Source organism: Phodopus roborovskii, unplaced genomic scaffold (assembly GCF_943737965.1).
Source record: "Phodopus roborovskii unplaced genomic scaffold, PHOROB, whole genome shotgun sequence".
Classification (NCBI taxonomy): Eukaryota; Metazoa; Chordata; class Mammalia; order Rodentia; family Cricetidae; genus Phodopus; species Phodopus roborovskii.
In genome coordinates this window covers 1603632-1727797 of record NW_026126547.1, presented here as the reverse complement: position 1 = coordinate 1727797, position 124166 = coordinate 1603632, and the positions used below count along the sequence as shown (strand labels likewise).

Below are 124166 nucleotides of genomic sequence, written 5' to 3'. Positions count from 1 at the left end.
GGGACAGATAATTTCCTCCACATTTATGTTGTGTTCCCTGGATTACTGTGTATTTCCCAGTTAGAGTATTCTTTACTCATAGACACTCAGCTGAAGTGATTACAATGTCATTCTTGGGGCTGGCTCAGTGGGGTAAGGGTGCTTGCTGCCACATCTGACAACCTGAGTTTGACCCCTGGAATCTAAACAGTACAAGGAGAGAACTGACTTCTACACGTTGTCCTCCAACCTAAAACATGTGATCATGCTCTCACATACAAACAAATCAAATGTTTAAAAGTTATTTAAAACATGCCATTTGGGAGGATACTTCACCAATCATGCAGTATAGATAGTTCACACTCTATTTGAAGCAAGATGTTGATGGGCAATCTAGTTAATGCAAGGTCCCCTTTGGGCTGGGTTTGAGAGGAACAGAGACCAAGGGACAGACACACCACTCCCAGGCTGAGCCCTGAGAAGCTGGAGCTGCTATATGAGGCCTTTCAAACAGCAGGGTCCCTAAATTAATAATCCCCTGATAGCTGATGAGGAATAGTCCTTGGTCCTTGGTGATGATGCCAAAAATGGTTGCTTAGAGATAAGCATGGATCATTTGAGTAGGCAAGACTGTGTTTTGCAAAACTGCAGTCCTAAAACCTACAAAAAAAAAAAAAAATAGAATATTATTCTGCTTCCTGGCAGTTCCAACTTGCAATGTTCTCAGTCTCTGAGAGGTTTTCTTCCCCTTATCTAATCTTTTGCAGTCACACTTGTCCCCACACAGTGCCTCAACACTGGTACCCATTTCTCATGAAGTATGGTTAGGGAAATGATTTCTAATCCTGCAACTTGCTGGTCTCGGGTTTGCTCGGACTAGAAATCCTGCTGCATTGTCATTTCCTATGGCTTAATGACATGAGGGATCTTGAGTACAGTGGCTCACAAACACCCCTTTATCATGTCCCTGCTCTGGTAGCTCAACATGGGTTCTCTCTGGGATCCCAGAGAGACTGAGGTGACTTCTTACCAGGAGTTCTGGACAAAAATCTACCTCCAGATTTGTTCATGTTGGCTGATTCTGTTCTTTGGGTTATCAATAACTGGCTGGGAGCTTTCTGTTGTACTCACAATCATGCGCAGACAAGGGGAAGCACAAGCAACCAACCAGCTCCAAGCTCTAGAAGCCAGAGACCATTTCCATGCAGTGGGGTTATTGGCTCATTGCTACGGCTTATGCTCTTTGGGACTGATAATCTGGTTCTCAAGGTAACTGAGACACCAGGGCCAAGTCTAACAACTTAGAATTAGGTTCTCAGAGTCTAACCAAGGAAATACAAACTTTAAAGGATGCGCTATTTTAAAACTGCCTACATGAACATTGAGAGTGACTTGACAGTGTTTAGCAGCACTGAAGCCCAGCTTAGGCCCTGCTCCAGAGCCCCAGGGATAGCAAGTTCTTCTAATCTGTTTACCTGCAGCCATAGGTCCTAGGTTTTGTTCTCTTGCTGGATGTCAGAAGAGAGACACACTGCTTGAAATGCTGCCCCATCCTTCTCCCTAGTCACTAAGTTAGCTAACCCTCTAAGTCAGTGGTTCTCACCCTTCCTAATGCTGTGACCCTTTAATACAGTTCCCGGTATTGTGCTGACTCCCCCAACCATGAAATTATTTTCATTGCTACTTGATAATTGTAATTCGCTACTGTTACAAAACATAACGCAAATATTTTTGGAGATAGGGCTTTGTCAAAGGGGTTGTGGCCCTCAGGTTGAGAACTGCTGTTCTAAGCCATTAATGACTAACCCTAACCCTTCACATTTCCCCAGCTTATCCTTTTACCACCAGCCAGAGGCAGTTTTCTGCTCTCGGGAAACATGGGAGGTCCATGTATCAGATCCTATAGCTCCTGATACAGTTAGGAGTGATACATCATACCATTACAAGTGACAATGATGGAGTCTTTGTGAAGGGGCATCTCAGAATTTTGTCTACCCCATGGCTCACCACTGTCAATGGTGCAGGGAAAGCTGGGAGGGCTGGAGGAACACCTAGGATGGGTAAGATAGCTAGCCACTGCTAAAATCCTGGAGCGATTTTACCATACAAAAGGAATTAATACCCTGTGGCCCCTGTGACATTTTACCAAGTAAAGACTACCTGTGGTCAAGTGTAGAAGTGTGATCTCACTGCAGAGTTACTAAGGGTGCATTGATCATCTTTAAAAGCATCTTTAAAAGGGTGGATATGGCATGACATGGCCTTCAATTTGTGTTCCTTTAATAGTTCTGTTGATGGTATGGGTCTGCTTGGTTGCATTTCTTAATATCAGACTTTCCATAATTCCATATATGCCTTTAAAAATCTATTGAAATATTAATTGCATAACTTTAAAATCACCTTTTACTAGGGTGTGATTTTATATGACATTAAAAGAGGCAGTCTTTAACAGAGAAAAACTGTACATCATATATGTTGATAGTTAATTCTGGGTCGTTTTTATTAGGCCACCTTCCTGTTGTCTGTCTAGACTCCATACAGATGTTGCTATGAAGGTATTTTTTCCTTGGGACTGCTATTGAAAAAAACAGAACAAAACTTAAGAGTAAAGCAGGTGACCTGCCACAGCAAGGTGGGTGGCCTGATGCAGTCAGGTTCCTCCTCAGTCTCCCGGCTGGCTTCAGACAGCCAGCCCAGTCATGTGAGGCAGTTCCTGAAGCGAAGTTTTGTTTCTGCACTCCTCCTTGATACCAGAGTACACACACCCACACACCTCCCTCCTCGATTGCACTAGAGAACTTTAAAACAGCATACAAAGGAAAACAACTTGAAAGAAATGCCTCAGTGACAGTGTGACTGTGGACGTGATCCCTCGCCATTCTGCTGACCCAGGATGGGTTAATTTTTCACTTTTGAAAGAAACCTATCTATGCTCAGGTGATTTTTCTTTTTATCTTTAAGAAGGGGCAATGAGATCAGGGGATATAGCACGGGGAAGAAGGCTTGCCTAGCGCCTACAGAAATGATGGGGACGTCACAGAGAGTAAAATGAAAAAATAAAAAATAAAATTCAGAGTCTTAGCTAGAGGAATTTCTGAAAGACCCAAGAAGTGACAGGCTTCCCCAGACAGCAAGAAACCTGGAGAGTCCATGTTAACATTTAAATGTTAATCTGAGTTGAGAGTCATACAAGTCTATGGCTATAATCTAGTTAAGAAAAGCAAAGGGGTGGTAGAGTAAAAACGGACATGACTTTATGTGACATTTTGAATAATAATGTCCCCACCCCCCCCCCGTGAATGTACATGAAAAGAATCAAGAATGGCTTCAAAACATTTGTCTTTCAATGAGAATGGCCAGCCAGCATTTAGTCAAGCAATTTTTCTCTTTTATTTTTGTTAAATAAGACTCCGGAGAGTATAGTGCAAACACTCAGTAGAAAAGTTGCAGTTAAGAAATGTACATTCACATTAACATTTCAGTCCATTCACTTTTTAAATAAAAATAGGACAAATTATTCAATTACTTGTCTCAATTTAACAATCTTGAAAAAGACTGGAAGGTGCTCTAGAGAGTTGACATAAAAATAGACCCGTATTGATTATACAAATCTATTGTGAGAGGTTACCCAGTGATATTGAGTTATTGTGAATATAATCATTGCGTTCTCACAGCTATGGACGCATCTGGTGAGTTTATTGTGTGGGAGAAAACGCCCCCTTTTGTCCATGCACCCTCCATCCCACTAAGGGACTCAAAGCTTTCTTGATAAACACAGGACACAGGTGCTTACATGCCTTTTTTTTTTTTTTGTTTTTTTTTTTTTTGTTTGTTTGTTTTGTTTTGTTTTGTTTTTTTTAAGTAAGGAAATTCAGAAGTGAGCTTTGGGCTTATACTTTAAATCAAGATGGAATTACTGCTAAGACATGATCATCATGACATTCCCATTTGTGCAAATTGGTGAGCAATCAGTTTAAGTCAGAAGATGGTGGGAAAGGGAGCATGGGCTGATAGGAGACGGTGGACAATGGAGCCACCGGTTCCACAAAACCTGGGACCGGCTGGCAGAGGGGGAACATTGTGCTCCCAACAAGCAGTAGAGGTGACTTGAGGACAAGCCCAAGCCCACCCATTCTTTTGGGCATGCTATATAATGTCAAATTCAAACTAAGGTGCACACAATTAGGAATCTCATGGCATGCAATTCCATAGTGCAAATGGCTTGCATATACTCAATTTGAACAGGGATGAAGGCAACAGAGCCGGCCCCTCCTCCCCAGGCATGTGTGCTCCTGGTGGCCAGTTGTACCCACACTGCCAGTGGTGTATGCAAGAGATGCTGGGGACTTCCCTGGGGTCCCCACAGGGTGGGAATGGTCCCCTGAGACTTGTGCTTCATGTGCCTGGGGCCTGGGGCTAAGTGCAGGCTGCTGGTAAGAGGTGAGAAACAAGTTCTGGCTGCTGTCAGGCCCGCTTCCCATTGCAGTGGCATGGGGGGATGGGGACGCCACCCACAGGCAGATGGAGTAGCCTGCAACTGTTCTTGCAGATAGTCCTACAAGTTTATTAAGCCTAAGAGATTTCTGGCATCAGTCTCCATTGAAATGCTAATTCTCAGTAAGTGGCTGGAAATGCTTGGAAACAATGTATCTGAAGTGGATGTTGCCTGGCATCAGCAGGTCATGCTTAGAAGGCCTGTGGGACTCCTGTACTTGAGAGGTTGACATACTTTCTGCCACCCACTGTAGTCCTTGCTTTCCTTCTATACAAATCCTGGGGAACTTTCCCTAGACTTCCCTTTAATTCCTGGGAAGGCATCCTCACCGCTGTGCTGGCTAGAAGCATATGAGAAATGGCTGTAGAGCGTTGAGGGTAGGCGTGTAGCAAGAGCCAGGCTGGCTGTGTGAAAGAGGAAAACAAGTGTGTGGTTTGGGCTCTACGGAATGCTGCAGCTCTGTCCCTATTTGATATTGGGCTTTTAAGAAAAGAGTGTTTTAAGAAGATCCCACTAAGCACAATGTCAGTTTGCATTTTAGAAAGTTCTAGACTATCAAGGGCACTACAAAACAGGGCTTACTGAAGCTAGGTGTCTAATTTCTGGCTTGGTATATATAACTTCCAAGGAATGTAACTGATCTGAAAGGAATTTAGCAACAAGAAGCCAAGAACCATACAACCAAATAGCATTTGGTCACATACTCCAAATACTGGTGTAAGCAAGCCTTGCCCACAAGAGATTAGCCTCCACAAGGTACCACGGTAAGCATTATTGTGCAGTCAATAGCATCAATAGCAACCCAGTTCTTAGAGATTGCAGTTTGCAATCCTAACTGTAAGAGAAAACACACGGGTTGGCCAGGGCAGAGGAAGAGGTGAGGCGTGCCCCCTCCCTCTCCGGGTTGCAGTCTCAGGACAACAAGAATTGAGTATTATCCTACCACTTCCTCCACAGGCAACTCATGGATGTGGAACCCACAGAAGGGACCCAGGAATTGCAAAGCTACATGGGAATACTAGTAATGAATGATCAATTTACACTCATACCAAAGGCCCCCTGAAAGATGCCAACTAATGGGATGTAATGATGACTGGCCTCCCTGTGGTTGACTGTGGACTTAGCAGCTCTAGTAGCATGCTGAAGAAAACTCAGTGCATTCATTAGATTTTAAACGACTTAACACTTGTCAGGACAGGGGATGTGGCACTATTGGGTCAATTTTCTGAACTTTAAGACTTTTCTTTTCTAGCCATTAATGAACCACAACCCAGGATACCCTCCTGAGTCTTGTTCTTCCCATTGTACAACCCAGGCAGGCAGCAGCTGACACAGCAAGCAAGCAGAAGGCGTGGTCCCCACATCAGCTCCTATAACTTGGAGGGAAGAGCTCATGTACCTGAGGTTGGTGCCACTTTATTCCTCCTTCAGAGTTCTGATGGACACTCATCCCATCATCGCTGCACAGCATTCCACATGTACCCAAACCCTCAAACCAACAAGACAAAAGAAACAGGAACAACAGATTGCCTCAACGTACCTGGGCCTGAATGCTGTCACAGCAGTCCCTTTGTAGAAGAGAGTTTAGCTCAGGGACATGTGGCCATCCTCCATCCCTGAGGAGGGGGCATTGGCAGGTTTGTGGGATGCTAACTGTCCCAAAGGGTGGTCAGCCCACTGTATTCAAATTTTAATGTTATCCTTCTGTCAATCATCTTAACGCTAGGAATAATTTTATATTGTGTAAGACACGTACACTCGTTTACACATGTGCACAGGAGCACAGGTCGAGTGAAACTAAATGTGGCCCCGAGAGTAATACTTTTGTTTTTCAAGCTACTGAATAGATCTGGTATTCGTGGAACAGAATGGATTAAAACAGAAAAAAAAACTTGAAAATCCAAATGTCTTAGTTATTACATAATGACCTGTTGATTAATCTGTTTAGTGACAGAATGTAGCACTTGAAGTTGGATCTGAAGTGTTTATGAAATGGACCAGAATGACAAATCTCATACCTTATTATTGGGCCTGCCTTTACTGGGAGCAAACACGCAGGGCAAGGCTGGAGACCCCAGATATATTCCAAAGTGCCCTCTGAGGGTATGGACGTTTGCCTTGCCTCACTCAGTGTGTCTGTGAGCTTGGGTTCATTGTGTACCTGACCCTGCAAGAGGAAACAGCCGCTAGAGCCTATTGCATCCTCCTTGCCTCCAGTCCATAGAGCATTGCAGATGGGCTCTGGGCAGGAGGAGGAGTGCCCTATGCAGCTGTCACCAGCCAGCAGCAGGACTAGGCCACCCAGGATCATCTAGATGGGGTGACCAAACTCTGCAGAACTCTCCTTTCAGCCCTGTCCCCTCTCTACCTCCAGGTGGAGATCCTCCAACGGGGCCTTACACCTCTGCCTTCCTCTAGGTAGGCTCCTGGATTCTAGGCCTTGTGTCTCTGGATCCACACTGGTTTCATGTGGTACCGGGTGACCACATAGGCATCAGGAGTTGCTTAGGGCCAAAGAGACTCTATTTCTACCAAGTTCATCCTGTCAGCTGTGAAGATTCCAACACATTTCATCTCTGGTACCCAAGAGCTCAGAATGATTAGTGTGCAAGATAGCTGTCTAGGTCAGTTCCTAGATGGAGGCCTCTTTCTGACCAAAACAGAGGCTAGCTTCCTATCCCCAGGCCAGCTGAGGGCAGCTCCGATTTTGCCTGGGTCCCATCACATCAGCAAGTAGATCCCTGATTCTAAATCCACCCCATGCAACTCTTCTAACCCCAGCCTAAGGAGCCAGGAATACAAACCAACTCCAGTATTCCCTGTGAAAACTATGTGCATGTGCATGCACACACATTTTTAACCACCAACCTACCCCCAAGCCTGCAGCTGTAAATGAAAGTGAGGAGCTATTGGTTCAGACCCAAAATGGAAACATTCAAAGCCAATCACAGCTGAAGATACTTCAGGGCCCATATGACTTCCAAGTTGCCAGTCTTGTTCTTTAGTAATTTCCCCAAGCCAGACGCCTTGGAGAAGGGTTTTCTGTTTTGTTTTGTTTGGTTTGGTTTGTATGTGCATGTGCACACATGTGCATGGGAGAACACTCTTTAAAAACTGAAGCCACTGAAACGCATGAGCAAGCCAGTTTCTGGGGTTATGTATAGACAGCCATTTAAGAAAGTAATATATGAGCATGATTTCTGTAGCCTGTCACAGTGCCTATGCATGAGCAACATATGTAGGAATGTTCCTTCCCTACTAGTTATGCTTGGTGTGAAAGGTACACACTTGCTCTGTAAACCCCCCACCCACCCACAGACTGAAGCTCTGTACAGGCTGTGAACAAAACCCTTGGGACTCCAAAAGTCCTAGAACTTACCATGTTGAGAGTGGTGATGGCTGGGAGAATCAAATAAAACCTTCCCTGATTCCATAATCCAAACTGTTCCTCTCCTACCCAGCCCATTAAAGCAAGTCATTTACACAGCTTCTACAGGTTGCTCTTAGGGCAAGTTTATGTCACAGGGTCCTTTGGATTGCACCTAAATAAAATGTGAACTCTCTGAATGCTAGCCACATCTGGCAGCTAAACCCACAGCCTGAATCCACAGTCAGAGCTCTCTTCTTAGCACTTTCCTGTTTCCCTCTCCAACACAGATCTCTTCTCCACCAGGATGACACTGATCAAGGTGAGATGGGCAATCTTGAATATGGCATCGCTTTCTTTGCAACAAGTGCACTGAGATGTTACTTTTGATTCTCACACCACTGAAACAAACCATTACTATCTGATGCTCACATCACTGAAGCAAACCATTACTACCCTTGGTCACATAAAGCATCACGATTCAAGGATAGGCACAGATACAGGATTGGATGGCTGCCCTACACTTTATTCCTCAGTGAGCGATAGTGTGGGGCTCAGGACTAGTGGCTGGCTCAGTCTGCTCAGCTATCTGGGGGTACCAATCCTGGTTCCAGGAACCAAGAAGCTAGTGCTGGATCTTCTGGGAGAGGTGGGGACCTGGAATGTCAGTCATTTGTAGCAAACCCATATGCGTGGGTAGTTTTCGAAGTATCAGCCTGATTGGCCCAGATTGTCTCTACAGTGTAGAGTTATGGTTATTGCTTCTATGACAGAAGGGGTCCGGAAGCCCTGGTGGTGTTGGAGTCTGAGAAACAAGTGGGTTGTGGGTGTGTGGGGACATACGCCTGCAGATATAGACACTTCAGGAGTGGACCATCCCAGGTTGGCACAGCCCATGGAAGTATTTGGAAGCATTCTGGGGCTGTGTTCTATTCTACAACATCAGGCACGGGAGGCATGCTAGGATTGAGAAGGGAACACAAAGGGGTCATTTCCCAAGGGCCACAGCATCACAAGCAGGGGCTGACGTGGGTGCCAGGCTTTGCCTCATTTTTGGTACAAGTGAACAGGAAGCACCTGTAACTGGTGCACTATTTACAGAGCATCTTAAAATAAATAATTTGGAGAGAATCCTACCCAAATGGCTCTAACATTTGTACATGAATATTGTACAAGATTAAAAATAAATAAGGCAATATAATACATTTTATCACAAATAAAAAGAAAGTCGTTTATCACCAAACCCAGTGGAACACTATGGCTGCACGTGTGGTCCCTGACCTCACAAGAAGTAGGCGGGTTTGGAATTGCTGATGATGGAGATGTTGCCCCTGAAGAAGAGACCCAGCCAAGGCTCCTCTGTGGTCTACTTCAGAACAGTTCTGTGCCCAGAGAAGGCAATGCTACTCTATCTGTTGCTTTCTCTTGCCCTGACCACACGGTGGGTCGCTCTGCCTGTGTGCTCTCCATTTTGCACACGCCGGGTGAGTGCAGTGCTACAGGCCTTGGCTGGCTCTGCTCAGAGTCTTATAGGTCAGATCCAGGTGTCACTGGGCTCCTCCCTGATGGTTCTGGTCATCTGCCTGCTGCTTACTCAGGCTAGGTCCAATTTCAGTCCCCTGTGGTTGTGGGAGTGACATTCTGGCTTCTTTGTTGGCTGGAGCTGTTGTCCTCATAGGTCTCTTCGGTGGATGCTTCAGTGGATGCTTCATATGTCTCCAAGCTGGTCCACCCATCTGTTGACTTCTGAGAGTCCATGTGTCTGCATCAACCCCATTGGCACAGTCTAGGATCCCTTCTCATCCTTCACTGGCTACCCTAAGTCCCCATTTGAAGCTCCTTGGCTGACAGAAAAGGACACACACACAGGGCCTGGGGCTATCCTGTGGACATCTTTGAGAGCCACTCCTCTGCCCCTAACCTGGACGGCTCAGGGAGGCAGTAGCTCTGGAGGCCCAGAAGCCACTATGAGGAAACCCAGGCTGTGCTAGAGGTTTTCTGCCATCCTTAATGACCTAGAAGGCCAGGGACAGCGAGCACTACAGAGCCAGGGCCACAAAGTACTCATTTGCTCTGGGTGCTCCTGTCTGAGCTGACTGCTTCAAATCTGGTTCAGACAGACAGACAGACAGACAGACAGACAGGAAGACAGATAGGTGAGGAAGTTCTAGCGAAAAAGGCCCATGAGGAAAAGCTATTTGTCAGAAGGATGGGAAAATGTGGGAGGAGGCAGGAGGCAGGAGCCACAAAGAATGAGTACCTGCATGCCCCAGCCAGGTCCTGGCTCATGATTTTTCCTGTCCTTTGAGGCTCCCCTCCCCCAACAGCCTGAAGCTTTCCCATAAATGCAATCTCTGATGGAATTCTGGACCATGGGAGAAACCCAAAAGCTCTCCCTGCCCTCAGCTCTACTGGAGTCAGCACCCCCCCCCCAGAACTGCTATAGCAGAATACCAAGCCACAGGAAGCAGACATGACCCCCTGAAGAGGGCGAAGCTATCTGCTCTCCACCCCTGAAGGCTGCAGTGGAGTACTGAGGTCAGTCCGGCCCTGGCTCTGGGTTCAAGCAAGAGTAGGGTGTCAGAAAGGCAACAAGGGGGCCATAACACCCTGCCTGATAGCATCAGAAAGGCAACAGAGCAGGGTGGGCATAGGTCAGAGCACCTCCGCAGATAGTGTCAGAGGCTACCTTTATCACCACCAACAAGCTCCAGCCCATTCAGAATATGCGATCTTCACAGCTGCCCCAACGCCACCCTCGGGCACCTGCAGTGCAGTCTAGTCTCAGGTACTTGGAGACTTTGCATGCAGCCTCCAGCTCTCCCTAGCTTGATATTTTCTTGCTACCCACATGTGACCAGATTCTAGCCTTGGCTGAGTCTCCCAGGATAGGTGCTGGCTGACCTGCAAAACTACCCAGGCCCTGGCATGGCCACACACTTGCGCCAGAGCTGAGTTGGGGACTAGGGATCCCACATATGCACCCTGCCAGGGAAGGCTAGGCTTTGCTCTGCTCTAGTCTAAGAAGACAGAACCTCAGGAAGGGGGAAAGCCCTTGGAGGGCACTGAGAAGATGAGCCTCACAGCCATGAGCAGGCAGAGCTTATGCCCACCTGCCCTGTTGCAAGCCGCCTCCCTTCCTGGGAGTGAGGCTGAACATCTCCAGGTTTCGTCCAGCTATTTCCAGCCTGTTGCTTCCTAGCAGCTCTTCCAAGACTCCTGTCCCCACACTGAGGTTCCACCTCAGCTGCAGTCAAGGGGAAGCGCAGATGGGAGACCCCAACATCAATAGGATCACTCTTTCATTTCACTCTGGAGCAGGGACACCGTACCTAAGACTCAGGAGCACACACTGCCAACTCTGAAACTCCCAAGAGGAGGAATGGTTGGTTACTCCAGTGAAACGATGTCTTCCAGCAAGGACAGTGCTTGTTCGTGGGTGTAGTAGGTCAATCACTCTTTGCATAAAGGAAGGCATGATTCTTGTTACAGTGTCCAAGACACCACAGAGAAGGCAAGTCAGCGCACACCCCTCCTCTTCTCTGAATGCCCGGTGACGGCACAGGAAGAGGAGGACCCACTGTCACGGGAATCAGGAACCAACAGGCAGGTGGGGTTGGAAGAGAATGCACAGGCCAAGAGGAAAGAAGTGGGGGCTGTAGGGCCGCCTGAGGGTTCCAGAAGACCTGCCTCTGGCTGTTAGCAAAAGCCTACTCTTGAGGAAAGCTAGCAACGTCACTCTTCATGCAGTAAGAGGTGGCTTTTCAATTCTTCCTGTACTGTCCTGTCCAAGACCTGACCAGCTCTAAGCTGTGCCCATGGTATGAATAGCTCAACTGTCGTGGCCCTGCCCAGCGGGGCCAACTTCCCAGTCTGGCACACGAAGCTGCTACCCAGGGTTGGAGCCACCCATAAGCCAGGCTGACTTGGGGCTCCTCTGCCAACTGAACCTCCGCAGCTTTCACTATGACCATGGAAGATATTCCCAAGGCCCCACCACCAATGGCAACATTAGCCAGGCGTGACCAGGTCACCAGGAAGAGACAGGGCTCTGTATGCCCCAAGTGGGTGGCTCGAGCACATCTCCCATTGGCCTCAGGCCACGCCTAGACGATGCTTCTTCTCCTGCCCAGCCGCTGGGCAACTGCTCCTCTGGCTGGTCTTGGCTGGAGCCATGATGGCCTGTGTCAACCTGGAGCAATCTTCTTTGCATGCATCTCCAGTGGCCATGGGCTCCACTAGGCTTCCTTCCCTGCTGCTGTGGGTGGCAGGTACTGGCTAGTGGGGGCTGGGGGGAGCCCCGGCCTGATCAGGGGTCCAGCTGCAGGACACAGTGGGGGCCGTCTGGCCTGGCCTCCACCTCTCCCATAAGGACACATTCTCCGCTCCAAGCGAAAAGACCTGCCATGGGAACTGTTTCCATCAGTCCTGCCTTCTAGAAAGTATGTTAGCATCTCTCCCTTGCCCTTGACGCTGACTTTGCCTCTGCACACAAACTGGTATGAGCACCTCTTCAGCAACCGGTGGACCTCCTCAGTCACCTGCCAGTGGAAAGAAGCCCACAGTCTTAGTCATGCACAATGAGGGGGTCCCTGCAGGGCAGGAGCCCCCCAGGTACCATCTACCCTGCACCCCATTCCCCATCCCAGCTGCCCAACTCTGGCAGTACTTGGACAAAGCTACTCTGCATCTGAGCAAGTGGGGGCAATGAGGGCTAAGGACCCAGCAGGGCGTGGGTGAGCCATTGTGGCTGCTTTGAGTGCCAGTAAGGGGCTATGTGGGGCTAGCCTCAGTGTTAAGCTCAGAGGGGTAGAGGCAGGCTCTCTGGCTGGGGGCTTCACATAACTCAGCAAAATAGAGTCTGGTACTTTACCCCACCTGGGACTGGCAGCACTGATTGTTGGGGTTGGGGTATAGCTACTAAATGGGGGTACTGGCCATGAGTACACAGAGGGCAAAGAAAGCTGGGAGAAAATGGCCATCTCTTAACTCCTCTTTTCTTGGGCTTCAGACCAGTGTCCAGGCTCCAGGAATCCCTGCCTCCCCAACACAGAGAAAAGATAAAGGAAATCTACGTGATCCCTGGCACTTCCCTAAGCCAGCAGAGGAGGCCTCTCCACTTTCTTGTCTCCTGGCTTCACCTCTCCTCCTATTTTATGTTCAAACAACGAAATTGTCTCCAGCTAACTTTTCACACTCTAGCAGAACCGGGGACGGTGGCCCTCCCCATCAAATTGAGCACTAGTGTAAGAGATCAAATGTGAGCCTTATCTAGCAAATACAAAGAATTCAAAATTTTTTGTCTCCGCCTCCTCAGCTTTATGCAAATGTTTTAAACCTCAAACCCTGAAAACCAGGGATTTGATGGCCTAGAGTAGTGAACCCTTTCTTTCCCTTCCTCCTTTGTGTCCTGTGGACCAATCTTCTTTTCAGACTAATTAATCACGTTGGGTTCCACCCCAGCCAATGGAGAAAAGACACCTTCACTACCTGAGTAGAATAAAATCCAAATGCACTTCCTGTCTCGTGTGTTTGCTCTTCTGAGTGTGTTCTATTGATCAAGAGTAAAACTTGCCCTGCCCAGACACTTCAGCTGGAGTGGTGGTCTCTTTCTTTGCAACCCTGACCTCATCTGACTTAGTCTAGAAAATGGAAGGAAGACAGAGGCATTGGGTGTAGCAGGGAGACCTATGGAGAAGGCCATGTGGGAAGCCATGCTTGGGGCAGAGGAGCTGGGCCACAGTCAAGCTCAGAGCAGATTCTAGTAACAGATAAAATGTTGGCTTCAGGCAATAGCCCAGCTGGATACAGGATGGGCTCTGTGATGGTTGATATTGTTATCAATTGGAATCAACCAAGAGGCAAGCTAGCAGCAACACCTATGCAGGATTTCATTTCCTTGAGCAGTTTATGTGGAGGGGGAAGACCCCTGCTCAATGTGGGTGACACTGTCTCCTGACAGACAGATAGAAGATGGTCTGAGGGGAAGAGCTTTGCTTTTGCTGCTTACTTTTATGTTGCCCATGTCACCAAAAGGATCATCTACCCTGACTGCACCTTGCTGTGAGTCCATCTGCCCTGTTGCTGCTGCTAGTCTTTGCTGACATTAGGATGCAGCTTCTTTGACTTTCCAATGCAGAATGAAGGGTAGCAGCTCCCTAGGAACCTTCCAGGCCATCAGCAGCAGACTGGGACTACTGATATAACCAGCCTTGTGGACTAAGCAGCTACCAGGCTCTCTGCTTCTCCAATGTGAAGGCAGGCATTATCGGACTACCAAGACCTGAGTAATATTTTAAAAATTTAGTATGTATATACATATGAATATATATTCATACTGTTAGTTATGTTCCTCTAGAGAACCCTAACCAATAAGTTGCTTTTATCTGGATATTTTACCACAGCAACAGGAAAAGAAACTAAGACAGAAGTCCACGTTAAAGAGTGGGCTGCTGCTGTGATAAACCTGACCATGTGGTTCTTAAGCTGTTAGGATCTTACAGCTGGAATGTGGGAGAGTTTGAAACTCCGGGCTAGAAAAGTCATTTTCTGTTTTTGCTTCTATTGGAAGCAGAGCTTAATGGGCCATTTCATTGGAAATTGTAAAACATGAATGCTGAGAGAAACGTGGACCATGGAGGCCCAGTTCATGAGGTTCCAGGGGGTATCAAGGACTCCATCAGACATTGGGCTAACAGCCATCTGTGTGGTATTTTGGCCAACAATCTGCTTTCGTTCTGCTGTGTCCTGAGAACTTGATTAAAAAGAATTTAAAGATAATGAACTGATTCCTCAGGCAGGGTCGATTTAAGGAGATGAAGGCAATCAGCCTGGTGTTGAGAAAGCTGTGTGATTATTAAAGAGATCAGCAGGACTGAAGAGAAGCAGTCTACAAGGCACTGGAATGAGATGGAGGGCCTGAGGGCAAAACCCAACCCACTATCTTGTAAAAATTCCAATTTATTTAAAGGGAAAGGAAGCCTAAGCTAATAGCATTCTTTGTTCCTTGAACACAACTGTCTAAAGGAATGCTTCTTTACGGTCAGGCGAAAACAGGTATAGCTATGGTCCAAGCTGTCTGGACTCTATCTTGAGAGAGTGGCAGAGAGAGCTTGGCAGTGTCATCCATGTGGTACTGGTTTTGAAGGCATAAAGGATGTAAGACTGAGGGGGTCTGGAGCCAAAGTCAGTCAGTATGAGGCAGGGTCCCAAGAGGCCACTGTGAACTTCGGGAAGCTGTTAAGGTGACACCTCAATTGCAATGAGGACCCATTTATTAGCTATTAGACATAAGAGGAGCCAGGGTGGGACATCCAGCAAGGAAGGCTATGGGCAAGGAGGGCTATGGGCAAGGAGAACTGAGGACAAGGACAGTTGTGGGCAAGGAGAGCTTTGGCTAACCCCGTGAAGCTAGAGGGGGAGTTCTACCCAAGCATTTAGGGGCCCAGCTGATTACATTATGAGCCCTAAATTCTCGATACAGGGTTTAGCACTTGCCCTGCGGATTTCGGTTTTGCTTTGGTGCAACCGTTTCTTGCTGTGTCTTGGTTCTTCATTTTAGAAAGAGGCATGTTTATTCTGTGTCATGTAAACTCATTTCACTCTGAATGCTGGAAGGATGAAAAAGCTTTTGAAATTTGACATTTGGACTGTACAGTGGTGTTGCTACTAATGACTGGGTAGGATTTTCATTTTGGCTGGAATATATTTTAAGACGGTCTTGAGCCTATGGGACCAAAGAGTGGAAGGTTGTGACTTAAAACGGATTTATGTGTGAGCCTCACGTTGACAAGGGATACAGGTAGTGTGATGTTTAGTTAGTGTTGTCAACTGGACAGAATCCCGAATCCCTTGGGAGGAGGGTCTCCAGGAACTGCCTAGTGAGGGATTGTTTTGATGATGTCAATTGGTATGGGAGGACCATCTTAGTTGTGAGTGTAGCCTGGGTCATGTAGGTGGAGCAAGCGAGCCTAGCACTAATACACACACATCATTGCTCGTTTGACTACAGCACACAATGCCATCCGGTTCCCACTGGCTGGCCGGACTTGTGTCACAATGGACTGGACCTAGAACAACCGCTGAACAAAAATAAACCCTTTCTCCACTGAGTTGCTTTTGCCAGGTCATTTTACTACAGTAACCAAAGGGGGAAATCCTCCCTTGGGAATGACTGGTCCAGGGAGGGCGGTCGGAGAGTGTAAGCCTACTCTCTAGGGTGACAACAGACTGCGTGTCATAAATAGGACAGCAGTGGTAGCTGCCCCACTATGAGGATGCTTGGCACACAAAGTTATCCCTGTCAATGGTGAAGACGGTGCATTTTGTATACATGTAATTTACCACAATAAAATAAATGTCATCAGTGCAAAAACATAGAGTTGCTAAGGGGCAAGCACTACCTCTCAAGTGTCCTGTGTTCACTGCCCTGTTCCTACATGTCCTTAAACCAGGGAAAATGCGGCAGAATAATAAGGATGTTTCTCCAAAACCCTGGAAGGCTGCAGTTCTCTAGTGACTGGCAGGAGGCCAGGGTACCCTTCATAGGCCCCATGCAACCCACAGGACTACATCTAAATGGCAGGTCATGTGTTATTTTAGGGGGAAATACTAAAAGCTGAACAATTCCCCAACACTGATGAAGACCAGAAGCTCACCGTTCAGTGGTTGCTAGAAGATATGCTAGCCACCGAGTCCTATCTGTGAAACTCCTCAGAAGCCGTAGGCACGTCCACCATCCTGCTCTCCAAACACATGAGAAACACCTTTCCCCCATATGCTGCTATGACAGCTGTATGACAACCATGGTTTGGTTTGGTTTTTTGTTTTTCAGAGACAGGGTTTCTCTGTGTAGCTTTGGACTAGTTCCAGGACTAGCTCTGTAGACCAGACTGGCCTCGAACTCACAGAGATGCACCCGTCTCTGCCTCCCAAGTGCTGGGGTTAAAGGTGTGTGCCACCAAGCCCAGCTGTGACCATGGCTTTGAAACAAGGTAGAACACTGAGTAGCCTGGCTGTCAGGCTACTTAGTGATGCCTGGTTCACTGTGATCCTCAAGTTTACATCTGCTCACTAGGGAGTGGCCCCAAGGATGCATGAAAAAACCAAACAGCTAAAGCAATCTGCCAGATTTAACAGTGTTGTCCAGGTCCCCAGCAGACACAGGGCACTCAGCTTAATCTGCCCTGCCACTAATCAGCCACAGACCCAAGGATCCCTGATGATTCGATCTCCCCTCCTTCCCGCAGCTGAATGGAGCCCCTGTCTTTGGGATTCCTGGGTGATTTACCTGGATTCTTCCCTGGACTCCAGTGCTGTCCATTCGACTGGCCACATTGACTGTGTTTCCCCAGATGTCGTATTGGGGCCTGCGAGCGCCAATCACTCCAGCCACCACAGGGCCAACGTTGATGCCTGGAAAACAGCCACAGAATGCCCTGTGGGCAGCTGGAAAAATGTGATTGGGAAGCCTGTGTGCTGATGCTGTTCCTGGTGAAAAGGCATGCCCTTCAGTCTCTCTGAGAGCCACTTGGGTCTAACACAAGTGGCAACAATCCAAACTGGTCCAAGCCTCCCCAGGAGGGCCAGTCAGCAGGCAGCCCACCTGCAGAAGCACTGGCCATCAGAGCAGTTCCTAATCCCAAGAAAAAGCCCCCCCCCCCCGGGGGGAGGGCTGCTGATGCAGGAGAAACCTGAAGAGGTAAAAATCACTCTAAAAAGGCTTTACTAACAAACTTGCTTACAAAGTGAGTAGTGTGCGAACCCAGATCGTTAGAAACTTGAGGAAGGAATATTTGTGTCTCAGTTGCTCATGTTTGTTCACCGAGATTGACCTCTCTAATTAGGCTCCATCCCCATAACAAAAGGAGACAAACCCAATTAGACTCAATCCCATGTCATATAGCAAGCCTGGGGGGGAGGCAACTCAAGGGTGCAGAGCCTGGAGTCACAACCACCATTAAGCCCTGGTCTACCATTAAATCCTCTGGGCTCTTATCAGGAAAAGCCTAATTCCGCCCCAAGTGGACAAGATAAACCAGGGTGACTATCTGAAAGAATAGAACAAAGAAAGAATTCCAGCAGTATCTTTGCGGTGTAAATCTCCCATCTGCCCAAGCGGCCAGACTTGCTATCTCCTGTTTCAATTGCTCAGTGTAACCTGGGGCCAGGATCTGGAAGAGATTGAGGGATAACAGCACATATAGATTGCATAAGCCTAAAAGACTATGTATGTTAGGAAAAAAGCTTCCGTTCATCACTGGCTCCCCTTTGGGCATTAGCCAGAGCTGTGTGGAGTGGATTCTCACTAGAAGGGCATATTTCTGCATCACTGTCACTTTGTCCCTTGCACAGAGTCCTGTTCTGGAGCTACCAGGAAGTCTGCCTCTATAGCATTTATGACCACGGTGTACCTCCAGGTACATCTCCTCGGTCCCCCAACTTAGCAGTAGCTTCCTAGGATATTGCTCAGAGTGAGGGTCTTAGCACCAAGTACAAATTCAGATATCCAGAGAGGAGGGCAAGACCTTCCACAGGGCAGGGACCACTTGGCCTCAAGGGCCTGCACAGCTCCACACCATCACTTCTGGTCCAGGTACACTCAAGTTTGAGTTACCACTTATGAGAGTTTTGACAAACTGCTCACCTTCTCTGGGTAGGTTTCATGCCCTGTAAATGTCCTGTGTCACCCTGTCCTGTCCTGGTGGGACATCTGCTGCATTCTCACGACAGTCTAAGATAGCTATCCCTGCAAATGGGGCTGCCTGGTCTGCATAGATGCCACTTCCTGCCTGTCTATCTGGGCATGGGAAGCAACATTTCTGAACTTCCTCTGAAGTCCCAGGCATTAGAAACAATTCTGGAGGCTCATGGGTGACCTAGGAAGGTCACTTGAGGGCTACTTCTCAAATGGCTGATAGGATTCTAGGAGCTACCTTTGTGAGTCTCTCCACCTATATCCAGGCAGGGAAACCTGGGTAGGAACTGGTCAGCTGGGAAGTAGAGCTGGAAGGGAGTATCATCCAATCTCACTGTGGGGCCAACACAGGGGCCAGATGCTGGGGAAGCGGGACTTCCAACACCCAGTCTGCACCTTGTCACATTAGTACACTTGCATCGATCAGAGCCTGAGGCCCAGGAGGAGACTGACCACCAGGAAAGAGGTCAGGGCTGTTCTGCCCCTGCCCTCAGGGGACACCATGTCCAAACAGCTTGCTTCTAAGGACACTGACACACCACCCGCTGCCCCACCACCCCTGCACTCAAGAATAAACCAGGGCCGTTTTAAGGCCACTGGACCTTTGCATTGTTAGGTGACCATAAATCTCCAGGTGACTGTATTCCAAAGGAGACAAGAAGGAAGAGACAGGGAGGGAAGGGAAATTATCTGACACGAACTCAGCTAGATTCTAGATGAGTAGAATTTTTTGTGACGGTCCTACATCTCAGGCCAAAGTTGAATTTGTTTTCTTTTTTTTTTTTTTCAAAAGATTTATTTATTTTATGTATATGAGTGCTCTGTCTGTATGAATGACTTGATCCAGAAGAGGACATCAGATCTCATTATAGAGTGCTGCTGGGAATTGAACTCAGGACCTCTGGAAAAACAGCCAGTACTCGTAACCATTGAGCCATCTCTCCAGCCCCAGAAGCTTATTTCCTAATAGGGTTTTGTAAACATGAGAAAAGGTCCCCCCTCAAGTCACAGCCAAGGAAGGAGCTGCCTGGGCCCTGCTGCTGGACTCCTTCTAAAACTTCTTTACAAAGGGACCAGCATGGCTCAGCTAGCAATCAGGGTGGTGATGGAGGAGCCTGTTCCCAAGGGACCAAGGATGAAGAGGTGCCTCTGAATGACTGCATTGACCAAGGACACAGAGGTGCCTCTGAATGACAGCAGTGACCAAGGATGCAGAGATGCCTCTGAATGACAACAGCAGTGACTAAGGAGGCTCCTTACGCCTAAGCAGTACACGGCCACAAGCCACCTTCAGAGATGATGCTGTCTCCATGCACTGCTGGCCAGCAAGACCCACCTTTTGTGATACCACAGGCCTGCACTGACTCTGCTCCTAGCATCTTCCATTAGCGGCACGGATGAGGTTCAGAGTCACCTACCGACTCGGAGAACAAAGTCGTTGTAGGACTGGTAGTTGATTTCATCCAGGACTTCAAACATATCGATGGCAAAGTCTGCCAGTGTGCTCAGGTGGGAAGAGATTGACTTCTTAGCCTAGATGTGAAAAGAGAAAAGTAGTGTGTGGAGTGCCAAAACAGAGAGGGTCAGGGACCACGTGGACAGGTCCTGGCCCTGGGATTTAATTTCTAAAAACAGAGCAGCCCTGGAAAGAGCTCTTGGTACCTGGCTGGGAATACATTAATCCTCTTAGTCTACAGTTAGAAAACTTGGGATATTTCCCAAACTATGACTTCTGAGGGACACGGGCAGAAACCACCCAAAGCTTTGCTAGTCCAGACCACACCCCTATGGAGATACAGGGAACCGGGGTGTCAGGCGCCCAGATGCCTACTTGAACAGTGTTGTCAATACATGTTGCAGATAGGCCAGACAATGGCTAGAGACATAAGTCAGGGAGGAGACTGAAGCTGCATCTGTGTGGATGTGACTGCTGAAGTCCTTTCATTTGTAAAACAGTGATGGGCAGAAGGTTTCTAACTCGTATTTACCCAGACTTACTGTCCTCAACATCAGGGAACTAATGTTCTTAAAACAACATTGAAGGGCTTTATTTTTTGAAGAACTTTGATTTGTATGCAACAGAGCTGATGATAGTCTTCATGTAGTGACCTCCTCTGTGTACAACAGGCTACTGCTAAGCTCACATCTGTTACAGTCAGTGAGCCAATACTGGACGGTTATCACCAATCTACAGCTACAGTTAACATTAGAGCTCACGCTTGATACTGGATATTCTGTGGGTTTGATGAAAGTATAATGCCATGTCTCCCCCAGTACACTGTCACACAATGGCTTCCCCGACCTGAGCATCCTTTGTGCTCTGCTGAGTCATTCCTCCTTGCAACACACACCCAGAAGCCACTAATTCTGTCTCCGTAGTTTTGTCTCTTTCAGATAGTACCACAAGTATCTTCAGGTTACACTGTCTTTGTTACCTGCACACTTCTGTTCTATGACAGTGTATTTCATTTTATGGACTTGTCAGAATTCCTTAATGAAGGGAATTTTGTTTGCTTCCAGTTTTTTTTTTTTTTTTTTAGTGATTATAGGTAAAGCTGCCATGAGTAGGTAGGTACTGGTGTCGGTGTGGATATGAGCTTGCATCTTACTTAGTGAGTACCAAGGACTGTAATTGCGTTGGGGGGGAGGGTGTGTGGGCAGTGGTAACAGTCTAATTGGATTTGTTAGAAGCTGCCAAACTGTCTCCACAGTGGCTAGAACATTTTGCATTTCCACCAGTAAGGAACAAGAGTTCTTGTTGTGCCGCATGCTTCCCAGCGGTATCAGTTCTGGTTCGGGATTTTGGCTGTTCTAATAGGTCAGTGTAGTTCTACACCAATGCTTTGACCTCCTCCCTAAGACTTAGGGCATAGCCATCTTTACATGTGCTTCTCTGCCTCTTTGAATCTTCACTGACGAGACACCTCTCCATTTTGCCAACTTTTTAACTAGGTTGGCATTTTTCTTATTTCTTAATCTTAGAGGTATTTTTAAATTTTAAATATAAGTCTTCTGTCAGATAGGTGGCTTGCAAATCTTCTCCCAGCCTGCAAAGTGACTGGTCATTCTCAACAATACTGCTTACAGAGCAGGAGCTTTTTATTTAATGAAGTCCAACTAACTGATCTTCTCTTCCAAATTCAAGACCATCTAGATTTTCTCCAGAAACTTTATAGATTTTTAAAATATTTTGTATTTAGGATGACTCAAATTAATCTTAGGAAAAGTAGAATATCTTTGTCTTAGTTGTATTTTTGCATATGAATATGCAATTATTATATTAAAATAGAGGTAAGTTGACCATAATTATGTCTCTTTCTGGGTACTCTATCCTGTTCCTCTGATCAATTTGAAATATCCCTTAGCACACTACACTGTCATGATTGCTGTAGCCTTCTAGCCAGTTCTAGTCAGCTCTTCTGGGTCCTTTGTTTTTCAATATAAAGTTCAATTTTTCAATGTTATGAGCTATCCTGATACAATTTTGATTGAGACTGGATTACTTTCATTCTTAAATCTTGTAAGCACTGATATCTTGACAGCAGTTGAAGGACCAAAAATTAAAATTAATAAAAGTTTAAAAGCTTGGGCCCTAAATCTATAGAGAAAGGGAACTTCTAATGGTAAAGAAAAATTTAACTCCTTAAATCCGGAGTGCCATGGCTGGCACCTGAGCCCCCTCTCAGAGAAGGGGAGGTGACTGTCCACCACTTATTCAAACATTCCTATGTCTGCTAACTGCTGGTCATAAAGATTCCCTACTGGTTGTAAAGATCCTTCAGCCCAGGGGATAACTGACAGACCCTGTGACCCTGTGACCCTGCAACCCTATGCCCTGTCTTATCTTAATCAAATGTATCTTACTTAAACTCTGAAATTTGTGGCCTTCAGCCTTGTGGTCTGCCCTTTAAAAGCTTCACTTTATGGCTGGTTGGCATCTAATTCCCCTGCCATGGAGTAAGATCCAAGCTGACCAGCTTGAACAATAAAAAGTAACCTTTGTGCTTGCATGGGAATTGTCTGGCTCCTTGGGTTGGTCTGGGACTCTGTGAACCTGGCACAACTCGGTCATCCTTCCCATGCAGGGAACAGAACAGCTTTCCTTATAAAGCTCTTGTATATGGCGTGTTATATTTGTATTCAGTATTATATTTTAGTGCCAATATAAATGGTGTCGTGTTTGTAATTTCAAATACCAAATGTCAATTGCTACTACACAGGACTAACTTTTTCATATGGCCTCTGTATCCTGCAACCTTCCGATGCTCATTTATTAGTTCATTAGTTACAAGAGTTACAAGAGTCACTTATCCATCTTCTACCCCACCCATCATTGGTTCTTTCAGGCTTTCTACATATATAAAATCATGTCATCTGCAAACAAAGATAGTTTTCTTTCTTCCTTCAAAGTCCTAAGTGCTTTATCTCCTTTTCTTGTCTTATAACCTTAGCTAGGACTTTCAGAATGCTGCTAAATATTAGTAGTGAGAGAGTAGAGTATGGTGATGTACACTTCAATCCCAGAATTCAGGAGTTGAAGCAAGGAGGATTGGGATTCTTTGCCAACTTGGGCTACATAGTGGTTCAAGTCATGACTAGACTAGTTAGCAAAATCCCAACTTTAATAATTAATGATAGTACTAATATTAATGCTGGGAGAAGGGACATCTTAGCAATGCTCCTAATCTTGGAATGGAGAGTTTTTGTTTTTGTTTTTTTTTCCTATTCCATATTATGTTAGGCTGTAGGGTTTTATGTATATTCTTTGTCCGGTTAGAAGTTTCCTTTTTTTTTCTGAGTTTAATAATTATTCATAGGTGGTGAAGCAAAAAAAATTTTGCATCAATTTCTAGGATCATATGTTGATAGGGAAACTTTCAAACATTCATTTTGGAATGTTAAACCAATCTTATATACCTGTAATAAATCCATGGCCCTCATGTAGAATTCATTTTACTTACTATTTGATTCAGTCTGTTGTTTGATGAGGAATTTATGCATTTACATTTATGAGGAATAAATACTGATCTGTGTTTTTTTCTTTCTTGTGATGTCTTTATCTAGCTTTGGGATGAGGATATGCCCTGGGATGAGTCTTGGGAAGCCTTCCCTCTGCTTCTGTCTTCTGGAAGAGGCTAGAGGTGACTGGCATCCTTCATTCCGTAGATGTTGGGCCAAATAACCTGCTGACTCCTGATCTGGAGATTGGTTATTACTGGATCAATCTCCTCAGAAGCTGCAGACCCACTTCCTTTTCACAATTCCACTTTGGGGGAAAATTTTCAGTGTTCCAAGGCTGAGAGCAAAAGGAGGTAGCTGGAAAGGAGGGCTAAAGACTGAGGGCTTTCCTAAGGTTGGGTATCTAGAGGGAACCAGCCAATGGCAAGATAGCCTAGGATCTTCTCCCCTGATCCAACACAGAAACCATCTCCAGTATGGGGATTAGCCCAGGGTCCCAGAAACATCTGCAACACAGCCACGGCTCAGGCCTGAGCAAGTGGCCTGGGAGCTACTTACCCTGGCTCCTGCTGTGGGCGCCAGCCCCACGGCGGCCATATACGTACTCCCAATGGTCTTAATCTTCTCCAGGTCCTTGTAAAAGTCCTTGTCCATGAGCTTTGTTTAAAAAACAAAACTGTTACTCAAACACTGGAGAGACGTCATATAGCCATCATCCACTAGGCGGCAACAGAGGAAGTGCCCATTAAATTGTGCACAGCTGCTCCTCTGGTCTGTTTTTTTGTGTCTGACCATAAGTATGAAAGAGACACATCCATGTGTCTCAAGGAGATATGGACACATCCATGTCCCTGAAGCTAAGCTCACAGTCACTGTGGAGAAGAGCATCCACAGTGCCTGGTCAGGGCCCACAGGTTCCTACCTGCACACCTGGAGTGGAAGCTGCCCAGCCCTGGTCCCTATCTTAGAGTCAATAGGCTCTGTCTCAACTGTCACAGCTGCCCTGGACCCTAATGAAGGCACAATGGACACAAGCAGGATTTGGGTCCAGGAAGACTCATCCTTGCTACCCTGCCAGTAGATGCTGTTGCAAGGCCTCACCTCATCAAAGTCAGCAATGATCTCATTGAGGAGCCGTAGACACTCAACCCCCATGTTGTTGCCATCCAGCTCGATGTAGAAGTCATTGAAGTTGGGGATGGAGGCGAACATGACGCCCACCTGGGAGTAGGACTGGTAATACAGGTCCTGCAAAGACAGACGGGGTCAGCTCCCGCCCCCCCCCCATGTCATGCTAGGTATGGCCAAACAACAGGAACAGGGTTTGGAAGGGGGATTAGCCAGACCATAGGAGTCCAGATAGTTCTAGAGAGAAGTGAGAAACACTGGGGGCTCCAGGGTGCGCACTCCACTGCACGGGCAAATCCTGAGTGGTCAGTTTTATCCTGGAGCCTAGAGAGGTGATGGAATCTCAGGGAAGGGGGGTGGTGTCATATGAGAGCCATACATTCCATGGCTCTAAAGCTCAGCTGAGTGCACAGACACATCAGCAGCTGCGTCCAGCCGGGAAGATTAAGGCTGAATGCCCAGGCTGCTCTTGCCCCTAGAACCTTAAAAGCAGCCCAGATTTCTTTACTTTTGAACTTGGCCTTTGTAGGCATCTCCCTTGTGCTATGCCAGTAGCTGCAGTAACTGCAGCAGGCAAGGCTGTAAGGAGCTCTGACCAAACATTCCACGCAGAGGAGGGAAAGAAAATCTCCACGAGCTCCAAGCAGACAGTTACACACGGGCGTGTTCCGCTTTTTCTGTTCACATTGTCCCCAGATGAGGGAAGCTATGGGAAATGATCCAAACTTGAAAAAGAGGGTTTCCTCTCTACATTTGGTTCGTTAAAGCCCACGTCCCTCCGCTTGTGTGTTCTGAATATTATACCCAGGCCACGATCAAAGGGAAAGTAAGTGGAAGAAACGCACACCCGTCAACCCACAGTCCCCAGAGTTTCCTGGCGGCCCAGGATTTATCCACTTCCGGGGGGGGGGGGGACTGGCAGGAAAACCAGGCAGGGAGCTGAGCAACAAAATCGGGGATTTCTGAAGGTCAAAGAGGCCCCTAGTTGCCGATGAAGCAGAGGGACACAGAGCGGGCCATGCTGAGCTGGCAGCCAGCTGCAGACCAGGAAGTCCTGTCACCCAGCAGGCCCCAGGAGGCCTTACACTCACCATGTTCCTCGGATTGGACATGAGGAAGTGCTGTGCGACGTGGGCTGGCAGGAGGTTGAAGAGGATCCTCTTGTTGTCCAGCTTCACTCTCTCCATGTCATCCCTCTCCTCCTCTGCCTGGGGGTCATGGGGCACGAGTCGCAACCATGCATGCTGCCTCACCCTCCCACAATGACACCCTGACATAGGAAAGGCTGAGGGTGGTCAAATGATGTGATGAAGGGCTTACCAGTAGGCTTGCTTAGGGAATATTAAGTTACACAACCTGGACTTTAGCTGAAGGAGCCACCTCCTCTAATGTACCCAGAACATAAGCAGCACACTAAACAGGCTTGTGAGGAACCGTCGGAGAGGTTGTGTACCTCCAACATAACTGAACTTCAGGATCCTGGGGAGTACCTTCCTGCTAAGATCTGTTCACCAGGATCGACACCAATTAGGCCCCATTTCCATATCAATGAACATGCCTATCTTGGTTCTCACCAAGAAGAGCATAATTCAGCCAGGTAGGATGGCCCAGGCCATCTACATTAAAAGTAACTGTGACAATAACATTGAGTAAAAATCTCCAACTTGTCCTAACTGGCCAGACCTGAAGTTTTCTGTCTCTGTGTAGTTGCTCAAAGTGCAACTTGCTATGTGGAATGTTGAAGCCTATGACCTACATAAACTTTATGTTAAGTTTCTGTTCATGGCTGGTTTCTCTTTGAGCGTTAACCAGAACAGGATACATGCTATTAAAGGGTGTTTTCCCCATTCCCCGAGTGTCTAGAGTAAATTCTCTGGGTAGGGGGTAGGCTCCAACCTCACTAATCAGCCATGCAGGGCTCTAGATGCATGGGAGGTCCACTCTTCATCGTTCATACCTGACACAGGGCCAGAGCCTTAACGCGGCGGTGAAGGGTTCTCCACCCCTCATTCTAACTTTCAGGGGCTGACAATGGCTCTCCTATTTTCAGGGTCTACTCCCCAGATCCTGTTCCTGTTCGTTGGACACCTCTTGGGAACCTATGTGCCCACTCTAGCTTGCACCAGCCCAGAAAACTCTGGACCAGGTGGCTGACACCTCCCCAGGACACCGTATCACCCCTAGAACTTCTGTTGCCTCCACAAGAGCCCACACCCTGCTGGCACTATGTCAAGAATGCTATGAGAACCCGGCTGGGGTGGACCCAGCTCATCCGAGTGAGTGCATATTCTTTGAACCAGAAGCAGGGAGCGAAGCCCTAAGGAATGGATAAGGGGCCGGAGGAACCAGTTAGGGTTCCTATTGCTGTGTAGAGACACCATGACCACATTTAATTGGGAGTGGCTCGTTTACAGTTTCAGAGGTCCAGTCCATTATGATCATTAAGAGGAGCATGGCAGCATGTAGGCAGACTTGATATTGGTGCTAAGAATGCTACATTTTGACTCAGAGGCAAGAGGAGGTCGACTGACTGTCACACTGAGTGAAGTTTAGGAAAAAGAGACCTCAAAGCCCACCCCCACATTGACACACTTCCTCTAACACCTCCTAAGGCCATACCTCCTAATAGTGCCTCTCCATTTGGGGGCCATTTGCTTTCGAACTATCACAAGCAACTGGTCATAGTCAACTTACCACAGACTATGGCTCTACAGAGCTAAGAAAAAATGTCAGGGATGGCCCTATGCATGGGCCACCATGAGACTCAAGGGATGCTATCAATGTTGACCAGTGACCTATGGTGCGCCACAGTTCTCAGAGAGAGAGAGAGAGAGAGAGAGAGAGAGAGAGAGAGAGAGAGAGAGAGAAGTTATATACCTCTGCTATAAAACTTGAAAGTCTAAAGGATTTGGCTTGAGAAATAGTCTATGTATGAGTGTTACCATTTTTTAATATCAGACTCCAGGTATAGTAGAAATGCTACCACAGTGCCTTTGATGCTTGGGGCCTGTTATAGCCATCTGTGAGCCAAACCATGTGGTGGTCAGTGATGTACAAGGCAGGACAAGCACATCTCTGTGCTACAGCAACTTTTCATGCACTTTCAGAACCATTGTTCCTAGATCTGCATTTGTCAAAAGCTTTGGGGAGGGCTACACTACTCTTTCTAGAGTTGACTTTACCAGTTACATGCTGCTAGGTTTCCTGACATGATACCGTCTGTCAAACCAAGAAGAATCCATTCCAAGGAGCAATGTGAGGAAGGGTTGAGCCGAAGAGCTGAGGTGAGGACACAATGACCACAGCATGAAAGCTAAGTGATTTGTTTTTCCTTTTTTCCTTTTTGGTTTTGTTTTTTTTGTTTTTAAACAAGATCAATAAATTAGCATAACCCAATAGAGAGGGGGCAGACTGTAGTGCATGGAAACACAAGAAATACATGACTGGGCCCCAGACTGTAGGTCAAACTAGAGCTGACACTGGCCACCACCACCCAGACAGGCTGGAGCCCACTCTGTAAACAGAAGGACTTGACCACTGGCTATCCTGAAGGGGGCTCAGAGTCCATGACCTTTAATGGAAAGAAAAACAACACATGGGAACTGGGCATGCTTTTGCCCCGAGCCACTGTCGGGGTGGCTATCTGGCAGTGAGTGTCCCATGAGTGAGTCTGTGGCTTGCTCTGGGTCTCTCTCAAAGGTCAGTGGCCTCTGACTTCCGGCCTCGGGCTTTTCATCTCCCGTTCCTGTCAACAGAACATTGCAAACACCCTCTACTCCATAGGAAAGGTATCACTAATTATATTTAACATGCTGTATATTAGTGAATCCCAAAGGAAAGCCCTTACAGGGTAGAACTAAGATGGAAAAATAGATTTTGAAAATAATGGCTTTCTTGTATGAATGGCACAACACTATTTATCCTCTCCAAAATAATTATTGCTACTATCAGTAATACTTTAAGTTAAAAAAAAACAATGAAATTGAATATCTTTGCTTAATAATAAAATGCTTGAATAATCTGGAGTGGATGCCTTAAGGGAGAAGGGATGATAAAACAGAAACAGAGGACACTGCTTGTGGAGTCAAGCATGGAGGTAGGTAAGAGATAGAGAAACGAAGCCAAAATAAATGGTGAGTGAATGAGCTACACTGAGACCTACAATCCTGCAAGCCAAGGGAAAAGGTCAATTAGAGGTGACAGTAGAAGGTGAAAGGAGATGGGAAAACACCAAGGATAGGAGATGGGACAGAAGAAAGATACTGTTTGCTGTCTTTGTTTTGTTTCTGAGAGTCTCTCTACATAGTTCTGGCTGGCCTAGAGCTCACGACCTACACCAAGCCGGCCTCGAACTCAGAGAGATCCTCCTGCCACTGCCTCCCAAGTGCTGGGATTAAAGGCCTGCGCCACTACAACCAGCCCCACAGGAAATTGCAATATATGCTCTTAAGAGGAAGTCTACACTTCCTTTTATGGTTATGATTTATACATTTTAGGCACATATATGAAAATTCCAAAGACTAAAAATAGGATAAAAAAATAGCACTAAAATGAAAATTGGCCTTAACCAGCTCACTGTATTGAAAAGTTTTATTCTGGGTTCTGCTTATAGCAGCTTTTGGATTTAGGGACTGCTAGGGTCTTTGTCCTTCCTACATTCATATGTATCTTACTCCACAAACTGATCGAAAGGTTTTTGTTGCTGAGGTTAGACTGACAAACATCCAACCTACCTGAAGCAGTTATTTTTTTTTTTTTATAAAGCAGGCAGAATTGTTATATTTTTAATGAAATGAAACCCCACTGAAAAATCTAAAGATTTTCTAAATAGTCAGAAACCTTAGATTTTTTTTTTTTTAAAAAAATAGCTTACTGGGTGACACGCATTATTCTTGTCAGCAAGGTCACATGAGATACACGCCGAACTGTTCCCAAGTGTGCTCTGGGCATGTCATCAGAAGGTGTCCCCTTTCTCGTGTGTGTTACATTTTAGAGTTTATTGACCAGGCACATCTATCAACGATGATGAAGCATTTCCAAGGAGGTCAGAGCTGTCATGCTAGTAATTTGGATAAAGAACAAAACAAAACATCTGCTATCCTAACTGGCACCTCCCTGGCATGCTGACGTGTATAGGGGTGACACTTACCCATCACTCTGACAAAACATTCTCACTCAGAGAACACCAGCAACCCCCAACACAGTGCCTGAAAGAAACAGCGTGTTCCTTACAACGGACAGACTACACAGTTGCTCCATCCGCTACTGGGATTCCTGCAGGGGTCACAGGGCACCTGCCAGGAGAGTATGGCCACCACTGCACTCTTTAATATCAGGAAAACACATTACTGGATTTTCATATAGTCACTGGAAAGGCATTTTTGGGAGTCCTCTTCTTCTGAATTATCTAGTAAGTTTCTTTGGAGACACCTCTAGCTCTAGGAGCCACCTCTTCTGGAGTCAGCCCAGAGAGGGAAATGAATGATCTTTGTAGAGTGTGAAGGTTAGTTTTCTGTCAATGTGATACAAGTTAGAGTCATCTGAAAGGAGGGGACCTCAATTAGAAAATGTCTCCATAAGATCCAGCTATAGGGCATATTCTTAATTAGTGATCAATGGCGGAGGTACCACCGCTATGGTGGGTGGTACCACCCCTAGGCTGGTGGTCCTGGCTTCTGTAAGAAAGCAGGCTAAGCAAGCCATGGTGAGTAAGCCAGTATGCAGCATTCCTCCACAGCCTCTGCATCAGCTCCTGTGCTGTCTTCAGCTTCCAGCCTTGCTTGAACTCCTGCACTGACTTTCTCCACTGATGGACTACAATGTGGAAATGTAAGCCAAATAAACCCTTTCTTCTCCAAGTTGTTTTTGGTCATGGTGTTTCATCAAAGCAATTGTAAGCCAAAGTAGGATATAAAGGAAGCTAATGTCAAGTATCATCAACTCCCAGAAAAGAGGGCACAAAAAGACATGAGGAGATAAGAGAAGTTAAAAATTAGTGGGGATGGCAGCGTGGATGGGAGAGAAGAGGAAGCAAAGGGTAGGTTAGCAAACTAAAAATACTGAAGCATTATGGAAATTCACTCACTTGTAAGCTAATTAAAAAGCACACACACACACATACCTACACACACACACATACACACACACACACACACACACACACACACACACACACACCACAGCCTGGTTTCTGGTTCACATACGGAATAAGCTCCCATGAACCTGGAGATCTCCCCAAGCAGGCAGAGAATGGTGAGCCCAGGACAGGTTGCATTCACAACAGCTCTCAGGGAACCTACATAATGTCCCCTTCAAGTAAGTCTTCAGTTGAGTCCTGGCCAGTATAGGCCATAGAAGGCCCTGTCTAAAAGATCCTAAGAACAACCCTAACCTTCCTTTGTTTGGTAACTGTCACATAAGCTAGGGCACACTGTAAGACACATACCTTCTCTCCATGTAAAGACCACAGTGTGAGAACAAAGATCAGATAGGGCCTCCAACTCTCCATGGTGTCACTACCTCTTAGATCAGGCTGGCTCAGGCCAAGCAGACTGGGCTGGAATGGCTGACCATATAAATCTCCCTTTTATGTAATACCAGAGGGGCCTGAGAGCAAGGTGAGCCCTCCCGCCCACAACAGACTCCAACATTCCCCATCCTCTCTGAATGTACTCAGATGGATGTTGTTAACATTCTCCACTGACTTCCAGTCACCACTGGAGGGTGGAAGTGCCGCCCTTAAAGACAGGGGTTATGGTGCACTCTTGGATGGTGTGCCCATTGTGTCGTCTGAGGACTATGATGGAGTGGGCCATGGCTGACCCGCACAGACTTGTAGTAGGAAGAACAATGCATCTTGGCTAGTCAACGCTACTGACATGTTGGGCATGTTAGTCACTGCGGTACAATCCAGTCAAGAATTTGACCAGTAGTGGTCATGCCGATTTTCTTTCTAGCCATTCTATAAAACTGGGTTTCTGTTGTTGTTTGGTTGGGGTTTTTGTTTTGTTTTGTTTTGTTTCTTTTTGTTTTTCTTCTGGGGAGTAGGGCTCCAAAATGTAGGATCAGAATCATGTTCTGATGAACTTTCATTTCTGTTCTGGAGCTATTTCCATGAAAAATCTGACTCAATCAAGATTTAATAAACACCATTGAACAGCTATAGGAAACATGCTGTTTGGGGCACACAGGACATGGACAGTGCAGTGAGTCTCAAGAGAACTAACAGCATTCAAGCCACATATATGAAAGTACATATTATCTGGCCACAGTAAAATGAATTTAGAAGTTAATAACTACCAGATCTCTGTAGAATCTTCCAGAGCAAAGAACACACTCCTCTTTGGGTGAAGAAATGAAGAGGAAAATCAGAGAATACTTTGGAGCAAATGAACATGAAGTAACACCACATGCCAGCATTCCCTGAACCACTGTGGCCACTCTTGGGACACATCACTAACACCGAGAAGAACCTCTATTTTAGAAAGGAAAAGTCCCTCTCAGGTCACCTTTAAAAGGAATTAAAGCAACAATAAATTCAGCTTCGACCAATCACAAGAGATTAAATAGTACAATCAGGCCCCATAAATATTAAAGGGACAGCAAGGAACGCTATGGCCAATTTTAAGTCAACAAGGAGCAGTTGTCAGGGATCAAACTCCCAAAGCCACTGCAGGAAGCAAAGGGAGGTGGAGGGGGCCTCGTGTTTTTAGGAAACTTGAATTTTACTCTAGCACCTCCTCATTAGACAACAAATAAAGCAACCACTTCAGAGAATTCATTTCACTCCACCTAACATTTACGGAAGAAACAACTCTAACTCGACCAAGGCCTCTCAGGAAACTATTACCCTGCTCTTGGGTGGTTTGTTCCCAGGGTTGTATGTAGATGTGTGTGTGTGTGTGTGTGTGTGTGTGCGTGTGTGTGTGTGTGTGTGTGTGTGTGTGTAGGGGGCATTGCACACAACTCAGTCCTCAGTGTGGTGGTGGTGGTGAGAGGTGGTAGGACCTATAAGGAGTGAGGCTTTGCCTGGTGAGATGGTTCAGTGGGTAAAGGTGCTCGCTGCATATGCCTGATAGAAGAGCCAATGCAAAGATGGAAGGAGAGAATCAGAATCAAGTCTACAGAGTTGTCCTCTCATCTCTGTATACGTGCAGCATGCTAACTGCCCCCCCCACATCATTTACAGCATAGTAATAAGAGATATCAAGTTTTAAGAGGTGGGGCCTAGTTTGAGCTAATCGTAAATCATCCAGCCCACTCATGGCCCTGACATAAGTGTGTGCCAACCAGGAGAAAAGGGAGACATGTACTATAGAATTTCAGAGTCCCAGGAAAAGAACCTTAAGTTGATGATGTAAAGAGCCTGCTAAGACCATACATGTGCAGGAAAAAAAAAAAAAAAAGCATGGTCAAAAACCAGTGGAGTGAAGTAAGAAATGCCACAGGGTCCGATCTAGTTCTACTGATGGGAAGTCAGTCCACAGGCAACCTTTCTCAGAGTTGGTGATGGCATCAGCAAGACAGGAATTCACCTGAGATTGTTTATTGGTAAACAAACAAGTGAAAACCATCCACACAAATGAATATAAAGTTAGAATTACATTTGTCATAGGGATTCTATCTACTAATTCAATGAAAAGAATGTTGGTTGCTGGGTGTGATGCACACCTTTCATCCCAACACTTGGGAGACAGAAGCAGCATGGTCTCTGAGGTCAAGGCCTACCTGGTCTATAGAGTGAGTTCCAGAACAACTAGAGCTACACACACACACACACACACACACACACACACACACACACACACACACACACACTGCCTCAAAAAAAAAAAAAAAACTAAAAAAAGAAAACAATGTTGAGAAAGAATTATGCCAATAGTTAAAGATAAAGAGCCAGAGAATTTCACCAAGGGCAAAGTAAAGTCTGTTTGTTTATATAGGGTTGTATGGCCAATGTGGTATTCAAAAATAATTAACCTGGCTAGTGTTTGTCCGGACAATGAGGCAATAGTTTGAGGTGCTCACATGTCTCCACAACCTGACTAAATATCCAGAGGGCAAACAGACAAAGTCCTGAAAGCTCCATGTTTTGCTGGGGTTACGGGAAGGCAAGGTGATGTTTCTTGTTACCTGTCTATGGAAAAAGTGTGTCAGCGTGCTCCATTAGCAACCCTCCCATCACGACACTCAAGCGTGAGGACCACACTTGAGGGAATGCACCTGTGTTCCACACTTCCTGAAAACTTATATGTAATGAGTAGTAGTAAGAAGGTGTGGCTGGATGGAGAATCACATGACTTAATAACATTTAAATACTGAATTTAATAATGATACCGTAATTTAATAATCAAATCCAAGAAAATGCCGTGCCAGTCCATACGAGAAAAATGCCTACCCAAGGGGTGATGTGATCACTCCCTTAGAAGGAATTCATAGGCAGGCCTCTTTCTCACTTGCTTAGACTGTAAACCAACTGGACACCCTCCCTAGTACGCAACCTTATACACTCCCACCATATTGTGCCAAGGCTGGCCTTCCAGCCACATCATTGTGTGCATTTTACTCTAGTAGATATTCGCTATGGCTCTTGCTAATGGCAAGAGTCAGTGGACCAGGAAGGACCATAGCAGGAGCCAGTTGGGTTACAAAGACCACGATCAATGCCACAGCTGCCATGCAGGCTCTTCCCATTACCTGGTGTGACTAGGGCAAAATGCAACTGGCCAGGTCTCCTTTCCAGGAACTGGCGACTGCCGTCACCAGGGCCCCCCCCCCCCGCCAACCTGGATGCTACTAACCAATAGGCTCCTTGGTTCCTGCTTCCGGATAAGGTGGGTCTATGGTAAGTGCTGCAAGAACTAGCCACCCCACAGGATTAATGACCTGTAGCCCAGGGACAGGGCCATCTACATAACTAAGCCAGGAGAAGTCAGCATGCTTCGTCATGCCAGGCCTAGGGACTGGTTGCCAAGAAGGAGAAATGCACTCCATTTTATGGATTCTCACTCTATTTTACTGCTGGTTAGAGAATTTGGCCAGTACCACCTGTTGGAATCTGCGACCCGGACTACTTCATGGCACGCCCAGCTCTTGTCATTCCTGCTGTTACCAGCCAGTCTGTGTCCTACTGTACAGCCTGCTGTTCAACTCAGCCCCAGGAAAAGCGACAAATCAACAGGATTTCCCATTCCACCAAGTATGTCAGAGCTGGTCTCACAACCACAGTCATCTGGTTTTCCTCAAGACTCCTGAATCCACAGGGGACCTCTGTGTCACAGACACTGGCTCCTCCCACTGCCCCTACCTATCTGGCATCTGAGCCCCAGCTCACCCAGAGCTGGGAACCTTCAGCCTTGGCTGCACAGCCTAGGCTGACACCCGCAGGTCCCTCTGTGAACCCCGTTTTCTCACGTGAGATTTCATTTCCTGGGCAGTGCTGCTCTTATAACTGAGAAAGCTCGACTGGCTGCTCTAAAGGCAAAGGGCTGTTCCGAGTACATCCAAATCAGAAGACTAGCTGTTGCTGGGGCTCGGGTCACCCTTCTTTTTCAGGTAAGGAAGGATCATGAGACAATTTGCTGCTGGGAGACCACTGCAAGTTCTGCAGATGAGAGCCACGCCTGGGCAAGCGATCAAATGCTTCATTACCTCGGTTCTCAGATGCAGGTGTTTGTGCGCGCATGTCTGTGCGTGATGTGCAGGCGTGCGTGCACCCCAGCACCAGGCAGCCCCTCTCTGCCCTGCCATGGACACTGGTAAACCTTAACACTTCCCACAGTGGTTTTGTGAGCATGGTCCCAAATAAGCAGCCCTCAGTTAGCACTTTCCTTACAAGTGAACAGAAAGCTAAGTACAGACAATGTGACAGCCTGCCTGGTGCCCAGATAGTCAGGGCCCGAGTAGCTCACACAGTCTTCATAAGAAGAGGCCCTCCCGCCACTCCTGTCAGAAACTCCCTGAAAATTACTAGGTCCAGGGTGAGCAGAGGGAGGTTTGACATGTTCATTTTTCTAAAGGACTCTGGCAGGCTCCTGGCCACATCCAGTCCCCACAGATGCCCTAAGGTGCTGCCTCACAACAGAGCCACTCCAACTGCAGTCTCCAGCCCAAACATTCTACAGCCATCCCACAGGCGCCAGTCCTAGAACTCAAGCCTTGAGGACAGACCTTCTGGATAAGTCCCCGAATAGTTCTGGCTCTTTTGCACTACTGAGCAAGGGTTTCAGCATGCCACATGGCCAGTGAGTGTCTGTGCTACCTTCCCTGCGGCCATCTCATGCCCCAGGAGACAGAACGCTCAACTTACCTGTGCTGCCCAGAGGTAGTCCAGCCGCAGTCTGACATCCACTTGCCTGGCGTGCAGGGCCAGTGTGCATGAGAACAGCAGGATAGCCATGATTGGTTCATAGCTGCGCCCAGAGAGGGCACCGCCCCTGGGGAGGTGGAGAAGAAACCCCATCAGTGTCGGCTTCCGGGCAAGACATGGCTGCCAGACCCTAGGTCTGGGCAGAGAGCCATCTCTAGGTAGTGAGGCCAAACTTAGAGGCATTGCTAGAGTCTGGACTAAAGAACAGAAATGGAAAAAGTCACTAACTAAATAAAAAATTATATGTACTTGGCTCACATTGGCTTACTAATTGGTACACATGCATGTGCGCATGGACACATGCATGTATGTGTGTGTGTGTATGTGTGTGTGTGTGTGTGTGTGTGTGTGTGTAAGAGATAGGGAGGGAGAGAGTTCGATGATTGTAGAGTTAGTAATTGAGGTGATGATTAAGAATAATAGTGACTAATGCAAACTATTATCAGAGGAGAATAATTAACACCTCCCTGTCTAGAGTTTTTCCTTGGGGCACCACACTCACCCAACCCTGGTATAGCCACTGAGTTCCAGAACGAGGATGTAGGATGTGGTCAGCCCAGACAGCAGGATCATCTTTGGCAAGGAGGACACCCGCAGGAATATGGCTAGTGGGAGGGTGCCCACCAGGCAGCAGAGCAGGGCATGGTGCGCAGACTCACAGGGCAGAGCAGGCAGCACAGTGCGCCGGCCTCCGGCTGCAAGGACCACTAGGGAGCTGTTGGACTGAGAGCTCCAGGCCCAGGGCAGGCAGCCCACCTGGGGAGCAAGGGCATGAAGGCTTAGGAAGGCCTAGGCAAAGTACAGCAGCCCCTCAGAAGGCCCCAGTGTCCCAGGCTCGCTGAACTCCCAGTCTTCTGCAGTAGCCACCCCTCCCCCTGCACCTCTGATACCACCAGTCAGGCCTCAAACCGCCTCTGCTGCTGAAGCCTGCAGGGGCTCCTGGCAGGGGGCAAGCAGGGTGGACCAGGTAGTACCAGCTCCTTCCTGGTCTCCGAGCGAGGCAACTCCATCCTGGGTTGCAGTGCCCTCCACTCCAACCACCCTGGCTATGTCTCCTAGTTCCTGGCTCAGCTGCTTTGGCCTGTTGCTCATGCCCCTGCATATGCCAAAAGTTAGTGATACTCACCACACATCCTTGAGCTACTGAGTAGATTAAGATCACTATGAATATACACAACACAGTGCGAATCTGGATCGTCAGGCACCCTGGAAAACACTGAACAAGAAAACCTCACTTTAGGGTGAGGGCTGCAGCAGCTCAGCGGTGGCGTTGCCTAGCATGTGTAAAGCTCTGGGGTGCAGTTCCAGTGTCCCACACTGCTGTGATTAGGAAGTAACTTGGTGTTTGCAGCAGGGTGTAGAGTCCCCTGCTTGCTCCTAGAGGTTTACTAGACCTCCATCCTCTGTGCAGAGGCCTTGATTATTTTTATTTATTTCCCATGTGAAGAACTTGCAAAAAAATCAACACGCACGCACACGCGCGCGCGCGCACACACACACACGCCACAGCATTTAAATTTAAAGGGGAAACACCCATCTTCCTCTCCTAGGCACCTTGACTGGCACTGATATTAACTGAGCATTTTTATTATAATGTGTTTTATTATAATGCATTTTTCTCCAACCTCAGGCATTCCATACACTTCCTCCCTCTCTCTACTTACTATCTATCTATCTATCTATCTATCTATCTATCTATCTATCTATCTATACCTCTGTTTCTCTCTCTTTCTCATGGTTTCAAAGTTTATCATCACTAACAGGTTTAATATAATTCTTCAATTACTAGAAATTTTTAATACAGTCTAAAATATTTAGCAGGTGCTTTCAAGGAGAAAGCACAGAGTCCTTTATGCTCACAGTCCTAAAAACAAGAATGTAGACTACAATGTACACATATAGCCCCTCACAGAAAGCAACATGTGCAGACAGTCTAGGCCTGCAGGATTCCATGGCAATACACATAGCAGTTTTCACCATCCTTGCCACAAGGCTGGCGGTATTTCTTTTCTTGCTTAAAAATTGGGGGAGACCTCCACCTATAAAACAAGCCCAGCACTATAGATTCTGGGGTCAGGACAGAGTGGTATGGACAGCATAGATAGCTGGAAGGTCTTTGATCTGGGTTTCTGGGTCCAGACCCTTCAGTGCTTCTCCAGAACCCTGGTCTCGGCTAACCTCAGACAGAACAGGCACCATAGGTTATGAAGTCTAAGGACCCTTCTGATCTTGCCTCCCTGTATTTCCCTCTTGATCTCTGCCGCTGGGGAAGGCGCAGCTGCAAGTCCCTGATCATGAGAGAAATGTTCCCCAGCTCCTATCAGTATGGTAGGGAACCCCTCCAGAGGTGCCCACAGGCCCAGGAGCAAGACCTTGAAGCAAGTCCAGATAATGACTCCTAAGAGCAGCTCTTTACCTGCTGCTATGGAGGCAGGCCAGCAGAGCAGGGATTTTAGTATCCTGTATTTATAATAAAGCAAACTATGTCCCCCAGCAACCTTTCAGGGGAAATCACCTATTTACCATTTATGCATAGGTATAAATAAAAGGTATGCATATGATTAAAATCAAATATTATTGTGGGAAGGGACATACTCAGAAGGAAAAGCAAATATATGACCTAATCTGTCAATCAAAACAGAGAACTGCCCACTTTACATACTCAATACAAATTCCCCCTTCTCTGGAACCCCATGTAAGGAAGCATTGATAACTCTCCCTCATGTGGCCCACTTGAGAGTGTATCGCTTTTCAATATAAACCATGGATTTGCTCCAATAAAATTATCTTGCTTCCTTCGCAAATCTGTGTGAACTCTTACTTTCAATTCTTTGGATAAGCCCAGAACCTGGAAACATCTGACCCAGACCCTGACAATGACAACACTGGGACTTGATAGAAATGGAATGTCAAACCCTGAACCACAAAGCTACCACAAGCCCTGAGCTGCCTATCAGGGAGCTGCCAGGTGTTATCTGGCAAAAGTGGCGGCACACAACAGCACCTCGGCATTGGACGGACGTGGTGTACTCAACAACACTGAATTCAAGACTCAGCAACACAGACTTCCATTCACCAAGGCCAGCCTGGCTCCAGCCTCTGCACAACCTAGGCATAACAATGGGCACCATTCACAAGCCTTACGGGAGTTTCATGATGCAACAGGCTCCACAAAACATTTTAATGATCTTCTGCACACATGCACACAGCACCAGGGAGGTGACAGTATCTTGTAAGCCTGGATCAGGTTCTCCAAGACTCTGTACATACTCAAAACTAGCAACTCATACAAGTAGTACATCAGGTCATGATAGTCCAGGGCCAGAAGGGTGGCCACATAAGCAGAAACAATGCAAAGTAACTTCAACAGGCAAGGTTAGAATTCTCCCATAACCCTTAGAAATGTTTGTTAAACTATCAAAACCTCTATTCAGGTTACAAATTACAGCAAAATAAAATCTAACAAAATGAGCATTTACTTAGCACATTTGGTATAGATGATAGTTCTTAATGTCCCTGGAGGTTCCTCACCCCATTTCTTACACCAAGGACTCCAGTACCTATGCCTGGAATCAAATGACATTACACCACAACAGAAAGGATTCTATGTAACAAGTCATTCAGATGGGAGTAACTCATGCATCCCATGGATTTATTTGCTGTACCTAAGCTCTTTAGCTGGAGGCAGACCCATTGCCCATTTCTCCCACTCCCATGCTTCTGGAGCTACAACCAAAGAAACATTGCTGGCCCAATGCCACAGAACTTTGGCATCTATGATAACTAATAAAGACATAACTCAGATTAGGAGACATTATCTGTAAAGCATGCAGATGATGAAGGGATAAATATCCAAAATAAATATGGAATACAGACAATTCAATAGCAAGTAAAAGAATAATCCAATTTTTAAGCAGGCAAATTATTTGATATATACCTCCCAAGTGAATATAGACAGAAGTCTGATACTGATATATGGACAACATTCATCACAAACCACTGGAGACTAGAAACTAAACCATAACGAGATGCCCATGGCCTAACTGGAGTGACTTATCAAACAACTGACAATCACAGGGACCAGAATGTCCATCTGTTGTCAGACTAAGAAGAGAACTTCCATGTGATCCAGGGATCCTCCTATTGGCTCTACATCGAAAAGAAAGAAATCAATATGATGAAGAGGGGACACGTGGTGTAGCTAGTAGGGTGCTTGCCTAGGAGACACAAATTCCCGAGTCCACCCCCAGCACTACATACAAGATGTGGGCACACCCCTGTAATCTCATCACTCAAGGGCAGAAGGAGTTTCAGAATTCCCATGACCACATGGCAAGTTTGAGATCTCCCTGGGATTCAGGAGTCCTCTCTCAGAAGAAAAGCGACGAGAAGGCAGCTCTGTTGCATCTGCCACCTTCACTCAGCACTGCTCACAGTAGCCAAGATGGAGTCAACCCAACCTAAGGCATCCTGCTGACTGACAGACAAATGGACAAACAAGAGTGGAGTACTACGCAGCCTCATAAGAGGAGCAAATCTTCAGTTTGCACCAAAAACTGATAAACCTGGAAGTTACGTTAAGTAAAGTAAATCAGGTGCGGAAACAGCTGCAAGATCGCCCTTAGGTGTGGACTCAGGTTCCCTGAAGTGGAGTGAAGGATGGTATATGCCAGCAGATCTGGTAAGGAGTTCAAGGGAAAATGCGACAAATTTTCAGTGAGCTGGGAAGAATGAGGTTTGTGATGGATTGCACAGTAGAGGGGCTACAGTGAATGGCAATATAGTGCATGTTTCAAAACTGCTTGGAGTTGATTTTAAATGATCTCACTACAAAACAAACAAGCCACTGTGTGTGATATAACAAATAGGTTCACTTGCTTGATTTAATCATTCTACAACAGAACGTGTAACATCATACTGTATCTAACAAATGTATTTGATTACTACTTTTTAATTAAAAGTGAAGCGGAATAAAAAATAAAAGCAGAGCTTTTTCTGGACAGTGGGAGGAGGGAATGCGGAGTAAAGTGCTAAAGAGGTTTGCTGTGCAGCTAAGGGTTTGAGGAGGAGGGCACAGCAGCAAACAATAAAGAAAGGATGAGTCTCACAGTAGCCCAGAACTGAATTCTACCAAACAGACTTTTGAGAAGCCATGGCTTGATATCTTAGATATCAAGAGACATGCATGGACCACCACTCTCTAGCTCTGAGAGACCACAAACAGATGAGATTGTGGGTGTCTGTTGGCTGTAGCTATGTCAGGAAGCAATAGGAAACTGAGATGGTTTTGACATGCTGTCCATCAATCAAGGGATGCTTTGGGTAGACTCTGTCTTAGCTACTGTCAGTAGTGTGGCATTGAACACTGGAGTCCAGCTGCCTCTCTGGGCTGACCTCCTTTCTTTGGAAAGGACCTCAGCAGATAGGAACAAATTGGAAATTTTCCAAGGAGCAGGCCAGAAAATGTGTCCTTGCTTTCTGTCTCTCCTGGGTCTGCAACCCTTAGATTCCAGAGACTGACATGATCCCCATCACAGTCAGGTCCTACAAGGAGATTCCCTGTGCAGATGGATATGCCCACCTTCCATGTTCCACCCCTCTGAGTGCACCCAGGAGAGGCCAACATGCTGAGCAGGGGGCTAATGGATCTATCGAATGACATGAGGACAGAGTCCCCTGTTCTAGATGCATGTTCCCGTCTGGTAGACATAAATCTGGGACCGCTATCATATTTTGGCCACTTTAAGGGATACCAGCATTGGACTGATACTAGCAGTAAGGCAGAGGGGCCATCCAAAATGAAATAGTCATCTGGCTTGAAGTAGCCCTGAGTTCTCCCTCCACTCCCCTCTGTCCCGTGCCCAGTAATGAATCTGTGAATGTGCTCAATGAAGTAAGTAGGAAGTGAGTTGTCTTTAGGAACTGGGGCCATTGTAACTGTCCCCATGGCCACTGTGGAGGAGAGCACAGCTACACCGTTAATGCCATGGGCTCCTTGGAGATATAGCCTGGCATCTGTCCCAGCTGTGTGGCTGGTCATGCTGGATTCTCTCCTGCTTGACCTGACTTCCTGCCTGCTGCACCCCCCCCCAGCCTCTATGCCAATGTCTGTTCCCATAGCCTCTGCCATAGCCCAGCACAGCCTGGTGGACACCGGGCACTATGTGCGGCGTTAGTTCATCCACCTGGACCCGGTGCATCATTCTGGGAGCTGTGTTCCACCTGCCTCCGTTCCAGCTGAGTGCAGGTTCCTCTCTGTTTCCCACGTGTCAGCCAGCATGAAGTCAGGCACCAGAGAAGGCTGTGGGAGCTGATGCTTCCGAAACACCAGTTTAGGAAATCCTCCATGCTGCTCTTTGGTGAGGCTGGGAGTGGGCAGCGGGGGACAGCTGACTTGACTGTTAATATCCAGGAGTTATTCTGGTCTGAGTCCCCACCCAGGAGGGCAGCTGTGTTTTCACAGGGAGTGGTTTCGGGAAGGCCATCACAAGTTGATCTCATAGGACATGCATTTACTGAGCTGGCTGGTGTTTGGGCTTCAATATTAGTTTTACTGGCAATATGTTAGGTCATGGGGAGAGTGGTCTGACTCTGTCCAAGGGAGTTAGGGTCCCCTGATCAGGTGCTGGGTGGGGCTTCAGGGTCTCTGTGTCCCCTGGGCTGTGGGGTACTCTCTGCCCCCTAACACACACACACATACACACACACACACACACACACACACACACACACACCTCCATACTTTTTGCATGTATTATGCTGTTTGTACTCCATTAAGTAGGCACACTGGCTCCCATCAATGCAGAACAAATGACAGCTTTAAAAAATTACCATCTCCACATTATTTGAAGCTGGAAATTTCAAACTAAATGTCACTCAACCTATGGAAGCCAACAATTTGTAAATGTGATCTGAATATAGGGTATCTTTTAAATAAATAAAAAAAGTCAAGATGTACCTGGAAATAACGATGGAGTTAAATGAGTGAAACTAGACTAAATCCTCTCAAGAGGCAGCAGTTTTCAACAATTACACCAAAGTAAGACTAGATCTCACAGCAACAATAGGGGTGTGCTAGAGATCAGCCTCTGAGAAAAGAGCACAGGGCCAAAAAAAAAAATCAAAAAAAATAAAGAAAGAAATCTAAGCCGGGGAGGTGAGCAGGCAAGAATATGATGCTGCACCTTTGCCCCCAAAGTACAAACTGCACTTGAGCATCAGGGTCATGACAGCACAGACAGCCCACCTGGACCATGCCCTCCTTAGAGCAGTCATATGGATACATAAAAACAAGCTACCCTGGACTCTCCAACCAAGTAGCAAAGTCAATACCTCAAGATCCCCTTTTATCAATATTTAACACCCACCAATTGCAATATTTACCCCCAAGACATTGTCCTGCATCAGGCACAGTACACTGGGCTTAACCAGCAATGTCCACGTGGACAGATATCTTCTACTTGCCACTGAGAATGAAGGATGGAACCGCTTTGCCATGAGACTACACAGAAAATACTCAGGTACATGGTCTTGGACATAGGCTCACATACCTGGACACCTGTAGAAGACACACAAACATACCTGGACCCGCGTGATGTGCAGGTACAGGATACAGGCCACCAAGAAGCAGATAGAAAACACCAGCAGCAGCAGGACAGCCACACTCCTGGAGACAGAGGACACAGGTCACTGCTAGGTGGGAGCTAGGTACGATGTATCAGATAAGTACCTCAAAACTGGGTCTCTCTTCCCGGCCTCCATGACCAGAACCTCAGGAGGAAGTATTGCCACTATCCATTTGTCACAGACCCCTGGGAACTTACTTCACCTGGTTCTCTTCTAGTGAAGACACTTGGGGCTCCCAGGTGAGGTCCCCAACCATATTACCTCACCCCAAAGTTCAGCCTTGGCTTCTGGCCACATTACTTTCTGGAGACCTTTCCTCCTAACAGAGAAAGTACTCAACTTCATGGAGCTGGACTATTGATATTTGTCTGGGAAAGGTGTTTCTAGAAAAAAACATAAACCCTAGACAAAAGCATCTGGTAGACTGCCAAGTTCACAGTCTTCTGTGCAGCCCACAGCTGAGGCTTGCTGTTCTTAACAGATCTAGAGAACTTGCACATGCTTTCTGAAAACTCTAAGGAGACACCATGCCCTCAAGGTATATCCTCCTAGAAAGCAAACGCCAGAAGAAAAGGACAATTGGTGTCTTCCTTCAAACAAAAGCGCCAAGCTTACACTGACTCATATGATGGTTAAGTGCCATTTAATTTACTATATTTTCTTCCTTTTGGGAGTCTACTTTTTTCTCATTTTAATGTTTTTAAAAGTGATATGGACCCAAAAAGCAGAGAGGCCATGTGTTCTCCTCTGAGGACAACGGTGCATGTCATGTGAATGGAAAAGCCAAAAATCACACAAAGTATTAGAGTCCAGCAAATTCAAAACTAAAAACAGTGACGATGCTGTATGCCAACAGCTCATCAAAGTTCTGACTAGAGTGAGCAAAGAAGAAAGGCAAACGGCCAATGCCCTCCTCAAATGCCAGGCTCAACAGAAGAGTGGGGTTGGGGAATGGATGTTGAGGACATAAGGTCACCCGGGTCTACCCCCAGTGTTTGTCTCAGAGAGAAATGGGTTTGAACACTTGGTCTCCAGACAGTGGCACTACATGGGTAGAATTTCATGGGTGGAAGTGGGTCAGGACACACACACTCCACTTCCAGACCCATCCTGATGAGAGCTAACATCCTCATGCTACTACACTACCAAAGCGGAAAGTGTCTCCCGATGCCACGTTTCCCTACCACGATGAACTGTACCTTCAAACTGTAAGCCCAAATCAGCCCTTCTTCCCTTCAATGGCTTCTTGTCAGCGATTCAGTCAGAAAACAAGAAAAATAACCAGTACCCCTGGAATACTTGGCCACCTCCCCATACTGTGGCTTAGCACAGGGACAGCGCTTACTGTGGAATTATCAGAAGGTAGACAAGCCCAAATAAGGCAGCCAGGATGAGGGCGAGGACAACAGCGCTGGTGAAGTACTCATCCTGAAGCTGGTGGTACTGTGAGGGAGGGAGGAGAGGGAGAGCCAACAATAGAGTGATCAATCCATCTCGAAGACACAGAGTCCTTAGGGACATGGAAAAGGATGAAGTCCCAAGTCACTTACTTTTTGCTCCCGTTCGACATGCTTGTACTTCAGGGTAAAGAAGTTCAGATCTGCCATCTCCAGCTCTGTCTGGCGGGCTTCAAGAAGACGGCTGATGTACCTGTTGACACGTGTGCCCGGAGTGGTGTAGACCACATTGGTAGAGAAAGATGAGCGGTTTCTGAGCTTCTCCGAGGCTGTTCTCAATGCCCTCCGCTGCAGCCACGATGGAAATAGAGAAAAGAGCATCAAATGTTCTACCCTTTGTACAAAAGTACCCATATGCACTCAATAGTGGTGCAGTCTGGGCTGGGTTCAGAACTCTGAGACACTGTCATAGCGCTGCCCCCTGCTGGCCAGAGTTGGCAAAGACTGTGGTCTAACACCCAGCACTCAGGTTTTCAGGTCTGTATTGCAAATTACAGAATGTCTATTTGACATCAGTGTGGAGAGGGCTGTGGGATTCAATGGCAAATATGCCCAGGACAAAAGCAGCCACCTGCACCCGCCAGCCTACATGTGCAGGAAGGATACTTGGATGCGGAAACCACCGTCACTCACAAGCCCACTCTAGAGGTGCCTAGACCTTGTTACAAAGGCAGATAGTTATTGCCTTTGCAGGTGAAAAGTAACAGGTAGCCTGGGTTGAAAGGACCAGGGTGTGATCCCCCCTTCTGTATATCACATGACAGGTGCAGGAAGGTACCAGGTGGTGGAAAGGAGAACGGTGTAATCTGAAGGCACCTCACAGTCTCATAGTCAAGGATTCCTAGCAAGGACTCTGGTGCTTCCCACATCTCAACAGAAGACAGACTATTAAGATACTACAGTATAGCTGTAGAAATGATGGAATGAACTGACTCCTCCTCCGTGTTCCAACAAAACAGCAAAACACAGACACACACACACACACACACACACACACACACACACACACACAATAAACACAAGGCCAAGGCTGTGAAAGGTGGAAAGGGAGAGCAGACACTCAGAACTCTGGGACTCAAAGAGGAACTGTGTGTGACAAGGGGTCCTGGGAGTATCTTTTGTCAATCTACCCTAGGCCAGGAGCTAGAGGAGCCCACAATTGGAAATGTCAATGGGTGCAGTAAAACTGTCAGGGCCCATGAGAAAAGCTATTGCCTCTTGGCCAAATGATCAAGGACAGGACTCCAGAAAAGCAGAGAAATCCACACAATGGCAGCCAAAGACCATGAGAAAGTCTATCTGCCAAGAATCCTCAACTTCCCAGTTATACCAAACTTAGCCTACTACCTCAACCCACATAACAAAATGGCACCCCATTGCATTATGTAACGTCAGAGGCCCTGAGCTACCCAAGGTAACAAAATGGTTCCCACTGCACTGTGTAAGGTCAGAGGACCTGAAGTACCCAACAATAACAGAGGCAAAAGCCCCTTGGAAGACAGTCTTGATCAACACTCAGAAGTATTTCTTAAAATACAACATCTAGTCATCACTTTTAAAAAAAGTGTAAACACTAACTTTCAGGGACCACTTCTGAGGCTAGAATTCCTAGTTCAAAACACCACAAGATTTGGTAAGTCCTATGCATCTAAATTGAGGGTCAGGATGAGAAAGAATGCCCATCCTTATCACTATCATCTAGCTTAATTATTAGATGGGAAAGAGAAGCAATAGCCCTGTTTAAAGTACATATTATTACTGACCAAGAAAACTGAAGATAATTTAACAAGTCACACAATCGGTTTCAATTAGTGTGGCCCAAACAAGCTAAATGTTATCATCAGTAAATTCATGTGGATGATAATCACCCTCATCGTTTTTAAACAAAAGGCCCAGGAGATAGCCCAAAGTGCAGATGGACTGGAAACAGGGAAGCAAACACATGATGTCCAGCACACTGGCCACACTCCAAGCCTTGCTAAGTTCCCACGTTGGAGTGGCTGAAGAAGCCAGAGTTTACACACACTACGGACAGAGCAAGATGCCAGGGAGAGCCCAAGCTGGCGGCAGCAGTCCAAGATTCAAACAGCACTCCATTAGCCCGGCAGTCTCCCCAACCTCAGGCTATCCTGTACTGTTCACTAAGATGTCCATGAAATTAGATGTGCCCGGCACCCTGAACATGATACCTAGAAATAAAGCCCCTGTTTACCAGTAAGTCACTAGGGAAGCCAGGCCTGTGCCTATACCTGGAGGCCATTCAGGCTGGGACCTGGATGGGTCACCAAATGCCCAAGGCATTTCCGGGGTGGAAAAAGGCTGAGCGCACATGGTTACTGCCTGCTTTCACACACAAGCTGGTTTCCAGAAGGAAACAGAAAACCAGGAGCAATCCAGAATACTTGATTTCTGTATCACCCACACAAGTGGTTTCCATGTTGCTTTAAATCGATAAGCTTTGTTTTTATGCTGCATACACACATATGGGGGGGGGGGAGAGGGAGAGGGAGAGGGGGAGGGGAGGGGGAGGGAGAGAGAGAGAAGACAGAACAAGGGAACACATATGTTTCAAAAATCAGAAAACAAAAACAAAGAAGGTCCCCATGCTGGATGTGTCCCTCAACAGTCACTGCTGGTGATGGCATCGTAATCTCTTATCAGTGACATGTGCGTGCAGAGTCCATACTTGCCAGCAAAAGTTTACAGAATGCCCAGGGATGAAACTTCACTTTCAGGAACAAAAGTGCCATGACCTGGGAAAAGCTCCAAATACCAATGTCACAGAAAACATCTCTCCTTAGGTTTGAAATCTATGCAAAGAATGACAACTCCAACTGAGGAACAGTTAATGACATAAATACACTGTCTGACACACTAAGGCAAGAGAAGGAGAAACAAGCAGCTGAGCCGCCTCTACAGCATAATGAAGATCCTTAAAGAACCTCCAGGTCCCACACCTCACACACTGGAAGGGTCAAAGTGCCAGGTCTTAACTGGGGGTGGTGGATGGCAAATGCCTTTCATTTGCTTTTTTGAAAATTTATTTGGGTATGTCATCCATAACAAATACCTCCATGGGCAGGAAATGGCCCATATTGGAAGGGTATAAACGTGTTTGGGGGCTGGAGTACACGGTCGAGATTCTTCCCTGAGGTACTCATAACAGCAGCAAGGGCTAGAACCCCAAGCATGGTGGAAGAGACATTGCCCTGAGGCTCAGGCCAGGGCTGGGGTTTGGGTGTTATTCAAAAGAAATTATTTCAGTGACACTTTCTAGAACATAGTGGGGCAGGCTTCATACAAGACCTTGCAGAAGGTGCAGAGGCCATAATAATAGGCTCTTAACTTCAAGTCTGAATTTAGCCCAGCAGCTGGAATGTACAGTCAAAGAGAAAGGAGGGCTCTGTGGACAGAAAACACTCAGAGTAGACATCAGAGGTCAGAGCATCCCTACTGAAGATTGCTCTGGGTGACCACATGTCACCAGGATAGGATTCCTACTATCTATGACAGAGGCCAAGCATTTAGGCTCCAGCTGTGCCTGGCACACATAAAGGCTAATGCTCCCTAATTTGATCCACCATGAATGAAGTTCTTAGAACAGTTTCAGATAAAGTTCCAGCAAAAAGGAACTCACATATACAAATCCTTACGGCAAGGAACCTCTATAAACAAGAGGCAACAGAACCTTGCTTTGTCCCGGAAACCCTCTAACTGCACCAGGAAGTTTCTTTAAGAGGTATAAAATCAGTTATGACCGAGAAAACGATGGTGGGAGAGGCAGCAACAGGGTGGAGCAAGCAGACACAAGGTAAAGCCAGTGTAATCTCAGAGGGCTGGACAGAGCCGGCAATGGGGAGCCAGGCACCTTCAGGCTCAAGCTCTAGCGGACACAGTGGCTCTGGTCAAGAGGCATCCACAAGGGGGCATTAGAGCGCTAAGGTGCACCCTATGCTCTTTGGTATACCTCCCGTAGAAAACAATGTGAGGTCTTCCCGAGAAAGGACATCATGGTCTCTGGCCCTGTGTGGTTTAATTGAAGCCTGAGACACCACCACTACCAGCACCACATGCCCAGAAGATCTGAAGACCCACAGTGACTGACTGCCTGATCAACCAAGACAGAAAACCCCGGCATCCACAGGAAGGCCTGCATTGGAGAGCTGTCCCTGGCTTGGTACCTGCAGCCATCTTTGCTATCCTGTCCATCAAGAACAAAGCAGTAAGGACTCTGGGTATCAATGGGATTACAAATGATGACAGACTAGCCAAAAGGAAAAGATAAAAACAAGTTGCTCAGAGAACACTGATGTTTCCAGGACCTGAAATTCTTTAAAAAATCTCCATGAGAGGGCTGCAGGGAAGGCCAGTGTCTAAAGAGCCTGGCATGCAAGCAGCAAGAGTAAGGACTGAAATGCAGCTCCCAAAACCCAAGTCAGAGCCAGGCGGGTGTGGCAGCTGACCCATCACTCCAGAGCTAGGATGCAGAGTCAGGGTACTCTTTGAATCGGTTGACTAGTCATCTGGGCGAGCACTGGATACCAGGGGGAGACCCCGCCTCCAAGAATAAGGTGAAGAACAGTTGAGGAAGATGCCCAACATCAACCTTTGGTCTCCACGTGCATGTGTCCGCAAGTGCATGCCCCCCCAACACACACAAATGCACCCAAACAGGCACGCATGCCACATACCCATTAAAAATAAAATAGAATAAAAATCTTTGAGACAGTGAGATGGCTCAGCAGGGAAAGCTTCTTCCACCGGGTCTGATGGCTGAGTTTGGGTCTCAAAACCCATATAGTGGCAGTAGAAAAACAACTTCTGCAAGCATCCACATGCATCCCATGGTACAGAGGCATGCGCATCCACACCCACCCACACGGATTATAAAAGTTAAAAGTAATCTCAGTGAGTGATAAAAGCTAGGGTCGTAGTGCGTGCCTGGCATACCCGTGAAGCCCTGGGTCCGATCCCCTGCGTGAGATAAAACCAGATGAGATGGCACACATCTGTAATCCCAGTGCTTGGAGGTAGACACAGGAGAATCAGAAGTTCAAGGGCATCCTTAGCTACATAGCAAGGATGAGCTAGCCTGCAGTCTCTGACATAGGAATACAATTTCATAAGGGAATTATTCATAAAACAACCAGTACTTGGAACTTTTAGGAATTTAAAAGCTCGATAGAAGTGTTGGATGATGTACTGGCTGGTTTTGTGTGTCAACTTGACACAAGCTAGAGTCATGAGACGGGAAGGAGCCTCATTTGAGGAAATGCCTTCCTAAAATCCAGCTGTAAGGCATTTTCTCAACTAGTGATCAGCCCCATGGTGGGTGGTGCCATCCCTGGGCTGGTGGTCTTGGGTTCTATGAGAAAGCAGGCTGAACAAGCCAGGGGAAGCAAGCTTCCCCCCATGGCCTCTGTATCAGCTCCTGCCTCTAGGATTCTGTCCTGTATGAGTCGCTGCCCTGACTTCCTTCAGTGATGAGCAGCAATGTGGAAGTGTAAGCTGAATAAACCCTTTCCTCCCCACCTTGCTCTTTGATCATGGTGTTTTGTCATAGCAACAGAAACCCAACTAAGACAGATGATAAAGTTGAAAAACTTTCCAGAAGAGCTGGCAGGGTAGTGGGGTAGAGTTCAGTCAGCTCAAGAGCTCTAACATCCAAATAATGAAGACGGAAGTGGAGGCAAAGAAATGGCAACACAATTCCTTTCCAAACAGGTCCTCTGGGGACATGGGGTACCAGTCCCAAAGTAACCCAAGTGAAAGTGTCGTGAGGTGGACAGCACAAGATGGGGCACCAAGGAAGGCCAAGGACACACAAGTGCCATATTACAGGGGACTGGATCATCTCTGCATTCAGCAGTAGCCCTGGAAGGCAGGACGCAGTGAAGCATGCTGGGAAAGGAAGAAAGCTCGGCCAACTGTGATGGCTGAAACTGTACATAGCCCCCCCAAATCCATGTGTTGAAACTCTAACTCCCACATGACAATGGAAGAGCTGGGGACTCAGGAGGTGATTTCCTTTAGACGAGGTCCTGTTGGGTTTATGCCCTTAGAAGAGAAGCGACGACACCAGAGCCCTATGCCTGCCATCATAGGACACAGTAGAGATAGCTCCAGCAAGCCAAGGAGAGCACAGGCCTGTAGTTACTCTGGCCTTGAACTTCTAGCTTCCAGTGAGTGAGTGCTTGTGGGTTACACATCCCAGACCAGACTCTTTTGATATGGCAGCCTGGGCTGGCTACCACACCAAGCTAGAAATCAAGGCTGTGTCATGCCAGCTGAACCTTCTACATATGCAAGTCCCACTCCCCCACTTGCTTCCTGAACCCTTTCTCATGTTCCCCATGTAATGTGAGAAGTAAGAAGCCAACCAAGTAAGGGGCATGGGACCACAGAAGCCCATGGGGAGAGGAAGAGGAAGGCTCAGACGAGGATCAGGCTGAAGATTACAAGGCTAAAGCAGACCTAAATGACTAACCAGAGCTCCTTGAATGACATGTGGGGAATATGAGCTTAGACTTGGATAAACACAAGGTAACATACAGACTGTGTCACAAGATCATAAGGGTGTCAACGGTGAAGAGTGTTCCAGCCAAGCTGCACAGGGCAGGAGGACAGGAGCCGTGCCCCATGACCCTCAGCCATCCCTACCTTGTCGTCATCCTCACAGGTCATTACGTTGGAGAAAGGGATCTCGGCTTTGAACATTTTCCGGCAGTGCATGAGCTGCACAAGCAGGTAGCAGACAGTCTTGAACTTCATCCTCTTGGCTGGTTTTATATCGGAGAGAATCAAGCCTGGAAATATCTATCCAAACACAAGGGTAGGGGAAATACTGTCAATGAAGCACATCTTGACTCTTGGGTTGGAAACATGGCCTAAATAGTGATAGGAACTACAGGGTTAAGTTGCTTGGTGTCTCTTGCAAGCAGGAACCTATGTACTTGCTCTCGCATGAGCCTGCACTCTCAATTAAACCTGTATCTTCATGTGAACAGGCACATCACCTAACCCATAACCTGAACCAGATTCCGCATCTTCCAGGGACCCCTCCCCTCCTATATACATGAGGCAAAGCCTTGCACCCAGTATCTCTGGGGCCATATTCAGAGGAGCAGAAATGAGAGCTGGAGGTAAGAACCATTGTTTCTCTAAAGCTCTGTTGGTCACTCTGCTTGGTGACTGAATAAGGCTGCCCACCTTTCTCCGATGGGATGGTACAATGAAGAAGGTCTCGATGTTGTGAGTTCTCAGGAAGGTGTTCCTCTCATGGCCATGACCTGGCTCCACTTCGTAGTCCCCATTCAAGCACGCGAGGGTTGTTTTTGTGATGTGAACTTTCCTGTGAGAGAAGAATACAAAGCTGAGTGTGAACTCACAAGTGTGGCTGTGCGGGGTCCTGGGTGAGGCACTCACTGGGGTCACAGCAGAGGTTGCTCTGCTCAGGGCAAATTTCCCGAGGTATATGCACTCGTGTTCCAAAGCATGAGTAACCTGGGAAGAAAGGACAGGAAGGCCCAGGCAAGCCAAGTGATAGGGTATGCACCAGGAGCCAGAACAGGACTGGAGAAGGCCAAAAAGGACCGGGAGAGACCCAAAGGAGAGAAAGAAACAATCAGAAGATTATAATAGGAAGATGAGAACAAAACAGAGTAAAAAAAAAAAAAAAGAAAGAAAAAGAAAGAAAGAAAGAAAGGAGAAAACTTCACAGCCATCCCAATGAGGAGCTGCAGATCATGGATGCTGGTAGTCAGAGAGCAGAGGGCAGTGAGAAATGGTATGGGAATCTCAGCCTGTCACAGATCCAAGCCAACTCTGCCAGGCCAGCTCTTCCTAGACTCTCTGAATTCCTTGTAGGAAAAAGCCTTGAGTTCGTGTTCAAACTCTGCAGCTGACCTGAGAGATGGAATAAGTGGGCAGGGCATGACTGACAGTCACTAGGGGAGGCTCTAAAGTTATGGCATTTTCCGTGCACAGGTATGAGAAAATAAAACAGAGAAGCAATAATAAGATACGAGAATAGCCCCATGCATGGGGATGAAGTCCCCATACACACTGATCTGATCTGGAAGTGCACTAGACCTCATCTGGGTTCCATGGGGCGTCAAAGCGGACCCTCCCCAAGTACCCTCAGGATCAAAGCCCTAAATGAGGGCTCTAACAAAGGCACTCAATCACCTTCCACCCATACATACAACTTACCCAGGTAAGCCAGCAGCCTCCATGACATTGGCCAGGGTCACGTCATTGGACCATACATCGTACTGCCACTTGCGTAGGCCCAGGACACCACAGAGGACCCTGCCGGTGTGTAGCCCCACACGCATGTTCAGGTCTACTTCAGTAGCCTCAGCCACGGATCTGTAACACAGGTATAGAGCACAGGACTGCAGGCTGCTTCGCAGCTACCTCACTGGGTTGGAGGCCATGTGCAAAAGGGAACAGTCTACTTGGGTTTGTGATGTGACAGGTGCGCAGAGGTCTGGTCAGAGGACAGCAGCACATCTCCCACCTGTGAGCTAAAAGTCAGCCACATCAATGTGCAACGAGCTCTGAGAGCTTCCAACATAGCCTCCTCCCGCCCCTCCCCACCCAGGGAAGTCCCCAAAAGGAAATGAGCCCAGGACCTCAGTGTAGATCTTCTCTCCCAGGAAACGGTTCTGGGGAAGTGGATGAAGACAGAGCAAGCACAAAGTGAGTTAAAGTCAATGTGAACAACTGAGGATATGCCACTATTGGTCGCTGAGACTCAGTGTCCTGACCTGTGAGTCTGGCTCTGCCAACACTAGCTCTGACGATCTCTGGGATTGCTTCAGAGCTATCCTGACACACCCTATTCAGGAGATGTAAACCACCTCCTGCCAGCTTCTTCTATTCCACTAATAGAGAACACTCAGGAATGCCCCATGAAGGACTCTGAGAACAGCATCCCCTTGTCACGGAAGGTATGTGATCATATGGCAAGCAGTGCAGCCTTCAGTGAGCCTCTGCCTGCCCCACCTCAGCTCTGCAGTATCACCTAGCAGGATGCTGCAGCTTACATTTTCAGAAATAAAATGGCATGTATGTATTGCCCCTGTCCTGCATCTGGCTAACCTTCACCGTGACGTGTGTACAAACTGCCCACCCTGCTCCCACCTGAACACCTGCATATCCACACACCCTCTGGACTCCCCTGGGCTGCCTTCCAAACAGGATAGCTGCCCCTCTGCCTCTGTGCTTGGGTAAGCGAGATGCCAGAGTCAACATTCCTAGAGCGCCATCAGTCTCAGTGACCTCAGAGGCTTATATGGAAGCCAGACTATTGCTAAGTCTAAGATCCATTTTGCTGTTTACACTTGAACGAAACTTTTCAAATTTTAACTTTATTCCCAGTTGTCTGCCAGTCTTCTATAAGACATGGAAATGAAACCCTAAAGAGAAGATCAACATTCCCAAACCCACATGAGCCAAGTTCGTGGACACGCCTGCCCTTCACGCTCTGGAGCACACTCAGCATTTCTGTTAACGCAGCCACAAAAGGAAAGGCAGCCTGGCAGCCTGGAAGCCTGGGTACTGCTGGGACATGCATTTGCCAGTGTCCACAAATGTGGACATACTCCCTTATGCCTTCCAAACCAGCTGCTTTGGATCCTCATGAGCTGGGATCCACAGAAGCCCACAAGGCCCCCACGTCTGGCACCCAACACCTGCCAACACTCAGCCTCTCCTGGCAGCTTCTACCTCTCTATGTCAAGGCTGGCACGATGGAATCCACCACACCCTGGAGAGCGTCTTCGAAAGAGACAGCACAGCCAGCTGTTCTGCTGTGGCTCCTCTTGGCTCCCTTAGACCCAGGCATGTTTTGTCCAAATCTAACAAAACCTTTTCCTTCATTTCCAGGACACCTGGATTTCCACACCCTGCCTGCTTTATCCATCCTATATTTCTTATTCAGAGCGGTTTACTTATTACAAATATTTTCTATGGAGTGATAATTCCGTCCTGACACCATTTGGTTCTGGATCCTAATAGGAAGCTAGCAACACTGAGGTACAGGGCCCGCCCTCCCTCTGTGTACATAGATCCTGGCTGACATAAAATTAGAGCAAGGATGAAAGGAAGAATCTGTGTTCTGTTCAACAAGAACCTACTGAATTCCCTTCGCTCAGCCATTCTTGCAAACACTATGGATACAGCTATGCACACAACAGAAAAAATAAAACGGGAAGAATGGGCACTCTAAAAAGTGATTTGCTGTCATCTAGGCAGAATTTCCCAGAAGCAGGGATAACACATTTGTCTGAGGCAGCCCCCAGCCTTCATTCTAGCATGATAGAAGAACACAGCAGCTCCTTCCAGCCATCTATTCAAACTTGTGCCCTCAACACGTGGGCTCCTAACTTCTCCCTCCAGGGTCTTGGCTTCACCATCTGTAAAAATGCAATTGTTGGCTATAATATATATAGCCTCAGAATCCCCATTAGGACAGAATATTTTGTAGTGAGTGGAAATTCAGAAGTATATACAACATCCTCTACCCCAGAGAAAACTCCAATTAAACATATCCACAGGGCTGACTCTGAACACCTGAATCTAATAATTAGACAAAGCGATCCTCAAAGTTAGTCTGTACTGAGAAACTGGGGTATGTGCCGAGGCTCACACACAGCCCACTTAAGAAACACCTGGGTGTAAGAACTTTAGCGTAGGGACCATGGGCATCCATCAGTGACTTACTGATGGCACAAGCTGTCCTCACCAGCTCAGAGTTAGGTCACTGAGGGACACATGCATTTCCCAATTCAGCCTCACAGATGAAATGTACACAGCTCCAGAGCAAGACCATGGCGAGATAACATCTAGTTAGAAAAGAAAGCACTTTGTGCACTTGGAAGGCACAGGGAAGAATAATTAGGTCACGGTTCCCATCTCACTTGTGCCAGCAAGGGCTTCCCTGTGACGTGGACAGACTTGAACAAGACCACGGGCAGGGCAGCACAGCGGAGGGAATCCTGGGGAAATCCCACAGCAGAGGCCTCCCTCTTCTAGGGATAGCTCCTTCCGTCTGGGGGCCGGTGAATCATCCCCTCCCGAGCTGAGACTGCTGAAATCCTCCCACTCAGCTACTGCATCTGAGAGACACCATTTCTCCACTCAGCCAAAGGATGAAGCATTCGATGAATGCTCCATCACCCCAGGCTGGGGACCAGAAACCCACAAGCTCCTTTACATCCTCAGCAACCAGAGGTTCTGGGGTCACTCAGGAATACTGGAGGTCTGGTCCACTGTGGAAGGGGAGGGGTGTAGCAGGAAAGGGAGGAGACACAGACCACGGGTCGGGGAGGAGAGGCTCAACTATTTCACCACTGGGAGAAGAGTTCCAGTGACCTCTGTCCCAAAAGCCTACCCTCAGAAGCATCTGGGAACAGAGCTTAGGACGGGTTATCCTGGGGCCTGAGCAGCATAGAAATCCCTGAGATGCCCATCAAAATAAGGCCAGCGGGGTTGGGGGAAGCCTCACCCTTAGGGTAGGGAGGAACTACAGCCAAGGAGATGGCCCTGAAGCCCTTTCTTCTTGGGTATTGCACTGCAGGGATGTAAAGGTGAGGACCACAAAGGCCCTACACTTTACGGGGCCTCGTTGCCCCATTCTGGATCCACTCCAGAGCTGTCTGTGACTGAAGGCCTCGGACAAACAATGCCCTTGACCTCTGAACCAATCAATGACCAGAAAACAGGCATGGATGGCCTGGGTTTAAAGGTTAGAAAAGAAAAAGTGAGTGTGTGAACAGTCTAAGAAGCAAAATAACCAGATTGTTAATGCCACTGACAAGGAAAGTGTCCTGACCCCTCCAGCGCAGGACCAATCTAGCAGAGTTCTATCTGCATCCATACCTGCGGCAGCGCCTGCCCCTCTAGTCCACGCTGCTTCCCTGCTCCGGCCCATCCTATTCTCATGTGTCGAAATGATTGGCTTGCTTTCACCATCCCGGAGTCCTGGCACAGGTGCTGCCAGCAAAGCCTCGTTTGTTCTTAACAGCTGATCATGGAGCCCAACCCAGCTGGGTCAGGATGTCCTGGCCTCCCATGCCATCATTGCACCGTGCAACTAAGAGATGTGCAGGAAATAGTTCCAGGATCTTCCAATAACCATGCTGGTCTTTGAGTCTCAGAAAGTTCTCAGTATAGTCAGAAGACCCATTGCCCCTGGAAATGGGCATTTCTGGCCCACAGGCTTAGCTATTTACTGGTCACTGGGACACACTCTCTGCCACTCAAGGCCTTTTTGAAAAAGAGGTCATTTCAGAATCAAAGAATCCAAACCCTTGAAGTTTCCTCTAGATATTAGGAGGAGATCCTGATCTACATGGCTCAAGACAGAAGGAAGATGGGGCTAAGGGCGTAGGCACTGCCCCCACATTGGGGCATATGGTACATGGCCCAGCATGGCACTATGCACATGTATGAGCTCCGGGCACTTCACTTATTCTTCTGAGTTCTTCTCCAAGAATCACAGTGTTTCCAAACATCTCAGATGCTCAACAAGGTCAAGAAACAAAACCACATGAATACTGTGCTTTGCCTGGACATGTCTGCCCTCTTGATAAATATGTTCTGCCTTGTGTGTTTCTGTGGACCCCTCTGCAACAGGGGCACATGCAGGCTGGTATGGCCAGCAGGGAAGGTGCCAGTTGCCATATGGAATCTTCCTGGGAGCTCCAGAGGCCAGCCAATTCCGAGCACACATGGACCATCCCTGGCTCTTCCCACAGGAAAAAGGGCTGTTAGCAGTCTCTTGGATGAATTCAGTTGCTTGTTCCTCCCAGGCCAGAGCCAGAAATTCAGGTCTCAGAAAGACTCTAGGGATCTTGAGGCTAGAGGACCTTAGGATGGAGTGGAAAGCAGTCCAGGAAGGCTAGGACAAGACCGCCATGCCTTGAGACTCTTCAGTCTCTCATGACAGAGCCAGAGATAGTCAGACAGCTCCAGCTGAAATACTGGAGGAACATCGAGGAGACCACGAAGCAGATCACATTGGGAAGGGTGGTAAGACACCATCTCAGCCTCAACAGGCAGATGTGGCGCTACACAGAAATGGCTTAGCATCGAAGCGCATGCCAACCTCACAAGACAGACCAGAAGGAAAGGAAGGCCGAGCCCAAGTGAGAAATAAGGTCCCTGACCACAGAGAGGACCAGGTGGGAAGTAAAGCTGCCAGACAGCACAGGAAGAAGGGTGTCCAGCCTGCAGGGCACAAAGCCACTGTGAGCCGCCTGGTCACCCCAGTCAGCTGGCGCACCCACCTAGCTTTCCCTGGATCGGCGTAGTACACCCTGTCTCAGAGCCTCCATGTACAAAGCCTCATTGTCCCCGAATCAGGTGTCATCAAATAGGACCTGGTAAAATATGTGACCTGTCTGTCTATCTGTGATGTATGATATCAAGTGTGACACAATGATGGACTGTCGCCATGCTGTGCTTCAGGCCCCCAGTACACTGAGCCTGTCTTCTACATTTACAGGGACACACCCCTACTGAGGACACGGCCATGAACTAGTGGTGCTGGGTGGAGTCACCATGTCAAATCCACATCTCACCAGCCACCAGGTTTCATCAATCACCTCTCTTCTCCCCCCCCACCCCCGTTTTGTTATTAGTGTATATAGATGTAAAAGCAGTGGGTTCCATTATGACATTTTCACACTTCAATTCATCAATTGTTTCCTAATTTAAACATAAAGAGAAAAGAAGCCCAAAGACGAGATGACGCTGCCTCATCTTGGTTTTGCCGGGTTTAGGAATACCTTTTGTCCTTGCCTCGACAACGTGTGCCAGATTCACTGGGCTCCTGTTGAACACCAAATCACTGTGCTTGGAATCCGTAAGAATACGGGTGACACCATGGAGCCTTTCGGCTCTCAGTCATAGGGGCGATCCTGGAGAGCTGTTCCCTGCAGAGCAGGCAACCACAGTGTGGATTCTGACATGTGGCAGCCACTTCATGTCTCCCTTGAATAACTTGTCTGCCAGTACTTTCCTCTAAGCATGGCCTTCACACCAATCCCTGAAAACATCTCATGGATGCCACCCAACACTCCAGCTGAGATGTCTGAATTTGGATCTACCTTTGTCCATCAGTCCCACACTGGAATCCAACTTCATCTCTGACAAGGACAGCTAGGCTGATCAAGAAAAGCAGGCTGGGTCTCACAGGAGAACCCACTGCACAGGAACTCACACACCCAGACTTCAGGCCCCTCTCCCCACCGAGCATCAGAGGCAATCGACAGCCTGGAAGAACAATGGCTGGCTTTGCATGGGCATGTGCCCTCAGCCTTCCTCCGAGTCTCACTGAGCTCAGTTACAAAGGCACACTAGACACAGAAAGGATTTCTGTGGACAGAGAAATCCACTGTAAACTGAGAGGAAGGCTCACCAGCCAGTGCATCACCTCCCAATGCAGGTGGGTCACTCTGACCCAGCCCCCTCCTACTGCAGCCTTGGCCTCTGCAGCCTTAGACGAAAGGGTGACAATACAACACTTACGTGATGGTATCGATCATGTCAAGCCCCATCTCTACACAGCAATGGGCGTGGTCCGTCTTGGGCTGGGTGAGGCCCGACACACAGTAGTAGCAGTCCCCCAGGATCTTGATGCGGCGACAGTGGTTCTCCTTTGGGAAAAGCACAGCACAAGATAATTGACAGAGTTGCTGCTGATGAGTATGACCTTCAGTGGCCAGGGTCAGACTCATAAGGATGCTGCCCTCACAGCCCCCAATACCCTCACTTTTTTCTATTGGGATCATGAATCTCTCCCACCTTCTCCATTTAGCCAACACTACACAGACCTACAAGGTCCAGGAGTAAGGCCACATATTAGGAATGTACCCTTATACACTTAACTTACACAGTGCTCCCTCCACCCCAACCATGGTCCAGCCTTTCTAGAAGGCATGCAATCTAGAAGGATCTACGGCTCTGAACCTCTCATTTATATTAAGATGTGAAGAATGCATACTGAGTCCCCCACATGTGAAATGCTAAGAGCTAGCAGCGCTTTGATCTTTTTCATTATTGTCGGATTTAGAAAGACTGGCATAGACCTTGCTGACCGCGCATACCCAATTTAAAAGCTTCAAATTCCTAAAGTTTTTGACTGTCACATGATGCTCAAAGTCTTGACTTTGGAAGAATTTGACAGTTTGGATATTCAGGTTAAGACTGCTCATGCTGTCACAGCACCTCTGGGGAGGGGGGAATCACTCACAGTGTCCTCTTGAACATCCATGCAGGTGACATGGATAGCCCCTTGGGAAGATCTGAGACACTGCACCCCAGGAAGGATGGGTGGATTTCAGTAAGGATCAAGAGAGACAGTTACACATTATTCTGAAACCTGACACATGCTGACAGATTCACATATCATTGTGACTGTCATTTTTATTTCACAGAAATCATTAGAACATGCAATTTTAGAGCCAGGAAAATGACTCAGTGGGTAAAGGCATTTGCCACCAAACCTGACCACTTGAGTTTGAACACCCGGACTCACAAGGTGAAAGGAGAGAATTGAATCCTGCAAGGTGGTCTCTAACCCCACCCACCCACCCACTCACACACCCACACCCACCCACCCCCCACACACACACCATGGCACCCTCCCCACACATGTGCAAAATAAACATTTTTAGAGTAATTCAGTTAAAAGGGGTAGTAGAACGCAGGTGGCATGAAGAGAAAATACTTGGGATTAAAGGCTTAAGTAGGGATATGGAGATTCAGGAAAGGATAGGGTAGTGGGCAGATTAACAAAAGTAAGGATCTGAGAAGAAACCATACGAAATTGAATAGTTTCTAAGTTAATTTCTACAAATATGCTATATATTTTTAAATTGTTTGAACAGAAGTGGACAACATGCTTCCAGAAGACATGGGTTCTTAAATGAAAATCTTAGTGCCATGCACTGGATACCTCTCTTTGAGTTATTGGTCCTAGAGGCCCCAGAGGCACCCCAAATAACACATGCCATGAGAAATGCTCTTGGTTGCTCACAGTAACTGATGGCAAGACCCTATCACTGAAGACACCACTGACTTTGGATGCAGGACATAGAAATCAACCTCACTCAGGAAACAGTCCCAGCTGGCTAGCTTACACAGTGCCAGAGCTGTGCAGACTGCTGGGGGAAAAGAATCAACGATCTTACCCAGTGCTGCATGCACATGCTGCAATATTGACCTGCTGGCAAGACGTGTCCACTAGTGCAATAGTGGCACAATGGTTATGCAGCTTCCCAATCACTTTCTGACTAGATATGGAGCCCCCTTTACAGAAGGGAATTCATGCCTGGTGCTCTACACATGGTCAAAAGCCCTAGCAGGGAACTTACTGATGATATTTTCTCAAATGGTCATACTATTTCAAACTGTACTATATTCTAAATATTTATGTTTATATCATAGATTTTGGCTTCTCTCAACTTTGGCCAAAAAAAAAAAAAAAAAAAAAAAAAAAAAATGCTTCCTTTTGCAGTGGGTAGTGGTAACACAGAAGACTCATAAATGGCTAATGGGCTGAGTACAAATAACATTGTTCAGCTATGAGTAGGTCATTGCTATCAATCTCCACCATCCAAGGCTCGGGAATTTCACAGAAGAGGGGGCAGAGAGAATGTAAGATGGGGAGGAAATCTGTGAAATGCTAACTTGTGTATAGTGGGCATGTCACACCAGATCAACTAACAGCAGCTATATTTATTTGTATAAGATCAAACTGATCGAAATCCCAGCATGATGGGTCAGGGGCCCCAGAGGATGTACCCCTACTGGAAGAGATGCCAGCAGTTAATGGGTATTGAGGGAGAAAGAGACACTATCCTTTGGGGACATGGCTGCTGATAGGTTACCCATACTGCAGCTGAAGGACTCAGACCCATGCACATATGGGTAGCACTAATTAAATTTAGAGGTATTAACAACAATGAAAAAGAGGACATGAAATTGGGATGGAGATGGTTTGGGGACCAAGGGGAGTCGGAGGGAAGTAGTGGTAGATGGATATGATCAATGTCCATTATGTAAATAAAACTTTCAAAAAATAAAAAAATTATTTAAAAAAAAAAATCACACTTCTCAAATAGCTCCATTTCAGGTCCACTTAACATCTGGAAATAACCAAAGCCATATCATAAGTGGGTTATAGCTGTTGACATTTGCCCACACTGAGAAGCTCTAGACAAATGTCTTTGAAGATAATAGTTGCAAAATAAACTAAATAGTTGCAATGTTAACTAAACTCAAGTGAGAATCTTGCCTCTGATGACTGCTTCTGGAAATCTCTGATACATATTTTCAGCAGACAGCCAGAAGATTTGGTCCATGTTTGCTTCATACTAAGACATCTAGGAAGATTATGGTCTTGCCTCCTGCAGGACACTTAGATAGACTTCACAGACCATAAGACACTCTCATATCTCCATGGCATCCACTTTGAAAAACACATTCAGATATAATTTTATGCTTGAATTTACCAACCAACTGTTCCCTGCAGCTTTCTCAAAGACTAAATTATCAAATGCCTGGCTAAGCAGGGGATCAACATTGCACCTGGATAGTGAGGGGTTCCTAGGCTTCTCCATGGAAAGATGGCACCAGAGCTGAACAGACAGCTATCTCCCACTGCTGTCCAAAGCTGCCCAGGCCCTGTGCTGCAGAGACCTGGAGAAGTATCTCCAGCCATGGCAATCTGAGAAGGAAGTGCCATTAGCCATGCAAGTGGTTCCATGGCTGCCCCTTCTGAGTCTGGGTCTCCCTCAGCATGTGATGTGTCAAAAGACATGGGACATCTCTGACATGACTGGTAAGAATCTGATCCCAGACAATACAAGTATTGTATGGAGAAGACAAACTAAATAAGTAAGTAAATAAATAAACAAATAAATAAATAAATAGAGCACACTATGCAGAACAAAGGGACATCACGGGGATGCTGAATGTGATCATTGTCACATGGTGCCATCAAGACATGTATGTATGGTAAGACTGTCTCAGGTACTAAGGCCCAAGTCCTTGAGCACTGAGTAACAGATATGCATACATCCACATATGCACGAGAGCCTTGTGTTCTCTGGGGAAACTGGCCAGAATAGTCATTTTAGAGCAGCTGATGCCACCTGGAACCTGATCAGCATGTACAGGTCAGAGCATGATCCTAGTTCATCCAGCATCACTCTGGAGCATACCCCGCCCCACCCCTGCTCTCCCCTGTCCTTTCCCACCTGGCTCCCACCATGTACAACTGTCTCTCTTATCTTGGAGGCTGTGAGTAACAAACTTCCTTTAGTGGCACTACTTTTCACTCAGCCACTCTATAAATTAAAATCAAGGGGACAATCAAGATGGTGTCCACCGCATTTGTATGCTGATTTGAACAAACCAGCTGTGAAATAGCCAAATGCACAAGGTATTGGGAACAGAGTGGCTGTCACCAGTTTGGCTGGGTTGGATAATGGAATGCTGTTGGTACTGGTTGAACAGTCTCACATGGCAAAGTTGTACCCTGTCTACGAAGTCAGGTAATGTCTAGAGAGCAAACAAGATGGCCACAATTAGTCACTGCTGGCCCTACACTGTGGGTGCATGGAACTCATAAATTGTTTCCTCTAGCCTGATGTACATGTCAATGTTTCCACAAGGTTTCAAATGTCAAGAGCCCAAGGTCAGAGTTGATGCCATGCCCGTTCATACAGCATCCTGTAATCTAGAAAACACTACGCACTCCACAATTGGGATTCGGCAGCCATTTTCTGAAGGAACGCATTGTTAGAAACTTTGCCTCCCCACTTCCAACCGATGGATTGAGGGGTGGGTACCTCTCTGCCTGTGCATGGCATTCATACCTTTCCCACTGACTCCTCTGCGTCTCACTTTATTCTTGGCACCCATTTCCCAGTCAGTCCCCAAACTCAAATCACAGTTCAGTGAATCCTCCCAGGTGCCCACTCTCCTATCTAACACCTGCACTCTCCTTCCAGGTGGCATTTGGATGCTTTATCTGTACACGATCGTACCCCACAGCCACCTTATGCAGCAAAGTGCCAGCCTTGCACAATTGCTTACACAAGACTAAGAGTTTCGTCCCTGAGCTGTAAGGACCAGCCCTTGGTCCTCTTCGCTTTGTCTCTCTACCCCAGCCCTGTCTGTGCTGGACAATACATGGACCACGCCATGACACATGGACACATGGAGAACACAAATGCAGTGAATGCTGCTAGCCATCTCTTTCAGTCCAGCCTTCCATGGTATACTCAGCCTTTGAATGGCTCACAGAACTGGCATGTTGGAGCCAGAAGGAATGTGAAGCTCCTTCTGGTACCCTCCTCTCATAATCAGGGAAACTGAGGCATAACAAGTGATGTGACCAAATGCCTGAGGCTGCATGGTGAGTCCTGCATATGAGTTGAAGTCTCTGAAAGGTTGCATGGGGTCAAAGGCCAGGAAGAGCACAGGACAACAAAGAGCAGTGAGCAGACTCATGGTGCCCTGACCTCTAACAGAGCTGATTATGCTTAGTCTAGCCTGCATGAGTCCTTCAGGAAATAGCCAGAGTTGGCACAAAAATGGAGAACAATAACTTCAACATCACAGACCATAGTAACATCAACTCTTAGCAACTGAAAGTTAAATAAAATGGCCACATTATATTCCAGAGCCATGAACCTTTGGCACTACCCTGAAAGAATATTCCAGTGCCTTATTTTGCCATAAAGCAAAGTAAACTAATGCAAGAGACCCTAACTCTAACTCTGGTATCAATCAACATGCTCACCTCTGTAAAAAAAAAACTTCCAGAAGAAAGACTGGAAGGGATGGGATATTCATTTTAACACAGACTCAGAGGTCTCAGTCCAGGGTCTACCAGCTCTGTTGTTTGTGGACCAGTGTCGCAGAGCATCATGGTAGAGAGGGTAGTGAGGTGTGATAAAGGCCACTTGTCATGCCCGGAAGCAGGAAAAGAGACAGAAAGGGACCCAAGACATAACCCAGTTTGTAAGGGCAGGCTCACAGTGACCTGCTTCTCCCAGATAACTTTCCAGAAAACTCCCAATACAGCACTGCCAGCTGGGGGCCAAGCCCTCAATGCATGAGCCTTTAGAACATCAGTTCTCAACCTGTGGGTCATGTACCCTTTGGGGACTGAACAATTCTTTCACAGAGATCACCCAAGGCCATCAGAAAACACAGACATTTACAATACGATTCATACCAGTAGCAAAATTACAGTTATGAAGTAGCAACAAAAATAATTGCATAGTTGGGGGCCCCCACGACATGAGGAACTGTATTAAAGGGTCACAGCATTAGAAAGGTTGAAGACCACTGCTTTACAGCAACAGTTCATATCAGAGTCATAAGAGCAGTCATTAAAGTATTGTCTAAATATTTCTCTGGAATCACTGTGGATGAGAAAGTCTCCAAATATGACTGTGCTTGGGGACAGCTTTGACTTCAACAAGCCATCATCATACCCAGCAGGTACCAAGCTCTGCTCCACTGTGGGAGGTGGAGTAAGGGGAGGTGTGTAAATCTTACTATGCTGTGCATCGAACTGTTGAGTCAGTCGGTATCTGTCAATGCAGCCACTTCCTTAACTCTGAATCCATCTTCTAACCATTGCCAGGCAGCTGACAGCCTAGCACACCGTGGTAGGCTCCTCCTGGGGGTGAAAAGGTTTCAGGAAGGGTTCTGACTGCTCAAAATGAGCAGCAGGTGGCCCGGGTGGTAAGAGACCATGCTTAGATTGGTTCTCTCTGCAGATGGTATACTGTGATCTCACCATGCCACAGCCTAGCCTACAGGATCCAGCCAAAGGCCTTGTGTGCCAATCCAACCAGCTCATGTTCCCATTAAAGAAACTAACATCCAGAGAAGAGTCGTAGTCTTTTCATAGTTGATATGGAGTAACAGTGGACACATGTTTTCCATCATGTCAAAGAGATGTGGCCAGGTCCTTAAAGATAGAAAGGACCAGTGCACATCTAACAGTATTCAATAACTAGGGGAAAGGTAGAAAAACAATTGCTCTCTTCTGGGAGCATCAACTGTGACTAAGGAGGCAAATAAACCATCAGCTAGCGTTGAGATGAAGGCAAACATGCCCCATGTTTGCTTAACTTCCAGCAGAGACCTACAGAAATAGAAGGCATTTGGGCTGCAGATGTGGGCGATTTTTCCGAGCCTGCACTTCACAGAGGCCACCCTGCATCGCAGTGTCAGGGACTCAGATCCAAGACAGACGCCTGTGAGGAAGCCCACAGGCTGCTCCAAAAGGGCTCACAGAGATCAGAGCGACCGTCCACTGAAGATCACAAGGCACTTACAGGGAATGGAAGGGGAGGCACGATTTGAACAGCAGGGGGGCCATTTCAACTTAAGCCTTCTAGCAGCTTCTTCAACGGGGAAATGATCAAAATTGAGCTTGTTAGCTAAAAACTACGACCAAGAAAGGAACTGCGCTGGGTGGGAAAAACATGTCACAGGCTTCAGAGGAAAGCAAATACTGTTAGAAACCAAGTGGCAACAGAAAAGGCACCCCACCTGTTTTAGAAAAACCACCAGTGACTGCTGGGTCCCCTTCCGAGAACCTCAGCAGGTGGAATTTGAGGAAGAGCATTTGAAAAACGGTGACCAGACTATTTCATCGGTTCTGAATTCGGTGTAACTGTATAAGAGGTTCAGTAAACAGCAATACAGGAAACAGGGCCACTGGCACTGAGACATCGGAGCCAAACCTCTTAGAAAGGTGACAAAGAGAAAACCCTAAAAATAGATACAAGTCGGGGACCTACTTTGTACAAAGGAACAAAAATTAAGCTCCAGCGTCTCATCAGAAATGTCCGAGAAGACAGCACTGTGCCCTTAGAGTGTGGGCAGAGCCAGGGAAAGTGATGAAGCACTGACCCGGCAGCCTAGGATTCTACACCCTGGAGAAATACATCACCCAAAAGAAGAGCTCTTCAGAAACACAGGAACTGAGGGCACTCATGCCCAGCAGCCAGGCACTGACATGCGAAAGGAGAGGAAAATAGGCAGGAAAATACAACACACAAGTCCTGACCGCATGAGAACACAGCCACAAAAATGATAACTATGTGAATACATAACAAGACTTGGTATTAGTTCAGCCTCTTTAAAAGAGAATTCAGGGCATGGACAAAATATTAACAATGTAAAATGAAGTGTATTCTATACAACAAAAATATATATCCAATAGGGGCACACCATAGCTGTGCCATCCTCAGCCTCACAGTCTGTAAATCAGAAGTCATATGACCGTGGGATGTTACCAAGTAAAAATCCTGATTAAACCCCAAAGCAATGGTGGAAAGGGTAGCTAAAACAAACACGGTGAAATGGAGTCATCAAACATATTCAATAAGGCTGTAAGAAGATGGCGTGGGGAGGGGGACAAAGCACAATGGGAAAACGGAAGTGAGCAGCAAAGGCCAGCTGGCTCAGACCAGCAAGAGTGCAGCCTGAGCATTCAGTGCAAGTATGGATTATTACTCAGATAAAAAGAGAAAAAGAAAAAAAACAAGCTCAATCCAATCTTCATTAAAAAGGCAGAAGAGAGTCAGAATGACTTGCTAGCAGGCGAATGAGGCTACAAGCCAAGAACTATTTCCAGGGTCAAGAGGCTCATTTCTTAATAACAGAGTTCACTTCATCAAGAGGGACTAACAATCCTATTGTGAATTAAGGGGTGAAGTGACACCTACAGAATTCGAAAGGGGAAAGGTTGTTGGAAATCATTGTGGACATTTTATACACTGCTCCAATGATGGAGAGAACACAAGGCCAAGACAGTCATCCAGACACAGAAGACAAGGCAGGGTCCATCTAATCAGCCCCAGGCCTAGTGTATTTCTAGAGTGCACTGTTGACAGGAAAATTCTACAGGAGCTGAGCACACCTTATGTCCAAGTGTACACAAGTCCCTTGACAAATAAACCATATCCTGGGCCAATTTCTTTTTAATCCAAGTCATAAAACAAGTGTTCTCTGACCTAAGGTGTATCTGAGGGGAGCTCAAAACCATAAAGACTGGGCTGGGGGGTGGGGTGGTCAGTGTTCAATGCCTTGGGTTCAATACTAAGATACTAAGAAAAACTGGAAAAAAATAGACTCTAAAAAGAGTCAAAAGGGAAATTTAAAAGTATTTTTGAACTGAATAAAATAAATACACAACAGGCCAGTAGTGGTAACACACACCTTTAATCCCAGTACTCAGGAGCCAGAGGCTGGAGGATCTATATGAGTTCAAGCTAGGACTACATAGAGAGACCCTGTCTCAATAAACAAAGAAACAAACAAAATGCCAGAATATTTGGGATGATGCTTAAACAGGGGCAATTTATAGCATGAAAAGCTTACTATTATATTAAATTATTATTATATTAAAGCCCACCTAAATTCCCAAATAATGATCTCAATTGCATCTTAAAAGAGATAAATTCAATCCAAATTCAACTCAATTGCATCAAAAAGAGATAAATTCAACCCAAAATAAGAAGAAACACAATAGTTAAGTCTAGAAGAAAATCAATGAAATTAAGAGATCAATAAAATTAAAAGCGGGCCTTTTAAGAAGATCAACAAAAGTGATCAACCAGAATGATTAGGTGGATGGAGGGCTACGGGAAAGATGGGAAAGAGACAGAAGAGGGAGAGGGGAAGGAAAGGGGGATGGAGGTAGAGAGAGAGAAAGGATATACAAATTACCCAAATCAGGAATACAAGCGATGGGGGCTGCAGAGGTACCCACTGGGGAAGGGTGTGGGAGTATGATAACAACCTTACTCAGTAATTGTTAAAACCTGGAGTAAGTTGACAAATTCCCTAAAAGAAACACAAATCACTGAAGTTATTTGAGAAATGTAACTTAACTTCCCTTTCTGAATTCAAAGATTTCCCATCCAACCACATATTCAGAAGAAAGAGGCACCGATTTTACACAAGCTTCAAGACAGATGAACAAGAGGCGGCATTTACAAACTAAGCCTTGAGATCACACTCCATAGCATGGGGAGATGGAATAAAAAATGCCACAGATTAAGATCTTAACACAGCTGGGACAAATTGTAGAGAAAATGTCGGCAAATCAAAGCCGAAAACACATAAGGCAGAGAATGCAACAGGTACACTGCAGTCCCAGGACCACACGGGTGTTTTTAACATGCTAACGTCAAGCATGCAATCCCCCATGTAGTGATGAACACAGGAACCAGGACCATGCCTATAAATGCATAATGGGGGGAAAAACCCAACCAAACACAACTGGCATTTCAGATTTAAAAACAAAAAGTCAGAGACAACTAGACATAAAGGGAAACTTGTTCAGTTCGACAAAAAGCCCCACAGAAACCCCACTGCTAATATGATCTTAATGATGAAAGAATGTGGAACGCCTCCCCAGAAAGAGAACGAGACAAGAATGCCGCGCTTGCACTTCCCTCTGACATTATACCAAAGGCTTTAGCCAGGATAAGAGGATGGAGCCAAGCTGCATCCGTGTACCAACAGGATCAGTTATGTGCAACATCCAGTGGAAATTTCAAAACTGTACTAGGAAGTACAGTTTATTCCATTTTCAGAACAATAAATCAATAGGGAACCCTAATCTGTATTTGATGTTAGTGATTAAAATTTAAAAGTCAACATGAATTATGCTATCAAAAGTAGCATCTACGTAGGGACATATCTGAAGAAATATATGAAACACAGAAAAAAAGGAAAAAGACACGAAACATTTGCTCATTGGAAAGTCACATATTTCTGAAGGAAAACTTAACAAGGTATATCAATGGAGAGATGAACTACAGTCACAAATCAGAGGGTGCCAATTCTTACCAGATTCACAGCACAGTTTTAACAAGCAATATCAGTGGTAAAACTAGAGAGAATTCTAAAAATTTATATTAAAAAGTACAGGGCCAAAAGTAGGCGAAGTCACCTTGAAAAACGTCATCACAGTTTATTGGATCACAATACTCGATCACAGACTGCCATGAAGCTACAGGACTAAGGTATAGTTTGGGTGTCAAGGCAGACACGAAGGAAATGGAAGAGAATAGCAAGTCTAGGAAGATTTCCACACAGCTATTTATGGAAAAGTGAGTTCCCTAAAACTTTGATAAGGTAATTTAGTGGAGGAAAGACTAGTCTTCTCAGCAAGTGTCGAGATCCTACAGGCAAAAGTAAAGGCTTTGAGCTATACTTCATATATAAACATTAACCCAAAATGTACTGTAAACACTATCAGGGAGTCTTTAGGACCTTGCTGTGGGAGTTTTATTAGATTTATTTAGGCCTACTGGACAGTGTAGGCTCTGTTAGGCAGCTGGCAAACAAAACAAGGGATCAAGATTAGTTGCCCTTCTCTGTCACACAAAGACTGTATACGCACTATACTGGACTTGATGGTGAATCTGCTTGGGCTTCCGAGGGTGGTTGTTTTCAAGTTTGGACACAGACCTCACAAAATAAAGAATAACTACATCCATATACTTTGTTGTCTGTAACACAGTCCAAGCCTTACGAAGCAAGGGTTTAAGGAGCACTTGTTCATTTGGGGGGTGTGATGAAATCACAGCTGTGAGGAACAGCAAGAGTGAACCTCTGCAGAGTTGGAACCTGATCTAATCATCCTGGTACCGAGATAGCAGTTAATTGACAGTTCTCTAAAACAGACCCAGCTAGCAAATGGACATTTTCTGCAGTAAACGTTATCTGGTTATGAATTAAGAACTTGATGGGATTAAATAAAAATGAGCTAATATCTTGGGAGAGAATACCCTAATTTGTTTCACACTGAACTTCCAGATATTTGCGCTGTTCTAACAGATGGCCTCGTTTGTGCATGATTCCCTGGCAGGGGTAGTAATTATTATTATTATCTTCATTGCATGTCAACCCTGGGCTAGGCACCAGGCTAGATATTTTAGACTTTATATTATAGGACTTCTGTTATTTAGCTTCTTTCTACACTAACCCCTTGAAATAGTCATTGCCAGTCTCATTTCTTCAGCAAAAGACCAAAGCCCAGAGAGAGGAGTTCAGTGTGTGATGAGCAATATACACACATACATACATACATGCATACGTATATGTGTGTGTGTATTATATATATGATAAAATATCAGTGATCTCACCATATCTAGGCAATGAAAAGATGAATCTCCATAGGTATGATTTAGTTAAAGATTTGAAATAGGAAAACCCTCCAGGATGGTAGTGGGGTAAGGTGGGGGGCAGAGTGCAGGGAAGGGGGGAGGAGAGAGAGAAGGAAAGAAGCCACTTGAGATAGAAGGAGACTGGGGTGATCTGGCGGGAACCAGCAGAGGTGTTCAAGGCAAAAGACATTATCTCTGGAGTGCCTGGAGGGAGTACAGCTCTGCCAAGCAGTACTGATTCAGGCCGCAGTCTCCAAACCTGCAAAAGCAAATCCCTGTGGCCTCAACCTTCCAGAGCTACATGGGACTTAAGCCACCAACACAAGTGCAGGCACAAGGCAAAAACAGTTCAGACACAACACAACATGGCAATCCATAAAGGAAACAAGCTGGTAGACAACTTAAATTTTTTTTTTCCTCTTAAAGCAATACTACTAGAAGAAACAAACTTCACAAGGAAAAGAATTGCAAGCCATGTATCGGAAGAAGGGCTTGCTTGTAGATTATTAGGAATTCTTAGGTGGGGCACGTGGCACACACCTGTGATCTCAGCGCTCAGACAGACAACTTGGTGCAATCCTAACTAAACAATTACAAATAAAAATAAACATTCTCAAAACTCCACAGTAAAAAAAAAAAAAAAATCAACCCCATTTAAAAAGAAGGGTGGTTAAAAACAAAAATAAAATAAAACAAAAATCCTGAATGGATACTTCTCCAAAGATAACACACGGACGGCCAACAAGCAATTAAAAGATGCTCCCAGTTTGTTACTAGGGAGACCACACACCCATTTAAAAGCCTAGCCACAGCAGCAAAGATGCAGAGAAACTAGTTCCCACATGCTGTTGTTGGGGACATGAGATGGCAATAGGCAATCTGGAAAGCACTGGATTCATTTCTTAAAACGTTAAATGCAAATTCAGTATATTTTGTGGTCAGCCCACCACCTACGTATTTATACAAGAAAACAGAAATCACTCATGGGCACAAAGTTTTATACACAAATGCTCTTGGCTGCTTTATTTGGAATAACCTAGCCCAGAAATAACCCAGATGCCCATTGGGCTGTGAAGAGACAACAAGCTTTGATTCAGCCAGACAATGGGATGCTTCCAGGCAATAAGAAGGAATAAAAGTATTTTCTCTGAAGGGCCCTCCAAGCCGCTAGAATAGTGGGACACGAAAAGCCAAAGACAGAAGAGAGAGGAAGGCTTGTTCTTGAGAAGGCATGCCCCCAAGAGAAAGCTGCTGCAGGAATGTGCGGGGTGTAGGCAGCACCCAGAAACAAACACAGCCTGACAGCTGGCAACCTATATGGTGACATCATCGAGGTCCAGCAATTAGGAGCCAGAGCCACACTTTGGTCTCTGTTTGCTGAGATAGTGAAGCATTGCAGGCAAGGAAGACACGCATTGCTTAAACCTTTCCTTTGCTCATAAAGTCTTCCACAATGACAAACTTTTCTCAACAAATACGGTCTCCCTTGGATGAGGATGGAGGAGACTCTCATATCTTCTTGTCCAGATAGGGCTTGACAGAACTACTCCACGAGCATACAGGAAAGGCAGCGAGTCCAGGAATTGTGTAGGGTGACTGTGGCTAGCATGAGACCAGGAGGGCTACAGGAAACCAGAGTCTTGGGGCATGGAAGGTGAGTCTCAACTGGGTGGGAGGGAGATCCAGGGGGTCAAAGTGAGGGAAATAGAGGTCCCACCCCTCTAGGCCCAGGGTTCTGCACATGAGCAAGGTCCTACCCCAGGCCCAGAGTCCTCCACATGAACATGTGTTCCAGCAAATAGCTCTCTCAGATGCTGGCCACAAAATCCAGTTTGTAAAATAAAGATGACCAGGTATTTGGGACTCTGGTGAGAAGTGCTAGATCAGGCCCTGGAAGCCACCCCTCATCTCCCCAGCAAAGTAACAACAAAGAATTCCCTCATGGGAGGTGGCTTGACAGGAATGACATGAGCAGGGGCTTCGGCAGGGGCTAGAGGACGGGTAGAAGGCATTTTCAAGCCCAGAGCAGGACCAGCCCCAGAAGAGACACAGTCAAGGCTGCTTCAGGTAGGGACAGGGCTGTGGTTTTCCTAGGTGCACAGTGCCAGGCCAGCCTGCAAGGTGTGAGGTGCAGGTGCCGGGGCTTTGGGCCTGATGCAGAATCCTTGACCAGTGAGGCTCCTATCCTGCAGACACAGAGGCCGGCTTGACAGAGCATCACTCCAGAAGCTGACTTAACAGAAGGAAAGCGAACACTGTACTTACCGTGGCTAACTCGTCAAACTTGCCAAAGAGTTCATTGAGCAGTTTCACCAGCTCCTGAGCCGTGCACTGGGATGCCAGACCTGTGAAACCCACGATGTCTGCAAACAGGATGCTGTAAGAAGAAGGGGATCCAGTCACTTCCCGGTCACTCAAGAAATCGTGACCCAGGAGTTGCGCAGCCTTTCCCACCTATACCCTCGCGTACTCCTCAAAGCTGACTGGGGCACTTCCTCTTTCTCGCAGGCAAGAAGACCTGGGCTTAGAACACCTACAAGGCACACCCTTGGGCACAGAGGGATTGGCTAGCTGCTGGGCCACTTGAGCTTGTCATCCCACATGCTGCCCCCTCACCCCACATAAGGAGCTCCTGCTAGCTTCCCAGAAGACCCTCTCCCTTCCCAGGGAGCTCACATGGGCATCTACACTGGGGCCAGGCGCAGAGGTAGAGTGGCCAGCTTTCAAGAAAGGAATGCCCCCCACCAACCATCTCTTTCCCCTTCTGCTACCTGGATGCATGTGTCCATCAGAATGCCAGAGCCAAAACCCTAAACCACTACATAGAGTAGTGGCTTTAACCTGAGTCTCAACCCCTTTTGGGGGGGGGGTCAAGTGACCGATTCATAGGAGTCACTTAAGACCATCAGAAAACACAGATATTCACCTTATGATTCATAACAGAAGAAAAATTACAGTTATGAAGTAACAAAGAAAATAACTATGGTTGGGGGTCACCACACACAAGGAGCTGTATGAAAAGGTCTCAGCATTAGAAAAGTTGAGAACACTGGTGTAGAAGGTCCACAGTGCCACATGACATGCTCCAAGTACTAGGTCAGCCTCTAAAACATGATGTCTGCTCAGTCTTCTACAGAAGACTCTAAAAGGTTATCTCCTACTGTTCTCTTTCAAAACTAAAACATACTCTGCAAATATCTGAGAGGTGAAAAATCATTTAGTGTTTATCTTCAAACATTTTGTTAGCTTTAAGGTCTGTCTTAAAATATACTGCTCAGGGCTGGGAAGACGGCTCAGAGGGTAAGAGCCCTGGTCGCTCATCCGGGGAGGTCCTGAATTCAATTCCCAGCACCCACATGGAGGTTTACAACCATCTGTAATGAGATCTGCTGCCCTCTTCTGGCCTGCAGACAGACATGTGGGCAGAACACTGTGTATATAATAATAAATAAATATTTAAAAAATATGCTGCTCAAACATTCCTAGCTTTCCCGTTAATTTCAGAATTTCCAGAAGCTAGATGCTCCACCCACCCACCCCCAGCACCCCTGTGTGGGAGCTACAAATGTCAGAGAAAAAGAAATGAGCCTTCTTGTGGACAACAGAGGGTGTCCCCAAAGATAAGCCAGGCTGGGTAGCACAGAGGGAAACAGGGGTTAACGCTGGACTCTGGCACCACCCCACAAGCTACAGTGGACACTATCAGTCCGTCTTTGTGCCCATTTCTCATCTGTGACGTGGAAATGGGAACTCCCAGGTTAACAATCATGCACAATCATTTTTACTTTATTTTCGTTTTTAAATTCTTTCATACAGTATATTTTAATCACATTCTTTCCCTTCTCCAAGCTCCTCCCCCAACCCATCTACCTAACATGCATGTCCCTTCTCTCTCTTAACAAAACAAAAACCCAGCCAGGCATTGGTGGCACACGCCTTTAATCCCAGCACTCGGGAGGCAGAGGCAAGCAGGCAGGCAGGCAGACAGATCTCTGTGAGTTCAAAGCCAGCCTGGTCTACAGAGCGAGTTCCAGAACAGGCTCCAAAGCAATACAGAGAAACCCTATCTCAAAAAAATAAAACTAAATAATAATAAAAAAAAAAAACCCAAAACTAAAGCCAAATCAAAAGTTTTTAAAATGCTGGCCAACTACTTGCAATCATGAGGCTGGACGCTCCACTGAAGAAACCTGATTTTCCCTCCCCCAGCATCTTTTAGACTTTGTGTCCATTCCCCCTCCCCCTGCTGGGATTTTTGTCTGGCTTGAACCCGTGCAGGTCTTGCTGTGGTGTCACAGTCTCTGAGTTCAAAGGAGCATCACTCCTGTTGTGCCTGGAAAATGGTTAGCACTTGAAGTGCTAATTTATTTACCTGCAGGTTGCTCACTGAGGACTAGCAATGCTGGACAGGTGCTTGGGATGGACATCAACAGGAGATTCCAGCAAACACCTCTGCCCTCAGGATTTTTCTGGCCGGGGAGGGGACATTTAAAGTATGCCAAAGCATTTCATTTAATGTGGTGAAAACAGACAAGGAGATGGGTGAGGAGCCTGTACAGCCAGCTGTGACTGGACTAGCTTTACCTGACAAGAAGGCAGGGAGTTAAGAAGACACAGAAGGGCCTGGCCTCCAGTGACGGTGTGTGTGTGTGTGTGTGTGTGTGTGTGTGTGTGTGTGTGACAGAAGGACCTGGCCTCCAGTGGCAGTGTGTGTGTGTGTATGTGTGTGTGTGTGTGTGTGTGTGTGTGAGACAGAAGGACCTGGCCTCCAGTGGCAGTGTGTGTGTGTGTGTGTGTGTGTGTGTGAGACAGAAGGACCTGGCCTCCAGTGGCGGTGTGTGTGTGTGTGTGTGTGTGTGTGTGTGTGTGTGTGTGTGTGTGAGACAGAAGGACCTGGCCTCCAGTGGCGGTGTGTGTGTGTGTGTGTGTGTGTGTGTGTGTGTGTGTGTGTGTGTATGGTGCTCCCTTGTCCTACAGGACGCAGAATGCTTACCTTCTTACTTCAGCCTTTGCTGTAACTTCCTGCTGACTTCGGCTCTCATCCTATCCACAAACCCAGCATTGCCTCACTCAAGATCACTTCTAGATGGCCCTTCCTCTCCTGCTGCTTTCAGATTCTGCCCACTTCTCTGGCTGTCATCACTTTGACTAGGACATGCCTTGGTGGGGGGTCTCCGAGTTTACCCACTTTGAAGCACATGGAGCTTCTGGGATATACAATTTAATATGGTGGGTTTTTGTTGTTTTAAGGAATATTTTTGGCCATTGTTTCTTCCTGTCTTCTCCTCTTGACTAGGGCATCTCATCATGTGTGGATAAACTTAGCGTACCTCACAGAGTTATAAATTCTTTCCATTTCTCTATTCCCCACCCTTCTGCAGCCTGGAGACAGTCATGGCTCTGCCATTAAGCTCACAGTCTAATCTGTCTGCTCAAGTCAGCCACTGAAGCCCCCCAGAAATGCTTCACTTCACTTGTATGTCTTAAATTTAGAAGTTCTGTTTGATTTGGCTATTTTTAAAAAGTCTACTCTGCTGGTATTCTCTGTTTGGTGAGAAAACATCGCCATGGTTTCCTTTAATTACACAGACACAGTTTGTTCTTTGAACACATTTAAAATCGCTGACTTAAAATGTTTGCCTAAGAATCCCAATGTCTAGGCTTCCTTAGGGACAGTTTCTGCTGACTGCTTGCTTTGCCCATGTATGATCCATACATACTTTTTGCAGCATATTTCTGTCGAGAGCACAAGACTAGCAACTCTAGAAATCAGAGTCACCCCCATCCCCATCTGAGGGCTCTGGTTACTGCTGTCTGGTTTTGTCGCTGTATGGCGATTTGTGAACTAATCCTGCACAAGCCTCATCTTCTGAAATTTCCGCAGCAGTGCCTAGACCTTTGCCAAGCACCCCATGTTCTTCGGTGCCTGCTTTTCCCTTTCATTCTTTCCAGTCCCCTTGCTGCCAGCCTCCATTGTCACCACTGCCGATCACCCTGGAGTGTTCAGCAAAGGTGCTGAGCGCCTGTGGCTGTGGCTGAGGCTCATGTGGGGTTGAGTCAGGGTTGCGGGAGAAGACCAATGAGAGGTCTTCCCGGGAATCCCCAGGCTGTCAAACCCTGCGGATTGTGACATCAGAGCTTTGAAGGGGGGCACATTCTCAGCTTCCGGGGGCTGAGGAGGAAGAGCAGGGGCAGGTGCAGAAGCCACAGAGCCCTGATACCTAGCTGTTCCTCTTGAGCACACACCCCTGGGTGATTGTAGGAGTTGGTGAATCACCAAGCTGGATCTAATTCCAGTTATTCCTGCTCTTGCTGCTATGAATCACTGCTGAAAACAATGTCATAGAACTTAGCCCATTTTCCTTTCTAGGATTTTGTACATGTCAGGTTATAATCAATTTTAATTGACTTTGTATATGGTATCAGGTGGAGGGGCCCAATTTCATTGTTCCATGTGTGGATTTTCACTTTTTCTAGCACTATCTATTGAAGATAACCCTTACCTTATTCCACTTTTGTCACTCGTGAGGACGCATTGGGTACATGTATGTAGGTTCAATTCTGGGGTCCTTATTCTATACCATCCTGTCTAAGTTTCTCCTTTCATGCCATACTGTTTCAATCATGACAGCTTTGCAGTATAGTGTGTAGACAAAAAGCATAGTGAGGTTAGATCAGAAAAATACAGTATGATTTACTACTCTCAAATTCATTAGGACTTTTCCATCACCTTCCATGGTCTGTGCTAGGTAGGTAAAGAGCCTTGGGCACTTGAGAATATAGTACTGTTGAGAGGTACTGTCTGTCTTGTCTACGAGCATCACATCTACAGTGTTATCACAGTCCTCTGTCTGCCCACCATCAAAAAAAGTGGATTACTACTGATTTCATGGGCATTTCACCTTTCAGTTCTAGGGATGCTCGCTGTGCATATGTCCATGTTTTTGCACTGGCTGTGTGTTTGTTCATGACTGTTATTGTAAACTGGCTCTCCAACCATGACAAAATGCCATCTCTTCTGACCATTCTGACATGAGTGTACTTAGGCTCATGATGGCAAGGCTGCCCTTGCTGTCCCCTGGCTCTCATTCACACGGATGCTGTTCTCGATCTCTACACCTCTGTGTGTCCTCAAATCTAAAGCAGGCTTCCTTTACACAAGATACAGTCTGCTGCTTGGTGCTTGGTTCGGCTGTGTGGTTTGGTTTGCATCTGTTGGACTGATGTTCCCATACAGTCATTCTGTCTTTTGATTGATGGGGATTTTACCCCATTTACATGTAGAGTATTGATGACAAAGGCTCAACTGCCTTTGTGTTACGTGTTTCCTCTTTGTATTCTCTTCTGTGTTCTGCTGCTTTTTGTTGGTTTTATGGATTGAAATGCTATGATTTTTTTCTCTTTTTTCTTTTGGTTAACTTCTTGAATTACTTATCATATTGTTGTTCAGTCACATAGAAAAAAATGCACATTTTTAACAGCTCTTCCATAATTTACTCACCACAATTTGCATGTACTTATATATTAAATTATTTTACCATTAGTTATTTAAAAATTTTTGACTTTTAACTCTTTTACATTTGTTGTGTGCATGTTTCTATAGGCCTGCATGTGTGTATGTGGTGTGTGTGTGTGTGTGTGTGTGTGTGTGTGTGGTGAGTATGTAGTGTGTGTGTGGTGAGATGTGTTTGTATGTGTGGTGGTGTGTGTGTGTGTGTGTGTGTGTGTGTGTGGTGAGTATGTAGTGTGTGTGTGGTGAGATGTGTTTGTATGTGTGGTGGTGTGTGTGTGTGTGGTGTGGTGTGTATGTAGTGTGTGTGTGGTGAGATGTTTATGTAGTATGTGTGGTGTGTGTGTGGTGTGATGTGTATATGCATGTGTGTGCGTGTGTGTGTAGTGTGTATGTATGTATGTGTGTGGTTTGCGTGTGTGTGATGTGTGTTTGTATGTATGGCGTGGTGTGTGTGTATGTAGTGTGTGGTGTGGTGTGTATGGTATGTATGTGTTTATGTATATGTGTGGTGTGTGTGGTGTATGTGTATGTGTGTGTGTGTTTACATATGTGTGTGGTGTGTGTGGTATATGTGTATGTATGTGTGTGTGTGGTGTGTGTGGTGTGTGGTGTGTATGGTATGTGTGTGTGTTTATGTATGTGTGTGGTGTGTGTGGTGTATGTGTATGGTGTGTGTGTGCGTGTGTGTGGTGTGTGTGTGGTGTATGTAGTGTGTTGTGGTGTGGTGTATGTGGTGTATGTAGTGTGTGTGGTGTGGTATGTATGTAGTGTGTGTGGTGTGGTGTGTGTGTATGTAGTGTGTGTGTGGTGTGGTGTGTATGATGTGTGTATGTTTACGTGTGTGTGTGTGGTGTGTGGTGTACATGTGTGTGTGGTGTGTGTGTGCGTGTGTGTGGTGTGTGTGTATGTAGTGTGTGTGTGGTGTGGTGTGTATGTGTGTATGTGTGTGGGGGGTGTGTGTGGTGTATTTATAGGTGTGTGTGTTTGTGTGGTGTGTGTGTGTGCGGTGTGTGTGGTTTGTGAGCGTGTGTGTGTGTGTGTGTGTGTGTGTGTGTGTGTGTGTGTGTGTGGTGTGTTGGTGCACATACATGCTACAGTGTATGTTTGGTGATCAGTGGACAGCATGCAGGAGTTAGTTCTCTCCTTCCACCATCTGGGTTCTGGGGATGAGACCCAGGCCATCAAGCTTGACAGTAAGCACCTCCACCCACTGAGCATCTCTCCAGACAGGCTTTTAATAATTTTGGTGCAACCACAATTAGAAAACTATTTGCCTTTATATTCACATATATGACATATCTATATTAATTTGTTAACCTTTACCAAGAATCAGTTTCTCATGCCACTGTGTCCATTTCTCCCTGAGAATCCCTTTTAGCACTTTTTCATAATGCAGATCAGGTGGCCACAAACTCCAACTTTCAACTATTGGCAGGGTCTCTGACTTGCCTTTATTTCTGAAGAAGAAATGTACCAGGCATAGCACCTTTGCTCTATGGACTTTTTGTCATTTGCTTTAAACATTTGGAACATGGCCCATACGCTCTCTAGCCTGCATGGTTTCTGCCCGGTGACCTGCTAAAAGCCTAATGGGGATTCTGTGGTTTACAGGAAAGCACCTTCTACTGGTTTCAAAATTCCCACTTTGTCTCTGCCTTGACAGAATTAGATCATGTCAGTTTCTGTAAGTTCATTTTATTTGGTGTCATATATGCTTCCTATCTCTGGGTGACCATTTCTGTCTCCACATGTTTATATGAAAAGCTCATTTATGGTCTGGGAGATGGTGGTGCACTCAGGAGGCAGAGGCAGGAGGATCTCTGTAAGTTCAAGGCCAGCCTGGTCTATAGAGTGAGTTCCAGGACATCCAGGGCCTCACAGAGAAACCTTGTCTTGGAAAAAAAGAAGAAGAAAGGAAGGAAGGAAGAAAGGGAGGGAGGGAGGGAGGGAGGAAGGGAGGGCCGCCTTTCCCACTCTTCAGCAAGTCCTATAATGTGTGTTCTGGCCCAGCACTGACTTCTCATAACCCTTAAGCTTTCTCCATTTCTTTCCATGCTTTTCTCTCTTTTTTGACCCTCTGCCTGGGACCTTCCAGGGATCTGTCTTCCAGTTCACTGATATTTTCTTTACTTGAGCTTCTATTCTCCTCTAGGGAATTTTATATTTGGTCGCTACAGTCTTAAGCTTTCTGATCTGGTAGTCCTACATGCTTTTATTTCCTTGTGGAAATTCTCATTTTCCATGTGCATAACTCTCTTCAATCTTCGTGAGAGTTACTTTTATTCTCTCATAAAGTAATCCATGTAAGTGCATTTTCTCAGGTCTCTGTCTGCAGGCCTAGCTTCCTCCTTTGCCAGGTTCTTCATCCCCAACCTTTAGAGGCCAGCCTCACATAGGCAAGTGACCATATCACTTATCCCAGCCAAGACGCTAAGGCCCTTTATCAACTCTTTGTGTCCCCAGTAGGCAGCTATGGGTTCCATCTATTCACTCTGTCCTGAGCAGGGCATATATGTGACAGCTGTGGTATTTTCTAGGGCAAGCCCCACCTCTATTTTCCCGGGAAACCAAGTCTTAGTCAGACCTTTCAGAAATTGGGGACTGAACTACAGATGCTGGTTGTCTAGGCAGCCCCAGGCTGTTGGGAAACTGGTAATCCTGATCAATTCTCTCCCTCCCCGGGTGTGTCCAATAGTTTCATGTCAACTTTTGTGTCATCTGAGAAGAGGGAACCTCAACTAGGAAAGTGTCCCCATAAGATAGGGCTATAGGCTTACCTATGTAGGGTATTTTCTTAATTAGTGATTGATGGGAGAGGACCCAGCCCTTTATGGGTGAAGCCACCCCTGGGCTGATGGTTCTGGGTTCTCTAAGAAAGCAGGCTGAGCAAGCCATGGGGAGCAGGCAGGTAAGCAGCACCCCTCCACAGCCTCTGCATCAGGTCCCTGCCCTGACTTCCTCCAACGATGGATTACAATGTGGAGGTGTAAGCCAAATAAACCCTTTCCTCCACAACTAGCTTTTGGGCACAGTATTTGTCACAGTGATAGAACTCTAACTAAGACGAAGGGGGAAGCAGCAGAGCTAGTTTGTCCATTTGTTTATCTTTTTGCTCTGTTGAGCAAGCAGAAGACCAATGATGCCTGCTCACTCAAGTTACCAGAAGGCCCTCAACTGTGACACCCTCCCTCCTACAGTATGCCCTCCAGGTTCCCGTTGAAACATTCTGGTGGCCGGGGCGCCTCCTCAGCAAGCAGCTGGGGAACTGAATTATGTCCTTTCCAACTAACACGGAGCAGCAGGTGCAATAAGGGAAGGAAAGCAAATGCGAGCGTCAGCTAATCCTGCGTCCAGCCCTCCACCCACCGCCCAGGGCATCCTGTACATTTGTTTCCCATGGCTGAATCTCAATTTCCTGATTTCCACAATGCAGGCAGCAAGGCCAGCTGCTCACGGGAGTGAGAGGAGAGCAAACAACCAGGAACTCAGCAAGGAGCTTCTGAGCCCTAATTCTGGAGCCATCTAAGTTCAAATGCTGGCTCTGTGGCTACTTTCCAAACAGCTGGGCCCTCACCCCACACCACTTCAGCATCGTCCCCTGTGGAGGGAGGACAGCACGGTTTTCCATCAAACCGCATGACAGCAGGGAGTGAAAGAATTCACAGAGCTGCACAGAGCAAGATCTGTGAGCTGATTAGCCATGTGGGCTCTGCCTACAGGCATGTACCTTGACAGTTCACAGGCCTTAACTAATTTGGGATGAGCCAGCCTGTGCTACCACACGAGAGAGCCTTTCACATGCTTTCATCGAGTCTTCAGGGGCCAAAGGCCAGGAGTCCTGACACCCAAACCCTGAAGAGCCAGCAAAAAAAAAAAAAAAAAAAAAAAAACAAGAGAAAGGTGTTTGTGTCTACCCCATCTCCTGAGTGCCACTTACATGGTTGCAATCCCAAATGGGTGACAACTCAACCATTCTAAGTGCATTAAACTATAATAAAAAGTATTTTTAAAAAACTACACAATACATTAGGACAAACAGTTTCAACAAAATCTTTCTAAGCAGGCAAGCAAACTTCAGCCAACATATCCACACATTGGTTCACATGAAGGCTCGGGTTCCTTGCCTATAAAATAGAAACAACAGCTGCAACCTCCTCGGAATGATGAGATGGAGAAACTGAGGTAGAAGAGCCCATCTCAAGCAACAACACTCTGCCATTATTAGAGCAGGGAGAATCTCCAGTCCACTACAAAAACCCACTGCCCAGCCCCCAGAGCCCCAAGGGCTGATACTCAAACACAGACTCAAAAGCCCAGTCTTTGGAACAAAGTTCTGTCTCCTTATCCATGTAGAAAGAGCAAGTGCTTATGGAAAATGATGTGAAAGAGAACTGGCCTGTGCCACCTACGAAGCCACAGCCTCCTCCACATGGGGCCAGCTTCCTTGCTGGGCACCCACCCACTTGAGCTTCTTGACCATATCTCCCTCTAAACTAGAGATATTCTAGTTCCCATGTCCCCCTCCCCATCTCTCACTCCCCTTCCCAGCTCCTCTACGCCCCCCCACAATACACCTCACCACCTCTGCCCTGCAAACCCCCACCCCCACCCACCCCCACCTACCCCCACCCCGCCCAGTACACTGTTGAGCTGGCTTGGTGCCATCCCTACCTCACGTTATCATGCCTCTGGATGTAAATCTTGTGGAAAATCCTCTCAGGGGGCTTCAGGAAATCTTCCTTCATCTCCATGGCGACATTCCGGGGCAAGAGGCTCATGAGCAACCGCTCCTGAACAAGAGTAACATCATTTGTTAGACAGCAAGAAATTCCCGACTCCTGATGGTTAGGAGACAAGCTGTCTTCAGTTGGGGTTCTACAGACCCTGCTCAGGCAAGCCAGCACACGCCCAGGCCTGCAGGCACTGCCCAGCCCCCCAGAGTCCCATGGACAGATAATCAAATGTGGACTACCACTGAGCAAGCAATTGACTCCAAAAGCCTAACCCAGCATAGTTGGGTCTGACCTCATAGACATGCTTACAGCCCTTGCATGCTACTATTCTGGCCCATTGTGCACCCTGTACTTCCGCCTAGTAAATTCCACGGTCTCCAACTAAGGCCCCACTAGGCCCCTCTCCCTTCCCTGTACTGTTCCAATGGGATCCAGACATAGTCCTCAGGATTGGTCTATATTAAATCTGACTCCCTGTTACAGTAAGATACAGCCTCAGGGACAAGCTGACCCCTTCTCTTGGTCATTGTCTTCTTGTGACCCCTCTGATCTGTGTAAGGTAAGCATTTTCTTTCTCTCCCCAAGAGGAAGCAGTAAGTGTATGGCTTTTTTTCCCGAAGGGATGAAGCACCCTGACGAACCCATCCTTGCACCCTCCCAGGCTTCAGTTTCCTGTCTATGAGTTGTGACTCTGTCTCTCATCTTCCAGATGTGGCCTTCTCTGATCTCAGCTCTGGCCTGTTCTGATCTGCCTGCCTGTTGCTCTGCGCTGGATCTGACGTTTAAGGGCCACCATTTTCCCTCAGGCCTCTCATGCCCTATCTCATGTTCCCTTGAAAAGGAAGACTGAAACAAATGGTCTTGGAATGAAGCCAGACGGTGGTGGCACATGCCTTTAATCCCAGCACTCGGGAGGCAGAGGTAGGCCGATCTCTGTGAGTTCGAGACCAGCCTGGTCTACAAAAGCTAGTTCCAGGACAAGTTCCAAAAAGCCAAAGAGAAACCCGGTCTCAAAAAACCAAATCACAAGAAGGGGAAAGAACAAGCTACTGATAGTGGAAGACAAGGTTAAGGAGGTGGCTCAATTCCTGCTCTGATGTGCTGCAGGCTCTTCCCCAGACCCCTGAGCTGTCCCATTTCGTCCAGTGTCCTGGCCATCCTCCCTAAGAGGGTGGCCACAGTCCCTGAGAGCCTCATGTTTCCAGGAAGTGATGTAAGGGCCCCACCCTTCAGTTCCACACCACAGACAGCAGTGGATGTACACAGCTCATCCTGTGAATGGAGAACACAATGGGTATGCTGGGAAAACCTGGGAAAGCTGCTAACACAAACATAGGTGCGGCACTGGAGGATGACAAGGGATGAATCTGTACACCAGGCTCCTGCCCCAGAGCCATGTGTATAGGCACAGTGTAGTGCTGCACGGAGGACCTACCCACACCAGCCCCACCCCAGTTCCCGTGCATCTCCTTGCTGGATGGACCCAGACACAGACAGTGAGGTTGGGAAAGGCAGGACCACCTGTTACAGGTTGGGTCACAAAGAAAAAGAACATTGTCCAGGCCACTCTTGGGGACAGAATGGCATTTTGCATAAGAAATGGAAGGCAGAACATGATGAGGAGTCATCAGTTCCCTTCCTACACTACAGGTCTCTAGGGATGCAGACAAAGATGAGGCCCTCAGAGATGGGCAATTGCCAGCCACCAGATGTGCTGGACTGAGAGCCACCTCTGCGGAGGGGGGCAGTATTCATTGCTATGTGCCAACCTGGGGGCTTCCAGAGAATGTTACAGCGTTGAGATTCGAAAGCACAGGCCAAGTGGGAACACAAATATCCCTGCACACTCAGAAGGCCACGGGGAAAGGCTACTGGAAAGGAAAGGGAAGATTCTGGGCTCTTCCAGGCAAGCCCAGAGGCATGGAGGAAATGGAGGGCAGGCTGCCTCACCACATTCACACCTTCTTTCAAATTAACATTCTCCCCGCACCCCTCCTGAAAGACCTGCAACACTCCCTGTAAGCCCAGAGGGCCTTAGACCACTGCTACATTGTCTGCAGTTGCCATCAACACAGGGAAACAAAGTTGCAGGTCAAAGGACTGGATCAAACAGACAGGGAAAAAATGCCCTTCCGGTAACCAAGTGGACTGTGGCTGCCACAGGCACCAACCGAGAGGGAAGAGAGAAAAGCTGCTGGACCCAGCACACAGCCTCTAGCATGAGGCTCTGACACCCTTCACATGGAAAGCTAGGCCATGGCATGGTCACTGCAAGAAGTAGCCATGGCCATCAGTGGTCAGTTGATGGTCCCATTACCCTTACTCTACTGTTAACATCATTGACAAAAAAGGATTCTTGGCTGCCAGGGTTTTCCAGCCTCCCATGAAGCAAGATGTGAACAAGAAGCTATAATTCTGACTAACAAAAAAACTCCAAGGACAAAGTAGCCATTCACATAACAAAGATAATATCTGAAATTAATTTCCAATCTCAAATCCAACCCTGTAGCCCCAACACAACTAACATCAGAAACAGGTTATAACAGCAATAAAATCTAACAGATGAAATAAGATCAAAGATGGAAATCAAATGGACGGACACTATTACAAATGTTGATAATACAAAGTATTACACTAGCCCATGAAAATTACATTAAAACCTTAAAGCATGTACCTTGACTGTGACCTACATTGCATGTTATTATCGCTATTTATTTTGTGTGTGCATATGTGCGTTTTACATGTGCACCCTACTGCATGTGTGTGCATGTGTGTAGAGGCCAGAAGCCAATAAAATGTTTTCTGTGATCATTCTCCACTTACCTTTTGAGGCAGCCTCTCACTGAACACAGCATTCACCAATGACAAGATTAGCTAATCAATGAGTTTAGAGATCTCCTTGCTTACTCCCCAGTAACTCCCCAGTGCCAGGGTTACAAAGGCACTGGACCACACCCAGCTCTCTTTCATGGGTGCTGGGGATCCGAACAGATCTTCATGCTTGTGAAGCACTTTGTCAGCTGCATCTCATCCCCAAATCAGGTTCTTTTATATGATGAGGAGGGCTTTGTTTCTGGGGAAATGGAGAAAAACTTCTCCTTGTTTCTCTCGTGGGACTCCAATAAAAGTCATGGCTACTGCACATCTAACATGAGACTGAAAGTTGGAAGAAAACAGGCAGAGCTTTAAGACCAAGACATGCCATGGGAATGAGTCCTCTGGGGTTTCTGTTTGCCAAACATGGATCTGGGGAAGAAGGAACTCAGAGTGTCACTGGGCACAAACCAAAAAGAAAAGCCAACGAAAAATCCAGAAGACGGCAGTTCTTAAGAGAAAACCATTGGATGGTAAGTATGCTACTCCAGGCCAAAGGCTCTGTCTGAAAATCTATGTTCTGGTCCACCCACTCCAGCAAAAGTCAACCACCGATACCTGTTCCTTAATACGAGGTGGTATCAGAGAAGCCACAAAGGGATCTCTTTCCTCACTTGACAATATCAATACAATTCTCTTCCCCTTGCCAGTACGATGTCACAGAAAATCAGCCTAATACACGTCCGCAAATAAGATAGAGCTTCATATAGTATAACCTAGGTGTCTAGATTCAGCAGGACATTATTTATAATACCAAAAACTAAGAGAGGGGCAGTCAATGTTCAGCGAACAAGACAACCAACACATCCTGACCTCAAGAGGACAGGTGCTGGAATAACTACAAGCACCTTAAAGCAGCCATCACAAGCGTGACTAGAGAGAGGCTGGAAGATGGATCAGTAGGTAAAGGGCGTGCTACGCAAGCATGAAGGTCAGAGTGCAGATCCCAGCACTCACAGAAAAGCCAGGCTTGGTGACATGGGGAGGGAGAGGAAACAGATGCATCCCATGTGGAATGTCCTCTGGCCATCCAGAGCTCCAGGTTCAGTGAGAGACCTTGTCTCAAAAAGTAAGGGGAACCTGATTTTAGAGAAAGAGGCCAAAAATACCCATTAGGGGGAAGAGTGCATCTTCATCAAATGGTGCTGATCAAACTGAATATCCACAAGTCCAGGAATGAAAGGAGATCCTTATCTCTGGCCCTGTACAATATTCAACTCCAGATGGGTCAAGGGCTGCAGCCTAAGACCTGATACCCTGAATCTGATAGAGAAAACCTGGTAGTTATCCTTAACTGACAGGCACAGGAAAGGACTTTCTGAACAGGACTGCACTAATGCAGGCATTAAAACCAACAACTGACAAACGGGGCCTCATGACACTAAAAGCTGCACAGCAAAGGGCACCGTTAAAGTGAAGAGGCGGCCACAGAGTGGGAAAGATTTTTACCAGCTCCACCTCTAACAGAAGGTTGTTATTTATAAAATTTAAAAAGTATACACCAAGAAAAAAATTTTAAGCAAGGAACGAAGCAGAGTTCCCAAAAGAAAAATACAAAGAGGCTAAGAAATATTTCTTAAGTTGTTCAACATAAGGGAAATGCAAATTAAAGCTACTTTGAGATTTCATCTCACCTAAGTTAGAATGGCTAAGATTAAAAACCCAAATTATAACAAATTCTGACACAGATGAGGAAAAAAGAGAGTGCAAACTGGTGAAACACAAACTAATGCAGCCACTATGGAAATCAGTGTAGCTGTTCCTCAGAATGCTAAAAGCTGATCTACCATATGATCTAGCTATACAACTCCTAGGCGTATCCTCAAAGATGCCAGTATCCTACTACAAAGATACTTGCCCATCCATGTCCATTGCTGCTGTATTCACAATAGCCAGGAAATGGAAACAGCCCAGATTTCCATCAACCAGTGAGTAGATAATGAAAATGTGCCGCATATACAGAATGGAATGCTGTTCAGCTATAAGGGAGGAAAATAATATCACAAGACTCTCAGACAAATCAATGGAGTTGGAAATACTCATTCTGAGCGAGTTAGCGGAGATCCACAGAGACAAATGCCGTACATTCCCTCATATGTAAATGCTAGCTTTAAATCTTTAGAAATGTGTATTGAAATCTGAATACTTGTAAAAAAAAAAAAAAACTGGTAAGGGGCCATAGTGGTTGATTTCAAGGGAGAGGGGATAAAACACAGGTGGCAAACAGGAGGCAAGAGAATAATGGAGCAGGAAGGATGAAATAGATGGGGGTGGGCAGAGTAGGAGAGCGAGTAAAGGAGGTATAACTAACACTAAAACCCCTTGTAAAGTCATAGAGAAACCTACCACTGTAGAAGTTTCCTAAAATATAAATATATAAAATATATTTAAATAAAATAAAATATATAAGAATAGTAAAGGGAGTTACCCTATAATAGGTAGAGAATACCTCTACCTATAGGCTACCAGGCAAGTTTGGTGGGCAATGGGGTTCCATAAACACCCCCAAACATTATAGACTAATGTTCTTGTCCTTGGGTAACAACTATAACTTGATGGTAACACCCCATTGCTGAAGACAGCACACACTTGAGTCATAGGACATGGAGAAATTAATGACTTTCTGAATTGAAGGCTTCACCTTCCATGCTACCAGGGGAGAAAAGCAATCAACAGTCTTACCCAGCTTTGAACCCTGAAAGATACAATAATGACTGGCCAGGCAAGTTATGCCCACTGGTACAATAGTGGCATGAATGCTATGGGAGTAACCAACCATTTTCTGCTTGGGTTTAAGTCCTGCTTCACAAGACAAAACTCATATCTGGCACCATTAACTAGGCCAAGAACCTGTGACTAGTAGTAGATCATAGTCCCTAGGGGAGAACTTGCACTATTTGCTAAATGAACATAGAATTAAACTGCCCCCTAAGTACTTATCACAATAGTCTTAGATTAGTGCATCTCCCTGCATTCATCAAAGAACCCTGTCTTTGCAGCACATGGTTATTATTACACATATCCATAACTGGTCAGCATGTGAGACTAAGAGACTATAAAATTCTCAGCCCTAAATGAGACAGCTATATCACCCCCTCGTCTCAAGACAGGGTGATCATCAAGAGGAAGCCAAAAGGCAGCAGAACCAGAGGGAACAGACGACTGCAGAGAAATAGTGTTTTCTGAGCGTGAGAAGGTGTTACACACATGAACTCACAGGGGCTATGACTGCATTCACAAGACCTACACAGACCAAGCCAATCAAAATCCCAGCACTAATGGAAGAGGGGCTTATGGTGTCCTACCCTTAGCTGAGGAACTACTGGCAATTGTTGGCTGCTGGAGGAGCAAGAGTCAATTTTCTTCAGTGGTGTGCTCAGAAGATAGCCCTACCCCCATGCACGGACTAGAATGGGTGCGTTTAAAACAAAACAATACCCCCCCAAAAGGAATAGGGGTGAGGGAGATAGGGAAGGAATTGAAGATAAAAGAATGAGATGAGTAATTTACTTTTTTAAAACATAAAAATTAAAAGTGGAGAGCAATTGATCTCTGGCCATCACATGCACAGATACAGGTGTGAGCAATACACATGCACGTATATGCCATAAGCAAAATATGAACAGAGGTGGCAAGAATCCTTAGCAACACATATGTATCCTACCAAATGAGATTTAATCCAAGGATGCAAGGCTAGTTCAGTACTGAAATATCAATGCTATATTCCACAACATGGGATAAGTAATAAAATAACAGCAATTGGTACTGATAAAGAAAACAACAAAATGCAGCTTTTATCTATGCTGAGCATGTTTATAAAGGAGAAACCAAGAACTTCCTCATATTGGTGAAGGACAGCCCCAGAAAAGCCACACTTAATGGTAGAACTCCAAATGCTTCCACTGGAACAAGCGATGGACAGTGACTCACATTGCTTGTATTTGATACCACACCTGGTAATCTACCCAGTGTGGTGAGATAAGAAAAGAGCCACGGAATGGAAACCAAGTATATGGTGGTCTCTAAGTAAAACACAAAGGATCTATGGAAACAAAACAAATACACCTAGAACAAATAACCAACTTCAAAGAGTCACTTAGACAAACCTACCACGTGTCCACATAGTAGCAATGAACACATGCGCACACACTACCATACTGTTTACAAATGTTCAAAAGAAAACTCCCGAGGTGTAAAGCTAGCATTAAAACTGTAAAGTTTGTCTTCTAAAAATCAAGGCACTGCGTAAAGAATCAAAGAAGAGCTAAGCAAATTGAGTGAGTTGCAGTCTTCACTCACGAAGGGAGGAGCAACCCAGCAAGGATGCAAATTCTCTCCAGGTGGCACAGCAAATGCTACCAAGGGCCAAGCAACGTTTACAGTAGACAAAGGCAAGATCATTCCCAAACTGATGCAGTTAAAAAGTGGAAAGTATCAGCCAACATTTGAAAAGGGACCAAGAGATGGAAGCAGTCAGTCTACCCAACCCCAAGACTTACTGCAAAGTAAAGATACTCAAGAGAATGTCCAGGAGAGGAAGAACACGGAGGCTGGTGTAAGAACGTCTAAGACCCAGAAGGGGACATATATACCTTTATTTTTGTTTCACAAAAAACCAATAAGGATGATGTTTTCAATAAACCACAAAGCAGCCAATCCCATAACCAAGAAAGACACCTCAACATCACCCTCACACCTTGCTTAAATATCACCTTGAAATACATGTCACAGATTTATCTAATAACTCTAAAATTGCAAATCTTTTGGAAAAACAGAGACAACCTTCAGGAATTAGGGCTAAGCTCAGTGTTCATAGAGCAATAAGGGCACATGCCTTTAATCCCAGCACTGAAGGCAGGGACAGGTGGATCTCTATGAGTTTGAGGCTAGCTTGGTCTACAGAGTGAGTTCTAGGACAACCAAAGATACACAGAGAAACCCTATCACAATAAAAAAAGAAAGAAAAAAAGAAACTTAGACCTAGTCAACAACTTGAATGGGCCATAAAACAGAAAAAAATTGATAAACTGAATCTTATCAAAATGTAACATGTTAGTTCACTACCAAAACAAAACAAAAATCTCCTAAAGTGATGAGATGACAAGCCATAGGCTGAGAGAAAATATTTGCAAGCCACACACCTAGTGAAGGACCATCATCTAGCATGTTTAGAGTTAGCCCAGAGTCCGTCAGTTTAAAATCCTTCCAGTTTAATGGTTCAACCACATTGGAAAACAGTTTTGAGATTCTCAATATTTTTGCTTTTACCACATGCCTCGATGCTATTTGCAGGCATTCATGCCAAAGAAGTTAATATTTATGTTCATATGAAAACTTATACATAGGGTTCAAAATAGCTTAATTCATTCGTAATCAACATAAATTGGGAGCTACCAGAATGTCCTTCACAGACGAATGGTTAAACACATTGTGATAACAGTCACACTGTGGAATACCACTTAGCAATAAACAGGAACAAACTACTGATATAATCAACAAGCTGTATGAATCTCCAGAAAATTATGGTCAGTATAAAAAAATCCATAAACCAGATGCCTCCATTTTTATGATATTACAAATTTATAGAAAAAGAGCATAGGTTCATTGCATCAGCTTAACAATGGAGGTGGTGAGGCTCTGGAGGGGCAATGAGAGCCACCCCTGTGTCTGTGACTGCATGTTTTCATTGTAACCGTGTGCCAGTTCAGTAAGACAACACCACTGGGAAACAAAGAAAAAGCACATATGATCTCTGTCTTCTGTCTTGACTATGCATGGATCTACAAGTAGCTTTAAAATGACTGGGAAAAAAGCAATAAACCAAAACAGGACTGGAGAGACAGCTCAGTGGCAAAGAGCTCTTATAGCTCTTGCAGGAGAGCTGAGTTCTGTACCCACGTAGTGATCACCATCATCTGTGACTACAATTCCAGGGGATCCAATGTGCTCTTCTGACCTCTCCAGGCACTGGACACACATAAGGTACACACACATGCATGTAGGCAAAACACTCATAATAATAAAACAAGATAACCCAGGTTCTAGTTTGTAGGAAGTAGTGCATTTACACATTCCTGGTGGGAAGAGGAAATGGTCAGGTACTCTAAAAAACAGTTCGGCAGTCCTCCCAAACACTAGTTACCCCATGGCCAGAAATTCCACTCCTAGAAGAAAAATAACTAGGTGTGTCTACATAACGGTCTAAACAATTTTCATAGCACATTATTATTTACAATAAGATAAAAGTGTGGAAACCCAACTATCTGTCAACTGTGAGTAGATAAACAAAATGGACAGGCATAATGGCACACACCTATAATCCAAGCATTCAGGAGGTTGAGGCAGGAGGATGAGAAGTTCAAGGTCAGTCTCAGCTACATAATGAGTCCAAGGCCAGCCAGAGCTGTGTGGGACCCTATCTCAACTATTTAAATTAAATTAAATAAAAATGTGGCCCATCCTCCCATTTCCTCCCCTCTAGAACATGATTAATCAATACAAATGGAACAGAACTTGGCCCATGAAAAAAGAATGGAGTACTAGTAAGATTTAACCAACTATTGGAACCAACCTAGAAAACCTCATAATGGGGGAAGTAGTCATTTAGAAAGGATCATACACTATATGGCTCCATTTGTATGAAATATCCAGGGTATTTAAATCCATAGATAGGATGATACCTTTCTTGCACAAATAAAGCCTGTCAGGGTGACAAAGAATGGAGCTTGCTACAAGCTAACCATAGAAGTCTGGAGGTCTGTACAGACTGACAGGAAGTGACATAGCTGGGCAGGAACAGGATATAAGCAGGAAATCACTCTCTTCTCTGCTGAGATGCTTAGGAGTTAAGGTGTGTTGTGGCTTGCTCCTTCTCTCTGATCTCTCAACATTTCCCTCTATATCTGACTCTGGTTTTTTATTTTCTAGACCAATTAAGAACTGCTTTTACACATAAAGACAGATAGTAGATTCATGTGTGTGTATATATCTGGTAGAGGGGCAGGTAGCCTGTAACAGGCGTGACTGCTAATGGACAGAAAGTTGCCAGGAGTAAGAAAAAAAATTACAAAATTAAATTGTATAATAATTCTATACTAGTACTATTGTGGTTAATTTAATCCATATTTAATACACATGTCAAATAAAGTTAATATATAAGATTAAGGCATATAGCATTAAGACATAATTCTATATAACAAAAATAATTGTATAAATACTGAAGAAATCATTTAATTGTTTTAAACTTTCAGTTAATCTTCAGAGTTCACCAAATAACATCTGTAGTGGTTTGAGAAGTGCACTGAAAATAAACCAGCCTATTTAAACCTCTGCCTGAGCCCTGGGGATGTAGCTGAGTTGAAAAAGTGCCTGCATAGAAGCCACAAAGGGGCTGGATATGATAGTGCAGGGTTGTAATCCCAGCTCTCAAGAAGCAGAACCAGGAGGATCACAAGTTCAAGGTTATCCTCAACCACATAGCAAGTTTAAGGTTAGCCTCCTATACACAAGACCCTATCTCAAGAAAAAGAAATTAATTAAATTAAATTAAACAAAAATCCAGACTATATTATTTAAAAGAAAGTATCATTTCTCTTGACAAATTTTCTCACACACCAAGAATTAGATTGTTCCATTTACCTTGTTAAAATAACAAATTGAGTGTGCTTTAAATAGCTACACATTTCTGGAGGGTCTGATTGAGTAGTGACATCTGAGGAGCAAGTAGGGCCCTTGGGAACCAGCCACTACATCTCAGAAGGGAAGCTGGACTCAGAGTGCCTTCCTGGGTGGGTTGTAGGGGCTCCAGGAAAGAAGACCCGGGAGACATAGTGACTTCCAGATGCACGTGTTCTGTGTTCCCATGCTATGAGTGGTAGAAACTCCAGGGCTGTGGCTCAGGGGAAGGCTGTAAGTTCAAACTCCCCTGAAGCTGGAGGGGAGGTGATGCTGGAGGCAAGAGCCAGATGTAGAGAAATAAGGGGCAGCGGCTCAGGACACAGATTCTCTGTCATCACAGGTAGGCAGTACAACAAGGCCTATCTTCCCTTCCAATGATGTCAAGTGCTGGGCACTTGGCCCTCTGTCTGCTACACTACAGGGAGTCACTTGAGCTGCCCGGCCACCTATGTGCCAGCCCACACCCCACACACATCGTACAAATGGGACTGCATCTTTCTCCTCCTTGGTCCAGTCAGAGCCTCCCTGAACTCTACAACTGGTCATTTACAGAAGCTTCTTCCTATCTATAGCAACCAGACAGTGCCCTCCACACCGCCCAGCCTGCAGAGCACCTTCAGCAGCTATGCTCCGCCCACGGCAGTAGCTGAAGCCACACCCATCTTTCTCTTTGCATTAACCCCAAGTTAGCCTCCCACGTTTGCAAGTCAAAGTCTGTCTCCCACTGTCCTCACAGTGATCATCTCAGGTTCACTGCTTAGGTCATCAGCTTGCACATCTGGAAGCACAGAGGACATAGGACACAAAGGAGACCAGATGAAGAACCCACCCCATCTGTTCACAGCCCACTTCTTAGTGAGGACCAGAGAAACTGCCTCTGCCAGTCACTATGTGGGGTAGTAGAATCCAGAGTAAGGACATCCAGAGGAAACTGGAAACATCATAGACTCATTTTTCTGAAGTCATGGAGGTACTGAGAAAGACTGGTGGGGATGGCTCACACTTAGAATGACCACTGAGAGCATGCTACACCTGACTCACAATTATCCTGAAGGGAAATCCACCCCAGGTGTGGTACATCCCAAGCCAGCCAGAGCTAAAGAACTCTCCACAGCCCCAACAATGGGCTCTGCTCCTAGGCTGCTACAGCACTGATCAGAACCAAAGGGATAGGCAAGAACCAACAGGAAGAAAGAGACCAATCTCCAGCCCAGGCTGCTTCACCACCAACTCTATGGGAGCCTAAGTTTGCTTCTTCTCTTTGTGCCTGGCCTTCTGGAGGGGAAAGATGGTCACCTTCCACCCAATACACACCCACCTGGGCTCACAGGCAGCCTTTTCCCATTCTTGGATCATGCACTTGATGTGTTCTTGGTGCAGAATTTGGATAAAACATTCATAGGTAAAATCCTGACCGCTAATGGAACTGTACTCAATAAGACTCTACAAAGCTGAGAGGCTCTATCTTCCATATGGGACTGGGAAGCTGCACCTATGAAATCTCAACCTTATGGTAGCCCACGCAAGATCTGAACAAAACACCAGTTAGCGTGACTACATGGATGGGGGTGATCTCACAAGGCCCTACTCCTAGATGAAGAGCCACAGGCAATTAATGACTGCTGAGAGAGGGAAAGTCATTATTTCCCAGGGATGAGCTCCCTAATTGATTACCCAATACCAGTGGTCAGCCCTAAAAATATATACACATGAGCAAGGCTAAATGGACTCAGAAGGTAGCACATTTACACATATGTAAATATATAACAATAATGACTAAAGAAAAAGAAATGATAACACGTGAAAGTAGAAGGAGTGCTTGGAGACAGAGGAAGAGAAGCAGTAAGGCATTGGAGGGACATTGATAATAGGAACTAAAGATGATGAAACTATATATGTATGAAATGTCATAATGAAATCCACTATTTTGTACAATTAATAAATGTGAATAAAAATGAAAAACCAAAAAGCTCAATTTTTAAAGAGTAATTAAGTTAAAACAAAGTAAAAAAAAAAAAAAGTCGCTGGAATGGGTTCCATTCCATTCTACTCTGAATGGTGTCCTTGAGAGCAAACATAAGACATCAAAGTTGTATACACAGATGGAAAGCCATAGCAGGACACAGCTAGAAGGCAGCCATCCTCAGGTCTGGAGACAGGCCCCAGAGCCTCACCCTTGGATTTTCTAGTCTCTAAAACTAAAAGAATAAAGTTCCCATCCATGGTAATCTATGTTATGTCAGGGCCCACCTTCATCCTGTAGATGCTTCAGTCCGCATCTCCCAGCTATTTCCTAATTCCTATTCCTGTTTCTCCAGCTCTTTCCTGATCCTGGTGAAATTGCAGACATTCCCAGAAGCTGTGTTACCTCATCCTTACCCACCAGCAATCTCTAGATCCCATGCCCCTGCCACAAGTCACCTTGCAAAACTGTATGAACACAGCCAGGACTGGCTGTCCGATCTCTGCAAGTCATGCACCAGACACTAGGCTTGTAGCTGCAGACCTGTCCACTCCCTCTAGATCACCAGCCTACCCACAGAACAGAAGACCCACTTTCTTGCCTATAGGGCAGGAGGCCCCAGTGGGATCCAAGAGGCCCTTCCTCAGCAGACACACATGGTGTCAGTGGTTCCCAAGCATAGGCACTGTCATCAGGAGACCTAAGGGGACTAGTCTACTCAGGGACAGCACATTGACCAACATTACCAACTGTCATGCAGACTTCAGGCAAATGAACAAAAGAGCTGAGTCAGGAGTCTAAAGTCCACATAAACCTCCTGCAGTCCCTGGGCTATGCTGTGACACCTTCTGCCCAGAGAGAGGCTCTAAATAGCCCTGAGTCCTCCCTGCCAATGCTGAGATCCACCACAGAAAAACAAGCAGGTGACATTGGACCCTGGCTTCTGCTGCCCAAATGCTAGAGCATTTTGGGACAAGCAGCACCAGTGGACTTGATCACAGACCTAGAAGCCTGACAGACCTCCACCTCCCCTGCCCAACATCCGACCATAAGCCAAGAGGAACTGAAGCTGACCCCAGCCAGGGCAATCAATGGTGGGGGGGTCCCTCTGTACAATTTACAAGGTGCCCTGGCTACTATTAAACAAACTACACTTAAGAGTCAGGTCACTCCAACAATAAGCATTCTGGCCTCTTACCTAGAACACAATGTATTAACAGAGACACCACAAGGGGACAAGCAGCCAAAAACACCTTCCCAGTGGAAGGTACAAGAATTATTAGAGGTAAGGTCCACAATCACAAAGGCCCCAAAAGAGTCACTAATGAAAACTAGACAGGGAAATGGGCTTCCATGGTCACCCCTGACCACTGTCCTAGCTGAGCCTCCTAGCTTGGCCCAGTGTAATCACCAGAAAGGCCATGCTAATCCCAAAGAACTCACTCTTGCCAGTGCCAAGTGTATCTGGACAGCTTCCCAGCTGAAGTGTAGAAGAACTCATCTGCAAACCTCTGCACTTGCTGCCAACTCTGGGTAGGCTTGTAAATGACAGAGTTGGGGATTAGGGTACAGCTCAGTGGGAGAGCATTTAACTGGCATGTGCAGTCCTAGGTTCAACCCCCAGGCTTGCCAGGTAAGAAAACCACAATGTGACAATATAACAATAAATAAATAAATCTCCGATCAGTATTTTTAATGGCTGTAGGGGTTCTGGCTTTCTTTCTAGGATCACCTTTGGTTACTGATGCTTTTCTAGGAATTGGCCTGTTTTATCTATTGAAGTTTTCAAGCTCCCACAGGCATCAAATGGTCCCTGCCTGCCCCAAGGCTCTATTTTGGTCGGCTGCTTTGTCTGTAACTACCCCTTCCAGGCCTCACACCCCTCATGGGTCTTTCTTCTTGCTCCGTGTCTCTCAGGCGTTTGTCCTTCAAAGAATGAACTTTGACGCCTCTGTTCCAGCCTCAGAGCAATTTCACTCTGTTCTCTGTCAATGTGTGAACAAGCCGAAAGGGACACAAAGAAGGGAGTGGCCACGGCTCCCTCCACAAGAGGCGCTCTGTTCGGCTAGGGTTCTGCCCTCAATGCCACACCACCCTTTCATTATCACCCCCAAGTTGTTTAAGATCTCTGAGCCCCAGGTCTCAGGTTAATCAAACAGAGCCATCGCGACAGGCGGATATCAGCAGAGGCCACCCTACAGATAACTCTGAATTTTAAAGGGATTTAACTACCTGTCTTAACTACAGGATAAACAAATGTGCAGCAGGCTTTCTGTTCCTCGCAGATCCTACTTCCCTTTGTTGTGGTCCCTGTTTGTTTAGTTGGAAAGTTAGGTCATTTATTACATCCAAAATCCTCCCCAAAGAGTAACCCTCAGACATACCCCACATACATACACTCTCACACATACGCATACATGCTGTCTCTCATGCTCTCTCACTCACACACACACATACACACATGTTCTCTCTCTCTCTCTCACACACACACACATACACACACGCCCCAAAGAGGATTCAGAGAAGACAGGAATAGCTCCTAGCACATCCTTCCATGTGGGGCTGAAGCTTTCCAAAGAAGCTGCTTCTCTGCTAAAGACTAATGAAGATTGTGACTAGGGAGTTGGAATGTTGCAGAATGAGAGCCAAAATTACTCTTGACTATCAGGTTCTTTAGAAAAACAGCATCTTACCTTTAACCTTTGTATATGGCCTAACATGCTCACGATTGTTAGGTAAACCTCTTAGAAGGTACCGCTAATTTTAACAGCTTAAATTCCACCAACCCTAAAGCTAAGAGTGTTGTAAGAGTGTCTGAAATCTATAGAAAGACTTCCCTATTTGGCTGTTGCCCACCTACCTGACAGTCTACAACAGCATTTGTTGAATTCGTTGATTTACGACTCTGCTGTCCTATGATTACACAATTGCATGTAACCTCGCTTATGATGAAGCATGCCATTCCATATGGAATCCCATCTTGACCCTGGTCACTTGTGATGGAGGCCTCACACCCTTAAATAATGTGAGGAACCAAGCTGGATGGCATCAGCTGAAGCGTTACTAGAGCCCAGCACAGCCCTGCTCAGAGGGCACAGTTCTGCATTTAATAGTCTTACTTCATGAGGTTGGGACCAAAACACATTGTATGTAAGTATGGATACCTCGGTGATCTCAAATGGAAAATTCTCATGGTACCATCACCCAGGACACTCGGAGGTTTCACACGGTGCAGGCGTGGCACTCACTGCCAGCGCAATAGGACATAACTGAAATTGGACGAGAACAGCTATGGCAACAGGGTCAGGGCAACCAAACTGAAAACAGTGGAAAGGGAAAGCGGCACCACAGTCCTGAGCAATTGTGCTGGGGTGTGGTCACTAATGCCTCTGTGATTTCTGTCTGTCCCATGAGTCCCTGGGACAAAATGGAGCTGGGATGGTGATGGCGGTACAGTCATGTAAGGTCTGTCTCTTATAGTAGCCAGTGCTCTGCCCTTTACAGTCCCAGACAGTCAGGATGGGCCACAGATACTCAGCACATCTGGCAGCCACACACTGGATCTCTTGAGTGCAGCACCTGCTTTGAGAACTGAGCCCAGCCTTCCCCTTGCCAGGCATCCTCAGTTACAAAGTCTTGCACGGGGAAGAGAGAAACTGAGATCTCCAAACCCCTGGTAGTTCACCCCACTGTATCCAGAACTTGCCTAGCCCAACCCACGTCCCCCACTCATATCAGGGTCCTAGGCTGTCTGGTCCCTGGTCCTCATGCTTGTCATGGCTCAAGACCCTCCCTGAGTAGTCACGCAGGAAGAGCTCAGTCTCTTGATCTATGCCGGGCTGAGAAAACAGGAGGGCTTGGAATACTCTACACACTGCAGTGCCCCATGACCGTCTCTGCCTATGCTCCTCCCCTGAGCTCCAGCAGCCTCTGAACCATCTTATTCTGAACCATGTTCTACCACTTCCTACAGATGATGCAGAACCCCACCACCACCACCAGGATTCCCTCCCAGAGCCAAGGTGCAAGCCTGGATCCCTCTCACAGTCAAGGTGAGTCCTGAGTCCCAAGGACTCACAGTCCCCAGGGTGGTTGATGCTGTGGCCCTGGAACACCCAGGGTACTAGTGCTTCAGGAGTGAACTATAATTGGGCACTACTTAAAGAAAAGTGCGCTCCATTGAGGAAAACACTCCAGGAAATGTCAAGTCCACACCCCTGAAAAAGCAAGGCAATACTTTAAATCTAGTTGAATACTTGAAGAAAAGGGCTCCTTAAGACACGATGTCTAACTACAGGTGGGAGAGACTGCTAGAGCAACGCCCAAAGTGCCGTTCACTCAAGGTACAACATGTGTGGTTACACCCATGCAAAAACGTTAAGCTGCAGCACAGAAAATGAAGGTATCCCGCTGACACTACAACTGTGCATGCTGAAATACCACACTGCACCACTTAAATTCGCATACCTGACTAATACATATGAATCAAAATAAAACTGAATTATAAATAAGTAAACATAAAATTCCCTCCACAGCCATGAGGGAAAAGTGGGAAAGGAAAAATGCCATAAGCACCGTGATCAATGAAAAGGCAGCAAAGATAAGAGAGAAAGGAAATCAGACAAAAGCAGAGGATGTAGGAAAAGACTGAGCAGGAGATGAAATTGAGAGTCCACCATGGGCCCCTTCAGAACACACACAAGCATGGCCCACAGAGAGGCCTGCGCTGCAGCCCTGCAGGGTAACTTCAGCTCTGAGATGAGAAGATCTCCTGAAGATTCACTTCTCGGCCTCGAGAAGGCAATAAAGCCCAGGGCAAGCTAGGTGCAGCGGAGCATGACTTCCAGCATTCGGGAGGCCGAGGCTGGAGGATCAAGAGCTCAAGGCTAGCTTGGGCTGCATAGCAAGATCCTGTATTCCCCCACCTGGAGAAAAGAAGAAGCCACCACAAGAATTTCTGAGAAGGTATTATGACTCTAGGGGCCAAGGGAAAAGGCTCTGAAGATCTCTGACTGACATTCATACATATGGTATATGACACATATAATGTGTACATGAACATGTACACATGCACGCACAAATGCCTATACATGGATATACACACAAACACACATACACATACAGACATTCCCACAAATGCAAATACATACATATCCACATATGAATTCCCATGGGTATGGGCACACCCATGGACATAAACACATACGGCCCTCCACATCCTAGCCACACACTCAATAGCACACACGCAGCCTAAAAATACTTATGTGATTTATTCTTCAATTAAATCCAAAATTTTCTATAAATACTACTTTGCATTACAGTGTCTAGACATTGAGAGAAATGCTTTAAAATTAACAGTGGGTATAATAATATCTTTTCTTGATGAGTAAGTTAAAAACCAATTGAGAAATAGATACTTTGTCCTATAGCCCAAATAACCATCATAAGACTTTAGCAAGAGGTACACAAAGGTCCTGTGAGCCCCAAGGTGAAAGATGATTCTGGATTCTTCTAACAAAGACATCCATGATGTACCTAGTCTCACTCATAGGCTGCCTTGAATCACTCTTAGCTCATTTAGTGGGCTCAGTTTCCTCTCTACACCAGACAAGGACATACAGGTGACAAGCCACAGGGGAACAAAGGGGCTGATGTGGGGTGCCCTTCTGGCCTATTTCATCTGCAGAATTGGAGCTCAAAGGAGGGTTCACAGGCCAGAGAAGATAAATACCTAAGACCAGAGGGTCAGCACATTTACCTCAGCTGAGGTGTGCCCAGGACCCATCTCACTTACCCTCCTAAGCCTGGGTCAACCCACTACAAGTATATCAGAAAGATGAGAGACACCCACATACCCTACAGGCATCCATGACTTAAAAGCAGCTCAGAAGCTTCAGAGAAGCAAGCCCAGGCTGTGTGCCCATCAGATTCCTCCCTCTTCCCCAGATACCATCACAAAATACTGAGCATTGCGGCCTTGTCGTTAAAGGATAGGTGGAGGCTCAAGATGAGCAGGGGTAAGCATACCACAACCACGGCTGCCCGTTATTAAATAATACACATACTGAAACCCAGCACAGTTGGGAGACAGGCAGAGCTGACCAAAGGGCCACCTCATACCGATCATACTTACCTGCTTCTCGTTCTCATCCTCCAGCCGCAGCCGGTCCTCAATGCAGCTTCGGGCCTGCAAAAAGGCCTTCCTCTGTGAGCGCTCTGTCAAGATCCGCACGAAGACGCCATACATGTTCACTCCCACGAAGAGCAGGGCATTGGCACCAAGCTGTAAGGAGAGAACAAGTGCAGTGTGTAGGGTTCTGGATAGTCAGGTACAAGAGGGCCTGGGCCACCATGGAAGCCACCAAGAGGCTCTCTATCAACCCCTCACCCAGCTCCAAACTCATAGCCACCCAGGGATATTCAAGCTCTTCCCAGACCCACAGTGAAACACAGTAGGAACCACACGTGGCAGAAATACACCTTTGTCCACCCAACAGACAGCAATGACATGGGACTGAGGGGTACTAGCATCTAGTGTCCTAAGCTGAATTTTACACCCTCCCAATTTTATATGTTAAAACCTTGAGCCTAGAAGACCTCAGAATGTAATTGTATTTAGAGACAGGTTCCTTAAAGTGGTAATTAAAGTACAATGACATCATTAGGGTGATGTCAGCTCCAATCTGACAGGTAATAAGAGGCCAGGACACAGGACTGTGTGAGGCCCCTGAGGAGCCAGCCCTTGCCCCCACCTTGATTGCAGACCCCAAACTTCAGCACCTCAAGAACAGAACTTTCTGTTATAGAAACCACTACTTCTACTCTGTGGCACTCTGTTATGACAGTCACATAAAAACAACACACCTCCAACATAAGAATATGAAATGGCTGCTTTCAATACTACATGGAACACCCCAGAAAGATTCAGAGGAGGTAAGATGACAAAAATAAAACCCAAGTAATTGATTCGGGCACAAAGTAGGCCCTGTTCTGTAAACAGCCCATTTCGCTATGACTACCAGGCTGAGAAGGGCCTGTGGGGAGCACAGAGTCTTAGGCCTTCTTTGAAGGCCAGAGGGACACTACCTGTTTGGTTCGATAGAATCACAGGAACATAGCTCATGGCCCTGACCCAGACCTAGTCAAGACACCATAGGACCAGAAGACTTAACAGAGATTGGCAATGGCCAAAGAACTTAGCTTGAACCCCACACATCAGCCCTGACTACTGCTCCCTGAAGGTCTCTTCCCTTGGCCTGTCCCAGTGCCTAGCAGACCACAGGACCGGGTGGGAGAGAAGCATTTGTCATGAATCACAGAGCATGGCAGCCACCAGAGCAGGAGATGCCCTAACCAACCCAGGGAAATGTGAGTCTGTCAGCTGCCAAGATGTGGAATTTCTATCTGATGAAATGAGGCATTTCCATTTCTATATGAGGGATGAGAAGGATGCAGACTTCAAATGCTACCTACCACTCATCACAGATTATCCCCACGGAGCCCAGACACAGTTGTGCCACACGCTATACACACAGATCAAGGCTAGCAAGCACAGCAAAGGATGGATCGGGTATCTCCTGAAAGTTGCCGGGAGAGGATGGAGATATCCTAACCAGGAGTGGGCCTGAGACAGCCTTGGGACAAGCCCGGGCAGCCCCTGGCACTCCCGAATGCTGACCTGGGAACGGAGGAGATCCAGCCTGAGACACCATAGAAGGCAGATTTGGGCATCAGCCAAGGGTCTGGGCATGTGTTGTATGAGATGATCTCTTTCAAAATAAGTGAAAATGGGGACCAGAACTGGGGACTCTCTTAAAGACAAAGCATACAGGTACAGGTCTCACAAGTGACCTTAACCTTGACAGCATGGAGGTGAGTTGTTTCTTGCAAGGGCCTTTACTGATGGAAATCAGAGCACATGCTCAAGCAATGGGAGCAGTTGTTAGTTCAGGGCTATGTTGCAGGACCTTCCAGTAGGTTGCATCAAATAAGGTAAAAGTGGGATTGTAGCCAGACAAGTTCTTTGTTTTTACAAGCATCCTATAACTACTTACACCCCATGCAGTCATTGAACACTAAACCCCTTTTGGTACCTACCTCTAACTTCCTGAATTTCCATCTATTATAAATACGGCATTTCAAAGCCATAAACCTGTAGTGGTCACCTGCACTCTAGAAACATACCAGAGAGAGCACTGGCTGTGACCCTGAGCTCGACATGTAACCCCGAGAATCTCCCTGTGACCCTGACATTGTGGAACTCACTAAGGGTGAGAACCAGTGTGTCCCTCTGTGTCCTTGGTAGCTAAACTCAACCCCACCCCACTGTGTGTTCTTTCTCTTGGCATCTACTCATCCACGTGTGGGCCACATGCTGCTCTCCACAGAATATTCCAATGGCGTCACTGTGACTCCTCAACTCACAAGAAGTCAGCTAAGTAACTCAAGCAGAGGAGGACACATTAAGTACACTGGGTGATTGTTTAGGGTGGTAGGGCTCCAGGGGTGTGGCAGGGCATAGGCCACGGCCAAAGGACAAAACACATCCAGAGCATGTGAAGTCACCTGACACAAACAGCAAAGACAACCAGCACCACCACCTCCCTGACAGGGCAGTAGAGTTCTCTGGAAAACACATAATGTAGCAACACAGTTACTTCAGCCCCACGGTCAGGCTGATTGTTTCTAGGGCTTGAAGAACCCTGAGCAAGGCCTGCCACTGTCTATCGAAGCTTCTAAGACCACCGGACACCGAGTCCCAAATGAAAAACTGGAACCCCAGGCTCAAGGCTACAGCAGCATGTCTAGATCTGGATACTGGGTAGTCAGAACATCTGGACCCTCAGCACAGACTGGGCTGGACATCATGGCCAGTATGGAGGTGACCCTGTACAATGCTCAGGGTCACATGGAGACAGTGAATGGTACATCTGCACCCTCTCCTTGCCCTCAACACAGGACAAGAGCCATGACTGGGGGTTAAGAGAACAGGCAGGTGGGCATGTAGGGTAACAGAACCTTTCAGGACAATGTAGCACACTGGGAATTAATAGATCTGACCAGTCCCTGGACAGCATGGAGTCTGCAACACGCTCAGGCCTATCAGCTGTGTGGGTGAGTACCAGAGAAGGGCCTGCACAAGAGGCTCCCTCCACCTTCTAAAGGAAGTGAAAGTCAGGCAGGCACACGCCTTAAAGTAAAAACTACAATTAAAGCCTCCTTCTGAGATCTGCCCACATCCTATCTTCTTTCCTCCCATGATATCCACCAAGAACGTGTGGGCCCAGATTGAAGGTGTGTGAATGCGCGTGGATGGAAAAGGCAAGGATCGGTGCATTCACTTGTCAGTGTGCTTGTATGTGGACTGGGAAAGCTGTGGGGCTGATAGGCTGGCTGCCCATCTCCACACAGCACAGGGGTAGCCCTGGGAGTCCCCTGGCTTCTCAGCATCCCTGCTCAGAAGTGAGAATCTCCCTACTCCATGTCCACTAGCTAAAAATCTGCCCGCTCTATAAGAGAAGCTTATCCAATGACCATTAGAACGTCTGAAGGACTGCATCAGTGAGGACAAAAGTCTACAAGATGCTGTCTTCCAGGAGCCACTCCAAGGGAAAGAGATCAGCAGATCAAACAGCCTGTCCCCCACAGACAGTACTGTGGAGAAGGGTTTGGGAGGCAGGGGAAGTGACCCCTCAGCAAGACTAAGGGACATCTGCTAAACACCTCTCACCTGCCCAGGTCTGGCCCACCTAGCCAGCCCTGGAACCCCCACCTCTTATTGGCCAGTACGGCAGATGCAGACACAAACTCACCACCCATGTTATCCCCTGGGATAATGATTCTCAATTCTCCCCAAGAAGCTTTCTGGACTTTGGGCCAAAGGGGCATTTGGAGCCAACACATTCCCCGGTACATGAAACTGGCAATATGACTGAGTAACTGCTCTTAATGGTGAGAGAGAGGTGGCTTAGGCTGAGAGACCAAGGAGTCATAGGCTACTGGATCCTCACAGGGCAGAGGCCAGGCTTCCATCCTACCTCCACACTCCCTGAAGGCACCCTGGCCTACCACTGCCATTACCCACACTAGTCTTACAGCAGCCTATGGCCAAGGTTTCCCTGAAGGTTTGGAGGCTACCTACTAGCTCAGTAGACCAAGTGGGTCTCAAACTCTCTTCTCTGCCTCCCGAGTACTGGGATTAAAGGTATACGCTACCACTGCACATGCTGCCCTTTTAAATTATATCCCCTTTGCCCACTTCAGCTGTAAACTTTTCCCCTTCTGATACTTTCCAAGATTCTGAGTCTTTGATGGTGGGCTCCACACCTCCCTCAGGAGTGGGTGTGGCAAGGATAGGGGCTGTGCCCAAGGCCTCTCAACTATTCTAGTGGTTCCAAAAGCACCAACCTCACCCACACACATATGCATACTCCACACCAAATACAATGATTATACTAATCTCTCACAGAATGTCATGGGTGTTTCTCATGAAACCCTCCCTGTCAGGCAGATGTCAGTGCATGGCATAGCAGAGCTAATAGGGTCTATGGGAACAAGGCCAGCACCAATAACTACTCCACATTGTCCTTGCATCCCAAGCTCACTCTGTGCCCCTGACCCCATTCCTCAGACAGACACAATAAGGGCAAGGAAGAAAACAGGGCTTCCCAGGGACTTCAACACATGCACAATCCCTTGCAGTGGCTCTTACCTGAAAGATGCCCCAGAGATGGGACAGACCCTGCATCCAAACCAGTGTCCACCTCACAGAAATCAGAAGCAAATCAACAGCAAGGAATCATTCACCTCCCCACCACCAAGATGCAGGGCCAGCTGGCTTTAGACCCAGAAGACCAGCTACAAACAAGTTCAGAAGCCTTCATGGCCCCTGTTTGGCCAGGCAGAGCCCAGAGAAGAAGGGTCTCCCAGGGACCCAGAATTCCTCAAAGCCACACACACAGTAGGTTCCAGTAAGAAAGGAACTGGGAGCAGCATCTGCAGATGCTTGCCCAGCATGCTCAAAGCAGCCAGCTCCTGAGTACGGGAGGGTTCTGTCTTGGCAAAAGAGCTGGGGTTGTCCATGGCGTAACACACTAGAGTCAGAGGTATCAGGACTAACTCGTGTTCAGCTTAACTCAGAAGCAGATGGGCTTGAATACAATATTTACAGGAATGCGCATACTTGTGAATCTGTTAGTACTGCCAACAGAAGCAACGGTGTCCCAGAAACAACAAGGGTACCCAGAGCCCAGACGGCGGTTTCTAATGACAACCTCTGAGAAAAGCCAGGCTCGGCCAGGTGTGGAATTACACCTGTAATTCCAGAATTCAGGAGACTGAGGCAGGAGGAGAGCAATTCAAGGCCAGCCCAGGCTATAGTAAGACCCTATGTCAAACAAGAAAGGACCCCTGGATGGAAGGGCTGATTCTCAGACTGGACCAGAACATATATGAATGAGTGTGGAGCATCCAGTATGTCTTAGAGTAAGGAAGAGGTATGTATGTTAAAGGTCAAAGACAGACACAGACAGGTTATTTCAGAGCACACAAGGGCACAGGAAAACGCTCCAAGTAGCCTTATCAGGACCACATGAGATCAAAACCAAGTGGTACTGAGTTACAAGCCAAGTGTAAAAAGAGTCACACTGACAGAAATCAATAGCTAAATAAACCAGATGGGAGAGGGCAGACACTGGCAACATTCCCAGCCATTCACCCTGCATTTTGGGAGGTAAATTCCCCACTCCCCAGATAAGGGAGGAAGCACCTCCCGCTTAAGGGACAAGGACAAAGAATCCAGAAAAGAGTAACTCCATGAGGAGGGCACTCAGCAGCACCCCGCAGCCAATGACAGCAGCTTGGCAGTGGCAAGCCACACCCCCCGAGGTGAAGCCCTTGCTGTTGAAAACCCAGTGCCCCAAAGAGATGAGAAAAATCATCAGACCTGGATAGGCACAGAATAGATACCAGGAGGTCACTATAGTCACACCTGGGAAAGCCCCATCCTTGGCCAGCCCCTCATCCCACCATCCTGAAGAAAGGACCAATCCCAACCTGATGTCATTATCCCACATTCCCGGGCACCTGCCTCTACTCTGTGCCACATACAGGGACAGGTGGCCCTGCCAAGGACAGAAGCTGTCAGTCCCCTTTCTTGCCCCTGCCTCATCAATCCCTGTCCCTTGGGGCCCTGGGCCTCCTACCTCTATCCACCCTCACTGCTGACATCCTATGCTGAGTGGAACCAGTCCCTCTACAAAGGACCCTCCTGCCATCTTATGTTATGGAAAGAGCCACTCAGCATGCTGGAGGCTGACCCGGCCCAGGCCCGCCTCCCAGTGTCCTGCCCTCCTTATGGGGTGCACCAAATACAGGATGCATGTGCAGCATAGGGCTCTAGGCAGCTCACATTGTCAGGACTGCTCCCCTAGCTGCAGCCATGTCCTGGAGGCTTTTCTGAGCCCTAGATGGGGCTGAGCGGCCCTCTATGGTCCTGTGGTTCCCATATTTATCCTCATCCCCATTTAGTATGCAAACCTGTCCATTGAATTTGCCCCAGCTGTCAACCTGTGGTGTTCTGGGCCACCCCTGCAGCAAGTACCAAGCCTGGGCATCACTCAAACTGTCTGTGAGAGAAGAAGAGTACTACAGGCTGTCTTCAGGCAGCCAGGGCTACAAGGACGTGAGGGGCATGAGTACAAGGCCTGCTGAGTTTTCTCTCACATCAGTCTCTGCCAGAGAAAAAACTGAACCCCACACTGCTTCCCACACAGCCCAAGGCACAGTTAGTGGTAAATCCACAGGCAGCCATCAGCTTGTACAGTCCCCCACAGGTAAGGTTGTGGTGGGGGTGGGGGGGTCAGCCTCTGGGCACCCTCTGGGGATCCTTAGCTAGACAGCATTCTGTCCCTGCCTATGGGTGTCCAGCAGGGCCTGGGTGGGGACTGCATGTCACTTTCTTCCCACCACCGCTGCTTTGTCAACACCACACATAAGTGTGTTTTTAAATTAATGTAATTGCTTGTTCGCTCTCTGGTTCTGAATTAGTAAACGCTTTAGAATTAGCTTCATTTGAAAAGGAACCAGCAGAATGCCGATCTTTGCTGGAGGCGGTGATGGCAATCTAGGAACCATGGTGCTGGTCTCTTTACTTCTGGGCATGTCTGAATTTTCCATGATTAAAATAAAAACAAGTTATAAACAAGAACATGGTGACTCCCCACAAGCTCCATTCACCCAATTTCCAACTAAGGAAGCTGTAGTTACCAGGCCAGGAAAACAACTCTCACTGGGACCTCAGAAGCACCTTCCTTGGTGTTTCCTGTTGGACTCTTGACCCCTCCGTGCCAAAAGGCTCCCGGGTCTTAGAGCCCCACACAGAAGCTGCACTCACCCACCCTCACAGTCCCCGTCTCCTCCAGATCGCATACACCATGTGACAACAAGAAAGGAAAGAAGGATTGATACGGGGACCCAACATGGGTGCTATGAATGAAAGGTTAGATGTAATGAGCCAGATCTGAGGCCCTAGGTGGCTTGGCACCCCAAGGACAGTTCTCGCCAAAGATAGCAGCTCCACACACCCTGCATAGAGGATCAGTGAACAACAATTCAGGGCCATCGAAGCCTCCCAGAGGGGAGGCTCAAGTTCACCCACTGGAACCTCAGACAGCCCCACTTCAGGCTTGCCCATTCCCCACCCCTCAGGCCTCTTCAGACAGCTGAACATCAGCAGAAGCCACTCAGAGATAATATGGTTGGCTAAGTGTCCAGCCCCGATCTCTAGATGAGACTCTGCCTGGCACACTCTGCAGTTCTCAGCAAAGATTTCGAAGTGTATACCAGTGAAGGTTTTTGTTGTTTTGTTTGTTTGGTTGGTTGGTTTTGTTATTTTTTGGTTCAACCAATGATTCCTAATAAATACATGATCACTCAAATAACCCTCATACCACAGGGAATATAGTGCTGGAGAAGACAGATGCTATGGTTCCAGGGATGAGTTTTCCAACCCTTTGGGGGCTGTATTGCTTCTGATGGCAACAAGCCATCTACCCAGGCAGACATACCTCCCTCTTGTGAGGAGGGCATGGGTTAAGACATGACGCAAAGCATACTAAGCATGCCTGGAATGACATATCACATGTGACCTCAATGCACCATCCTCATGCTGGCCGGTGCCCAGTGCATCTCCACCCTGACCAATTAGAATGCTCATGGCATTTCTTTCCCTGCAGGAATAGAATGCTCAAGAGCAGGATATCCCTGCTTCTGGTTCTCTCCCACCCGCCTCTCTCCAGAGGCTCTTGAACTTGCCCCTACCCTCTTGAGGGGACTCAGTCTGATGCACAGCTAGCATGACAAAGCTCCTTCTGGGGCTGCATGATCATTCAGAGAATCCCACAGATGCCCCCAGCCCGGGGCTACGACCCTCAGCTGCACAGGCAGGTGGACAGGGCAGTATCTCACAGTAACAATTCTCATGGAAGAGCTGGCTCCAGCCACAGGCTAAGAGGTTGAGATTTAGCTCTGTATCATGCCATGGGCAGGGAAGGGGACACACCCTGCAAAGAGTAAAAAAGAATATATGTTTACGAAGAGCATACAGGTCCTGTTGCTGGGGAGCAGCTCTTAAAGGACTCTGTCCCAGGTCAAGAGGTCAAGTGGCCCATGGGGACTGATGGTCTAGTGCTGGTCTAGGACCATGATAAAGTTCAGACAGCAGGAGGTGACCAGGTGCTACGAACCGGTCGTGGTCCTTGTTCAAGATGCACGTGCCACACACCTCTTGCATCGGTGCTGCAAGAAAGCAGAGAACAAAGCAGTAGGTGCGTGAGCACCACACACAGCATGAGCCATGAGTGCCATCAGATGAGCCACGATGCTGAGAAAAGGGCTCCCCAGTGCTGAGCACCGAGGAGCCAGGCCAGCTAGGAACTGTGTATGTGCACTGCCCCAGGCTGCAGCCACTTCTGAAGGCTGGAGCATGTCTTTCGGAAACACTATACTATGTTTGTGAGCTGTTCTGTGTTCTTGGAGTAAAAGTAAGCTCTGTAGTCAGATCCTCAACATGTTGCTAAAGCAGAATTCCCCTGTGGGGGTCAGAGGCTGAAGCAGTGACACCAAGGAGCCTGTCACACTACATACAGGTGGCTCCCTGTTCCCCTGACTCACCTTCCAGATACTGCCAATGCTTCTGCACACACATGCACATCCAGGCATGGATACATGCACAGAAACGTGCGGTATGCATGCCTTGTGCAAGCTTGGACTCCTCTTTCTACAGTCCAGATTATGAAGTGACCCAAGGTCATGAATACAGCAGTGCAGGACTCTGCCCAGGCTATCCTCCTCAGGGTTGCATCTTTCTCTTGCTGATGCATCTACCCCCAAAATAATACCCTGGAATACCCTAGTGACCCAAGTGTCCATGTGCACGCACAAGTGTGCAAGTAGATACGTTTGTGTGTCCTTGTGTGTGTGCAAGAGTACATCCATTCCTAAATGTGTCTTCACAAGTTTTGTGTATGCACAAGCAGACATGAGGCTCTATGTGCAGATAAACATGTATGTACTACTATGTGAGCAAAAATGCAAGTATGAAAATGAGTGTAAGGGCGAATGTGTATGTGCATGTATGTGCATCAAATGTCTGAAGTGTGTGAGTGTGCATTAATCTGTGTTTGTGTTTCCATGTGCATATGCATGGATGTAAAGATCACAGTGAGCTTGAGTGTATGTGTAGATGTATTTTGGGGGATGTGTGAGTGGGTATATAGGACTGTGGGTGTGTCTACACACAAACACAAGTGTGTAAGTGGGATAATACGGCAGGATGCACATGAAGCATTTGTGTAGGTGCTTGCATGGGAGTGGGTGAGTATGCTCCTGAGTGGGCATGTGTGTTTGCATGTGAGGGTGAACAGAGGAGGGGCAGCTGTGACTCATATCCCCAGACACAGTAGAACAGTGGCCTATAGAGGCAAGGTTCTTTCCTTGTCTCATTCAGCTCCTAAGATGAAGACAAGAGCCCACAGCTGTGAGAACAGTCTCCCTACCCCAAACCCTGCTCTTCCTATCCATTCTGAGGCCTGGGTCCCACTCCTGCAACCTCCTAGGGTGCAAGTCCTGGCTTTGTAGGGGCCTACCAGGCAAGATGAAGGCACAAAGCCCCAGGCTCAGGGACACCACCCCACCACAGCCACAGGACCCTTCTGGCCACACTCTGTTTGAGCCATTGCAGAGTGTCCTGTCATTCACATCTGAGGAGTTCCTTTCCATGTGTGATCTCAACCCATCAAAAGCACCTCACTCCAAAGAAACAGTTCTGGTTCACAAAGCTAGAGACATGCTAGCAGATCACTCGCTTCAAACATCTGACTACAGTGGCAACATCCATGTCACTGATTCCAGATGGCTGACAGGACAGGGAACTCCTGCCAGACATGGCCCACACATGGTACCCAGAAAACACAGCTGTCCTGTGACACTGTAGGAATAATTGCTGCACCCATTGACAGTGGGAGAAACCGAGGCACAAAGCTCCTCATGCACTCACAGCCACCTGCGCACCCAAGGAATGCAGCCCTTACCCCCGAGACGTCAGAGATGTTACAGGAAAGAGGGTGCAGCTGAAGTCATCAGAGCCCCAGAGGGTGGTGCCCACAGCTTGCTAATACACAGAAACAAGAGCATACATATTCCTTAGCAACCTGATTTCCACCACAGGCAACCTAGGGTTAAGAACCAACAAAAACTGAAGTCCATTTCCTCTACTCTGATAGGCATCCAAGTTGAAAACACATGATGTACACAATTTCAATAGACCTGGGCTACTTCAAACAGAAAATAATAATAACAATAACAGTAATACAGACTCATCTGGGGCAAAAAGCAAGCACACGAAGGCAATGAAGAGCACGGGGTGAAGCTCAGAGCCAGTGGACACAGGCCCTGTCTGTCTCCTCTTTCCCAGCCTCAGGAAAGGAAGGGCAGGAGACACCTGTGGGTAGAGGCCTTGCGTTAGTGGCTACACCAGCCCAGGACCACTTTTCCCAAGAACCCCCTCCCCGCAGTAGCATTCCAAGAGAGTGACCTGCTCTCCTGCCATTCTTCCCCAAGGCTCTCGGAACCTCCCTGAAGATGGGCAATGGTTCTGCAAGGGACTTGCTCCCCTACATGGGATAGAGTCTAGAGCCCAATCCTTCGTGTGCTTTGGGCCTCTACCCTTGACAGGAAGCTGAGCCTGTAGGTCTGAGATGGGGGTGCACACCTACCTGACTCTGGAGATTTCATGGGACTCAGCCCCCCAAGACTCCCATGGAGACCTGACACCCTAAATCAGCATCCCCTGTGTGCCAGCAAGGGCTACCCTGCAGGCTTTCCTCGGTGACTCATTCTCTCAGATTCTTCTATAACTGCCCAGTGCCTTCTTCTCTCTCCCTTACCACCTGCCTAGAATCAGGAGGCAAGGAGGCAGCGCCATCAGCAGAAGGCTGTGCAGCAGAGGTGACAGGGTCTGAAAGGTGGTGGCAGTAAGGCACCGAGGTGCACCAACACCCCCTAAAGCAAGTGCCACCTTCTTCAGGCATCTCAAACACTAAGAGGCAGACTGCAAACCCTGACAGACTGCAGGGTGCCTCGAATTTTGTGATGGGAAGACATCTGAAATCCTTGGGGACTATAGGTTTCCCTACCTTGATCCCCATTTAGGTATCAATATGGAACTTGAATACAAATAGTGTAGAGGATAAAAGGCTTTAGAAATGGCAGAATATTTTCAGTACATGCTTTCCTTATGGACTTTTTAACCTTCACTGTCTCAGTGGGAAGTATCGTCTTCCCCTGAGGGTAGGGGCATGGCTGAGTTTCAGTGAGGAAGGGATTGACATCAAATTGGAGGCTAGTCACAGGGAAACCTTAGCTCCCTAAGAATCCTTGTTTCCACTATGAGCTTCCTCCCCCAACTGGAGTAACAAGGGTTCCTCTATCCTAGAGGGAGTGGCGCTGACACCTTTGCAGACTCCTCCCTCTTTCCTTTTAAATCTTTTCTCTAAAGGGAATGCCTGGAGGCTATGCAGGGGGAAAAATAACCAGTTTAAAAAGATAACATCACAGCCTTTTAAGGCACCTAGAGAACCCACCAAGGACCTGAGCCCATGTTTCTCACTAGCCTGACAATGCATGCTCAGCATTAGACCTGTCATCATGGCCCCTGTGACATGTACTGCTACTCCCTGACATCAGATTCTGGGTGTGAGTGTCCATCCTATAGTCAGCAGGTACACCTCTGCCTCTCTGTCTCTCTGTCTCTCTGCCTCTCTGTCTCTCTGTCTCTCTCTCTCTCTCTCTCACACACACACACATACACATATTATCCTCCCCCAATTTGGATTCGAGGCCCAGCCCAGCCCCCCACAACTTCCCATGTGCTCCCAAGGTTACCTCCTTTCCTTATATGGGCTCCCCAACCTATCTGTCTCTCATCTTCCTCGTGCTATTCTGTAGCTAGACCTAGAAACAAAACCCTCCCTCAGCTGCCAAGCCTGAGCAGGGCCAGTGCAGGGGAAGGTCCCAAACTCCTGGGAACAGTCTCCTGGTCCACCCCACACCTACTTGGGTTCGGTGGTCTGGGAGAACAGGTACCTCCAGAGTCCAGGAGGGCTCTCAAGAGGAGTAAAATCCTCTGCCCTTGTCCCAGCAGCCACCTCACCCGCCCAAGTTGAAAGAGACCAAGTCCCACCCAGTCTTTGTAGAGCCAGGGTCAGGGCTTCTGGGAGCAGAGGCTGTGAAGCCCAGATTGTGAGTGACCTTGGCAAATTCCTCTCCTTCAGGGCAGGAGTCGGGTTCTCAGCAGGGTAGTTAGAGATGTTGGAAGAGTTCAGAGTCCATTTCTCTCCCACTAACTGCTCTCACGGGTCTGTGGAATTGAGAAGCAAGCCCCAGACGCACGCACTCTAGGCGAGCTGGAGAGGAGCCCAGGGGCTGTGCGCTCAGCCAGCCTAGAAGCCTGGCCCTGAGACCCGGCACCCTCCCACTTTTCATTCCTCTATGGAGATGGGTGCAACCCAAAACAGTGGACCTGGCTTGGGTCCCCACTTGACCACACAACTACTGCCTGACCTTGGGCCTGCCACTAACATCATGCACCCCCCCCTCCCCAACACACACACTCACACCAGTCTGGCGTCTCCACCCTAAAGACGCTGTGGACTCTTACCGCTAAAGAAACCCCGGGTGGTGGGTGCTAACACTGACTGAATTCTCAGCTAGCTGAGTGACCTTGAACACCCGTACCTCTCTTCAGAACCTCAGTTTCCCCCACCTTCCCCAGAGGAAGAAGAATGTTAAACTCCTGGCACCACCAGTCCCGCTGGCAGGTGTGTCTCCAACCCAATGGGGGGTGGGGGGACACGCGTGATGGCACTTACCGTCCTCCAGAGACGTGGGCGCTTGGCAGGGACCAAGGCGGCTGTGACCAGTAAGTGAGAGGCAGCCACCACCAGCCCGAAGCCGATGGCCAGTAGGCTGCGCACGGGCAGCAAGGCATAGGACACGAAGGTGACCAAAAGGAGTTGCCAAACCCCCTGCTCAGCAACCGCGGATCCCACTGCGCCTCCAACGGAGCCCCTCGCCGGGCCACCCAGCGCGAAGGGGCAGCAGAGTAGCGCGAAGGTGAGGCTGAAGAACAGCGCCAGCTGACCGACCTGCTGCAGCTGGGGCACCTGCAGGGATCGGACATTGGTGACCACGAACAGTGCCAGGAAGAGGATGCAGTGCACCGGGTGAGATCCCTTGGCGATGCCGGGCGCGGGTCCCGGCGCGCCCAGCAGTTCGGCCAGCGCCAGGGAACCCGCCAACAGGCTAAGCACCGCCAGCGCCTTCAGCGTGGCCGCTTGCTCCAGCCGCAGCGTGTAGCCGCGGAACAGCGCCTCCAGCTCGGGGCACGCGAACTCCTCGCCACACGCCCGGAGCCCGCGCCGACCGCCCGGCCCGGCCGCCCGCTCTGCGCCCCCGGGCTCGCCCGCGCCTCCGCCGCCGCCTTGGCCGCGCGGCGCCCCCGCCATCTCAGCGCCATGCAGCGGCCGCGGCCACGGGCGCGCCCCTCGCCGGCCCGGGGCGCCGGGGCGCGGGCGGCGGCGCCGGGGCGGGCGGGCGGCGGGCGGCGAGGCGCCGGGGCGCGGGGCGGGCGGAGTTGGGGCGCCGGCTGCCCAGCGCGCGCGCCCCGAGCGCGTCCCCTCCCGCCCGCCGCGCCTGCGCACTGTCGCCCGCCCGCGCCCCGGCAGTGGTCCTTCGCGGCGACCGCGCTGAGACAGGCGAGCCCCACGAACCCCAGTCCTGGGCGGGCAGAGTCCGCGCCCAACTCTGCGCCCCACGCCTCACACGCCCAAGGGGCCACGTGACCTTGGGTACGGTTCTTGCCACTCCGAGCCTCGATTTCCCCACCTATGCACAGCGGAGCCCACCCTCCCAACCCCAGGAGTCTATTGAGGCGTTAAAAAAGCCGAAATTCCCAGTAGAGGGAGGAACAGCCCTGCCAGATGTGTGTTCCCCTCCCCATACAGAACCAGGTCGCGCTAGAGGAGCCCTCACTCAGCTTGAGACTCAGTCAGTGCCCACCGAAGAGCTCCAAGGATCCCTGGTCACACATGAAGGATGCTCTAAGTGACTGGTTTGCCCACCTCCTGGGTGGGTGGTGGAAGCTTCTGTATGTTGACCTAAACAAGAATAGAGTCCTAAAACGTCCAGGGAAGCTGTGCGGTCTAGGTGCAGGGTGTGTGAGCGCTGAAAGGAGAGATACAAAAGCGTGGCAGTCTCCCTGAATAGGAGCTGGTCATGCAAATAATGGCAAGACGTTTTCTTCCAGCGGAACAAGTGGCAGAGACAGATCCGTGGGCGATGCTTGATGTTTGCACCTAGTGACATCCATTCACTAATGAAGGGACCATACAGAATTTCATTCGGTGCTTAGGATGGCCCCCTGAGGTCTCTTTCCTCGGTTCCCCTTTAGAGAGGGTCCCAGACGATCCAGAGAGGAGAAAGAATGCAGAGCTCTTGCCACCTCTGGATCCCATGGGTGCACCAGGAGCTATGTCTCTCACGAAACTTTGCGACCCAGACGCTGTTGCACCTACTTCCAAATGTGCAGTTTCAATCTATCCTGCCCAAACTCTATTCTGGTTCAGAAGACCCTGGGGATTCGGAGGGTAAGAACCACTGCCCTCTTACTATATAGGTGCACGGATTAGAATTTGAGCTGTTCGGGTTTTCTCTGGAATTAGTATTAGTTTGAGCTACATGAACTTGACATTTTTACATGTCCCCATCCAACATCTCCAATAGTTCACAATCAAGGTCTTCTGGAACTACTTGATAACCAGCTAATCCCTCTTCTTTGAGCAGACTCCCCAGCAAGACCCCCAGTGCAGAGCTTGCCTGGTGGCAGCCTGCACCCAGACTAATTGTTTTCACCCCAGGTCTTGCTCCTCCCATGAAGGTTCACACCTACTGTTCTGCAGCCTCATTTTCTGGTCATTTTTCTCTCGGTGTTCTTTTGGCTGAAATCCATGGAGAGCATCAGCTGATGCTGAGAAGATGGTTTGGCTCCATCCTTAGGTCACTGCCTTGAAAAGCACCATTGTTATCACCTGATTCCCAATTGTCTCTAAATACTAGTAAAGCCTGCACGAATTTCTGAAATACCTGCATCAGGAAGAATCTCTTGTTACTTAGTGTTGTATGGTTTCATATCCTAATGATTTTATTAAAGCAAACCTGAGCAATATCCAAAAGCGTTCTTATATATGAAAATGAAAGACATATGGTGAAGTCATTTTAAATGCAAAGTTCATAAGTAAACTATACCTGCTTGCTTCTGTGTTGACTTGCAATTCTTCCTTCAGTCCAAAAAAAAAAAAAAAAAAAAAAAAAGTTTTTTTGGTAGAGCCAGTATCAACTGCTTTTAAGAAAACCTGGAGGAACCTATATTTAAGTTTGGAAAGAAGGTAGGTCACGGCATGACCCTTTTGCTCGCTGCCACATCTGACTATCTTCTAATGTCTGTCCATCATACCTTATGTCTGTCCGGCATAGAAAACAGCCTTTGTCACCTTTGTTTTGTTGGAGAACCAGACTCAGAAATGCTCACTGTCTAGAGGGAGCATGGGGCTCCTCACTTGATGCACTTCTGAGGTTGCAAAACCTTACAGGGCACAAGACTCCATAATTGCTGTTGTCAGTATGGGCTTGTACACTGATGTGCTCTCACACTATGTGCCAGGCTGGAAGAAGGGCTTCAATGCACAGTGTACAGCCACGGACAAACAGGGAAGTTATACGTAATACAGTGGGAGCAGGGGTGGTGTATACCTCCCATGAGACTGTCCTTAACAAAGGAGGACATCTGGGCAGATTCATACACAGAGAGAACTATGAATGGCACTGTCACAAAGCCAGGGATCTATTAGAGTGTACAAATCTTCCCTGGCAGGGTCACAAAGTGTAATTCTAATCTCCTGTGGGGTATCTGCCACACTCCAAAAGATGTCAACTACCTAGAGGGGCAGTATGGCTAGCCATAGGTTTGTATATATGTCTGAGAGACTGGAATCTTAGTCACTTCCCAGTCACTACTTGTCTCTCTTCTCTGTCATCTATCCTATTCTCTCTCTCTAATAAAGAACTAAATTTTAAAACTCACAATGCACTTTGAGTGCTTTTGTCCAATGGGTGGGTTTAGAGTCTTCTCTTCCATCCATATAAAAGAATGGCACTGGTCACCCTCTGCTGTTCACTCTTATAGAAACTCCCTATATGTTTTGTATCGATACTTCAAGACTGTGTAGGATAGAGTGGGCCTGGCCTGAAGCCTCAGCCCATCTGACCCAATCCCACCTCATGTCTACCCTAGCAATCATGAGACATCATGGCTAAAAGTGTGAATGCCTGCATCACAGGACTGAACTAACATCTTGGGGACACCCATGCCAGCTACAGGACTTAAAACTAGCTACTCCTCCTGCCTGGATTCTGACTGTGAATTGTGGGTTTAATCCTAGCAAAATGTGGGAAGAGGGAACCACAGACACACCAGTCACCCTCCTTGTGCGTAAAATAAGGGTGATTTTGCTCCACCGATTCAGTGCTCTATATACACACAAGTATTCAGATTCAGTCATCAAGACAGTGGCCCTCGTAGCCAGAGAACTCGCATGGTCCTGCTTTAACTCACTGATTTCCACTGATTGCAGCTAGAGATCCAAATTTAGAAAAATGTGTAGTATAGTTTATTCCCACTCCATATTTGGAGACCAAGTTTCCCCATGAACCTGTAGGGAGATTAGTGTCTACTTTAATTGCCTTTGATCCACTGCCAACATGAGAGAAGTTGCCAGCTCTGTGACTATAGGATGCTCAGTAAAGTTAATGTTGCCATGCTAATGTTTAAGTGATCAAATGCACACACGAAGGGCTCAGACTAGTGGAGCAATCAAAGCACTTGACATGCTAGGCTCAGCCTTGAGCAAGCTGATCCCTGCTGTGGGTCCAATATGGTTTGTCTTCACCTAAACTCCTGTTGGGACTTAATTAGTCCATGTAGCAGCATTCAGAGGCGGGCTGTGGGGGGAGGTGTATGAGCCATGAGCTGAAGATTTCATAAGTGGACTGACTGTAGGGACAGTTAGCATTTCTGTCCCCTTTCCCAGCCCCCTGCACCCTCACCTGCTTCTTCTAGAAAGCTTAACAGGGTCTGGCATTGTGTTCTTAGATTCCCAGCTTTCAGAACTGTGAGGCAAACAATCTTTTTCTTTATAAAGTCACCTTCCTTGGGCATTCTGTTATAGCAACAAAAAACGGTCTAGGACAGGTCCTGACTTGCTACTCCATCCCATTTCCCCCAGCTCCATCTGACACACTCACCCTGTCCCTGCCCTTCTTGATGTTTCCTGAGTGCTTCCTTGGAGCATCAGGGCACAGGGAGGGGATTTCTACTTCACTTGACAACCATCAGAAACCATCTCGTGCATCTGCTTTGGACTCTTCCCTTCAAAAGGGCAAAAGGCCTTAGGCTGCCTTAATCCAAAACAGAAAAGGTCTGGGGTGGTCACAGCTGTGTCCATTCCAGAGCTCTGCAGCCTAGAAATGCTACAGATGGGGCTTCCAGGGCCATCTGCCAGGCTTGCACATGAGAACCACATAAGCAGGTGGGAGGCACGGACTCTTATTTCTTCGAGGCTGGGGACAGTGCCCAGACAGCTGGGACTGCAAATGAAGTGATCCAGCACTCCAGGCAGGGCAGCAGCTGAGCAAGGAGGCATGGGTAACAAGCAGCAGACTCAGGGAGCACAGCAGGCAAGATCTGGGCTCATTGGCTCGGCCACTCCAAGCATCAATGTCTTGTGGGGTTCCCTGTGGCACTGAAAGAGAGGAGAGCAGCTGTTAGACAGTCAGGTTTTATGTTGTCTTTAGCATATCCCTAGAACTTGGCATCTATTTCATAAACCTCCATGGGAGACACCTATTCACTGTGGTAGGGCCAACTTCAGACCAAAGAAACAACAGTCTCACACAAACTCCTGTTGGTAAGCCAGTGGATGTATTGGGCTTATACAGCGGGTGAGCCCACACTGCGAAGTCTCACCTAGCATAGAAAATTTTCCCATAGCTTCAATGAATGCAGTCCCCACTTCAGGTAACCTCCATCCTCTCTGTACCCAAGCCCAAGACAGCTACAGCTAAGACACAGCTGCATACAGCTGGAAGGAAGTGTAGAAGGAGTGGTAAAAACTCGGGCGAGGGTCTAATGCCCCCTCCATCCCTTCCTTCTATACAGGAACACTGACAGACCCTTATCTTAAGGGTCTCTTGAGGGCTGTTATGATCAGAGGCCTAAGATCCACACCATCCTAGGATCCACTGGACACACCATCCCTTCACAGACTTACCATTCTTTGCCTAAGAAGTTTAAAATCATCATATTTTGATCACTTCCTTAGATTTTAGTTTAGTGATAGTCCTATGTACATAAAGATTTCACAAATGTGTATTGTTTTTCATTGTTCCTAAATACAGCCAAGGAGTCCAGGAAGAGCTAAAGGGGATGAAGGGAGTCTCCATGATCAAGACTTCACTTTCCATGACGCCTTAGGCCCCACTGTGAAATCTCCCACAAACTCCTCCGTGACTCTTCCTCTCTTCTATCTCCTTTGCAGAGCAACTGATGTCCCAGCTTCTCAGCCATGCAGTAAGAACTTCAACCTCCATCATTATCTGTACACTGTTTGTGGCCTGTCTGTCCCATCCTGCTCATGCTCTCAGAGACAATGAGTCATTCCAGACACCTACACATGCTAACTCAGATTTTCCTAAGGAAGAGCCATCTTTCTGAATGTACATCACACACTCCACAAAGCTCAAAGCTAGTGCATATAAACCCTGCATCTTTATTGCAATGAATTTGCACTGGATTTGAAGTCAATTAGAGTCATCGAAGTGTACTGGGAACCTTAGACTGTCACGCCCTCTTTTCTGATAGCAAAGCTCCTGTGTGATAGGCATGGTGTATAGTAAATGTTCCATCTTTGCCAGTGCCTCTGGAGCTCTTTGGCATACCCTAGGGGTGGTGGGTATGGCTCTCTCAGAGGTTTTGCTGGCAACTGTTGTCCAGGTCTGTCCTGTTCTTGCTCCCTGCAGCTTACTACCCTCAGAGATCATGGCCTTCTGTCCTTGATCCAGATTACTTTAGTGGTGACTGCCAACTTCATAAAAGATGCCTAGATTTTGCAACATGTTCTTATGGGATATGTTTTCATAGGTCAACAGTGCAAGAAGGTACTAGACTATAGAATTTGATGAACAGAAGCAACAGTATCCTGGATCCTCCCCTGCTGAATGCAGCCTGGAACATTTGCATCCAAACTGCAACTTCTCTGCTTCCTTCCATCACTGCCTGCCCTCTGCATTGTTCTCTTAAGAAAGGTAGTATGTGGCAGCATCTGAAGTTTACTGGAAGGAGGAGTATATGAGTCAGGACTTTCTAGAAAAACAGAAGCAGCAGGATATGTGTATTGCCAACACACCACACACACACACACACACACACACACACACACACACACACACACACACACACACACACACACACACACACACACACACCTAAAGAAAGGTATATTTTTCTCATGAAATGAAGGAGGCTGTTAAGTTCAAAATCTTCACAGCTGGGGGGGCAGCTAGAGACCCAGAGAAGAGCTCATGTTACAGTACAAGTCCAACAGCCATCAGCTACAGAGGTCTTTATGCCTAGATGGAGGCCAGTCTTTTTTGTCTTTTCTATCCAGGCTTAACTAATTGAAGAGGCTTAACTAATTGAATGAGGCCTAGCCACATTATGATCTGTTTGACTCAGAATCCACTGGTGTGAATATAAATTTCACCCCCAAATCACCTTTGTAGATGTAGATTTAAAATAATATCAGGCTATCTTTCTAGGCACTATGATTCAGCCAAGATGACACATGATATTAACTTCACAGAGAAGCTGGTGCAAGTCACTAGTAAGGAAAGACAGAGTGTGTTTATTTGTGGGAATCAGGATCAGGCCACATGTTCTCCAAGTGGTCAAACTAGAACCCAGGACCCAGAGCTTGCAAGGCACATTTGATGCTGGGCCAGGTTTCTTTCTTTTAGGTGTTCTAGAGAGCAAAAGGAAAATCAGAACCTTCTAGAATAGAATCTCATCATGGGGAAGGCACATGTTGCCTTACAGGAAGCCTTACTCTGCCCTCTGTCAACATTCCTTGCTTTGAGAGAAAGGGAACAGGTATTTACTAATCACATGATTGCAAAGAGCAGGGAGACTCCAGAAGCTGGGCAGCACACTGGTTCTACCTGTGGGCAGTAACTTCCTTGTCCCTTTCCCCAGATGAAATGGGGTATGTATTCTTCAAATAATATTAGGGTCAAGATCTTCCTAGCAGAAGCCCCTGTAAAAGATGTCTTTGTACTCCCCTAAGGGATCCTGCGTGTTTTCAGGGGTTACAAAGATAGAGAGCCCCACCCTGCCTCCAGGAGATCACAGTCCTGCACTTGATCTGGGGACAGGAGGTCAGGAGAGCAAGCAGCCTCTGAGGTTACTAGGCCCTTGTGGATCCAAAACAGAAAGAATGGATCTCTTCCACCAGTATGCATCTAGGAGTGGAGGGCAGGGCATGAACATACTAAGACCAGCAAGGTCTTCTGACTGAATGAGGGCAGCAGGAAAGGATTCTCTAAATCCCCCTAGTGACTGTTGGGGTCAGCATGCCCCTGCCTGCCTGTCCCCAGGTGATTCATCTTTACCAGAGCCCAGGTATTTTCCCAAAGCTGCCAGGACCTGATTATTTATAGTGACACTGGAGACCTAAGCTGATGAGCACTAAATGGATTTGTGTAAAGCATCCTGGAGCTGCAGATGGGGAGGAGGCCAGAGGGTTGGGTGGGCAGGCTTGCCCTGAAGTGAATAGGGAAAATATCGAAAATCAGGTCTGGCTCTGGAGAGCAGAGTGTGGTGAGAGTTGGCGCTGACAGCTGTGCTTGAAAGGCCCAAGGAGCTTCAGCCTGAGGATTTGTGCTAAAAATAGCATCACTGGCTTGTGGGTAGAGAATTTGACCCAATTAGAGATTACCAGTTTCAGGAATTACTGGAAAAGAAATCTCATTAAATAGGTTAAATATAGGAGCCAGAAGCTTAAAAGGCCATTTGGGACTAAAAGGAAACCCAATACTCCAGAAAGATTTAAAAATAAATTTTGTTTCCCCTTTAAGAGCAGGGGTCTCAGTGGGCTACTATACGCAGCCTCTGTCTGGAAGGTCCTGAGATGAGCTCTTGGGGCATAGATTCACAGACAGGGCCAGAGGCTCCTTCGGAGCCACCCTGCAGCCCTGAACCTGAGCCCAGAGCCATCCCTACTAGCCACTGTTGGAGTTCTAGCTGTTAAATGGCCATTCTCAAGAGTCAGTAGTAGAGCAGGGCTCTAATCACACTTGACACACATACATGGTAATACCATCAGCATACAGTGGATATGTGCCAGACCCCACCTATCCTGGATTCTCCCTATCTCCACGAA

General features: G+C 47.1%; 1 protein-coding gene across 1 annotated transcript; it reads right to left on the bottom strand.

Moving 5' to 3' along the window:
* Nucleotides 1-12048: 12048 nt before the first annotated feature.
* On the bottom strand, nucleotides 12049-116152 carry Adcy1 (adenylate cyclase 1). The gene is made up of 20 exons (XM_051200576.1): nucleotides 115488-116152; nucleotides 102194-102343; nucleotides 83485-83603; nucleotides 73566-73677; nucleotides 59614-59741; nucleotides 53287-53445; nucleotides 52285-52426; nucleotides 51736-51891; nucleotides 45169-45363; nucleotides 44964-45061; nucleotides 43574-43658; nucleotides 37119-37208; nucleotides 36495-36748; nucleotides 35933-36059; nucleotides 25716-25832; nucleotides 24598-24744; nucleotides 24055-24153; nucleotides 19956-20070; nucleotides 17131-17255; nucleotides 12049-12382 (listed from the first exon to the last, which is right to left on the bottom strand). The coding sequence occupies exons 1-20, from the start codon at nucleotides 116121-116123 to the stop codon at nucleotides 12080-12082; spliced, it is 3357 nt and encodes a 1118-aa protein (XP_051056533.1). The 5' UTR covers nucleotides 116124-116152; the 3' UTR covers nucleotides 12049-12079.
* Between the last annotated feature and the right edge of the window lie 8014 nt (nucleotides 116153-124166).

Coding starts and splice junctions, on each gene's coding strand:
- Adcy1 (XM_051200576.1), bottom strand. CDS start 116,123: ATGGCGGGGGCGCCGCGCGGCCAAGGCGGCGGCGGAGGCGCGGGCGAG. Junction 102,344..115,487: donor GCCCACGTCTCTGGAGGACG/GTAAGTGCCATC, acceptor CTCTCCTTACAG/CTTGGTGCCAATGCCCTGCT. Junction 83,604..102,193: donor AGGATGAGAACGAGAAGCAG/GTAAGTATGATC, acceptor ACTCTTGTTCAG/GAGCGGTTGCTCATGAGCCT.